This window comes from Heloderma suspectum, chromosome Z, assembly GCF_057233095.1.
Source record: "Heloderma suspectum isolate Gila_16-S chromosome Z, 16-S_ref, whole genome shotgun sequence".
Lineage (NCBI taxonomy): Eukaryota > Metazoa > Chordata > Lepidosauria > Squamata > Helodermatidae > Heloderma > Heloderma suspectum.
In genome coordinates this window covers 17,288,497-17,429,300 of record NC_139476.1, presented here as the reverse complement: position 1 = coordinate 17,429,300, position 140,804 = coordinate 17,288,497, and the positions used below count along the sequence as shown (strand labels likewise).

Below are 140,804 nucleotides of genomic sequence, written 5' to 3'. Positions count from 1 at the left end.
GGCCAGGAGATCTGATCGTCGGTGGGAATTTACCACTTGGCAGTTATTATTATAGAAAGACACAAGACTTCCATAGTTTAGCCACATCACAGTTATCTCTTTTACCGGCGTAAGTTTCACCAAGAGAATAGAATCGTAGAATAGCAGGGTTGGAAGGGGCCTACAAGACCATTGACTCCAACCCCCTGCTCAATGCAGGAATCCAGGTCAGAGCATCCCCAACAGATAGCTGTCCGGCCTCATCTTGAAGGCCTCCAGTACGGGAGAGCCCACCACCTCCCTAGGGAATTGGCTCCTTTGTCGTATTGCTCTAACAGCCAGGAAGTTTCTCCTGATGTTCAGCCGGAATCTGGCTTCCTGTACATTGAGCCCATGATTCCATGTCCTGCACTCTGGGATGATCAAGAAGAGATCCCGGCCTTCCTCTCTGTGACAACCTTCAAGTACTTGAAGAGCACTATCCTATCTCCCCTCAGTCTTCTCTTCTCAAGGCTCAACATTCCCAGTTCTATCAGTCTCTCCTCATAGGGTTTTGTTTCCAGTCCCCTGATCATCTTCATTGACCTCCTCTGAACCCTCTGCAGCTTGTCTGCATCCTTAAAGTGCGGTGTCCAGAACTGGACACAGTATTCCAGATGAGGCCCAACCAGGGCTGAGTAGAGGGGAACTTCACGTGATTTGGAAGCTATACTTCTATTCATGCAGCCCAAAAGAGCATTTGCCTTTTTTGCAGCCACATCACATTGTTGGCTCATTTGGGTCCAGCTTGTGATCTACAACAATTCCAGGACCCTTCTCACTTGTAGTATTTTTGAGCCAAATATTCCCCATCTTGTAACTGTGCATTTAGTTTCTTTTTTCTAGGTGCAGAACTTGGCATTTTTCCCTATCAAAGGTAACCAATAATGTTGTTTCATGCTGACAATCTGGTAACAGCTAAGAAATGTCCCCCCACCTCTGCCCCAAGCAGACTTCATCTAAGATAGGGGTGGTGAACATGTTCTCAGTCTGCTGGTAGATCTCTGGGTGATCCGCAGTGGATCAGCAAGCATTTCTGACACCCAGTTTGTAAGAACAGAAGCAACATATGTCTCCCTCCAACCCTCAATTATACATCCGAAATGAAGAAAACATGGGGGCAATCAGGAGTAGGATTTTAACCCAAGGCCTGCAAACTCCATTCAGGTCTGAGGCCAGAAGTTCAGTTCTAAACTCCTTTGCTCAGAATATTTTAAATGAAATTGCATGTCTTTAATGCAAAGTGCAGACACCAGTTGGAAGATCTCAGGGTGCTTGTAAAAACGTCTTTCCCCCACTAAATCAACAAACTGTTGTTGTTCAGTCATGTCCGACTCTTCATGACCCCACCATAGCACGCCAGGCCTTCCTGTCCTCTGCTCTCTCCCGGAGTGTGCTCAAGTCCATATTCATTGCATTGGTGATGCTATCTAGCCATCTCATCCTCTGCCGTCCCCTTCTCCTTTTGCCTTCAGTCTTTCCCAGCATCAGGGTCTTTTCCAGTAACTTTTCTCTTCGCATTAGGTGGCCAAAATATTTGAGTTTCAGCTTCAGTATCTGTCCTTCCAGTGAGCAGTCAGGGCTGATTTCCTTTAGGATGGACTGATTTTACCTCCTTGCAGTCCAGGGGACTCGTAAGAGTCTTCTCCAGCACCACAGTTCGAAAGCATCAATTCTTCGGCGCTCAGCCTTCCTTATAGTCCAGCTCTCACAGCCATACATTACTACTGGCCCTGCTTTAAAAATTACACATTACTCCATATCATTTGGCCTACATGTTAAGAGATACTTTGGACAACAAAAAACTCAGCAATTCCCCTGTAGCTGCTCTGTAAAGGGAGGAAACCTAAATTAACAGAGTCACCAAGAAAGCTTTTGAGCCACCAAGAAAGCCCACCCATGTAGTCTGTCCTGCACTGAGTGACAGTAGGGGTGTACGAAACTCAACTTACCTGGCTCCGCTGGGGTCCGCAGGTGGGGGAAAGCAATCCGTTCCTCCCCCCGGAATCCTCGCTGTGGGGGGGAGGCAATCCATTCCTCCTCCCCGGAATCCTGCCTGGCTGGCTCCACTCCGCGGCCAGTCCGCAGAGTCACCGGCCGGGAAAACCCGCAGCGGGGCCTCCAGCCACTGCCAGGCTGCTGCGGATGCAAATGGCGTCCTGCGTAGGGAACACTATTTGCGTCCCTACGCTAGCCTGTGATAGGCTACGTAAATATATACATAGCCTATCACTGGCTAGCGTAGGGACGCAAATGGTGGCCGCTGCCAGAGCCGCTGCCACATCCACCACCAGGTAGGTCCGTCCTGGGGGGGGGTTCCACAGGGTGGCGGCGGGGGGGGAGGCCGTTCCATCGACTCTGGGGGGGGGCAGATTCTAAAGAATCCGGCCTCACTGGAGTCCGTGGCAGAATTCTCCACCATCCCTAAGTGACAGTGGCTTTCCTTCCTGGTCCTACCTAGAAGTTCTGCTCGGGATTGAACTTGGGGGCTTGTGCCCTTTTGGTCCTTTGGCTAAAACTAAAGCAAGATGCCAGTCCTCATGGCTGTGAATAAACAGCAGCTTTAAACAAGAACAGCAGGAGCTGCCTCATACTCAGCCAGACCATCAGTCCTCTCTAGCTCAGCTTCCAGCAGAGGCTCTCCAGGATGTGTGTGAGAGAGTCTTTGTCTCCCAGGATTGCCTGCATATGCCAAGGATTCACTCTAGGACAAGTTGCATTTGATGGAGGTGCTCTATCACTGAACCGAGGTCCTTCTTTGGGATATAAATCAAGTCTCTAGTCCTGAGGGTTAAGAACATCAGAAGAGCCCTGCTGGGTCAGACCAAGGGTCCATTTAGTCCAGCATTCTGTTCACACAGTGGCCAGCCAGATGTCGACCGGGAACCCACAAGCAGGACACGAGTGCAACAGCACCCTCCTGCCCATGTTCCCCAGCAACTGGTGTACATAAGCTTACTACCTCTGGTACTGGAGGCACATAGCCATCTGGACTAGTAGCCAGTGATAGCCCTCTCCTCCAGAAATGTGTCCAACCCCCTTTTAAAGCCATCCAAATGGGTGGCCATCACTACATGTTGTGGTAGTGAATTCCATAGTTCAACTCTGCGCAGTGTGAAGAAAGACTTCCTGTTATCTGCCCTGAATCCCCCACCAATCAGCTTCACAAGGATGACCTCGGGTTCTAGTATTATGAGAGAGGGAGAAAAAAGTCTCCCTATCTGCATTCTCTACATCATGCATAACTCTGTACACCTCTATGTGTCTCCCCCGACCCGTCTTTTCTCCAAGCTAGGCAATCCCAGCTGTTGTAATCTTCCCTCACAGGGGAGATGCTCCTGGATCATTTCAGTTGCCCTTTTCTGGATAAAGGGGTGATCTTAGTTAGAAGCTGCTCTATACCATGTCACAGCTGTGGTGCAATTAGGTCAATCTGGCCTGCAGTGATTGGAAATAGCTCTCCAGGTTTTCGAAGAGGGCTCTTTCCCAGCCCTACCTGGGAGCTTCTACAGGCAAGGCGGGGCCCTGAATAGATCTGAATCACATGTGCAAAATCTCACTTCACTACAAAGAAGTTTTGGAGATGTAAAGTTTGCTTTTTAAAGTTTGCTTTAAAAAGGGTCAAATTCCTGCAGGACAGGTCTATCGGCAGTCATCAACCCCGATAGCTAAATAGAGATTCCAGTCCGAGAGGCAGTCTTTCACCAAATGGGAGTTTTTATGTAGGTGAAAAGAAGAAAGGAGGGCTGTTGCCTTCATCTCCTTCTTCTGGGGCTCTCAGGAAGCCTCAAGGCTGGCCACAGCTGAGCTAGATGGAGCCACATTGGTCTGATCCAGCAGGGTTCCACGGATGTACTTCTTTCAGGTTTCTTCTTTGACAAGTCAATGGAGGAGGCTGGTCCAATGAAGAGAAATTAGCCATTGTTAAGCCTGATGGAGTGCCCTGTGGGAAGGATCCTGGCAAAGGCTGACTTAAAAAAAAACTCTTGTTTTGATTTTATGACTGCATTTTGGCTTTACCTGTAAGCCAAGCATTCACATACTGAAAATGAAAATATAAATAATGAAAGTATTTCATAAAGAAATAAATTATAAATGTGCTGAATTAGATCTCTGATCCAGCAGGACTCTTCAGATGTTCCTATGAAATACTTCTAGGAAGATGTTTTGTCTTTCAGTGTCAATAGAACAATCTGAATTTTGCTGTGAATCATTCATGGAGGATTATTCATGTCTTTGATCTAGAAGGTTTTTCTTGGTTCAGAGAGGGTTGAACCAGATAGACATTTTAACCCTCCACTTAGAATCGTAGAATAGTAGGGTTGGAACAGGTCTGCAAGACCATCTAGTCCAACCCCCTGCTCAGTATAGGAATCCAAGTCAAAACATCCCTGGCAGATGGCTGTCCAGCCTCGTCTTGAATGCCTCCAGTGTGGGAGAGCCCACTATCTCCCCAGGCAATGGGTTCCATTGTCATATTGCTCTAACAGTCAGGAAGTTTCTCCTGATGTTCAGCCGGAATCTGGCTTCCTGGAACTTGAGCCCATGATTCCGTGTCCTGCACTCTGGGATGATCGAGAAGAGATCCTGGCCTTCCTCTCTGTGAACTTCTCACCAGTTCTGTTGGGATCCTCACCAACCTCCCAATATCACTCTCATCATTGCAGGACAATAATCAAGAACTACCAGCACTTCCTGGCCTTGGTGTTCGCCATCACTGAGCTCAACAAGGATCCAACTCTCCTTCCCAACACAACGCTTGGCTTCCGCATCTATCAGCACATGGACATTGTCAGAGTGATCTATGTGAACAGCCTCTCTCTGCTTTCCACTCGGGGGAGAACATTTCCCAATTATAAATGTGACAGGCAGGATAAACTGGTCTCCATTATTGGTGGTCTCGACTCTCAATCCTCAAGGGAGATTGCATCCTTAATGAGCATCTACAAGATCCCACAGGTAACAGGATCCATCTGGGGATAGATGTTGGGGACTCTGGGTATGGACTTATTGCAGCATTGTCATGGGGAATGATTACATGCATTGAATAGGAGTGTACAAAACACTTACCTGGTTCTGCTGGGGCATCCGTGGTGGAGGGGAGGTGCTCTGTCCCTCCCCCCGAATCCTCCCCAGCCAGCTCCACTCTGCGGTGACTCCACAGAGCCGCCAGCCGGGGCTACCTGCAGCCAGACCTCCATCTGCTGCTGGGCTGCGGCTGCAAATGGTGGCCGCCATAGTGGCCGCCATTTGCATCCCTGCTGTAGCTGTGATGGGCTACGTATATATTTACGTAGCCTATCATGGCAAAAGGCAGGGACACAAATGGTGGCCACTACACCATTTGCGCCCCTGCCTTTCGCTGTGATAGGCTACATAGATACTTACGTAGCCTACCATGGCTATGGCAGGGATGCAAATGGTGGCTGACGTAGAGGCCACCATTTGCGGCTGCAGCCTGGCAGCAGCCAGAAGACCACCCAGAGCCACCGGAGCTGCCACCGCTACCGCCACCAGATAGGCTCTGTCCCGAGGGGATTCCGTGGGGTGGCGGGGGGGGGGATTGCCCCGTTCCGCCACAGACTCTGGGGGGCCGGATTCTAAAGAATCTCACCTAACTGGATTCTGTGGCAGAATTCTCCAACATCCCTAGCATTGAAGGGGCAAGAGAAGCATTCCCTCTTCAAAGGAAGGCCTGGGAGAACATTATGCAATATATTGAAAGTTATTAGACTTTTGCTAACCACCGTGGGAGACTGGGAAAGAGAGGATAAAAGATAGCTATGCCTTCAGCTTGTTGCCCAATATAGAAACAATACTGATATGTAAAACCAAGGTAGGATTAAGTGGGAAAGGCTATAATGCTCTACTAGAATCTTGTTGGGCCTGGGAGGGAGATCCTACCTAGGGATGGTACGGGCGCCCAATTCAGTCCAGGAGTCTGGCGGACTCCCCCCCACCTGTGCCCCCAAGCGGCACCCGCCAAGCCCCTGCCCCTGCTCACCACCACCACCACCCACACTCGCCAAGTCATCCATGCTCACCCAGGACCTGTCCGCGAGTGCCATTTTGCAAAAAACAAAAAATGGGCAATCACAAAATATGCACACATCTAGACTTACACAAAATGGCACCATGAATGGCCCATATATGCAAGATTACAGGCATAAATGGGCCGTTTTGCAGAAGACCAGATGTGTGCCTATTTCACAACTGCCATTTTTTTCACAAAATGGCTCTTGTGTGCTCATGGACGGATCTGTTATGTTAGAAAAGGTTTTGGGCTGGGAGAAATAGCAACAAGTCTTATGACACGATGCTACAAGATTCCTTCTTCTTGCTTCAATCAGCTATACAGCTGCTCCTCTGGAATCCACCCAACCTCAACAAAAATATAGTCAGTCTTTTATATACTGGACTATTAACTGGGCTTCTTGTCCTGATAACCATGATGATTCCAATAGTATCAGACTGGGAGGGTGCTGTTGCACTCATATCCTCTTTGTGGGTTTCCTGTGAGCACCTGGTTGGCCACTGTGTGAACAGAATGCTGGACTAGATGGACGTTTAATTTGATCCAGCAGGGCTCTTCTCTGTTTTTATTTCCATATAAAACAGCCATTGTTTCAGCCACATGCCATAGGATGTAAACTGAAAGTGCTTTGAGTTGGGGCACTCCTGGGGTGTTCTGTTCAGCCCCACTAACATTGTGTCACATTTTCTCTTTTGTGTGTCATAGAATCATAGAATGGTAGGGTTGGCAGGGGCCTATAAGACCATCAAGTCCAACCCCAATCATGAGGATAATGTAAGCCGCCTTGGGTTCCTTGCAAGAGGAAAAAAGGCGGGATATAAATGCAATCAATCAATCAATCAATCAATCAAAGGCTTATTCATTGCAATGGTTAGAAACTGTGTCAGGGTTTCCCTGCATGGCAACCCTGACTTTTGGGGTGCTATCCACACTGAGGTGGGGTTGGGGAGTATGAAAGACATCACAGAGCCTCCATTTACATTTAGATATCCATGTTTAAAATTGACATCTTCATTCTGGATAGTCCTTCATACATCTGAGGTTGGCTGTATGAGTCCATGGAAGCGGATGCCATGAAAAGTATGCTACTCTTTAAAATGCTACACAGTTCTGCTGCAACAGACTAACAGGAAATTCCTTCCTTCAGCTCGGTTACAGCTTGTTGAATTATGTTCAGGGAGAGAAAAGGGAATTTTCATCTTTCTACCAGATCAATCCCAATGAAGATCATCAGTATGTGGGCTTAGTCCGGCTGCTCCTGCATTTCCACTGGAACTGGGTTGGGCTGGTTGTCCACAATGATGACCGTGGTGAAAATTTCATCCGGATATTGACACCAATGTTCAAGCAGGAGGGCATCTGCGTGGCCTTCACAGAACCGTACAAGCCAACAGACCCATTCCATCTGCTTCGAGTACAATCTGGCAGCATTCCTAGTTCTTGGTTTAAGCCCCAAGTGATTATTGTCTTTGGGGACACGAGCGTTGTAGGACAAATAGCCATGTGGGTGGGTAATCATGAAGAAAAGACCCAGACTCTATTTAGGAAGGTTTGGATTATGACATCCTGTTGGGAAATTGCTGTGATGCGCTCCCCCTTGGGTTTGCGTTATCTTCAAACCATCCATGGTGCTTTACACTTCAGAGTCCACAGAAGAGATGTGGCAAAATTTAAGCATTTTCTCAAAACTTTAAATCCATTCCAACCACAAGGAGATGTCTTTCTCCGTGACTGGTGGGAACGGGCATTTGGCTGTCAGTTTCCAAATTCAGGCCAAACCTTGCAGTGGGCAAAGAGAAAGTGTACTGGGAAGGAGAAGCTACAGGACACGCTTTTCTCCTTATTCGAACTGAGCATGTCTAGTCACAGCAACAACATCTACAATGGCATATATTCCGTGGCACATGCATTACATGCTGTATCTGGATCCAAACATGCAATGATGGGGGACAGCAAGATGCATCTGAATGTTCAGCCATGGCAGGTAACATCCTTCTTCACATTTGACCATTTTCTAAATAGCACAATAGTGGTTTCTCAATGGTCTGGTCCTGGAAGCAAAAGGTGAGCCAGGGAGATGGGCCAATACTCTATTTTGAAAATACTAAGAAAGGTATATTTCATGTATATTCTTCCATGGCCATGATTTCCCTTAGAGAGCATAATGAAGTGGGTAAGGAGTAGAGGAGACATATATCGCTTCTGTAATAATCATGTATTTACAATGGTGGATGTTGTGAAGGGAGGAATCAGTTAATCGCCCAACAAAAACACATTGTCTTAGGGCTCCTTCACACAGAGTTTTTATCCTGCGATTGAGATGGCTCCTTCACGGAAGTTTCCGGGCTCGTTACATGACACCGTGATCCTCCAGGGCATCTCCTGCTGTAAATGCCCTTTGTTCCGTCTTTAAATAGATCGCAAATAACGAGCTATCGAATTACCCCATTGCGTCCCTCTTGAATTTCCTCCATGAAAAGAGGAAAAGCGGCAAGGAGAGGAGTGAGATCAATGAAAGATAATGGAAGACTCTGATAAGGGGGAAAGGAGTGGGGAAAGGAAGTGCGTTTAAAGGGAGTCTGTTGTGATCCTGCAACGGAACCAGAAACCCCTGTTTTAAAGATAGGATTTTAGGCTGGTGTAGAAATGCCCTTAGTCCATAAAGCATTGTTGGCCCACACCCCCTGCTGCAACCCCCAGAAGCTCTCAGCAGGCAGCTCCCCCGCCCCATGTCCCTTCTTGCCAGGCAGCTGAAGACCCCAGATGTTGGTCTCTTTGCTGCTAGGAGCAAACTCCCTCTCAAAGATCTGAGGGTGGGCTGTAGCCAAGAAAGCCAAAGCCACTGGGCAAGCATATTGGAGCAGATCATGCCCCACGGAGACAACTCTTCAGCATTAAACTAAACAGAGTGCAGAAACAGGTCTCCTACCCTGATGGCATTCATAGTTCATTATAGAATCATAGAACAGCAGGGTTGGAAGGGCCTGTAAGACCATCGGGTCCAACCCCCTGCTCAGTGCAGGAATCCAACTCAAAGCATCCCTGACAGGTGGCTGTCCAGCTTCATCATGAATGCCTCCAGTGTGGGAGAGACCACCACCTCCCTGAGTAATTGGTTCCATTGTTGTACTGCTCTAACAGGAAGTTTTTCCTGATGTCCAGCCAGAATCTGGCTTCCTGTCACTTGAGCCCATTATTCCGTGTCCTGCACTCTGGGAGGATCCAGAAGAGATCCTGGCCTTCCTGTCTGTGACATCCTTTCAAGGACTTGAAGAGCGCCATCATATCTCCCCTCAGTCTTCTCTTCTCAAGGCTAAACATGCCCCATTCTTTCAGTCTCTCCTCATAGGGCTTTGTTTCCAGTCCCCTGATTATCTTTGTTGCCCTCTTCTGAACCCTCTCCAGCTTGTCATTAGAAGACATCAGAGCTCACCCACAGTTACCTCATGTAATAAGTCTCTCTTCCATTTCAGATTCTTGCAGTTTTGACAAATGTCCGGTTTAACAACAGTGCTGGGGATGAAGTCTCTTTCACTGAACATGGCAATAGATATGATATCCTGAACTGGATCTTCTTCCCAAATGGGAGTTTGTCTCCTGTGAAAGTTGGAGGAGTGGATTCAGGGGCTCTCACTGGCCAAGACTTTACCATTCGCTCTGAAGCGATCGTTTGGCCTACAGAGGTAGGACTGAAGTGGATGTTCTGGGACAGTGGCTGGCAACAGGGCACATGCCAAGACCCCTGATGATGCCTGCCAGACAGCTTCCTCATGCCCCTTCCCCTGTCCTATCCCAGAGCCCACAGAAGTGGCAATGGTGGCAGGAGAAGCAATAACTCAGAGGGAGGAAAGGGAGAGCAGAAGTGCACAGAAGTGACAGCAGTGGGAAGAAATGAGGAGGCGGAAGAGGGAGAAGGGAATCCGGGGGGGGGATGGCTGCAGAACAAATACACCCTCAGTTCCGGGGGGAAGAGGAAAATGTGGCAGTGGGTCCAAAAAGGTTGCTTTCCCTTGTTCTGGAGTCATGGGAGAACAAAAGGATGGTGCACTTCTGTCCCTGGAGAACAGAAGGTGTCTTTCTAGATGAGAGCACAGGCCTACTGAGTCCACGGAGGGGTCATTGTCCAGTGGGAAAGAGCCATTTTTGCATGCAAATGTCCCAGGTTCTGTCCCTGGCATCTCCAGGTAGGGCTGGGGAAAAGTCCCTGCCTGAAACCCTGGGAAGCTGCTGCCAGGCAGTGTAAACAATGCCATCCTCGGTGAACCAATGATCTGACTTGCTGAAAGGCAGCCTTCAAAGTTCGGGTCTCAAATATATTTTATATCAGCCTCACACTCAAGTCGGGACATGAGTGTTGCGGGAAGGAAAAGTCCAATGGAGAAAGGTTTTGTCAGGGTGGAAACTGAGCCCATAGAGCCCCAGAGCAGTTCTGATTCTGAGGATGAGCAACAACCTGTGGGAGAGGAGTGCGCTCATCTCTCACAGGCACAGCAGCAGGGAGAGATTCCTCCTGCCTGCATTCCTGAGAGGGATAGTGACCCTGGCAGCGAGAGAGTGGGGGAGGGGGCCTTGCTGGATGCTCGGTGCAGACGCAGGGAGCGGCGCCAGATGGAGGGCGCTGAGAGGGGGCATTCTGCCCGCTTGGCGCGCAAACAACGGTCGCATCCCGAGGACCCACGGGAAAGAGGACCTCTCCCTAGTCCATAAGTTCAGGGTCTTCCCGCCCTCCTCCTTCAAACGGGGACCAACTGCCTTACCTGGAGCTTAGGCTGCTCTGCTAACTACCCCAGTGCAGTTCCTTGCTTAGTCGCTGGTGATTAGCATCTGAAAGAGTCATGAAGTTGTAAAAGGAATAAAGCCTTGGAAAGAATCCTTTCCGTCTGTGTCTTGAGTTGGAGGGGACTGCAAGAGGCAGCTAGGGCGCTCCTGACAGGTTTGTAGAACCAGTTTGCTTTTCTGTGCAGAGAGAGGCATGGAGCTCTGTGCACAGAGAGGTACAGAGCTCCATGCCTCTGTCTGCATGGAGGGTGGGAAGTGGGTGGGGTGGACTCGCTAATGTCATGCGGGGGAAGCCCATCCACTTGATGTCATCAGGATAAAGCAACTTCTAAGCTTCAAATTTCTGTCTTTTCTATGAGCCTCTTTTAGGTTGTTCTAAGTAACCAGCAGACATCGAGAAGTCATTTGGCCCTCCTAAATTGGTGATCCTATCCATCATGTAGTGTTAAAGTATTTTGGGTAACTCTGAATTCTTTTGAGTGCATTTGCTGTCCCCTGGAAATTTCCGTTGTTTGTCTTTTCCCTTTTAGAAGCCACCCTTTGCCAGGTGTGTGGAGCGGTGCTCTCCAGGGCACCGGAGAAAGGTTCCAGAGGGGAAGCCGGTTTGCTGCTACAGATGTGATCGTTGTCCAGAAGGGATGATTTCTAACTGGACAGGTAGCTCCGACTTTGAGAGCAATATAAAACTACAGAATGTACTGGGTCAAGAGTGGAGTGGGGGCAAGGGGAAGATCATAGATAAGGAAAAGAGTCCATCATTTCCGCTAGGAATATTTTCTCTATAAATGCCATTATGGATTGCATGCCTCTGTGGTTTCCTTGTTTGCAAAATAATTACAATTTACTGAAGAAACTCACAAGTACAGAATCTGATGGGTGTTTTCCATATTCTTATTGGCTCAGCTTTTCATGCATAATGAAACGACCATGTCCTCAGTTGTTGTTTTGGAATCAAACTTGAAGTCACGTTGGCAGAACGCAGATCAGGGCAAGCTGGTTGGTCATTTTGTGAGCATGTTACCTCAATGTCAAACAAATTGCCTTTTTTGTCTATAGTGATTTCTGTAACCTGTTCCACAGCTTCCGCAGTCAATAACCTGAAAATTTGTTTGTCCATTCAGGTGGCACAGGAGGTGACATTTCCTGCAGTTCCAAGTGTTTTGTTTTGTTTTTCATGTTTAGTTATGTAATTTGGCTTTTTTTTCTTGCAGAATGTTGAACATGAATCTGTATATGGAAAAAACAAACAGGAAAAAAGCATTTTGTTTTTTGATTCTGGTCTTATGAAATATGTTCCCACTAGGCTGTGTACGGACCTTCCGAAGCGGCCCCGCTTCACTTCAAAGTGATTTGGACCCCATCTGCTTTGCCTCCGATCCGAATCATAAGCGAGATTTAGACATCCGAATCACTTGTTTTTGGAGTTTTCCCATTGACTTGCATACAAAAACACAAACTGCCATAACTTCTTCAGTTTTCATGATAAGTACACCTCTCAGCCCCACTGGAGGGCATCCCACCTGTCAAATCTCAGACAGTGTACTAGTTTTTGTCCAAGGCACAGGTGAAATTTATTTTTTTTAAGGAAATCTCTCAAAGAAAAGAGGTATAACTTTTTGCTGGTTGCACAAGTGCATGAAAGTTGGGAAACACACAGCCCCCCTGGAGGGCATCCCACCTGCCAAATCTCAGACCCTTTGGCCCAGGGGTTTTGGTGCTAGGCACAGGTAAAATGTGCTATTCTCAGAAACTCAAACCAAAGTTCATAAAGGGATAATCAAGTTAGGCGCTGAAGTGGTGAGGAGGTCACGATCCCTAGACTCTGCTGTAGGTTTCTTTGAAGTGCAAATAACCCCTTTCCCCTAGTACTGCTTTCCTATTCAGTCAATAAACTCAGGGTCTCTCTGGCTGAATCACCTGGGAAAACACTGGCGGGTAGGCAGGAAGCAAACAAAGGCAGCAACCCTGCCAGGCGGTCACAGTGACTGGAACAAAGGGCAACGACAGTGGTCTGCTGGACCGACAGAGGCAGGAAGCCACACAGCAACCCTCCCAGGAGGGCACAGCAGCACCTCGCCCACCTCTGCCCCTGCCAAGCCCCCGACAATGCCTCATATTGGGCTTGCTTGCTTTGCAACACGCAGCGCAGTATTATGTTATTTAAATAATAGCTGTTAATGTGTGTAGCACTTAGCCCACTGTTTTTGGAAATGTGGACTGTGTGTAGTCCTTTGACACACACTGTTTGCTTGTCCACACAGCACATACACACACGCGCGCGCACGTGCGCGCGCACACGAACAAAAGAAAAGCAAACACTAAACTACAAGCAAAGGGGGGGGACTAACTGTAATCATAACAGAAGAGAAAGTGTTTTTTAATTTTATTTATTTATTTATTGTTTTTAGGGGAAAGAGACCAAAAATGGGAAGGGAAGGAATTGAGAAGGGGTGGAGGGGAGACAAGAACAAGGAAAGGAGATATGAGAGAGAGAGAGAGAGAGAGAGAGAGAGATGACAGAATCAAAGTTAGGGCAAACTAATGGTTGAGAGAGAATTGAAAAGTGGGGGGAAGATAAGCAACTACAGTAAAACCTTTGGGATTTTTAAGTGAACAAACAAGAAGAATGAAAGGTAAACCCATTACAGAAGGGTGGGGTGGGGAGAGAGTAACATAGCTGTCATAGCACGCGCTTCCTTCTCGGCTTTGTTCTGCCAAAGGAGAGTGGGAAGGGTTTAGGCTTGCTCTCCCATGCCTGGCAGAGACTGGCGCAGATGCTCTCGGTGGCTGCAGCAGAGGCGGAGTAGGACTGGAGCCGAGAGAGAAATGCCACGGAGCTTCCCTCTCGGCTCCTGTCCCATCCTGCTTCTGCCGCAGCCACCACCACCATTGCACACAATGGCAGCTCATCAGGGCAGTGGGAGGCTGCTCAATGATCAGGTGGCTCACGCGCCCCAATGGATCATCTTGCGCAACCCCTGGGCTTTGTGCACCCCACTTCGGAGACCACTGCTCTAGCCAAATAACGTTCAGAGTAGTCTTCTCTCCAGTAACACTTCTCTCACAATGAGCAAATGGAGGCTGACTCACAGCAAAGCTCCCTCTCTCCCCCTCTCCCCTTCCCCCCTCCCTCCTCAGCTTCTGCCCCTCCTGGTGGCTGGATCTCTCTCAAATTGATATATTTGGCACTTTCGGCTCCTCTCCCCTTCCCCCCTCCTTCCTCCTCCTTCCCTCTGCTTGATCTTTCACAAGTTGATACATTTTGGAGACAGCCTATCTGGGCTGCTCAGAAGGCATAAGAAGAGCTACAAATCTCTGAAGCGGGCGAGGTGCCTTGTCGACAAGCTGTTTTGCTTTGGGGGCGCCTCGTTGCTATTCTGGTCTGCTTCTGATCTTGACGAAGCACCTCCAAATCAGCCCACTTCACCTCATTATTCTGGCTTCGGACGGAAGCGGTGCACAGCCCTAGTTCCCACCACTTACCAAGAAAATGTGAGGTCTACAATAAGCTAAACATTTTTCCATCCCCTTCTTTGAGGGCACAATTGGCCCCCACAAAAAGAATATCTGTGTCATGTTTGAGATATTTCAGTAGCTGTGGCTCATTCCAGATGCAGATCGCTGTGCCTCTTGCCCAGAAGATCAACACCCAAACAGGAACCAAGACCAGTGTATCCCCAAGAAGATCCACTTCCTTTCCTATCAAGAGACACTGGGGGTTGTTTTAGTTTCTCTGTCTCTTTTCCTCTCTCTGATCACATCTACAGTGCTGGTAACATTTATTAAACACCGTGACACTCCAATTGTCAAAGCCAACAACCGAGACCTCACCTACGTCCTCCTTACTTCCCTCCTGCTCTGCTTCCTCTGCTCCTTCCTGTTCATTGGCCGACCCACAAAGGTCACCTGTCTTCTCCGACAAAGTGCTTTCGGCATCATCTTCTCTCTTGCTGTTTCTTCCATTTTGGCAAAAACTACCACAGTTGTTCTGGCCTTCATGGCCACCAAGCCAGGAAATTTGGCAAGGAAAATCTTGGGGAGACAGTTAACAATCTTGATTGTTCTCGCCTGTTCCCTCATCCAAGGTGTTATCTGTGCTGTCTGGCTGGTAACCTCTCCCCCATTCCCAAAATTGGACTTCCATTCTTTGGCTGGAGAGATCATAGTGGAATGCAATGAAGGCTCAGTCCCTATGTTTTACACTGTCTTGGGCTACATGGGTTTCCTGTCCCTCGTTAGCTTTATGGTGGCTTTCCTAGCAAGGAAATTGCCTGACAGCTTTAACGAAGCCAAGTTTATCACCTTCAGCATGCTGGTATTTTGCAGTGTTTGGATCTCCTTTGTGCCCACCTACCTGAGCACCAAGGGGAAGTCCATGATGGCAGTGGAGATCTTCTCCATCTTGGCCTCTGGGGCTGGTCTCCTTGTATGCATCTTTCTCCCCAAATGCTACATTATTGTGCTGAGGCCCAATCTCAACACCAGAGATAATCTTATAAGGAAAAAAGATTAAGGCATCTACCATGTTGGATTCTTCATTTCTAGTTCCCTGTGAAGTACATCTATTTAAGGAGGTCAATAAAATGACTCAAAACTTAGTGTGTTGAGTTATTCAATAAACATCAGGGTCCTTTCCAAATTGGGGCCTTTGCCCACTGGTGAGGCATTTGTTCTTTCCCAGTCAATTGAAAGTCCGAAATTGAAATCGTCTAGATAACGTTCCCCATAAAAATCCTTCAGTTGTTGAATTACTTTAAAATAGTGTCCTTTCACTATTAAGAATGAGTTTCTAAAATATTTCTTACAAGTGGCATCTGCAACAATTGTTGCAGTATATCCTTTCCCCGCTACAGGAATATTTCTGCTCAGGGTTCTGCCAGCAACTCATGTCCTCCTCTGGTATAATACAAGCCATCAGGAATTCAAGCAAGGCTTTCCAGCCCGCCCCCCCTTTTTCCTTTGCAACTGACAGACCACCCCATTGCTATTGAGCATGCTCAGTTCTTCTCCCTGAGTTTTTTCAGGGGTACCTCAAAAATATTTAAAAATATTTTCTGTTCTGTCGGCACCTGCCATCTGAATTCCCTATTAGAGAGAGTGATACCAGCAAGAAGAATATATTATGCTAAATTATGGGAAATGTCAGATACCCCCATATTTGTGGTGTGGGAACATAAAATGTATGAGTATGCTATTATGGCAAAACTGGATAATTAAGCTGCGCAAAGGCAACACTATGACCAAATCTTTCAAAATTGGGGTCCAGCATTTACTGAGTATTAGGAAAAAACCCAATGCAATCCTATATATGTCTATTCAGAAGCAAGTCTGCTTGCGTTTCATTTGGCTGACTCCTGAGGAAGTGGCTCTCTGATATAGCTTAAGTTTCATTCTTCAACTACAGTTACTTTATTGCAATCCTTTGATGTATAAAATAAATGAAACAGGTCGATAATTCTAAGACTCCCTTTGCATTATACTTTCTCTTTATTTTAATTGTCAGAAACCTCTGTCTTGTCTTTGCTTTTTTTCAATTCCCATCATGGTTCTTCAGTTTTGACCTTGCTATACTGTTTGGCTACACTCAATGGCAGTGAAAAAACAGAAACTAAACATGGCCATTGTACCTCCTGTCTTGTAAAACATGCATTTTTATTTTTTATTGGTAGGAAGACTTTTAAGAAAAACCTAGCCCATGGAAAACAAAATAGCGACAGAATGTTGATACCCATCAGAACTTTGGAAATGGCTGATATAGATTAACAAACACATGTGATGAGCTGGGACTTCATATGGTCTTCATATAATGGGTTTGGGATGACACTGTTTACAGGAGTGGAATGGCCTTTTTCAGAGCAGGGGAAGCAGATGTATTCCAGGTCAATAGGGTGGTCCTTCTACCTCAGGGTTGCCTCTACACTGGGTGGCAGTGGCTTTCCAGGGTGCTGGATGAGGGTCCTTCCCAGCCATGCCTTGACATGCCTGGGATCGAACCTGGGAAACTATGCATGCAAAGCTTCTGCTTGAGTGAGCTTCCCAAAAGAATGGAAGATTCCAGTCTTCATGGTTCTAAATAAACAATGGATTTAAATATGAACCTAGGAAGCTGCTGTGAGTCAGAACTTTGTTTATCTCACCCAGGATTGATGCTAGCCAGTGAACTTTGGAAAATTTGCATGCAACAAACCTCATCTTCCACTGAGCTACAGCTCTTCCCAAAGTTACCTATAAGTAGTGCTGAGCTGAAAAATTTTGATTCTTCTATTTTCAGCATTTCATAGGGAAGGGGGCAAAATGAAAATTCTAACAAAACAGGCTGGGAGAGGTGAGAATTTCAAATAACTTTCTCCTTGGGGAGGAGGGCAGGATTTTCGTTTACCTTTTTCAGTGGCTGAGGGGACTTCTATTTTTTTTTTTTTTTTTGCTGAAGTCAAAATGTAGTATGTATGGACAGATGGGATATCGTGGGGCAGGGGGACTTCACTCAATCCACAGTGGAGTAACTGCGTTAGCCATTCGCAGAAGAATGATAAGACGTCTTTTGGCAACCTTTTGGTTTGTGAGTCTTTACAGTATTACTGTAAAGTATCACAAGGCTAAAAGAGATGACGCCGGAAGATGAGCCCCTCAGGTTGGAAGGTGTCCAATATACTACTGGGGAAGAGCACAGGGAATTCCCAAGTAGCGCAAGAAAGAGTGAAGCGGCTGGGCCAAAGCCGAAAGGACACTCAGCTGTGGATGTGTCTGGTGGTGAAAAGAAAACCCGATGCTGTAAAGAACAATATCGTTTAGGAACCTGGAATGTCAGATCAATGAATCAAGGAAAGCTGGAGGTGGTCAAGCATGAGATGGCAAGACTGAACATCGACATCTTGGGAATCAGTGAACTCAAATGGACAGGCATGGGCGAATTTAATTCAGGTGACCATCATATCTACTCCTGTGGGCAACAATCCCTGAGAAGAAATGGAGTAGCACTCATAGTCAACAAAAGGGTGGGAAAAGCAGTACTGGGGTACAATCTTAAAAACGACAGAATGATCTCAGTACGAATCCAAGGCAAACCATTCAACATCACAGTAATTCAAGTCTATGCCCCAACCACTGAGGCCGAAGAAGCTGAGGTTGATCGGTTCTATGAAGACCTACAACACCTTCTAGAACTAACACCAAAAAAAGATGTCCTCTTCATCATAGGGGATTGGAATGCTAAAGCAGGAAGTCAAGAAATCACCGGGATAACAGGCAGGCATGGCCTTGGTGTACAAAATGAAGCAGGACAAAAGCTAATAGAGTTTTGCCAAGAGAACACGCTGATCATAGCAAACACTCTTTTCCAACAGCACAAGAGACGACTCTACACATGGACATCATCAGATGGTCAATATTGAAATCAGATTGATTATGTCCTTTGCAGCCAAAGATGGAGAAGCTCCATACAGTCAGTAAAAACAAGACCTGGAGCTGACTGTGGCTCAGATCAGGAGCTTCTTGTTGCAAAATTTCGGCTTAAATTGAAGAACGTAGGGAAAATCACTAAACCATTCAGGTATGACCTAAATCATATCCCTTATGAATATACAGTGGAGGTGAGGAATAGATTTCAGGGATTAGACCTGATAGACAGAGTGCCTGAGGAACTATGGACGGAGGTCCGTAAAATTGTTCAGGAGGCAGCAACTCAATCCATCCCAAAGAAAAAGAAATGCAAGAAAGCCAAGTGGCTGTCTGAGGAGGCTTTACAAGTCGCTGAGGAAAGAAGGGAAGCGAAAAGCAAGGGAGAAAGGGGACGATATACCCAACTGAATGCAGAGTTCCAGAGAATAGCAAGGAGAGACAAGAAGGCCTTCTTAAACGAACAATGCAAAGAAATCGAGGAAAACAACAGAACGGGAAAGACTAGAGATCTCTTCAAGAAAATTGGAGATCTCAAGGGCATGAGATCTCAAATTGCCATTTTGTGCAAAGACGGGCATGATAAAGGACAAAGAAGGCAGGGACCTAACAGAAGCAGATGAGATGAAGAAGAGGTGGAAAGAATACACAGAAGAACTATACAGGAAAGATCTGAATGTCCCTGATAGCCATGATAGTGCGGTCACTGAACTTGAGCCAGACATCCTAGAGAGTGAAGTCAAGTGGGCCTTAGGAAGCATTAGTAACAACAAAGCTAGCTGAGATGACAGTATTCCAGCTGAGCTATTTAAGATCCTAAAAGATGATGCTGTTAAAGTGCTGCATTCAATATGCCAACAAATTTGGAACACTCAACAATGGCCGCAAGACTGGAAAAGGTCAGTTTACATTCCAATTCCAAAGAAGGGCAACGCCAAAGAGTGTTCAAACTACCGCACAATTGCGCTCATTTCACATGCCAGCAAGGTGATGCTCAAAATCCTACAAGCTAGGCTTCAGCAGTATGCGAACCGAGAACTACCGGAAGTACAAGCTGGGTTTAGAAGAGGCAGAGGAACTAGAGATCAAATCGCCAACGTTCGCTGGATCATGGAGAAAGCAAGAGAATTCCAGAAAAACGTCTATTTCTGCTTCACTGACTACGCTAAAGCCTTTGATTGTGTGGATCACAACAAAATGTGGCAAACTCTTAAAGTGATGGGAGTACCAGACCACCTTACCTGTCTCCTGAGAAACCTGTACGAGGGTCAAGAAGCATCAGTAAGAACCGGACATGGAACAACCGAGTGGTTTAAAATTGGGAAAGGAGTACGACAAGGCTGCATATTGTCACTCTGCTTATTTAACTTATATGCAGAGTACATTATGAGAAACGCCGGGTTGGATGAATCACAGGTCGGAATTAAGATTGCCAGGAGAATTATCAACAACCTCCAATATGCAGACGATACCACCCTAACGGCAGAAAGCGAAGAGGATCTAAAGAGCCTCTTGCTGAGGGTGAAAGAGGAGAGTGCAAAAGCTGGTTTGAAACTCAACATTAAAAAAACGAAGGTCATGGCATCTGGCCCCATCATTTCCTGGCATATAGAAGGGGAAGAAATGGAAGCAGTGACAGATTTTACTTTCTTGGGCTCCAAGATCACCGAAGACGGTGACTGTAGCCATGAAATTAAAAGACGCTTGCTCCTTGGGAGGAAAGCTATGGCAAACCTAGACAGCATAGTCAGAAGCAGAGACATCACCTTGCCAACAAAGGTCCGTCTAATCAAAGCTATGGTTTTCCCAGTAGTAATGTATGGCTGTGAGAGCTGGACTATAAGGAAGGCTGAGCGCCGAAGAATTGATGCTTTTGAACTGTGGTGCTGGAGAAGACTCTTACGAGTCCCCTGGACTGGAAGGAGCTCAAATCAGTCCATCCTAAAGGAAATCAACCCTGAGTGCTCATTGGAAGGACAGATACTGAAGCTGAAGCTCAAATATTTTGGCCACCTAATGCGAAGAGAAAACTCCCTGGAAAAGACCCTGATGCTGGGAAGACTGAAGGCAAAAGGAGAAGGGGACGGCAGAGGATGAGATGGCTAGATAGCATCACCGATGCAATGAATACGAACTTGAGCACACTCCGGGAGAGAGCGCAGGACAGGAAGGCCTGGCGTGCTCTGGTCCATGGGGTCACAAAGAGTCGGACACGACTGAACAACAACAACAACAGTATTACTAGACTCTTTCCTGCTTCCCCAGCTGAAAACCTTTCAGACGTAGAAGTATGGCCATCACAATGGGGTGCCCTCTGGTGGCCAGCTAGGGAACTCCGCCATGCCCCCTCTTTAATGAGCTTCCGCCGTGCATTAAAAACGTGGTTGTTCAGGCAGGCATTTGGGGTGGGTTACGGTATTTTAGAAAATGCTTTTACTGTAGAATTTTATTGTTTTAAGCTGTTTTATTGTAGGCTGTACATCTCCCAGAGCAGCTGGGTGACCAGCCAGATGGGCGATTAATAAATTTAATAACAAATAAATAAAATAAAAAGCTCTGAGCCACCAGTTGCTAACACAACTTACTGCATTTGACGCTTGGTAACTAATGCGGCTGATTTAACTTTTAGGAGGTGATGGTATTTGACTAGGAGTGCACGAAAGCCACTTACCTGGTCTCGCAGCTTTTCGCGGTGGGGGGGAGGCGCTTCGCTGCTCTCCCCCCGAAGTTCAGGCCGGGGGGGGGGAGGCTTCCCGCCTCGCCCGGCTGAAATTCAGGCCGGGGGGGAGGCTTCCCGCCTCGCCTGGCCGAAATTCAGGCCGGGGAGGAGGCGCCTCGCCTCGCCCAGCCGCGAAATAAAAAGTTTTTTTTAAAAAAACGCCCCCGTGATAGGCTACGTGACGATTAACGTAGCCTATTACGGCTAGATCTGCAAAGTCAGCCGTGATAGGCTACGTTAATCGTCACGTAGCCTATCACGGGTGACTTTAAAAAAAAAAAGCGCGTACGCAAATGGCGGCCCCCATAGGGAGCCGCCATTCGCATTCCTTATTTGGTCGCTGTAGTCTACGTAAATCTTTACGTAGACTACGGCGAAAATAATCTTTACGTAGAAAATACGTAAATCTTTACGTAAAGAAAATAATCTTTATGTAATCTAATCTTTACGTAGACTACAGCGACCAAATAAGGAACGTGAATGGCGGCTCCCTATGGGGGCCACCATTAGCCGTACGCGCTTTTTTTTTTTAAGTCACCCGTGATAGGCTACGTGACGATTTACGTAGCCTATCATGGCTGACTTTGCAAATCTAGCCGTGATAGGCTACGTTAATCGTCACGTAGCCTATCACGGGGGCGTGTGTTTTTTTTTACTTTTATTGGAATGGCGGCGGCGGCAGCCGGTCAAAAGACCGGCTGCCGCCCCCGCCCCTGACGAAGACCCGACGAACCGCCGCTGGGACCCGCCGCCGGGAGGGACATTCGGGAAAGGTAAGTCCCATCCCGGGGGGGTGCGGAGAATTTCTCCCCGAAACCTCTTCGGGGGGCCGAACACGTTGGCGCTTGGCCCCCCGAAGTTTCGGGGAGAAATTCTCCGCCAACCCTATATTTGACACTTCCACTAATGCAACTGATTTAATTGAATAAAGAAAGAAAAGAAAACTACAACTGTCCTTAGAACAAGATTCCAGAACCACAAATCTCGGATTCTTAACAAAAACCTGGAACAGCCTGTGGCAAGACATTTGAACTAGGGCTGTGCACAGACACACACACGCCCCGCTTCGCATGCTGGTTCAGACCTTCCGAAGAGGGCCTGCTTTGGATCCAAATTCGAAGCGAGATTTGGACACCCGAATCACTAATCACTCGTTTTTGACATTTTCCCATTGGCCTGCACTGGAAAACACAAACAGAGCTTTTTCAGTTTTTATGATAAATACATGAAATTTGGAGACCTGGCAGCTCCCATGGAGGGGATTCCAGCTGCCAAATTTCAGACAGTTTTGCCCAGGAGATTTTGTGCTAGGAGCAGCTGGAAATTCATTTCTTTCAACACAAAGTCAAAGCAAAGTGCTATAACTTTTCACTGGTTGCACAGAAGTGCGTGAAATTTGGGGACCTGTCAGCCCCATGGAGGTGATTGAACCTGCAGACTTCAGACAGTCTGGCCCAGGAGATTTTGTGGCCGGCACAGATAAAATGTGCTGTTCTGAAAACTCAAACTAAAGGTCATAAAGGGTAAATCAGAGAAATTAGGTGTTTAAGCTGTGATTAGGAGGACATCACTATCCCTAATCTCTGTTGTAGGCTTTTTTGAAGTGCAAATAACCCCTCTCCCCCAGTACTACTTTCCTATTCAGCTTCACAGTGGATGACCTCAGGCTGTCTTTGGTGGAATGGAATCCACATGACCTATGAAAACAGGCTAGCACAGTCGTTTTTGTACTAAAATATGTTTTCAACACACACTCTCAACGTAAAGAGCTGTAACTTTTCACTGTTTGCACAGAAGTGCATGAAATCTGGGCAACAGGCAGCCCGCATGCCACGGCCCTGAAGGTGCCTCATATTGGGCTTGCTTTGCCACACAGTGTAGCATTAAATGTAAATAACATATGTTAAGGTGTGCAGTGCTTTGCCCACTGTATTTTGAAACGTGGACTTGTGTGTAGTGCTTTGCCGCACACTGTTTGCTTGACCACACACACACACACACAACAGCAAAAGAAAAGCAAATACAGCTACAAGCAATGGGGGGGGAGTTCAGTTAGTACATCTCTAATCCTAGCAGAAAAGGGTAAAAAATGTATTTTAAAATAAAAATATAAGCCCTCTCCCCTAGTACTACAGCTTCACACTGGATGACCTCAGGCTCTCTTTGAATGGGAAAACAGGCTGGCAGGCAGAGGATGAGAGGCAGCTATGGGCAAGGATGCTGGCACATGGCTGGCGGAGAGTGAGAGACACCCCTGGGTGCAACAGGGTGCAAATATGCAATAGGCCTGTGGAGTCAAAGCCAACAAGCCTAGCTATTTTGCCCAGGCATGGGGCAGGCGGGCAGAGGCTGGCAGAGAGAGACATCCATGGGTACAGTGGGGGCAAATACACTATAGTTGTCCAAACAGAAGTGAGGCCAGAAACAAACAAAAACAGGTCTGCAAAGCTGGGTCATTCACTGAAATACAGACGACAGTGAGTTCTCAGTTGGACTGGACCAGCCTGGGGCCGGAAACAAACAAAGCCTGCCAAGAAGGCATATTCATTGAAAGGCAGAGTTCTGAGTTGAACTGGGCCGGAAACAAACAGGCCTGCTAAGGATGCTTACTCATTGAAAAGCAGAGTTCTGAGTTGAACTGGGCCAGAAACAAACAAGCCCACTAAGGGGATCAAGGCGGTGGTGAACACCTCCCTTGAGGAGGGAGCGATGCCATCAGCCCTCAAGGAGGCAGTGATAAGACTGCTCTTAAAGAAGCCCTCCTTGGATCCCCAAGTTCTGAACAACTTTCGCCCAGTCTCGAATCTGCTATTTTGGGGCAAGGTGATTGAGCGGGTGGTGGCGGCGATGCTGTTGAAGGCACACTTGGAAGAAGTTTCCGATGATCTAGATCAGAGCTTTCCAAACTTTTTGTGTTGGTGACACACTTTTTAGACATGCATCATTTCGTGACACGGTAACTCAGTTTTACTAGCAAACCGGAGGTTAAACTAACCCGTTATAAGGATACGGACACATACATAAATTGTAGTAACGAAATGTATGGGGATACAACATATCTCATGAAAACCTTTCATTTATATTTTAAAAAAAATTTATGATTTGTAAGATAACATACATTGTTGTCATTTATGAGTAACAGTATGTAAATATGTGCAAGAATTTTAAAAAGTTGAATAACACCAATAACACCAATAACTACTTACCATTTTAATGGGATGTATGAGGTTGATGGGATGAACACAGCTTTTCAATATTTGGTGGAATATTAGATAAAGACACTCGCATTTCATCTTCAAGCATTTTTAAGCTTCCACGTTTCAGTTTCTTTAAGTTTGCCATCGCTGAAAAGGATACTTCACAAATGTATGTAGTACAAAACTGCAGAAGAATTTTTAATGCTTTTTTAGCTATGTTTGGATGCATTTTTGAAATGTGAATCCAAAAGCTGTCTAAGTCACCCTGTTCATGCATCATTAACAGATTTTGATCATTTTTACGTCAGCTAATTCTTCTTCTTCAATAAGTGAAAAATTCTTCATTGCAGTTGAAAGAAATGGATTTCTGATCCAATCATAGTCTTGGATTTCAACATTTGGGAAGTAATGATGAACTTTCTCTCCAAGCAATGTTAAATGGTCAACAATTAGCGAGCTGATATCACATTTTAGCTGGCACTCAGCAGTTTTGGAAAACATTTCAAAATTTCCTTCTTTCACTTTCCTTTTCCAAATTGCTATTTTGTCTCTCATAGCACAAATTTTATCTACCGCTGTTAAGATATTTTCTCCTTTTCCTTGCATACTGGTGTTTATTTTATTCAAATGTTCAAATATGTCAGCAAGATATGCCAATTTTGAGCACCAAAGTTTGCTTCGAATTAGATCGCAGAATTCATTCTGCTGATTTTCCTCAAAAAGTTTAAGCATCATTTCCCTCAATTCATATACACGACAAAGCACTCGACCTCTTGAGAGCCAACGAACTTCTGTGTGTAGTAGCTTTTTAAACCTTGCCCCCATGTCTTCACAAATATGAGCAAATAATCTTGATTGAAGAGGTCTACTTTTAATGTAATTGACCATTTGAACCACTTTGTCCAAAACTTTTCTTAATTCATTTCCAATGGTTTGCGCAACTAGTGCTTCGCGATGTAAAAAGCAATGAGTAATTATAAGATTTTCATTCTCCTTCTTTGCTAAAGCTATAAAACCTTTTGTTGAACCAACCATTGAGGGTGCGCCATCTGTGCATATTCCTACACAATTTAACCATTGCAAATTATTTTCCTTCATGAAGCAATCAAAAGTTTTAAATATATCTTCACCTCTAGTTCTCATTGGAAGTTCTAGACAACACAAGAATTGCTCAATAATTCTGTCAGTATGAATGAAGCGTATAAAAACCAATAATTGTGCTAACCCACTGACATCTGTTGCTTCATCTAATTGCAATGTAAAGATCATATTATCATCTTGAAAAATATCCTTCATTTGCTGCTTAATGTCATCAGACATGTCTTGAATACATCTTCCGATCGTGTTATCTGCCAAAGGGATTTTATTAACTTCTATCTCAAATTCGGGCCCAAACTTTGTTCGAACAATAGCACAGCAAGATTCCTTTATGGTGGTGTCGGCAATAGCATGTGGGTCCTTGTTTTTGGCAATTATTTGAGCAACCAAGTAACTTGCCTTTTGAGCTTTCTCTGATGTCTTCATTCTCTTTGTGAATGATGCAGACTGCTTCTTTATAGATTTTGAAAGCTCAATAAAGTATCCTACTGGTTTTTCTGACAAATGACAGTGTTTTGAGGTAAAATGACACTTCAATGTATTTGGTACCATACTTTCATGTTTTTAGTGCTTATCTTTCTCTGTTTTTTCTTATGAAAATAACAGCACCTGCACTCCACTCCCACAGCGATAAAGTGAGATAAAGATAGGAATCAGGACCAGGAGAAAATGTGAAAAATAAACAAAATTAACTAAAGTATTTACAATACATATTAGGACACATAGGTCCAGGTAGGAGCTCAGCTGCAAAAACACATGAAGTAGAGAAGCAAAAGTCCAACAAAAATGGTGTAAATACATATATCTCACTACAAGGCTATACTGCTGTAAATATTTGCAATGCCTATGTCCAGAGTCCAGTTCCAGCACTCTCCGGTGGTACACTGCCAGTGGGTGGTTAATCCACAATTACAGCAGAGTAAAAATAAAAATAAATGGCAGAAATCAACTGAGCTCTATTCCGACTGGCCAAGATAGTGAACGGCCCGCTCGGTGCAGTCCCAGGTGGCGTTTCCACCTGTGTGGTACTTTGGCCAGAAGTCTGCGAAGGGCACGCCCGAAACCATGCAGGGCTGGTGGCCGCTGCCAGTTCTCCGTGCCGGTGTCAGCCGAGCTCTGCTCCCAGGGCAGTGCCTCCCTTCCCCTCTCTTCGCCCCGCACCTCTACCTTTCTGGGGAGCGCAGGCTCGAAGCTCCTCGCCTGTGCGGCGCAGCCCTCCCTGCTCTGGGGGCGTCCAGCGGGCCATTGTTCTCCCCCGCTGCCCTGCAGCCACACTGAGGACGTGGGGAAGCCTCTCGCCTGAGCTGATTGCAAATTGCTCGACTAATTGCTCTGCTAACTTGGAATTCTCCACACTCCTCGTGCAGCCAGCGTTTCCACACTCCTCATACAGCCAGCGTTACCACACTCCTCGCCGTACCGCTCCAACACCGCCAGTCACGTGCGTCCTGCATGAAGACGCCACGTGATCCTAAAGCAGCTAATGTTAAAGCACCTAAGCCTTAGCAGCTAAGCTGCTTTAACATTAGCTGCTTTAGGAAGTTCCAGGGGAGGGACCAAGCGAAGCAAACGTAAGGGAACTCCGCGGTGCCCTTCCGCACAATTTTCGCACGACACACCTACACACTGCCGGCGACACACTAATGTGTCGCGACACACAGTTTGGAAAGCTCTGATCTAGATCCATTTCAGTCGGGCTTCAGGCCTGGGCATGGGACAGAAATGGCCTTGGTCGCCTTGGTGGATGATATGAGGAGGGCTCTGGATAGGGGTGAATGCTCTTTCCTTGTTCTCCTCGACCTCTCAGTGGCTTTTGATACCGTTGACCACGGTATCCTCCTGGACCGCCTGGAGGGGTTGGGCATTGGGGACACCGTATTGCGGTGGTTCCGGTCCTTCCTCTCCGGCAGGTACCAGAGGGTAGCACTGGGAGAGGAGGTTTTGGACCCATGGCCACTCACTTGTGGGGTGCCACAGGGTTCCATCCTCCCCCCAATGCTATTTAACATCTATGTGAAGCCGCTGGGGGCTATCATCAGGAGGTTTGGGGTGCAGTGTCATCAGTATGCGGATGACACGCAGCTCTACCTCTCATTCAAATCTTCACCAAGGTGGGCCGTAGAATCCCTGTCCAAATGTCTGGAGACGGTGAGTGGCTGGATGGGAACAAGCTGAAGCTGACCCCTGACAAGACCGAGGTACTTTTGGTGGGAGACAAGAGGAGGTTGGGGGATGCTGACCTGGTGTTGAATGGGGTACCGTTACCCTTGAAAGACCAGGTCCGCAGCTTGGGGGTCATCTTAGACTCCCAGCTGTCCATGGAGGCTCAGGTGTCAGCTGTGAGCTGGACAGCGCTGTACCAACTGCATCTGATACAACGGCTGTGCCCCTACCTTCCTGACCATCTGCTCCCATCGGTAGTACATGCCCTGGTCTCCTCTCGTTTAGACTACTGTAATGCGCTCTATGTGGGGTTACCCTTGAAGACGGTTTGGAAGCTGCAGCTGGTACAGAACGCGGCGGCTTGCCTGATTAAAGGCAGCTGCCGGCGAGATCACATCACTCCAGTGCTGAAGGAGCTGCACTGGCTACCAGTTGTTTTCCGGGCCAAATTCAAGGTGTTGATTTTGACCTTTAAAACCCTATACGGTTCCGGCTCAGCCTTCCTCAAGGAGAGCCTCCAGCAACACCAGACAGGCCGCTCAACAAGATCAGCCTCAGATGACCTTCTCTCTGTCTCATCAGCCAGGACAGCTAGGCTGGTGAGGATGAGGGAGAGGGCCTTCTCTGTGGCGGCCCCCACTCTGTGGAACTCCCTCCCTAGGGAACTCCGCCATGCCCCTTTAATGAGCTTCTGCCATGCGTTAAAAACATGGTTGTTCAGGCAGGCATTTGGGGTGGGCTAGGGTAATTTTAGAGATGTGATGTTTTTAATGTTGAATTTTATTGTATAAACTGTTTTTATTGTTGTACATTGCCCAGAGTGGCTGGGTGACCGGCCAGATGGGCAATTAATAAATTAAGGAAGGAAGGAAGGAAGGAAGGAAGGAAGGAAGGAAGGAAGGAAGGAAGGGGGGGGGAGAGAGAGAGAGAGAGAGAGAGAGAGAGAGAGAGAGAAAGAAAGAAAGAAAGAAAGAAAGAAAGAAAGAAAGAAAGAAAGAAGGAAGGAAGGAAGGAAGGAAGGAAGGAAGGAAGGAAGGAAAGAAAGAAAGAAAGAAAGAAAGAAAGAAAGAAAGAAAGAAAGAAAGAAAGAAAGAAAGAAAGATGCTTACTCATTGAAAGGCAGAGTTCCGATTTGAACGGGGCTGGAAACAAACAAAACAAGCCCACTAAGGGTATGTTCACTGAAGTACAGAAGACCATGGGTTCTGAGTAGGGTTGGGCCAGCCTGGGGCAAAGAGCAAGAACAAATTAAAAGCAGATACAGAAAGAAAACTAGCCACATGCAGAAGGGTAGGAGGGAGTAACAGTCTGTTCTGCCTGACACATTGGGACTTGAAGGTGGAGAATGTGCAACGTGTTCGTGCTGAGGACATCAGGCACCTAGGATGTGACATCCCTCTTCCCGGAAACAGAAATCCACCCATGCCAGGCGGGCACATTCATTTGAAAAGAAGAATTAGAATCACAGAATCATAGAATAGCAGGGCTGGAAGGGGCCTGCAAGGCCATCGAGTCCAGCCCCCTGCTCCATGCAGGAATCCACGTCAGAGCAGCCCTGGCAGGTGGCTGCCTCAGTGGACTGTTGTCTTGACAGGCTGAGGCAGGAAGCAAACCCAGCACCCCTGCCAGGAGGGCCCATCAATTTGGAAAGGACGACAGTTGTCATGATGGACCGAGGCAAGGGCACTGGCATATGGCTGACGGAGGGAGACAGACACCCCTGGGTGCCGCGGGTGCGAATATGCAGCAAGCCCGTGGCGTCAAAGCCACCAAGCCCAGCTATTTCGCCCAGGGATGGGGTGGGCAGACAGAGGCTGGCAGAGAGAGGCACTCGTGGGTGCAGCGGGATGCCAACATGCAACAGTTGTCTAGCCTGAAGTGGGGACGAAGACAAACAAACCAGGCCTGCAAAGTGGGCACATGGATTGAAATGCAGACAATGAAGTGTTAACCTCCAGTTGGCAGGTTTATATACGCATGCCGGGGGCGTCGTAGAACGTGTTGTGACGGTCCTTGTATATATTTAAGAAATGGCATGTTTTAGGGCCCTTGGGCTCCAGGGCTTTCCATGTCTTCCCCTTTGCCGATACGCACATTGTGCTTCAGTACTGCTACCGCATCTGCTCATTCAGCTAGCAACTCTGGCTGAACTCTGATCTCGCAGCAGGGGAGAAAGCGGGCGCTCAGGGCTGCACCAGCCCCACTGGACTCCTTCCCCCTCCACTGTTGCAAGGACTTTATGAACTGTAAAGCAGCCACCGGAAGGGGCCTGCATGTTCTCCTCCATCGTTCCTTGTGTGGCGCGTTTCAGATTGCAAAGCCTTGCTTCCTGTGGGTCTCATGTCAGCTGCGCTGGGAACCTTTTCAGCCTAAGACGGGGGCAAAAACGCTTTCAGGAAATGAAGGCTGGACAAGGAAGAGCAGGGGGAAAGAGTTCCTGTCGTCCGCCCATGTGTGCACAACACACAGTTCTTCACAGTTTAGTTGTGTTGCACCTGCCAGCAAGTAATCTATCAAGATGGTTATAATCGTAATTAGAAAATCATAAAGCCTAGTATCATCCGTCACAAAATCAACAGCACGCGAGTACTTGGCCCTAAGAAAGCAGATAAAGACGGTGCCTCCAGTTTCCTCCTGCCTTGTCTCCCTTCGTTCTAGTGGAGTCGGGCTGCAATCCTGCACCCACTTAACTGGGAATATGCCTCACTTTGCTCAACGGGGGTTACTTCTGAGTAGGCACGTATAGGATTGCACGGATATTGCCGTTTTCCCTGCAAGGCCTAAAGACGATTTTGGCTGTGCTGCCTGGGGGTGATGGGTGCTCAGCCTAACAGCCTTGGGGGAAGGCTGCCCTGGACATTTCTCAGCAGATATCTGGGGCCTGCCAGCCCTACCAGCAGCCCTGGAGACCAGCTGTCCTTGAGATCAGCACCCCTGGTTATTATGGGGCCTTGTGCAAGGGCAGCAGAAAGGAGCAGCTCTGGGCCTGGTAGTTCTTAAGAGAGCATGTCCGATAGGTTGCCAGTCCATTTCCAGGCCCAATTCAAAGTGCTGGTATTAACATTTAAAGCCCTTAACAGCTTGGGGCCAGGTTATCTGAAGGATCGCCTCCTCCCATATGTGCCTGCCCAGACCTTAAGATCCTCGTCAGCGGCCCTCCTCCGTTAGCCCCTGCCAAAGGAAGTGAGGCGGGGGGCTACTAGGAGGAGGGCTTTTTCTGCTGTGGCACCCCGGCTGTGGAATGAGCTCCCTGGTGAGGTTCGCCTGGCACCTACATTGTATTCATTTCGGCACCAGGTGAAGACCTTTTTATTTTCCCAGGCATTTTAGCTTTCTAAACTTTTAGCTTTGCTGTTTTAAATCTGTATTTTAAACTCCTGCACTGCTGCTAGGTTTTATTGTGGTTGTATTGTTATATTGTGGTTTTAATGTTCTATATCTTTTAAATTGTTTTATTGTGTGCTGTTTGGTTTTAATTTTTGTGAACCGCCCAGAGAGCTTCGGCTATTGGGCGGTATAGAAATGAAATAAACAAACAAACAAACAGAAATATGGTCAAAATGCTACTGGGGAGGAACAGAGGATAAGTTCAACTAGCCCCAGATGTGATGACGCAGCTAGCTCAAAGCTGAAAGGACGGCTAGCAGCCAATGGTGCTGGTGGTGAACGACGAATCCGATGTTCTAAAGATCAACACACCATAGGAACCTGGAATGTAAGATCTATGATCCAGGGCAAATTGGATATGGTTATTGGGGAGATGTCAAGATTAAATACAGACATTTTGGGTGTCAGTGAACTGAAATGGACTGCAATGGGCCACTTCACATCAAATGACCACCAGATCTACTACTGTGGACAAGAGGACCACAGAAGAAATGGAGTAGCCTTCATAATTAATAATCAAGTGGCTAAAGCAGTGCTTGGATACAATCCAAAAAATGACAGAAGGATTTCAATTCGAATTCAGGGTAAGCCATTTAACATCACAGTGATCCAAATATACGCCCCAACCACAGATGCTGAAAAAGCAGTAGATCGGTTCTATGAGGATCTGCAGCACCTACTGGATAGTACGCCAAAAAAAGATGTTATTTTCATTACGGGAGACTAGAATGCTAAGGTGGGTAGTCAAACGACACCCGAAATTACAGGCAAGCATGGTCTGGGAGAACAAAATGAAGCAGGGCATAGGCTGATAAAATTTTGCCAAGACAAGTCACTGTGCATAACAAACACTATCTTCCAACAACCTAAGAGGCGACTTTATACATGGACTTCACCAGACGGTCGACACCGAAATCAGACTGACTACATCCTTTGTAGCCAAAGGTGGCAGACATCTATGCAGTTGGTAAAAACAAGACCTGGAGCTGATTGTAGTTCAATCATGAACTTCTTATTGCACAATTTAGAATCAGACTAAAGAGAATAGGGAAGACCCACAGATCAGTTAAATATGAGCTCACGAATATTCCTCATGAATATGCAGTGGAGGTGAAGAATAGATTTAAGGGACTAGATTTAGTAGATAGGGTCCCGGAAGAACTATGGACAGAAGTTCGCAACATTGTTCAGGAGGCGGCAACAAAAAACATCCCAAAGAAAAAGAAAACCAAGAAGGCAAGATGGCTGTCTGCTAAGACACTGGAAGCAGCCCAAGAAAGAAGGAAAGCAAAAGGCAACAGTGATAGAGGGAGATATGCCCAATTAAATGCAAAATTCCAGAGGTTAGCCAGAAGAGATAAGGAATTATTTTTAAACAAGCAATGCGCAGAAGCGGAAGATGACAATAGAATAGGAAGGACAAGAGACCTCTTCCAGAATATTAGAAACATCGGAGGTAAATTCCAGGCAAAAATGGGTATGATCGAAAACGAAGATGGCAAGGACCTAACAGAAGCAGAAGAGAGCAAGAAAAGGCGGCAAGAATATACGGAAGATCTCTATAGGAAGGATAATAATATCGGGGATAGATTTGACGGTGTGGTCAGTGAGCTAGAGCCAGACATCCTGAAGAGTGAAGTTGAATGGGCCTTAAGAAGCATTGCTAATAACAAGGCAGCAGGAGATGACGGTATCCCAGCTGAACTGTTTAAAATCTTGCAAGATGATGCTGTCAAGGTGATGCACGCCATATGCCAGCAAATTTGGAAAACACAAGAATGGCCAACAGATTGGAAAAAATCAACTTATATCCCCATACCAAAAAAGGGAAGCACCACAGAATGTTTAAACTAACTAACAGTGGCATTTATTTCACATGCCAGTAAGGTAATATTCAAGATCTTGCAAGGTAGACTCCAGCAATTCATGGAATGAGAATTGCCAGATGTACAAGCTGGGTTTAGAAAAGGCAGAGGAACTAGAGACCAAATTGCCAATATCCGCTGGATAACGGAGAAAGCCAGGGAGTTTCAGGAAAACATCTATTTCTGTTTTATTGACTATTTGAAAGCCTTTGACTGTATGGATCATCACAAATTGTGGCAAGTTCTTGGTGGTATGGGGATACCAAGTCATCTTGTCTGCCTCCTGAGGAATCTGTATAACGACCAAGTAGCAACGGTAAGAACAGACCACGGAACAACGGACGGTTTAAGATTGGGAAAGGAGTACGGCAGGGTTGTATACTCTCACCCTACCTATTCAACCTGTACGCAGAACACATCATGCGACGTGCTGGGCTTGATGAAGCCAAGGCTGGAGTTAAAATCGCTGGAAGAAACATTAACCATCTCAGATATGCAGATGATACCACTTTGATGGCTGAAAGCGAGGAGGAGCTGAGGAATCTGATGACAAAGGTGAAAGAAGAAAGTGCAAAAGCTGGGTTGCAGTTAAACCTCAAAAAAAACAAGATTATGGCAACCAGCTTGATTGATAACTGGCAAACAGAGGGAGAAAACGTGGAGGCAGTGACAGACTTTGTCTTCTAGGCACAAAGATTACTGCAGACACTGACTGCAGCCAGGAAATCAGAAGACGTTTACTTCTTGGGAGGAGAGCAATGACAAATCTTGATAAAATAGTGAAGAGCAGAGACATCACACTGACAACAAAGGTCCGCATAGCGAAAGCAATGGTATTCCCCGTAGTAACCTATGGTTGTGAGAGCTGGACCATAAGGAAGGCTGAGCGAAGGAAGATTGATGCTTCTGAACTGTGGTGCTGGAGGAAAATTCTGAGAGTGCCTTGGACTGCAAGAAGATCAAACCAGTCCATACTCCAGGAAATAAAGCCAGACTGCTCACTTGAGGGAAGGATATTAAAGGCAAAACTGAAGTACTTTGGCCACATAATGAGAAGACAGGATACTCTGGAGAAGATGCTGACATTAGGGAAAGTGGAAGGCAAAAGGAAGAGGGGCTGACCAAGGGCAAGATGGATGGATGATATTCTGGAGGTGACGGACTCAACCTTGGGGGAGCTGGGGGTGGCGACGGCCGACAGGAAGCTCTGGCGTGGGCTGGTCCATGAAGTCACGAAGAGTTGGAAGCGACTGAACGAATAAACAACAAAACAAACAGAATGCTGGACTAGATGGTCTGATCCAGCAAGGATCTTCTGATGTTGATCAAAGATGCCTCAAACTTCACAGAAGAGGCTGGGCACAAATTGATTAATTCGCTAAAAAGACACATTAAGGCAGGAGTTAGTTATGGAAGCCCAGCCTTCTTTCATGCCCTGTTCCCTGACTTGCAACGGGAAGGGCTGAGACACAGCCCTGCAGGGCAAGGAATAGAACAGCTTGGCCAAGTTGGTGTCCTCCAGATGTGTCAGACTGCAACTCCCAGCATCCCCCAGGGGTGCTGGAAGGCACATCTGGAAGGCACCAGGTTGGGGAAGGCTGAAATAGGACCATCCCGAAAGAATGCTGCAAAAGCCAGGCTTGCAATAAAAAGGTATTTTAATAGAAAAAACCCAAAAGCCCTAAAGTGCAAACCTCTCTTCATCTCAGAAGAGGGGAAGAAAGACATGGACAGCAGATGCAGCATCGCTTCAGATGACAGAACCGGATGACCAGCCTGCTCTCTGGGCGACCGACCCAGGAGCACCTGCCTTGGCCTAGAGGAAGTAGAATGGCTTCGTGGTCTCCAGGCCCAGGGAGTCTTCGCAGACTTTCTGATGATGTAGGGATGACTCCTTGCTCAAATCAGCAGACAGATCCAGGACTTGTGCAAAGGTCCTAAGGGAAGGTGGGGGTGAAGAGAAAGGAGAGAAGCGGTCAAAGCGACTGTGCGGGAAGCAGATGTGCCCCCCCTTGGAAAACCCTGAGGGAAGGGTCGTGAAGAACAGAACAGGAGCCCTAGTCTCCCTACGCAGCCCCTCCTAATCTTTATTTTGTTTCTTAAGGTTTTTAAACATTGCTATTATGGGAGGGTAGCTTGCTGCAAAGCACAGCGTCACCCTCCCAACCCACCTCTATTGGGGTTCCAAAGAGCGGTTTTGTCTTAGGGAGCCCAGACCCCCACCTCTGTCTTGGACTTTGGTTCGTGGGCCAGTTGCTCTTCTTTCAGTCTCACGACTTTGCCTTGTAGGAAGAGCATTTTCTGATTGGCCAGCCACATCAGGGCAGCCATTTTATGAAGGTCAAGGCCGTCCCCTGGCACCCATTTTGTGAGTGTGCCCACAGCACTATCAAAATCCAAATATACCCACTGAGCTGAAAAGGTTGGAGAGCCCTGATCGAGTCCACCACATCCCAGGTGCCTCCCAGAAGCAACACCCTTTCCCCATTATTTGACCCCAGCCAATAGCCATAGTGGCTGGGGATAAGACTTGTATGCAAATGATTTTCATATTATGTTACCATATTGTCCAATACAGCTGGAGGGTGACCAGTTGGGGAAGCCCATTGTCATCTAATCCCCCCAAACGCCACTATCTCACAGGCAAGAGGGCCATTCGCCTCCCCACCCAACCCACAAAACAGGGCAGGCACCAGACCGAACTCACATTCAAATCCCAGCTAAGGCCTCGAACCTGCAACCCTCTTGATCCAGGTTCTCCCACCAGCCAATTGGAACATTACCCTGATCTCCTCGCACAGCTGTAGCAAAGGGACTAATATTACAGACCACAGCTATAAAAACACGACAGGGAATTGATGTATCTGGAGGGGTAGCAGGGAGGCAACCTAGAAGCTCCGTTTCTCTCCGTTTCTTCATTTTCTTTTCATTTTGCCTATGACATTTCTATCCCGCCCAATCGTCAAAGCTCTCTGAGTGGTTTTCAAGGATTAGAAACCATAAAAATACAATATGGTAACATAGTATGAAAACCATTTGCATACAACATATAAACAGATACATGCCCACATATATATATATATCTGTACACACACGCACACACACACTTTATAATAAGAAATTCCAGGACTTGTTAAAAACCCTATCACGTGCTGCCAAATGCCTGACAGTAAAGGCCGGTCTTAACGTGGCGGCAGGCAGGCCACATTGGAGATTGTTCCACAATCGGGGGGCCACCCCCCAAAAGGCCCTCTCCCTTGTTGCCACTGTCTGAGCCTCCCTCGGAGGAGGCTGAGGGCCTCAGATGGCAAAGGTAGTGCATGGGTGGTCTTTACGGAACCACAGAGGCGGAGGGGACCTCAGACATCATTGAGTCCAGCCTCTGCAGCCACCATTCCGCAGGGTGTGGCTACAGCGTCCCTGGCAAATGGCCACGCGGCCTCTGCTTAAATCCCTCCCACGAAGGAGAGCCTGCCACCTCCCAAGGGAGCCTGTCCCACTGCCAAACAGCCCTCCCCGTTAGGACGTTTCTCTGAACGCTCAGCCGAAATGCGCTTCCCTGCAGCTTCTCAATCTATTCTCATGACGAAACTCGGGAATTCTGGCATAAAGCACTTCCTCTGAAGAGGGATGCAGGACCATTACCATTACCTGACTTGGACCATTACCAAGGACTCCTCAGCGTCTTGAGACGTTGCTACCCCACACCGCCGGCACCAACCCCACCCAACTGCCCTCCTGCGCTTTCCTGATGAACCTGGGCAGCTCCGCCTCCAGCTTCACAGTTGCCTCCTCCAGCTCCTTCATGGCACTCAGCGCCCCGGCGTGGTCCTTCGACTGCTGCACCAAGGCTTCATCCAGCACGGTCTGAGTCTCAGCCAGGCCTTTCTGCAAAGCCGCTGCCCAAAGGACAGGGTCGGAAGAAGCAGCCCTCAGCCAGACGGCACACAGGAGGCGATCGCACATCAGGGATTCCCCCCCCCCCGAAACAAGTGTGCAAATACCGAGTCTCCAGGACGATTATGGAGGCAGCGCCTGCTGGGACTTCAAAAGCCAGGAGACCAGGGCGGGGCTCAGTAACCCCCCCCCACACACACACAACTGGAAGGAATCATGCAGAACGGGGAGTTTCGGCAGGGTTTCCACCCGCCTTCCACAACCTGGGGCCCTCCAGATGTGCCTGACCCCTGCAGGCAGGGAGGCCGGTTTCAACGCCCGTCACAGAACTCCACTCTCATCGCGGCAGAACCCGGACTGCCAGGTGCAGCGCTTCTCTTGATCGGATCGCCACGGCCTTGTGTCACAGGAGACGCCGCCTCACCTGTTCCCGGGCGGGGCACAGGAAGGTGCCAGAGGTCCGTACCTAGGTATTGGCACCGATCCTCTCCCGCGCAGATGTCCTTCACGGGCAGCTGGTGCCTCGTCGTGTCCAGCGCCGTGGCGAAGTGCCGGTACTCCTCCTGGAACTGCACGCATTGCTCGGAAAGCGGGCCAAGCAGTTCAATCTGGAAACCGAGCGTGCGTGGTGGGGGAGAAAAGCCCCGTGGGTTAGTCATCAGGCCATGCCACAAATGGACAGAGCTCCTCGCAAATCCCCACTCAGCAGCTGCGCGAAGCCCAGGAACTGCTGCATCAGGCAGGCTTCCCAGCAGCATCTGTATTTGCATTCATACCCCGCCTTTCTGACCCAAAATGGCCCTCAAGGCGGCTACCGATAAACCCAGGTTAAACACAAAACCTCACTTGAAATGCAGGGTAACAAACCCATTAAAGCCACACGCGGCGAGCAAGGGACGGACCAGCACTGCCCCGCTAAAGCCTGCTTTGGCAACGGCCAAGGGCCGCTCGAGCAGGACGGTCTTCGCCTGCCAGGGGGAGGGCCACAGAGGGGGCAACGGAGCCTCCTCGGCAGGGAGCTGTGGAGCCTGGCAGCAGGCGCTGAGGAGGCCGTGCCGCCTCCCCAGACAGGCCTGCGTGGGCGGTCAGCGGAGGCCAGCGCCTCCGACGCCAGCGGGGCGGTGGATCTGCTCCGGGTTCCAGTCACAGCCAGGCAGAGCTCAGAAGCAGCTATCCAAGCTGCGAAGCTCCTCAGCATTCCGACTGGCGCTGACTGGAACCTAGAGTGGTGTGCTTGAGGGAAGAAGCGTGGCGCTGCGCTCCAGCTGCAGGCCAGCACAGCGTGTCTCCCAGAGCTGCGGAAGCGGGAAGGCCATGGCCACCCTGTCTGGCAGGGCGCCCTACCTCCGTGATGGAGTTAAGGGCTACGCTACCGTGGCCGCGATGAGGCCTTTGCCGCCTTGCCGAGACAGAGGGCTCCGCGTGAAATGACTGATCGTCGCTCCAATTCCCTGGAGACCATCACTCGAATTGGCTGGAAATATTCATAGGAGCCCAGAGTCGGGAGAGACCTCAGAAGCCCTCTTGCCTGCCCGCCCCCCGCTCAATGCAGGATGCAGCTACAGCATCCCTGACAGACGCCTCCCCCTGCATCTCCGGCAAAGGACATCCCGCCACCTCCGAAGGCTGCCAGTTCCTCCCTGGTAGGAAGCCTGCAGTTTCAACCCAGAGGTCCTTGTCCTGCCCTGGGAAGCAACAGGGAACGCCTCTGCTCCCACTCCAGGGAGACAGCCCTCCAAGTACTTGAACACTGCTCTCACGCCTGCCCTGAAACTCCTCTTCCTCAGGCTAACCATACCCGGCTCTTTGAACCATTCCTCGGAGGACTTCCAGGCCCCTCGCCACTTTGGTCTCTCCGCCCTGGACATCCTCCAGTTTGTCAACACCCTTTGTAAAGCGTATGCCTGGAGCTGCATGCAATATTCCACAGATGTGGACGTACAGATATATAGGGATGTGGGTGTGTGCGCATGCAGATGTGCATTGATACACACACACCTGTTTTACTGTTGCTGCTTTTCTCTGTTGTAAGCTGCCCAGAGCACAATCCTTTGTGGAAAGGCAGTATTACATTGATGGATTGGCCAGAGTTCCCAAGCAGTCTGGGAACAAGAGGGAATGGCTGGCACTCCAAAGGACAAGGACAGAGGCGGCAGCCCCTGCTCAGGGATTTGCTGCCTACCCATAAATATACAGAAGAGACATCTGGGCACGATCTAACCCGGTCCAGCATCACAAGGCTCACCTGGCCCCATCCTTCTCAGCCTCCAAGACAGCAAGAACTCCGCTCTCTAGATGTGCTTTAAAGGGCATTTCTACACCAAGCTAAAATCCTGAATTTAAAACGGAGCTTGCTGCTTCTGTTTTAAATGCAGAATCACCACTGACTCCTTTTACACGTGCTTCCTTCCCTCCCCCCACCCCATATCTGAGTCTTCCACTATCTTCCATTGATCTCGCTCCTCTTCTTGCCGCTTTAACTCTTTTCACGGAGGAAAGTGAAGCGGAACGCAACGGGGTAATTTGACAGCTCATTATCTGCGATCTATTTAAAAACGGGACAAAGGGCATTTCGTGCAGGACAGTCACGGCGTCAGGCAAAGAGCCCGCAAACTTCCGTGAGGGGGCACTCTCAATCGCAGGATAAAAGCTCCGTGTGATGAAGCCCGTAAGCTGTCTGATCCTCCATGTTTTGTTTACGGAGCAGTTTTAATGGGGTGTTGGCTTTCATCTGATCCCGCTATGCTCGCAAGCCACCTTGAGGGCTCCCTAGGGGGCCCGAAAAGCAGCACAGAGATACTGAGATGAAGTTACAGTGAAGAAACAAACCAACCTGTCTGTCCAGGACTTCAGAGAGCTCGCGCTCCTTCTTCAGACGCTGCAGCCTGCGCCTCTTCTCATTCGCCTCCCTCTCCAGCTTCCCCACTTCCTCAGAAAGCATTAGCAAGTCCCTCTCGGTCTTCCCTTGCAGCAGAGTCAGGTTTTTCTCCATCTGTTACATCAGAACATCACTGGGGTCAAAGCCACAAAAAGCAAGGCAGTTTTCAAGAAGTGTGACTTTGTTTAAAAATGAGTTGGATTCGGGACAGGTGGGGAAAGCCCAGCCTGCAAGCTGCTTGTGCTATTTCCTTTCATCGCAGCTCAGGAATAAGAGAGTATTTAAAGGAAATTCACTTTTAAATGTACTGCAAAGAAGTGAGTTGTTGCAAAGATGGTGAGCTGTGCATTTGGCAGGCAGAAGACCTGCTTACTTGCGAGTAGAAATGCAGAGGCTTGGCATGTGGGGTGCTACTTGAAAACGCCGAGTGATTCAGTCCTGCTTCCTTCTGAGTAGATGTGCAGATTTTTCGCCTGCTTACTTGTGAGCAGACATGCAGGGGTTTGGTATTTGGGACCCTATGTGAAAGTGCAACTGAGTGATTCAGCCCTGCTTACTTCTGAGAAAACTTGAAATGGCAATTGTCGCAGTTGACCCTTCCCACTCTAACCCTGGCCCCGCCCAGGGAACATGGCCCCCCCGAGACCTTCCCCATTTTGCAATTTGGGGTTTCCCCCTCCGATCTAAGCAGATGCCTGCGGGCGCTTTACCTTGATGGAGGCATAGGTCAGCACCAGTGTCTGAGAGTCCAGCATCCCAATCAGGTCAGAATCGGAAGGTGCCTGGGAAAAACAAAGCAGATTTCCTTCTAACAATGCACAGGAGCAGAAAGAGCCCCTGAAGCCCCCCCGAGGCAGGAGACGCTCGGCCATTTCTCGAACGCCTCTAAGGACGGAGGCTCAGGCCTCCACAAGGCAGCTGCTCAGCCAGTGATCCTCTCAGAAATAAGATTACAAACAAAAAAATAGAACCAAAAAATTCACATCTTTGGAGGACCTCTCCCGGTCTCCCTTGCGCTTCTCTGAACGACTCAACGTGGCCCCCTTCTGCCCATGTCCCCCAGCAACTGGCGTCCATAAGCACGCTGCCTCTGAGACGGGAGGAAACGTACAGCCACCGTGACGAGTGGCCCTTGATAGGCTCCTCCTCTACAAGTTTGTTTCTTAAAGCCGTCTAAGCTGGGGGCCGTTGCGCCCCACGGTATCCCACTCCATCGCGTGGGCAAACGCCCTCCTCACAACCACCGTGGCTGTCTCCCGGCCCAAATTAGGCAGGGACAAGCGGCCGAGGTGCCACCGCCACCGTGGAACGGTGAGGAGGGAGAAGAAAGGCTGGAACGGTGAGGAGGGGGAAGAAAGGCTGGAACGGTGAGGAGGGGGAAGAAAGGCCGAGACAGAGTGGGCTACCCACACCATGCCCACGCCGGAACTGACATTCGGAGGCTGCAGGCTGGCAAGGTGAGCCGACGGGCCCGAGACAGAGTGTTTCCCCGGGGCTGGGGCCCAGCGTCCTGGCAAGAGGAGGCCTCTGGAACGTGGCTCCCACAGCCATGGGCTGCTGATTCAAGCTGCACATGGGCAGCAATCGCGTTCTCCGCGTGATTCACCGGCACCACTCACCGCACCCTGCTTCTTTCTGGTGGAACATTCGACGCTGGTCTTTGAACCCCAGGCCCGGTGGCGGCTGTGGTCTGGAAGAGCGCAGGCAAACAGAGACAGACATGAAGGCCGTGCTGCGTTCCCGTTGAGAATGGTGAGGTTGGAGCTTCAGCGGGGAGGAGGAGACCCCCACGTGGCTGCAACCACGGCACCACCGCCACCCTTTTCCATGTAGTGTGAGGAAAGGTCTCCGACCGGCTTCGCAACCCTGTAAAGCCATCTTTGCAAACCCGGCGCGCCGGACTGCAACTCCCATACCCTCTAGCCGTGCTGGCTGGGGATGATGGGTGCTGCAGTCCAGCACATCTGGAGGGCCCCAGGCTGGCCCAGGGAGCCTAGAGGGAATTCCAGCAGGTGCGATCGGTGGTTCTGGTGGCGTTTTCGCGGTTTCCTCTTTGGCTAGCAGCTCCCGCTTCCCACGCTGCAGCCTCTGTTTGAAAACTCGGCGCCCCTGGCCCTGGCAAGCCCCCCACCTTTGCAACCAAAGGCAAACCCCACCGTTAATGGCCGAGAAGTCCAGGTCAGGCCGGGCGTGCCCAGCGCCATCCAACAGAGTTGACTGCAGCACGCCAGCAGCAGGTTCTGGAGGGGAAGGAGGTGAGGGGGAGAAAAGCGTGAGCAGCCCGACTCCCCCTCGCAGGGCTCCGACGACTTCACGGGAGACCAGCGACGTCCACACTCTGCTCAAAGGTTCTCTGGACGCCCCTGCTGGGCAAGTTGGTCTGCAGGGCCGTGAAGACAGGAGCCGTGCCGGATCGGGCCAGAGGTCCGTCAGGCCCAGCATTCTGTCCGCAGGGGCCAACCCGCTGCCAGAGGGAAGCCCACGAGGGGGACACGAGTGCAGCGGCACTCCCCCCCACCCTTGAGCGACCCTGCCCCTACCCCCAGGAGCCCCCCCCATTGCGCCTCAGGGAGAAGGCCAAGAACAGTAGACGAGTGACCCCAAAGGGGCAACCAGCCCCCCGATGGCAGAGCGCTGAGCGTGCCCTGCACTGCAGCAGCAGGGGGAGCGCAGAATGGGTTTCGTGCCCCCGTCAAGCACGACAACGGTGGGAGCCCACCGGTCCGTCCAGGGGAACTAGCACGTGCTCTCGTACGCATCCGAGAATCCTCGCAGCTGCTCCTCCTGCTGGGACCTCAGGAGCCCCAGTGCGGACCGTCGCCCTGCCGCTATGCCACGGCTCACCTGCCAAAGCTCTGGCTCACCTGCCAAAGCTCTGCCTTTCTGGACCGGAACGGCCGGCCTCTTCGGAGACGTGACTCCGTCTGGCCCTTTGGCAAGGGGCAGGCTGGGGCTGGAGGAGGCCTGCCAAGCAAACATACAGGCAGGTATCGCACGGGGGCAATTCACAGGCACCTCGGAAGCCGCCTGACACGGAGCCAGACCCTCAGTCCATCTAGCGGAGGGCTGCTGATACTCGGCGGTGGTGGCAGCTCACCGGGGTTTCAGGCGGGGCTTTTCCAGCCCTACCAGGAGAATCTGCCAGAGGTCGAGCCTGGGACCTACTGCATGCCGGGGGGGGGGGGGGGGCTGCCACTGCGGGTGAGCCACCCTGAGATGTGGGGTGCCTGAAACACACTCCAGCAACCGGCCAGATCAGATTCGAATCTTGCACCTCTGAGAGCACAAGAGCCACACCGGATCAGCCCAAGGGTCTGTCTAGTCTAGTGCTCTGTTCCCCGCTCCTTAGAAGGTTTCTGTGGGAGAAAGCCCCACTACTTTTCATGGGGCTTTCTCTCAAGGAAGTGTGCTTAACATCACAGCCTTCCCCCACCTCTTTTGATCCACGAGTACTTTTTTGGTTAGGCAAATGTAGTTTATGCTACGTTGTGACGTTAACTATTTTTCTTGGTATTCTCTAATAGTTCACTATGATTATAAATAAAGGAAGAAATGCCCAGGTTTGGCCACCTCACCTTTCGGCATCCTGATTTCTACCCTCTCCATGACCGAAAACTCCCCAAATTCTGTCCTCTTGGAATGAAGTCGCTTCCTACTTTCTCCCCATCTTATTATTAGCCACCTATGAAGCGCCTCAAGTTTTCTAAGCGCTGTATACAAAACGAAATGGTCCCTGCCTGCCAGCTACCACCGAGAAGACATGATCGAACGGGGGGGGGGGGGGGGGAGGCTTTATCCCGTCAAGGAATGAAGATGGATAGTTTCTGCCTTTAGGGCACATTTCTATGCACGTTTAGACAGAAACGGGTCCCACACCTCCCACCATTCCCTAGCCAGCCAACCTGGCTGGGGAACGCTGGGAGTTGTAGGACATATTTCTGAACAAACATGCATTGGATCGTACCCTTAAACATATACTTCGTGGAGTGCTGCAAAAAAAGAAGACAAGGACGGAGGAAATTTCAGTGCTGCAACTGGATTTGCTCATCTCTGTGCTCTTAAGAACTTATGGGATATTGACGGTGTGGTTGTTGCCTTTTTGAAACGCTAGATTTTATTATACCAAAGCCTCCGTCTTTAAAGAAGAGCAGTCGACACGCAACACTGGGTTTCAAATCCAGATTTCGTCACCTTTCCAGCCGCTTTTTCGCCATACTGCAGGTAACGGGACGGCACGACTCTGCCTCCTCCACAAACCACCAAACCAAAGACAGAGAGAGAGAGAGAGAGAGAGAGAGAGAAATGAGAGGGAAGCGGCACGTGAGGCGCCCCGGGGCACGTGCGGAGTAGCTTCGCCCACGGACCGCGAACGCGCGAGGGCGCGCTGCTGCCCGGCGGGGCGTGGCACGGGGCTGGGGTCAGTCGCGGCCCGGGGGGGCGCGGGTTCGAGTCCTGGCTCAGACACGAGGCTCGGGGTGGGGAGGCGGGCCCGCCTGCCCTCCCTCGGCCCGGCCCCCTGCCCAGGGCCGCCACGAGGGTCCCGCTGGGGTCGACGCTGCGGGGGAAGCACGGCCGGGGCGCCGCGGGGAAGCGCAGGCCCCGGGCGCCACAGGCCTCCCCTGCCGCGCGCGGAGCCAGCACCCGCACGCCCAGGGCCCCGAGCGCGCCGCTGCTTCCCGCGGACGCAGGCGCTCACCTCGCGGCCGGGGCCTGGAGCGTGGCGTCGCCTCAGCCTGGTCGGGGCACCTGCGGAGAAGCACAGCGTGAGGGGGCGTCCCGCGAGGGGGTGGGCAGGGGGGAGCGCCCGGCCCCTCCCCCCCTCCCTCCCGGCCGGCCGCGGCCCCCCCTCCCGGCCGCGGCCCCCCCTCCCGGCCGCGGCCCCCCCTCCCGGCCGCGGCCCCCCCTCCCGGCCGCGGCCCCTCACTCCCTCCCCCCCCGCTCCCCCCCGGCCGCGGCCCTCACCCGCCCCGCGCAGCCCTTCCCGCCATCGCGCTCGAGCCGGAAGCTTCGGGGAGCCGCGCCCCCTTCTCGGCGCGCCCCTTCCGGCCCCGCCCCCGGCGCCCGCGCAGAGCGGCCATGGCGCCCCGCGCCCGGGGGCTGCTGCGCGCCTGCTGCGCCCGGCTGGGCGCGGGCCGCCTGCTGCTGGCCGCCAACACGGCCGGCTGCGGGGCGCTGCTGGCGGCGGGCGACGCGCTGCGCCAGGCCTGGGAGCTGCGGCGCGGCGCGCGGCGCCGGCGCGACGCGCGGCGCACAGGTGGGCCGCGCGGGAGGGGCGGGCCGGGCCGGGCGGCGGTCCCCCGGAGCAGGGCCCCGGGCGGCGCCTCCCATCGGCCCGGGGCGGCGCTCCCTGGCGGGCTCGGCCCGAGGCGCGGGCGACCCGGGCGCCCGCAGGCCTGACGGGCGCTTCTGTCCCGCAGCTCGGATGTTCGCCGTCGGCTGCAGCATGGGGCCGCTCATGCATTACTGGTACCTGTGGCTGGACCGGGCTTTCCCCGCCGCCGGGCTCCGGGGCCTCCGGGTCGTCCTGAAGAAGGTGCTCATCGACCAGGTCGTGGCTTCCCCAGCTTTCGGGGTGTGGTATTTCCTGGGTAAGGCCAGCCGCTGGGGGTGTAGGCCGGGAGGAGACCAAGCCCCTGTTCAGGGCCCCCCAAATGCATTGGGGCGCAGCTGGGGGGGATACATGAGGCTTCACGCCGTAACTTCTCTGGGCGGGGGGGGGCAGAAAAGGAGGGCGGCTTCTCTTGGGAAGCTCGTGATGTGGGGTTTCCGGAAAGTTTTGAACGGGCCAGTTTTGCAGTTGGCACCCCATCAGGGCGAGTTCCATCGGAAATTTTCCAGTTTGCTGTGGGAAATTTTCCGGAGCGGGGTGGGCAACTTGCGGGCCAAAGCATCAGGAGTGCCACAACTCCCATCGTCCTGCACCATTGCCTGTGTTGGCTAGGGCTGATGGAAGTTGCAAGTCCAAACTGGGAGGCCACAAGATGACCACTTCTGCCCTAGAGAGCGATCGAATTTAGCACTTTTTATTTTGCTGCTTGCATTTAGGAAAGAGCAAAGCGAAACAACACATACGGTCCTGGTGTGAATTTTTTTTGTCCCAGCACACCACAAGTATTTGACCCAAAATATGTCAGGGGGAGAAAAGACCACATTAATCACGTCATGCGAATTAAGTGACGGATTATGTAGACGTTGTGTAAAAATTTAAAGACGCTCACGTGCACTTCCCTTCCATCGTGTACATTTAAGGAAAAAAAACAAGTATTGAAAACTGTGGATGCGCTAATTAATTTTAGCAAGCCAAAGGACTCAGCTACAACTTTGAAACTGCTAAACCCGCTTAACGTTATTTGCTGTTGTCGTTAATGAACTAACAAAATGGAAAAATGTCAGCCAAAAAAGGAAGCACCGTAAAACATTCTGGGGGGAAATCCGTTCTGGAAACTCTTCTGAGCCACATCGCTGGTGGTCGAATTCTGTGCTTGGCTTCCTCTGTATGATTTTCAGGTCCTCTCGTTCCTTGTAGCTAAGGCTTATGGGGCAAGAACATGGCCCCTTCCTGTTGCATTCCTTTCTTTTATATCTGCCTGCAGGGATGGGATCCTTGGAGGGACAAACTCTGGAGCAGAGCTGGCACGAGTTGGAGGACAACTTCTGGGAGTTCTACAAGGCAAGCGTCCCTTTCTTTCTCTCCACCACCCGCTTCTTGCCTCCAATTTTGTGGATGGGGTGGCTGATCTGGTCTCCTCTTCCTGTCCGCAGATGGACTGGTGCGTGTGGCCGCCAGCCCAGCTGATCAACTTCTTGTACGTGCCGCCCAAGTACCGTGTGGCCTACATGAATGTCATCACTCTTGGCTGGGACACCTACCTGTCATACTTGAAGCATCGCGTGAGTAGTCCTTGACCATCAAGCTTGCACTGATCTGGCCCAGCATTGGCTACTCCTGCTCCAGAGAGGTTCGTCCCGCCCTCCAAGGGCAGCAGTCACTCACGGCAGAAACACGGCATCTCCCCACCCGCATTTCCGTGGGATTCAACTCTGCACCATCCAGCGTTCTTCCTCTGAACTTGGCTCATCCCCGTAGCGCAGGAGTCCCCAACCTTCTTTGGAGATGATGGGCACCAAGAGATTTTGGAGAGGGTGTCATGGGCACTTTCACAAAATGGCTGCCATGTTGGGCAGGGCCAGTCACAAAACACCTGTCTCCCACGAGGCCAGCTGGTGGGCCGCTAAAAGAAAAGTCACTTGCCTGAGAACTTAAGCGCAAGGCCAGAGGTCAGGGGCTGAACTCCAAAGCACAAACCCACTCCTTGGAACCCCCCCGTTTTCTGTTCCCAGTACCCATTTCATAGAAGGCAAACTGCTGAAGCTCAGAGACTTGGCGAAGAAGCTGCGCAAAGGTGGGGTAGGGCTTTGGGCCCCAAATGCCAGATCACATCTTTGCCCTCCCAAAGCACAACAAAATGCCCATTCCACAGCTGGCAAATGGGCGACGCTTCAAGAAACACATGCACCCCCCCCCCCAAAGTGGCCAGGAGACACACAAACGCAGCCACACACGCGCACGCACACACACCCTCCCCACCTCCACCCCCCAAAGCTGTGCTCTGCCAACCCAGGAGTTACATTCTTCTTTTCGGGGCAGCAGGGCACACTTCTAAGGAGAATTCTGGGCATCAGCCACCCACCATTTTATATTCTGAGAATGATGCTGGGCCACTGGCCATGCTAGCTGAGGAGGATGGGACTTGCAGTCCAACACAGGGGTTGGGAAAGGCTAGCCTACTCCCCACAGCGAGTTGGAGAAAGGAGAGCTTCCTTTTCCCCCCAGGCATGTTGGAGGTTTGGTCTTACTCTTTGATGGCTGTTCCGCTTGTTAATTTGTAGTTCTTCTTTTAACCATTTGCATTACATGCTTCTTAATCGTTTTAACTGTTTGTAATCCATCCTGAGAATGCTTTTTATTGGGCAGATTAAAAATGCAATAAAGGTGCTATCCTGTGCATGTATAGACAGAAAAGAGGTCCTACAGCTCCCAGCATTCCCCTGCCAGCCATGCCAAGCTGGCTGGGGAATGCTGGGAGTTGTCAGGTCATTTTTTTCTGTCTACACATGCACCGGATTGCGCCCTCAATAACCAAAATACAGAAGCTAAACTAAAAATGGAAAGCAGCTGGCTTCAACTTGATCCACTACAACCCCTGAGCTTCAAAGCTGTCTTCCTTTGCTGCTTTCTTTCCCTTTTCTGTTTAGCCTAAGCAGTCCTGCCTGGAAGAGGAATGCAAGCCCTGCACTGGTGAGATCGAGACGGCTGTGTGAAAGGCCTTGTTCTCAGCTTTTCTCCTTCCCGAGGAGCCTTGTGCCCTTTCCAAGAGGAACCACTTGCATCATGCAAGCAGCGTCGGGGGCCTGGCTGAGTGGCCCGCTGCCAGGGCCACTGATGGCATGGTGGAGAGCTCGAGCGGAATTGCCTTGGGGACCAAAACCGGCACGTGTGTTGAATTCCTGAAGTCATATCCCTCGTAATTTATTTGCAGTTTTAAAAAGTGCCACATCATTGATTTTCCTAATTAAAATAAAACCATGATTGCCTCTTCTGCAGTGCAAGAACAGGCCTTAATATAATGCTTGCTGCAATGAATCCCCTGGGGGTTGAGTCAGAAGGAGAAACTCTTCACATAAAGGGCTATTTTTTATTATTTATTACTGCATTTCTTTACCTTTTCTCCTTGTGCAGGGCACCCAAGGTGGCTCACATTGTCCTCCTCCTTTCCATTTATCCTCACAACAACCCTGTGATGTAGGATAGGCTGAGCCTCAGCGACTGGCCCAGCATCACCCAGTGAGCCTCAGGGCCAAGCAGGGACTAGGACTCGGGTCTCCCCCATCCAGCGCTTGAACCGCTGCGCCACCCTGGCTCTCAGCAGGCTGACGTGCCAACTGAGTTTAAATTGTGGAAAAAAGGAAAAGGCCGTTGATGGAAACTTGGCGCACCTTGTCTGGGACTTCTGAGCTCCTGCACCCCCCAACTCTGGCACAGCACGACCAAATCAGGAAAAAGAGCTGTTTGCTGTTCTTACCCCCATCGTAGCTTTGCTGGAGAGCCCACCTGGGGGAAAGGGAAGCGTAGAAACAAGCAGGGAAAGTCCAAAGAGTGTAAAGGCACCGACACAGGGGCTGATCCGTCTCGGCCTTTTGTCTAGCATCAGGCCTTACAGTTTATCCCACCTGAACCTCAACCTCTGGCTTTCAAGCAAACCCACGACATACAGCAGCCTTCCCAATTCTCACACACATGATAAACCCAGGGGAGGTGCAAGTCGAACACCTAGGGAGCAAGCCCAGGAACAGTCAGGGCCATCCTGTGCCAAATTGAACATGGGAGAAGGAAGAGAGGAGAAATACCATCCAGACTTCCCCAAACTGGTGCCCTTCAGCAGGGTTGGACTGCAACTCCCATCACTGGCCATGTTGGCTGAGGATGATGGGAGGTAGAGTCCCACCATCTGAAGGGCACCAATTTAAGGAAGATGGACCTGGAGGTCAAATCTTTGAAAGGACAGGTGGTCACAAAAGGGGGAGAAGACCCACGTTCCCCATCCTTGCTTTTTCAACATGCTCTAGCTGTCGCAGGCACCAACATGTTACCCCTGCACTTTCGGCTGCAGCCTCTCCAAGCGCATGGAGTCTTTACGCTCCAGTTTATTAAGGGTCACCTTTTGGAAATGCACAGTGATTTCTAGGCCTAACCAACCAATGCTACGAAGCCCTCTGGAGACAGGTGGATTTCTCCACTGCCCCAAAGCCCCTTCCTTATGTTCAGCACTGAGCAGCCCTGCCCCAGCAAAGGACCTCAGCCAGGGGAAGAAGGCTTCTGTGTGCGCATCCCAGGAATGGTGACCGTACGCTGGATGTGCATCGGAAGGCTGAGGTGGTCTTGGCTGCATTGTGTTACCTTTTGAAGCGGGGCCAGGCAACTTCTGGGGGTTGGCAGGGCATAGTGCTTCTCCCAGAAAGGTTAATCTGGTCCAAAAGGGTGAAACGGTTTTGCTCACAGAAGACTGAAGAAGCTATTTCCAACTGAAGATGGCTAATTTAATCTGAAACAGTTGAATGAGAGTTGGGGGAGACTCTAAGAAGACCCCCTAAAAGACCCCAGACGCATATTCCTGCAAGTCTGCATGACCTGGAAAAAGTCAGTCCACTGCAGAGCACGCAGGCCATGTTCCTTGAAATCCAAACTCCTTTGATCCGTTGTGGATTTCTCTGGCATCCTTTTCAATATGGCCTCAACCAGGACTACGTACGCTGTTCCACCATGCCACAAATTGGGTGCAACCAGCCCTGTGCAAATTCCACTTTAAAGCGCAAAATGCACTGGATCAGAGAAATTATTTCCAGTGGCATCTCCCAGGTTTTGTGAGCCTGCAGAATCTGACTCCCCCAGCAACACCCTATGCTTCAGAACCCCACCTTGTGTTTCCTTCCCAGGGACTCCGACATCCAATACTTTTGTGATCAGTAATTTTATTTCTTCACAATATCGCCTTTAAGTACAGTGATTTTTTTGTCTGGTTTTTTTTTTTAGGAAATTGAACTTATTTTGACACTTCTGACAGGTTTTGTTTTGAAGTACAGTACAGCATATATATTTTATCCCATAGAAGTAAACTTCACAAAAGAGAGAGAGGACGCCTTGTGTCGAAGTATCTGTAAAACAAACCTTAGTGTTTCCATGAAAAATAAATTAAAGGGGAGCAATCTGGGGGAAGGAATAGAAAAGGAGATGGGGTGCAATCCTATGCCTGTTTAGACAGAAAGACAAAAGTCCTACAAATCCCACCTTCCCCAGCCAGCATGCTGGGAGTTGTAGCTCTGCCTAAACATGCATAGGATTGCGCTCTTCATGGGTGGAAGGCAAAAGGGGGCAAGTATGGCCTGGAGAAGCAAACCCCGACCCCTTTCCAATAGCAAGCAAGTACAATCAGAAGGGAAAATGGGGCATATTCATTAAAAAAGCAAGGAAATGCTTGATTTTCTCGTTTTCCCAAAACTGCCCAGGAGAGCTTCCCAGCCTTCTCCCCAGGTTACCGAGCTGCCCAGTGTCAACTACTTTCTCTGTTTAGATGTATAGATGTTTTCCCGACAATGACTGACAAACTGAAAAACTATCACGGATGAGAGATCGAAAACAAAAAACATCAGCACACAGCACAGCAATGAGATGTTCAGATTCTCACACACACACACACACACACACGTTGCCATCTACTTCTATTTACAAGGGATTAGAGCAAATTGCTTGTTTTTTCTGTACACCAAGGAAAACAGGAGGAGGAAGCAAAGCTGGCGAGGTGAGGGCGGGCAAGCCGTCCTCCAGAGGGAAAGGCTTGGATTGAAAAGCAGCAGAAGGAACCGTTCCTCTCTGCATTCGCCTTTGCTACCAGCAGCCAACCAGACACCTTGCTCCAATGCGGGCCCTTCAAAAGCGGCAGATGATCTGGGAAAGCTGTGTGGGGACTGTACCACATCGGACTGCGACCAGACAGTCCCAGCATGCCAAGCAGAGGGCTGCTGCCCATCGTCCTCGATAGGCTCGCCAGAAAGTTTCTCCAACTAAAAAGCATCCTGCTGGGTGTTATCTCCTAGCCCACTCTGTACAAACAAGGTCTTGGAATCTACAGTGGCCTCCCCAACGCTGGTGACCGAGTGCACCTCCCATCATCCCCAGCCAGACCCATGGTCCCTCAAGCCCAGTAATGTTGACACGGACTGGCAGCAGCAGCAGCTCTCCAGGGCTTCAGGCAGGAGCTTTTTCCAGCCCTCCCTGGCGATGCTGCCGGAGATCGAACCAGGGACCTTCTGCATGCAAAGCAGGGGCTCTACCACTGAGCTATGGCCCCCTCCCTAAAAATAAAGTAAGCTTCCAGTCCTTAAGGTTCTGAAGAAAGGGATCAGACCTGGGCATACCACTGAGCTACAGTCATTTCCCTTACAGGCAGAGTGAAATTCTAGTTCTCATGGTTTCGAATCAAGGGCTGATTTGAATAGGAACATCGGAAGCAGCATTATGCAGAATCACACCCCTGGGTCCATCCAGCCCAGCATTGTCAACACTGACTGGCAACAGCAGCTCTCCAGGGTTTCACAAATGGTTCTTTCCCAACCCTACCTGGAGATTCTGCCAGGGATTGAACCCGGGACCTTCACTCTTCCACTAAGCTACGCTTCTGCCCTTCGAAAGCAGGTTTTCGCTGTGAGCGCCGAACATGTTCCCGCCTCCTGTTGTCGTCAGCCATTGTGGGGGGTGTGGAGAACGGGGAGCAGAGGCCCTTAAAGAAGCAACGAGGCAGGAAGAGGAAGGGATGTTTGGAATTGTAAACTGGGAGGGGGAGAGAGTTATAAATATATAGATATATAAATAAATAAATAAAATCCATGACATAAAAGTTCCCACTCTTCTGTACCCATCCACCGAGAGGACCCCAAGAAGCAAGCAAGGTCTCTCTCTCACACACACGCACACACACACGCACACACACACACCATCCACCCCAAAGGTTAAAGAGCGCGAGTTTTAAGCCTTCAAAAGCACAGGGGGGGGAAGAGAGAGGCGGGCACACTCTGGGTTCTAATCCCCCCCCACAAAAAAAACACAAGCAACAGGACAGCAAAACTGTGTGCTGCGTGGAGATTTAGAACAGCCTCTCCCAGCTGGGCGCCTTCCAGAGGTGTGGGACTACAAATCCCAGCATCCCCAGCCAGCCACAGCTGGCTGGGGTGCTGGGATTTGTAGTCTCACACCTCTGGAAGGCACCCAGCCGGGAGAGGCTGATCGAGGGGTTGTGGTTACGGCAGGACACGAGGCAGGCAAGGAGGGTGGGATAGGAAAAGCTGGGGTGGAGGGTGGCAGGGGGGTCGACACCGGAGTCTCTTAGCAGGCACAATCCTGGTGCGGGGGCGCTTGCTGGTCGGTCAGCTGTGGGCCCTGCTTCGCCCCAGTCACAGCTGGATCAGCGGCATCAAGGGACTCAGACATTTTTTCACAAATGATGTCGACCAGGCACTCGAAGGTTTGCTTGACATTGATGTTGTCCTTGGCGCTGGCCTCGAAGAACTCGAACCCTGGAGAAAGGGAAAGGAACAGAAACAAACGGGAAACGCAGAAACGCCAACATGAGACGGGGAGACCGGGAACGGCAGGGGACTCGACAGGAGGTCTTATCCTAGCACAGTAGCACCAGGCCCTCAAAACCAGAGCCCCACGGCATCAAACCCAGTGGGGTCTGTCCAGCCCAGCATCCTGTCTCCAACAGCGGACAGCCAGAAAGGCCTCCGGGAAGCCCGCTACAAGGGGGGCACCAAGGCAAAAGCCATGGAGCGTCCACTGAGCGACCACAGCTGATGTCAGGTGATGGGGCTTTCTCTTCCCCTGTGAATTTGCCTGATCTCCTTGTAAAACAAGGGTGTAGGACCCCTTTCAGCCCAAGGGCCAAATGCACTCGGGCTGCATGCTGGTGTTGGGCTGAGCAAAAGAAGACCAGCATTTTGTAGCTTGAAGCTCTTGCTGGCAGCAATGGAGCCTTCAGAGAGGCATTTAACACTTTTAGAATGGGGGGGCATGCAAAAGCTGGGGAAACCACCAAAAGATCAGGGGGGGCCGCTGAATCTGACCCCTGGGCCTGAATTTACCCATTCAAGCCATCCAAGATAGCATCACCGATGCAATGAACATGGACTTGAGCACGCTCCGGGAGAGAGCGCAGGACAGGAAGGCCTGGCGTGCTCTGGTCCATGGGGTCACGAAGAGTCGGACACGGCTGAACACCAAAGCCATCCAAGCCACCGATCCCCGAAGTCTACGAGGCACCACACGAAGCACGTCCTTCGGCCTGTCCTGAACCTCACTGGTCCATTTCCCCATGACTCTGTGGAGAATCTCAGGAGACTCCCCCAACCCAGCACTAGAAGTTCTGTGCAACATGGCTGGATTGTTCAAGGAAAGGAAAATTGTCCTGCGCCCCCCTTAATGTTCCACTTGGGTCTGAGTTTTCGTAACTTTGCTGAAATAAAAATCCAGCAACAGCAAAAGCGGTAATTCAGCAACTGACGTGCACATTATGTGGTTGTGCTTCATTTCCATACATCTGATCTGCTTTGCCTCTTTGGCAGGTGGCCTGGTTGCGCATGCATCTTTAATGAGCTTCCGTCGTGCATTAAAAACGTGGTTGTTCAGGCAGGCATTTGGGGTGGGTTAGGGTATTTAAAAAAAAAATTATGGTAAAATTTTATTGTTTTAAATTGTTTTATGGTGGGTTGTACATCGCCCAGAGTGGCTGGGTGGCCAGTCAGATGGGCGATTAATAAATTAAATAAATAAATAAATAAATGCAACGTGTCAATGCCCCGCTTTTCCATGGGAAAATGTTTTTGGTCCTTGTGTTTTCCCTGCCAGCCCTCCTCTGCCACTAATGCACAGACGCCCCTTCCCACGGCTCACCCAGGTGCTCGGCCAGCTGACGGCCCCGCTCTGATGATACGACCCTCTCGTCCTCCATGTCACACTTGTTCCCCACCAACAGGACCTGGGCATTGTCCCACGAATAGGTCTTGATCTGGGTTGACCTGGGAGACAGATGCCAGTTGGTCCAGGCACCAAGGCAGAGGGGCATACCCTGCCCTGCCCCCAGACACTGAGGGCTCCCTCTCCTGCCCCTCAACCCCCCAGGGGCAGCAACGAAAGTCCTTAAGGGAGCCTGAAGGAGGCACACTTCTCCTTCACGTCCAAAACAATTCACCGCGGAGGCACCCCAATTCCTGTCAGTCCAAGAGAGGCATGTGCAAAGTGCAACGGGGTACCGCTCTCTCTCTGCCCCCAGCCTCCCCTGTTCCATTAATTCAGGACTAAAGGAAAAATGGGGGATGCCCCTAATAAGAAGCATGGCGGGGGGTGGGGAGAGAGAATCACTCGGGGTGGAAGGGAAAAAAAACACTTTAGCAGAAAAACTGGAAGGACAGAACAGTTCCAGGAAGGGTGTGGTGTCCTACAAGTCCTTTCCTTGGACAGGGATGCCCAGCCAATTTAGCCCCTAGGGCTGTATCAGCCAGAGCCACTCACCCCCACCCCCGAGGCCTACCTGTGCTACGAAGGCCCTGGGCTTTCCCATGCTAGCAAGGCGGTCCCGGAGGTTTCCCACAGTAGCCCTAGAAAGGGAATCCCTTCCTGATCTCTCACCAAAGTTCAGGAAGGGATTCCCATGCTAAAACAAGGGCGGGAAATCCTGCACAGTACTACCAGGGCAGCAGAACCATGGGCCCCCCAAAATGGCTCAGCCGGCCACGCATTTTGCACCCATGGCAGAAGCTGAGCTTCGGGAGCCCGCATGTGAAGGCGGCCAGCGAAGAGGCTCGATGCACAGCCCAGCTTTGTTCGCTCAAACAGATCGTCGGAGAAGGGAATGGCTCCAAACGTTTGGACGCCAAGTTGTTATGCGCTTCGGGGACTAGCCAACCCCGGGCACGTCTACCCCTACAGGCTCTCTGCTGGAACTCACCAATCCTGGACTGCGTTGAAAGACTCCTCATTGGTGATGTCGTACATCAGGATGAAGCCCATGGCGCCCCGGTAGTAGGCCGTGGTGATGGTCCGGTATCGTTCCTGCCCTGCCGTGTCCTGGAAAAGACACGGGACCATCAGAAGTTCCTCAACTGGGTTAGACAGACAAATCCATCTCAACAGGAGCCCAAAGATAATGAGCCCCAAAGCTGACATTTTTTCAGCATCCCTTATAACACTTCTGGAGGGTTGCATGCTGGGGAAAGGCACCTTACAGCCAGCCTGTACAGCACACACCTGAACTGAGCATGAAATACTCTATGAAGAATCCCTGCCTGCTTATCACAACTGCAATTAAAAGACAACTCCTGTTGGGACTTTAACACCTCCCCCCCAAAACCCCAGTTGCTGTTACTTTGCTTTATTTCCATTTTGTTTTCTGATGTGGTTTATCTGCAGGCTTTGATCCCCCCACGTTCCAGGATCAAAGCCAACGGGGAGGATCTTCAGTGAACCGTTCACATTTGCAGAAAGGTAGACGTTGTTAGAAGCTATAAGAACTCATTCTGATGTTTAAGGAAACAAATTTCATGGATTCATAACAAGGTTAGCTAAGCTGCTGTTAAAACAACGAAGAGTCTTGCAGCATCTTAAAGACTTCACAAATCTGTGGAGATATATCAAACCTTATGTTTCTGTGGTTCTGAGAAACTTGGGGCAGAATCCTATGCATGTTTTGGCAGAAAAACATCCTACAATTCCCACCATTCCCTAGCAAACTATCAGGTGGATCCACAGTTGGCTACAGAATCGGACTCAAAGAGTGCTGATCAGTGGGACCTTCTCAAAGTGGGGAGAGGTAACGAGTGGGGTACTGCAGGGCTCAGTCCTGGGCCCAGTGCTCTTCAACATTTGTATTAATGACTTGGAGGAGGAGGAGGTGCAGGGAACGCTTATCAAATTTACAAGGACACAAAATTGGGCAGGATAGCTAAATACCCTGGAAGACAGAAACAAAATTCAAAGTGATCCTGATAGACTGGAGTGCTGGGCAGAAAACAACAGAATGAAATCTAACAGGGATAAATGCCAAGTTCTGCACCTAGGAAAAAGAAACCAAATGCACAGTTACAAGATGTCGATACTTGGCTCAACAACACTACAAGCAAGAAGGATCTTGGAATTGTTGTAGATCACAAGCTGAATATGAGCCAACAATGTGATGTGGCTGCAAAAAAGGCAAATGCTATTTGGGGGCTGCATTAATAGGAGTATAGTTTCCAATTCCTGTGACATACTAATTCCCCTCTACTTAGCACTGGTTAGGCCTCATCTGGAGAACTGTGTCCAGTTCTGGGCACCACACTTGAAGAAGGATGCAGACAAACTGGAGAGGGTTCGGAGGAGGGCAATGAAGATGACCAGGGGAATGGAAACAAAGCCCTACGAGGAGAGACGGAAAGAACTGGGCATGTTTAGCCTTGAGAAGAGAAGACTGAAAGGAGTTCTGATAGCGCTCTTCAAGTGCTTGAAAGGTTGTCAGTGAGGAAGGCCAGGATTTCTTCTCCATCATCCCAGAGTGCAGGACACAGAATAATGGGCTCAAGTGACAGGAAGCTGGATTCCAGCTGAACATCAGGAAAAACATCCTGACTGCAAGAGCAATATGACAGTGGGACCCATTACCTCGGGAGGTAATGGGCTCTCCCACACTGGAGTCATTCAAAATGAGGCTGGACCTGTCAGGGATGCTTTGACTTGGATTCCTGCATTGAGCAAGGGGTTGGACTCGATAGTCTTATAGGCCCCTTCCAACCCTACTATTTTATGACTTTTTTTGTCGAAACATGCATAGGATGCATCCTTAATGCTCTAAAAATACTTGACCACTGTATTTGACTGGTCAATTGGCCAATAATATGCATCTCTATTAACAATATATCTCGGAATGTATTTATTTATTAAGAGCATTTTCTACCCTGCTCTTTAGCCAAAAAGGGCTCTCAGAATGGCTTACAAATATCAGTGTTAAGATAAGTTTAAAATCTAAAAGACATGACAGGCAAATAAAGAGCATTGAGGAGAGAAGAGGAAAAACACCAAGCTCAGATCTACAATCGAAAACTTATGACACATAACAAAAAAAGGATGGGGAAGGAGGAAAAAACCAAGTCTTCTCAAAGTTACAGTTGTCTTCCCGACCAGCGGGGCTATGAAGTCACCTTTTACTAAATCAGAGTACTGATTCATCTAGGCTTGTTCCAGCATTGTCTGGCAGCCTTTTAACTTGAATGGGGTACAGCTACCCTTGAAAGACCAGGTCCGCAGCCTGGGGGTCATTTTGGACTCCCAGCTGTCCATGGAGGCTCAGGTGTCAGCTGTGAGCCGGACAGCGCTGTATCAACTCCATCTGATACGGCGGCTGCGCCCCTACCTTCCCGACCATCTGCTCCCATCGGTAGTACATGCCCTGGTCTCCTCTCGTTTAGACTACTGTAATGCGCTCTACGTGGGGTTACCCTTGAAGACGGTTCGGAAACTGCAGCTGGTACAGAACGCGGCGGCTCGCCTGATTAAAGGCAGCCGCCGGCGAGATCACATCACTCCAGTGCTGAAGGAGTTGCACTGGTTACCAGTTGTTTTCCGGGCCAAATTCAAGGTGTTGGTTTTGACCTTTAAAACCCTATATGGTTCCGGCCCAGCCTATCTTAAGGAGCGCCTCCAGCAACACCAGACAGGCCGCTTAACAAGATCAGCCTCGGATGGCCTTCTCTCTGTCCCATCAGCCAGGACAGCTAGACTGGTGGGGACGAGGGAGAGGGCCTTCTCTGTGGTGGCCCCCACTCTGTGGAACTCCCTCCCTAGGGAACTCCGTCATGCCCCCTCTTTAATGAGCTTCCGTCGTGCATTAAAAACATGGTTGTTCAGGCAGGCATTTGGGGTGGGTTAGGGTATTTTTTTTAAAAAAAATTTATGGTAAAATTTTACTGTTTTAAATTGTTTATGGTGTGTTGTACATCGCCCAGAGTGGCTCGGTGACCAGTCAGATGGGCGATTAATAAATTTAATAAATAAATAAATAAACTGCAATTGCTAGGGACTGAATCTGGGACACTCTGCATGCAAAGCTCTACCTACTGAGTCAAGGCTCCATTGTTGTAAAGTGGCCTCCAACCCAGTCAGCCCGCCAGAACCCCAGAAACGTACCATATAACTGCTCATGATGAGAGTAATACCATGTTGCGTTCCCAATAGAGATGGGAAGCCTTGGGAGGAAAACCCAGGAGAAATTGGTGGGCTGGGCTGGGCGGGGCGGGGCGGGGGGCTAGAAAAATTCAGGAAAACACCCATGATTCCCCCCCAATAAAGGAAAACCCCAATATGTCCCCCAATAAAGGAAAACCCCAATATGTCCCCCAATAAAGGAAATCCCCGATGAGTCCCCCAATAATTTGTCGTCGTCGTCCCCCCCCGTTTTTTCTGGGTTTCCCTCCAGGCCTTTAATTTCAACTGTTCAAAGTGCGTTGCATACCTGATCTGAGTAATTCTTACAAGATGCCTGCAAGCCAGACCAATATTATCTAACACAGTCTTCCCCAAATGGGTGGGGGGAGGGGTTTGGGGGGGAACTCCCAGCATTCCTAGCCAGGTAGCCCAATGGCCAGGGAATGATGGGAGTTGTAGCTCAGCACATTGCGAAGCTGATCTGATGTGAAGAACACTGATCCCTGGCTCCCTCTGCCCAGCATGGCCTGCCAACGGTCGATTCTCCCAGGTTGTTTCCCGGCCCTGCCACCGCCCAGACAGCAATTATTTGGGCCCACCCTTGCCAACGGCCCTGCCAGGTAGGCCACCCCCCAGCCAGGCTCCTCACCCAGATCTGTAGCTTGATGCGCTTGTCGTTGCGGTAGATGGTCTTGACCTTGAAGTCGATGCCAACGGTGCTAACGAAGGCCGGGGTGAAGGAGTCATCAGCATAGCGGAAGAGGAAGGAGGTCTTGCCCACACTGCTGTTGCCAATAATCAAGATCTTGAACATGTAGTCGAAGTTCTGGTCCGAAGATTCCTTCTGGCCATAGCGGGCATCGGTGGCGGACGCCATCTGGGGGGAAAGGGGGAGCCACTTGACCCTCAGGGGGGAGCACAAGGGCACCAGCAGCCCACAACTGGGTGCCGGGCACCCCACATGGGACTGGCAGCTGCGGCGGAAAGCGACATCCATGGGAGCCCTTCACTCCTTGACAGACAGGCCGCGGACCACCACGGCTCCTCCCTCTCAGTCCCCCCTCAAGCTGCCTCATCAAGCTGAACCATATGTTCGGGAATTTAAAAACCATCCCATGAAATCATGGCTCGTTTGTGGAAAATCATTTCGGAAAGCATTTCCTACTCTCAGGGTGGCTAGCTGTGTCTGTCTGTCTTTCTCTACCTTTTCCTTTCTCTGTCTCTTTTTATCTCCCTCTCTTTCTATCTCTTTCTTTCTATCCATCTAGATACTTATCTTTCTCTTTCTGTCTTTCCCTATCTATGTTTCTCTTTCTATCTATATATCAATCTTTCCCCCTTTCCCTTTGATCTAACTTTCTCTTACTCTGTCTTTCTTTCTTTCTTTCTCTATCACTCTCTCTTTATTTTCTATCTTTTCCTTCTTCTCTTTTGATCTAACTTTATCTGTTTCTATGTCTATCTATCTATCTTTCTATCAATGTTTATTTTCCATCTTTCCCTTTTTCTCTTTCGATCTAACTTTCTCTTTCGATCTCTTTTTCTTTCTTCATTTTCTATCTTTCCCTTCTCTTTTGATCTAACTTCTCTTTCAATCTAACGTTCTCTTACTATCTTTAACTTTCTATCACTCTTTCTTTATTTTCTATCTTTTCCTTTTCTGATCTAATGTTCTCTATCGATTGATCGATCTTTCTAACATTTTCACCACAAAGTAGATGGCGCAAAGAGCAGCTGGTAAAAGGTTTCAGAAACAGAGGAACGGGATAAAACTACCTGATACTACAGGGAGGAACTGTTTTTACCCTCTCCCGTTTTAACTATTGAGAAAACAGATTGTTTCTCATTTACTGAACCGTTTATCGTAGTTTAGCCTTGTTAGATGGCACCATGTTTGGCAAGTTTTTTGTTTGTTTGTTTGTTTGTTTGAATTTATACCCCACCTTTTTTCCTCTTGCAAGGAACCCAAGGCGGCTTACATTATCCTCCTCCTCTCCATTTTAGCCTCACAACAACAACCCTGTGAGGTGGGTTGGGCTGAGAGTCTGTGACTGGCCCAAAGTCACCCAGTGAGCTTCCATGGCCGAGTGGGGACTAGAACCCGGATCTCCCGGCTCCTAGTCCAACACTCTTGCCACTACACCACACTGGCTCTCACAAGCTAAGTTTTGCTTAGCTTCCAGCAGAAACGGACTCACAGCTGCTCAGAAGTTAGTCTTACTGAGTTCGATAGGGTGCCTGGGTACCCAGAATCTTTTGATGCTGCCCTGTGATGGCAAATGATTAGCAGCCCAATTCTGGCCACTGCATTTCCTGAATCGTTGTTGTTTCCTGAATCGTTGTTGTTATTATTATTATTATTATATTTAAATCCCGCCTTTTTTCCAATACTGGGACTCAAGGCTGCCTTACAATGTTAAAACTGCTACAATTAAAACCTATAAATAGAAATATAAATACAACTGTATAAAAGTTAAAAATATAATTAAATCATCAATATTAAAATTGTAAAGATATTAAAACATTAAAAGACAACCAGAACAACAAAAATGGTATCCATACGTCGCATTTTCCCAAGTCCAGACTAGTTATCCCCAAAGGTCTGCTGGAACAAAAAGGTTTTTGCATGCCTGCGAAAACATATCAAGGAGGGTGCCACTCTCGCCTCCCTGGGAAGGGAGTTCCAGAGCCTTGGGGCAGCCACCGAGAAGGCCCTCTCCCGCGTTCCCACCAGGCGTGCCTGTGCTGATGGCGGGATGGCGAGAAGGGCTTCCCCTGAAGATCTCAGGGCACGAGTAGGCTCATAAGGGAGAATACGGGCTTTCAGATAACCTGGACCTGAGCCGTATAGGGCTTTATAGGACATAACCAGCACTTTGAATTGTGCCCGGAAACAGACTGGGAGCCAGTGAAGCCATTTTAACAGGGGAGTGGTATGCTCCCTGTAACCAGCCCCAGTCAGCAGTCTGGCCGCAGTTCTTTGAACCAGCTGAAGTTTCCGAACACTCTTCTGAGGCAGCCACACGCAGAGCGCACTACAGGAATCCAAACGGGATGTAACTAAGGCATGTGTCACTGTGGCCAAGTCAAACATCTCCAGGAACGGGTGCAGCTGGCGCATTCGCTTTAGCTGTGCAGATGCACTCCTGGCCACCGCCGAAACCTGGGCATCCAGGCTCAGGGCTGAATCCAGAAGTCCACCCAAGCGGCGAACCTGGGTCTTCGGGGGGAGCCTAAGCCCATCCAGCACAAGCTGAACCGCTACTCCCTGATCTGCCTTTCCACTGACCAGGAGCACCTCTGTCTTGTCTGGATTAAGCTTCAATTTGTTTGCCCTCATCCAGTCCATTACTGCCGACAGACACCGGGTTCAGCAGCTGACGGGAATTGCAATCCAAAGCATCTGGAGGGCACCAGGTTGCCAACACCTGCTTTAAATCCATGAACCTCGGCGTTAATGACATTGATAGTTTTCAGTATATTTGCAGAACCTGTCTAAGGAGTTCTGTCTCAAGACCAGTCTCTAGGAGAGACAGCATAGCGCCAAAACGGGGAGACCCGGGTTCACATCTGCACGAAGCTGAGACACTGGGCTGGTCTCTCTCTTTCACTGTCACAGCCTAACCTACCTTGCAGAGTCACTGTGAAGACAAAACGCGGGTCAGAGGGAGGAGAGAAGCACGGGCATCTCGCTCCTTGGAGGAAAGCATGATAAATAAATGTGGCCGTGTCACGCTCTGGTGTGACCAACCTCACAGAGTCAAAGATGGAGAGAGAGAGAGGTGTGTGAAAAAGACAGGTGCAAGCATTTTAACACAGTTGACTTTATTATATATTCTGCCTTCTATTTCTTTTTTCTTTGCTGTATGGGTAAACTGCCTTGGGGTCCCTTTTGGGGGATCAAAAGGGAAATGGGTGCCTTTACCTTCCGGTCCCTTTTTGACCTTTACACTGAAACCAATAAAGGGTTCTGTAACGCACACAAGCCAAACTTTGTGCAAGAACAGGTACGGGTGAGACAATTAAGCTAATGGGGTTCATCAGCTCTAGGGGGCGAACAGCTGCCCCTCCTCATTTCTCTATGGGTTTTGTACACCCCCCCGGCCCATCTTCCATTGGGTCTCCCTAAAAAACATTGGAGAATATAAGCCAAACACAGCTCTGCTTTGGAAATCAGTTTTTGCAACTGTAAGGGAAGGGAAAGCCATCATATGCAGAGCTCTCCCCACCAAACAGTCATCAAATCTGGCACAGAAATCAAGAACCTTAAGCCAGCCTTTCCCAACCCAGGGCCCTACTAGGTCGCCACTCCCATCATCCAGGTTTGCAAGCTCTTGGCTAATTTAATGTCTCACTTGTGCTGGGAAAGAGTGAAGGGTGGGTCCAAGCCCAAGCCTGGGAATTAGCCACCAAAACGGGGGAGATTTTGTCGCTCTCCACGCCTCAGGCAGATTTTGGAAAAGCAGGTCTAACATCTTGGGGACGGCAGGCTCTGTGCCTTCACCCACTAGGACCTCCAGCCATTTCCTTTGGATGCCCCCCCGCCCCCGGCCTCATGCCAAGAGGCTAAACTGGAAAGGATAACAAGAAAACAAGATTAGAGAGATCAGAACAGGAGCTTGCCTCTCACCCGACACAAAATAAGATTGGAGAGGTTCTGTTTGTCTCTCTGTCTTGTTCCATCCAGAGACAGAAAATTGTGCAGGAGGGGCTCCATCCTGCCATAGCACCCCCAGATGGCTGGCAACTCAATCTGCCCCTCACCTGGCCACAAGAATGACCCCCCCCCCCGCAATGACCAGGTTTGGACACTGGGAGAGAGATGCTCCAATGCTTGGCTCACAGGCGATAAGGCCATCAATGGCTACTGTCATGATGGCTATTTATTACTGCCAGTATCGGAGACAGTATCCTGGGGAACATGAGCAGGAGGGAGCTATTGCACCCATGTCCTGCTTGTGTGCTTCCCGCAGAGGCAGCTGGTTGGCCAGTGTGTGAACAGAGTGCTGGACAAGATGGGGTTCTTGGCCTGATCCTGCACGGCTCTTCTAACACTCTGATGCTTCCTTCTCTTTTCAGTGTTGCAGCGCATAGAATGTAAATAAATTACACATTCTTTGTAATGCGTTCTGCACGCAGAGGATGCATTACAAATCACAATGATCTATGGGCCACGAAGGTTCTTTAGAGGACTGGCCTACCCCATAAAATGGCTGGAAGCTAGACACTGTATGAGGCCATCTGAGGGAGAGGGAGCAGAGGCCCTTCCGGTGCACCCATGAGTGCCATGAATTTTGGTGTCTCAAATCTCATGAATGGGATTTTTTTCTTCTCCTCCCTCCCAGTGCCTTTTTCTTTTGTGTCGTGTATTTTTAGGTTATACACCTTGGGAACCTTTTTGGCTGAGGGGGTGGGTAGCTAAAAATGCCAGAAATAAATGAATAAACAACCACAGTAATCTGTGTGAAGCCAGCATGGCTGCCTTTGAGCCCATCTCCCCTCGCCTTTAAATCCGGAGACTGTATGCTCCTCAGGGCAGAGCTCATTCCCTTGTGGCAGGGGTTTATTGTGCACAGCCCTGGGCGTGCAGGCGTCTCCACAACACACGAGGTATTCATGCATAGTCTTCTAGTACATCCTTCCCCAACCCTCCAGAAGCGTTGGACTACAACCCCCATCACCTCCAACTTGCATGGCCGGGGAGGATGAGGGTTGTGGTCCAAAAGAATTTCCTTGTGGGGGGGGCAAGGGAGACATAATGAGAATCCTTGTCCACCCCCCTGGGGTGTTTTAAATCTGCAAGACACAAGTTCACTTCAACCAAAGTATTATATGAAGACCAGAAGCTGCCTTATACAGAGTCAGACCATGGGCCAGGCTAGCCAACAGCCAAGCCGGCTGAGGATTGTGGGAGTTGCAGCTGAACATATCTGGTGGGCAAGAGAAGAAGTAAAGAGCATCTGCCTGTTGATGCAATCTCAGTTGTCACCCCTCCTTGATAGGAACATCAAACGAACAACTAAGATTCTAGCCCTCATGGTTGTTGCGGGGATTGCTCCAATAGGCTCCCGCATTCAGGACTTTTGAGCCTCTGATGGAGCCTCCAGGAGGACTTGAACAGCCACCAAACAGTACAAAATGGCCCCGGCATCTCCTCTAAATCCTTCTCTTCCACCATCTCATTGTTCCTCCTCCTCCTCCTCTGTCCCCTTCCAATTCCAACAGTTCCCAAACCCTGGGATAGAGGAGGCGAGACCCCTACGAGGAGGGAAAGGCAAGCTTGCCGGCAGAAACCAAACAGGCTTGCACGAGATCGCTTCTGCCTCATCACGTTTTGCATTCAGAATAAGAACTTGGGCGAAGGGGAACAGAGCTTCAGACCTGAGTCAAACAAGCAACACGGTCTTTAAAAGCAGGGGTGCAAAACCTAAGGCCCAAGAGCCGCATCCGACCCTAAAGGGTTCCCAGAATGCCACACCCTGTCTCTTTTGGAATTGTACATCCAGAGCCAAACCTCCCCTGCCAGGGGAGGGATTTCCATTGCTCCTTCAGCCCTCCTCCATCAGACTGAGGCGCGTTCACCTATTTTGCCTCCCGGTTTCAGAAGCAGCCACCCAAATGCTCCCAAAGATTAAAAAAACCCAAGTTGAAAGCTCCCTCCTGTTGTGTTTCTCAGCCCCAGCATCTGCCACTCAGAGGTAGACTGCCCCTTGCCAGGAAGTTCTATTAATCCCATCTTGGGCCAGAAAAGCCCGATTGGGTTTAGCCCAAGACGAGTCCACCCAGCACCCTGTTTCCAACAGACGACAGCCGGACGGCCCGCACGCAGGGCGCAGAGAGATGCATTAGTATCATGAAGGCTCCATTACGCTCCCACAGCTGAACCATTCAGCCTCTCCTCGGATCTGCCCCATTGGCTTTTGAAGCGATCGCCATGCAATGGGAGACTAGCGGGGGAGCGGGCGGCAGGCACCAAGGTACCTGGTTTCCCCGAGCACCCGCTGGGCCATCAATGATTCATACACCAGAGCATCCAGGTGGCCCAGCCCTGTCCATCAGCACTACCAGAGCAGGATCAGGTTGCAAACATGACGCCCTCCACTCCAGCCGAACCCTGCCGTGTCATCCCAAGGCAAAGGGGGCACCATTTAATATTCAAAGGGGGTCACTGTGGCCATCATTCCATCTCCCTGCCCTCTGCAGAACAGCCTCTCTCTGGCAAGGATGGAAAGCGAGACCCAGCTGCTGCAATGGGGCTGACCCCTTTTCCCTGCCCCCCTGGAGGGGAGCATGGATAGGGTTGCAACCATGGCCTGCAAAAGTAAAAACGATGGCCATATCCATCCGCTTTTCGTCTGGACCCCCAGGAAACGAAGACGCCCCCTTTCAACATCAGCAACGCTTCAACAGTCAAGAGGATGGCAACCTCCTTCTCCTCCCGAATCCGTGGATCTGGCAAAATCTGGCTTCAAACAGGGCCATCCCTCTACAGCAAGTGTGTGTGTGTGGGGGGGAGTTCAGAACCTCCCCCACCTCCAATCCCACTGGATCAGACAGATTGCAAGGGGGCTGGAGAAAAGAAAATGGGAAGCTGTTTGCAGACATCCCTGGGGATTTTTTTCTCCAAAAAGCAAAACATTTGGATCCAGGCCAGGGCAAACAGAGGCTGCCTGGAAAAGATGCTGAAAGGGATGTTTCTTTTTGTGGGGAGGGGGGGAGTGTTGCAAGACGCCTCCATCTTCTCCCCCCCCCTTTGCTAAGAAGGCCCACCCAAGCGGGGGTCAGCCTTCCTAGATCTGGCTTCCTTTGCAACCCGTGCAGTTTTTTGCCTGCTGCCTTCCCTCCTTCCCTCCCCCGATCCTATCCGTTTTCCCTTCCAGAGCCGCCTGTTTACCATCTGCATCGCAGAGGCCAGCAATTCATGCTCATCCCCCCACATCCTCTCCTTGCAATCCTTCCACGAATGCAAAAAACACGTAAAAATAAAGCACCTTTAGCAAACACTGCAAGCATCGTTCCAGTCCGCAGCATTCAAATCGCCCAATTTAAAGCACCTCCCCCACCCCACCATCATCCGAAGCTTTGGATTTTTTTAAAAAGGGTTATGTGAAATATTATCCACCCCCCTCCCTTCCCATGCATCCTTTTGCATGTGTCAAATGAAGGTTACCCCCCCGCCCCCGACTCCCAAAGCAATGTCATGGGAGGGGCCCAAGCGAATGCAAAAGATGCAACGCAGAGGGAGGGGTGTGGAGCGTGCCAAAAGAGGGTGCAAAGAGGAAAGGGGGGGTTGCACGGGGCGCGCACTCACCTCGAGGACGCGCTTCTGGTCTCGCAGCTAATGCAGCAGCAGCGCGAGGCGACAGCACCTGCCTGCGGATCCCGGGCCGACGTCACCAGCGCTCCGAAAGGGGCGGGGCAGCATGCAAAAGAGCAGTGACGTCAGCCAGCCAAGGCCCTCGTCGTCGTCACGCTCCTCCTCCCGAAGGCGGGCTCACGGGGGCGTCGACCCGTAACGCCTTTGGTGAAACGCCGATGAGTGAGAGAACTGCCGTCCTATCCCCGCTTCCCTGGAGAGTAAGCCTTGTCGGACACAGCGGGGCTTACTTCGGAGTCGGTTGAGCTCCTAAAGCCGCGGGGCCCTTGTTTTCTCGAGGCCTTCGGATCTCGCGTCCTCTCGCGAGGTTTCGTTTCCCGCCATTATTTCAGGAGGCCTCCCCCCCACCTAGATAAGTCGGTGGCGGGTTGCGAAGGTGCTGTCACGTGACACTGAGGGGAATTTCTTTTTTTTTATTATTTGTTTTTATTCAAGCTTAAATAAAATAATAATAATAATACCTATGACAGAAAAGTGGGATATAATCCCTGGCCATCAATCCACACATAGAACAAATAAAATATGAGGGACTTCCTGACATTTTACCTCAGGATGGTGTTCGGACGTGTGTGTTTTCTCGCCCACAAATCCGAAACGTGTTCCCCTTTCCAAAACACAAAAGCCGCACCGGCATCAAAAGCCCAGCTTCAAGTCTGGCCTGATGGGGCCTGAGCGGTGACAGGCCAGGAAAGAGATCTGGGGGTGGCGGGCAGCGCAGTGGAGGTGTCAGCCCAGTGTGCAGCCGCCGTGAAAAAGGCAGACTCCATGTTGGGCATAATTAGAAAAGGAACTGAGAATGAAACGGCCAACACCAGACTGCCCCTATAGAAATGTACGGTGTGGCCACACTTGGAATACTATGTCCGGTACCAGTCACCGTACCGGAAAAAAAGATATTGTAGAGCTGGAAAAGTGCTGCAAAAGGGCAACTCGAATGATCCAGGGGCTGGAGCATCTCCCCTACTAGGGAAAGTTACAACAGCCGGGATTGTTTAGCTTTGGAAAAAGGAGGGTCACGGGAGACATGAGAGAGGTCTGCGAAATTACGCATGGTGTGGAGAATGTGGAGAGGGAGACGTTTTTCTCCCTCTCTCGAAATACTAGAACCCGGGGTCACCCCATGAAGCCGGTGGGTGGGAGATTCAGGGCAGAAGGAAGGAAGGACTTCTTCACACAGCGCAGGGTTAAACTATGGAACTCGCTGCCGCAGGATGTAGTGATGGCCACCCATTTGGATGGCCTTAAAAGGGGGTTATTCAAATTCCTGGAGGAATAGAGTTCCTCCAGGAAAAGTAGACCAACAGATACTAGTCTTGATGGCTCTGTGCTACCTCCAGGCCCAGAGGCAGTGAGCCTATATACACCGGTTGCTGAGGAACATGGGTGGGAGGCCGCTGTTGCGCTCGTGTCCTGGTCGACAACTGGTTGGCCACTGTGTGGCCAGAATGCCGGACTCAATGGACCCTTGGTCTGATCCAGCGGGGCTCTTCTGATGTTCTTACATTCTTAGCACATTTATGACCAATGTTGCCACCATAACTGCCATGGATTATTCCGGAAGCTTTGACTATATAAAATGGGTGGGCTGCTTGCAGCACACCAATGGGGGGGGGGGTACAACTCCCATCATTCCTCGCCATTGGCTATGCTGGCTAGGGCAGATGGGCGTTGTAGGCCCAAACATATGGAGGGCCTCAAGTTGCCCACCTGTGATATATGACGTATTATAGATGATGTTCCTCAAAGGATAAAAACCTGATCAACTTGTGGCCCTCCATACGGTTTTGCCTGCAATTCCCATCCGCCCTAGCCAGCACAACCAATGGTGAGTGATCATGGGAGTTGTAGGCCAAAGCATCTGGCAGGCGACAAGCAGCCTACCCCTGCAAGCAACGGCACTGGTGGGGATAGACGATAGCGGGACGTGCATAGCGAAAATGAACCATACCCCCCGCGACAGCGTGGAAAGTCCATTGCAATTCTGATTGTAGCTTACATCAGAAGAGCAAATGATTTATTACCACTAGGAGCGGCCATCTGGAAGCCCCTTTAGGCCTCTTTGGGCTCTTTTTGGCCACTAGATGGCAAACGAACATCAGTATTAAGCATCTGGGGGACGAACTAAAAATGTGTGATGGGATTTCCACAACTAAAGTTTGACTGGATATTAAAAAGGAGGAGGAAAAGGAAAGGACGGGGGCAAGTCAAAACCACCTAAGCCCAGTTGTGAGGCAGGCAGGCTGTGGTGCTGGCGAGGAGCCAGGAATGGATCCGTTGCAACTACCACAAGGGCAAAGGCACTTTGCATATTCTTAGATGCACTCCTGAGTTCTAGCACTGAACCACCCCAACTCTCAGCTGATGTGCAAATCCATTTGCCGGTTGACTCTCCCAGTCTTCAGCTCTCACGTCCTGTCCTCTTCCTCCAGCAATATATTCTCTGCTTAACAAAAAACAGAGCAGAAAATGGTGTTCATTTTAATTTCTGTACAGGGCTGAGAAGGCCACTGGGCCTAAATAAAGGTCCAGTAGCAATTCCCATCCAACCCGACTCTGTGCATAGACACACTATAGACTTTGGTAAATCTTAATTACTTTTGCCTTTTTTCTGTCCAGAAAACAAATCTGTTAAGGAGGAAAAGGAGGAATAGCTGCCTGATATCCCTTTCCATTGGTAGTGCTAAGTGTGGTGTAGTGGCAAGAGCGTTGGACTGGGAGCCAGGAGATCTGGGTTCTAGCCCCCACTCGGCCATGGAAGCTCACTGGGTGACTTTGGGCCAGTCACAGCCTCTCAGCCCAACCCACCTCACAGGGTTGTTGTTGTGAGGATAAAAGGGAGAGGAGGAGGATCATGTAAGCCGCCTTGGGTTCCTTGCAAGAGGAAAAAAGGCGGGGTATAAATGCAATAAATAAATAAAATAAATAAAAGAGTGCTCCCTCTGTCTGGCTGATAACCACACATCAGTCCAATGCATGGTCCTTGAAGGCTGATGGTTTGGACATCTTTAGGATAACAGTATGGTTGTGTTTACAGGCTTTTCCTGCACAATGACCAATGAAAACTAGGAACTTGAGAGTTGAGCATCCCGCTCTATCAGTTGGACATGTTAAAATTCCCGGTGCCTCAGTGGAATTCCACAACATCTCTTGTGCAAGGAACAAATGGGCGCTATTGTGGAAGAGGAGATGTTGCAGGCGGATCACGCCCAGCCATGGTAATAAGAGACCCCGACGCAGGCTTTGTGAAACAAGGCAAACATGTAGGTATAATCAAAGGTGTTGCGGGACAAGCAAGAGACAGCAGTGAACAGACATGAGAAATAGGCTGTACACATTGGAATTAAATATTTACATTATTTGGGAGCTGGGCTTGTCAGTGATGGATCAGCTGGGAGGAAAGGAAGGATTGGTTTGCGGGAAATGCACTGCTGTTGTTGTGTTCCGGAGCCCCAGTCGGTCCCCCAGGAATCATCCAGAAAATTTCCTATGCTGGAGTCTTGCCAGATCATCCTTGCTCCATGCATAAAATAATATTTATCTGGTGATCCGAGGGTATTCTTTCAGCGTGGGTGAGTGGGCATTGAGCCCCCAAATCACTTCGCAATGAAATGCTGCCAGAAGCTTGTAATTTTTCTCTTCTTCGCACAGATGCAGTGTTGTGCATTGCTGTTTGTCGCAGCACAATTCCCAGGTCCTGCAAGCAGCAGTTCTATGGCTTTGACCCGTCCTATGTTTTCCTAACCCTGTTTCCCAGTACCAATTGGCCCATGACCCATCTCCCTTGCTGACCCTTCGGCCTGCCACTCTCTCTGAGCATGTCCATGTAACACCACGTCTTCTTTCAAAATGTCTCCCTCAAATCTACCTTTCCTGTATCCCCTTCTGAAGCCATCTCCACCCCGTTCGATCACGTCCAGCTGGGTCTCCTTGCCTCTTTCCCCCTGCTCTTGTCTTCCCACCCTCTCAGTTGCTCTGCTGTTGTAAGCTCCTCAGGGCAGGGCATCGATTTCAAGTCCTGGAGCTTTTCAACATGATTTATAATTTTTTTTAAGTGTTAAAAACAAAACAAAACATCGAATGACATTGCACAGAAGAAAAATGTGGATGGGGAAATGGTTAATGTTGCAAGGGAAACCCAAACACCAGAACAACAAACAACACTTCCTTCCCTGTAATTATGATGGTGCTTATGCCACAAAGAAGTGGGAACCCAGCCCCACCTGCACCTCCACCAACTCAAAGTGCAGTGTAATAAATGCAGTATTTCTGAGCGCAGTTCACAGTAATACCAGTTTCTACCAGAAAACATGGGTGAGCAGAGCAGTTGTGAGGGTTATTACACTTCAAACAACAACAACAACAATAATAATAATATGCCACAAAGGTTCCTTTAGAAAAGATAATCCCAAATAAGTTAAAGGTGGCAGCCTTGCCAGTAGTGCCATGGGACACCCCCTTTCTTCAGCGGTACATGCAACAGGGCACCTCCATTCCTTTTCTGCAAACGGAGTCATCTCGCTTGCACAATTCTTGTATTTCTAACGTTTACATTAGAGGCCAGTGCGAAGTCACCTTTAATCGTTCACCCTTCTCGGACCAGAAGGTGGCCAGCTAAGGTTCTCCAATCCAGTCAGCAATCCTTGGTACGCCATTCACTACGATAGTGTCTTCTGCTTGCAGCGGCTGGGGGTTCCCCAGTTGCAGGCAGCTTGATCTCTTTCTGATGCTCTGCAGAACTGGGTTATTAAGAGTCATCCCAAGCGTAGATGCACAAAATGCACCCTGCCCCCTTCCAGTCAGCAGCTCAAGTCTTCTAGGAAGAACCATACAGCGGTCAGGGCCCCTCCCTGGTTACAGGTTTCCTCTGGGGTGGCAGGATCCTGTAAAGCAGAAGGATGTACAACATAAAAGGGACTGAGTCAGCTTCTGGCTTGAGTGGAGCCAGGAGCATCACAGATGCCATCTTTTAGCAGCAAAATCTCCATTGGTTTGCAAGAACGATGGGATAGGCAGAGTGGAAATCCAGGAGCAGAAAGCACCAAGAGAACAGAATAAAGGGGTGAGATACGGAAAAGGAAAGGAGGAAGTGGATAACCTGAAAAATAGCACAGCCTAGCCCTGACCCACATTAATCACCCCTCTACCTGCCCCATATAGAATCATAGAATAGTAGGGTTGGAAGGGGCCTACGAGGCTATCGAGACCAACCCCCTGCTCAATGCAGGAATCCAAGTCAGGGTATATATATATCCAATATATACTTGCTCAGATCCTAAGATCATCCCCGGAGACCGTTCTCTGGGTGCCCCCGCTGAACAAGGAGAGGTGGGTGGCTACTAAGGAGAGAGCCTTTTTGGTGGTGGCACTCTGGTTGTGGAATGAGCTTCCCAGAGAGGCTCGTGACACCTACATTGTGGTCTTTCTGGCACCAGGTATCCTCCCAAACTTTTTAATCCTTCATTTTTGTTTTTAACTGTATTACTGCGTTTTTAGATCTTTGCCCTGCTGCTGGTCTTTACGGTTTTCCTCCATTTAAAACTTGGAAAGGTTTTATACTTTATCGTGTTGCATTTGGGGTTTTTATTGTTTGTGAACCTAGAAAGTTTGGCTGTTGGGCAGTATAGAAATGTGGTCAATAAATAAAGAAACGCTCCATACTTTTAAGCCAGCTTGCTATAATAACAAAACGTTTCCGTTTAGAAAACTAAAACTCCACTTAAAAACATAACAAAAAACGGGCCATTTGAAGAGGAAAACATTCACCATTTCAAAAAATATATATCCCCAAATTAAAAATACACATCAGTCCAGAGTCTTATGTGTACCTGATATGCACACAGTTACTATGTGAGTAGCTTTCCCCATTCCCTTCAGTGGAAAGAAGTAATTTGGGAACCCCAAAGAGACACCCCAAAAGAGGCACTGAAATGGGACAATTCTTTCATGGAGAAAGATCACAAGACAAATCTGTCAAAGTTTCAGAAGGGCCAAATTAGCTCATTGAGGTTTTTCTCCCAGGTAACAATTATACTTGCTTGAAAAGTATCAAAACTCTCCAATGGAAACTCAGTCTTATCAGTGCAGTTACATGCCAGTTACTAAAACTAATTTACATTAGAGGGTGGGGGGGAGTTAGATAAATATTACAAAAGTATTAATCCATCATTTTGGCATCAAGAACGTTTTTCCTCCCAGATCTTTTAAAAGAATAACTAGCGTCATCTCTCCCAAAGCCTGAAAATATTTATATCTTTACAGCCTTTTGAAAAAAAAGAAAGACAAGAAACCCATGGGGGGGGGGCGCTGAAAGAAAAATGAAATACGTATCACAAAAATAAACCAGATTTTTTCCTTACTGGAAAATGTAAAAAAAAAAAAAGAAAAGAAAGAAAAGTAAGATGTGTTTTCATTTCTAAACAGGGCCTTTAAGGGAAAAAATGAGAAAGATGGCAGATATTATTATTATTATTATTATTGCTTTCTATAAATATTTCCATAGTGGGAGAAAAGATAGGAAAGAGATTAGCCTAAAGAGGGTTATTTTCAGTGCAGCTATGGCCACCAGACAACAGGTAGCAAATCAGGACTAGCCAAAGCGGGGTAAAATTCATATCCCAAAACAATGTCTGGAGAGACAGCACAACAAATGGGAGCTGTTGGCGATGTACAACTGGAGGCAGTCTCCTAGGGTGAACTCTTCTTCTCTGTAGGGGAGCCAATGTGATGATAGGGTTACTCTTCATCTGCACATATCCCCATCTTGCAGAAGAATACTGTTTGAAGCTTCCTTCTTCTACCGAGTCAAATAATTGGTCTATCAAGCGCAGAATGGTCTATTTTGACCGGCAAACACTATCCAAGAGCTCACTGAACCCTTCCTCCAAACTAAGCCAGTGTATTCAGAGAAAGTTCAGACCGCGTGAGTCATTCTAGTAATCCATGGTCCATCCAGCCCTGTATTCTTCTTCTCTGACTTCCAGTGGCTCCCTAGGTTCTTGAGTGGAGAAAGACCCTCTCCCAACCCTGGTGAGTTAAGATCCTTTTCGAAACGGAAGATTCAGGGATCAAACCTGGGACCTTCTGCATGCAGAACATGCTCTCTACCACTGAGCTACTGGCCTTCTCTTCCCATGGGCTGCTGAAAATCAAGAAGCAGGCCCTAGCTGACGCCAAGCTAGAAGGTGGGGATGTTGACAGGTCCAGTGCCGGGGGGAAGGGCTGTGGGGAAGCAGGACACATTTTTCTTCTTGACCGATCTCAGTACCACCTAAGTACCTTGAGTCCTGGAAAGAAGACATGAGGGGTCCAGCCCCTAGGCAAATGTCGCCGTTCAAACTTGGTGTCCCTCGCAGATTTCTTGGCGGGGGTAGGAAAAATGCACAGTTATGTTCCCTTGCAACAGGGAGTAGAATCAGAGGCTACCCTTGGCGACAAGACGTGTGGGGGGGGTCTATCAGACATCTCCCCCTCTCCCACCCCACCAGAATGGAGCGACAACAGTGTCTCACCCTTACTACGTTCCGAGGGGCAGAAAGGTGATGTTTCCTTCTTTGTCGAGACACAGCTCTGCCTCGGCCCCGCTCCCGCTCCTCGCTAGTTCGGCGGGAGATGACACTGAACTGCTGTTGCTCCGCAAGAACGTCCTTTGGTTATTGAAGTGCAACGCCTCCTTCTGCTTGACTAGGGCATTCCTGGGGGGACTGCCCGGTTTGTCCATGGGGGAGGCCAGGGGTTCATTTGCTGATTCAGAGTCATCAGTGGTCCCCAAAGTTTTGGATTCGCTGTTCTCCTCCTCCAGGGGACTCTCCATCTCCTGCTCGGTCTCCGATTCTTCTCCATCTTCCTCTTCCAGGGTGAGCTGGAACTGGAACTTATCAGGGACTGTACTCCCCGTCTCAGATCCTGGCTTGTCCGGGGGTGGCGAGGGGCTGTGGGGAATCATGCTCTGGTACCATTCCCGGTTGTCTTCAAGAGTATCCAGGATTTCCTGAGCGTCTGGATGGACTAAATCAGCCCAGGTTTCCCAGAGTGGATGGGCGATGTAGTCAATGAATCCCACCTGCCAGAAGACAGACAACAGGAGGGGGAGTGATACACAGTACTGCAAGCATACTGCAATCTGTGCTGTAAGTCTGTGCTGAGTGACCCCCCAACCAGTCCAAATACACCTCAAAAAACACACCTTTTCTACAGGCAAAAATGGCATTTCTACGAGCAGGCCACATCGTTTGAGCTTGAATAAACATGGTGGTTCTCTTGCATAATGATTCTACCATTAGGTCTTGTAGCATTTTGTGAACTCCCTGCCACCACAGTGGTGTTCCAAAGCAAACACACAATGTGTAATGCCCTTAGTGGCAGTGTGTTCTCCCAACATGCAACTCCAGCACTTAAGTGCTTAAAAATAAAATAAAATGGGGGGAGGGAGAACCTCCCCATACCATTTCGGGAATCTTCATGTCATGCTCCCTCTGCAGGTCTCCTCTTTGGAGGAGGAACCGGAGCCTCCCAAGCCAAATGTAGTGGAGGGGCTGCCTATGTTGAAGGACCTTGACATGGATCAGGGGGACCAGGGCTCTCAGGGAAGACAGCCATCAACCCTAACACTCAAGACACAGCCCTCTCTCGGACTCAAAGAGGCAGAAACCAAGTGGCTACCCAGACATAGGGAGTGTAAGCACCTAAAGTTCCATGCTTGGCCAGCTGCCAGCTGCAGAAGTGCCTGCCTGAGGAATAAAGACTCCTTGTGAGTAAAGGTCTACATGTGAGTAATTTTTCTTGGCACAAAGTCCAGATGTGTGCCTTGTAGTTCCCTGAAATCCTAGTTCACAGGCAGGTCACTTGTGGCCATCCAGACAGTTTGCCTTACAACTCCCATCATCCCTCATCATTAGATATGGCTGATAGGCATTATAGGCCAAAACCTCTGGGGGGCCACAAGTTGCCCACCCCTGACCTCACCATTTCCTGGAATTCCCTATGTTTGGACTTTGGACTGGCCTCGCTTTTGGTACTGATCCTGACTAATTCCCTGGAGCTCTGGCCCCATGCCACCGCAAGCAGGACACTTTGCTTTAAATAAAAATCCTTGCCTGTAATGCTTATCCTTGTAACGTTTGACTTCCGTTTCTGCTGGTTTAAAAATGCTAAGCCCCGTTGCTTCATGGTGCACCCTGGACAGAATGAATGGGGCACTTACACCCCCACCAATTCTCTTACACCCCTCCAGTTCCATGGTGCAAGCCACCCCCACCACTTGGACAACAGCAATTTAGCCCTTCCGGCGCAACCCAAAACAAGTGGGAATGCTCGTTCCTGGAAGGAGGCAGGTTGGTGGAGCTCCACCAACCTGCCTCCTTCCAGAAACAAGTGGAAACGCTTGTTTGGGGCTTTCTCCTAGGAAGCGCTAAATCTCCCTCGCATAAGCGGTGGGTCCTGCTTGCATGATGGAATTGGCAGGACCACTGCTTGCGGAAAGGGAGCGGCAGGGGTGGAAGTGCCCTGTTAGATTCTGCCTGCTGTCATTTAAAGGGCTCTCATCCCCACCTTGTCAACGAAGCCCAGAGTCGATGGGCGTACCCACCTGGGACTTCTCTATGGAGGCATTGTGCTTGTCACACATGGGGCTGATCTCCATGCCTTTCTCCCGCTCCCGGTCTCCTTGGTGGAAGAATTCCACCATGATTCGGTTCGTCCACTGGCGGTACAACTCCAGCGGCTTGGTTGGGTTGCTCAGGTCAGCACAGTGCACGATGTTTTGCAAGACCTGTGAGGGGCAAGAGCATCAGCAACATCACTACCAGGTGGGCCAAACCATTGCAGATCCCCCATCTCAGAACCCCATGGAATCCAGGCACCTACTGGACAGTACCCAGAATGTGGAACAAACTCCACCCCCTTCCACCCACACCTGGCACCATCTCTGGACTATGTTCAAATGCTTCTCAATGTTGATTTATAAGGATATTTTGCCATTAAATAAGTGATGTAATTTCATCAGGGATGTCACGTAATTTGTATACTGGATGCTTTATATTAAGAACTTTGTGGTACTACTGCAATGTTGATACTCCTATAATAGTAACAGGATGTAGGTCTGTCTGTCTGTGCCATAGTTCCACAATCGTGAAACCTAAACACCTGAAACTTGGCATACATGCCAAGGGGACCCTAGGAGTGTGCATCTTCAGGGTTATTTGGTTTTTTAAGTGTGTGCATTAAGTTTCATTAATTTAAATGTGTCTGGGTACTTGAAGCCTGCAGAATCATCTTCAGACACTAGATGGAAGACTTCCCAAACCAGTACATAGCTGTATAGTTAATACATGCTGAAGTCAGGGTTGATTAGCAAGATGAGAGAAAGAGTTATATACCTGCCTCCACACCCCTGCTGTGGGGCAGCTCCCCGCAGGAGAATGGAGTGGGCAGACCCCTCCCTCAGGGAGCTATAGGGGTACACCATGGCAGCAGTGATGGCTAGGGGTGCCAATGGGCCTGGCAGATGGAGTAGGACAAGCACAATATGTCCACCTCTGACAGCTGCACTTGCTTGGAGGCATCACTGTATCAAACGATGGGCTATTCCAAATGAACAAAAGTGTATTTATGCCTCTCAGCAATGTCTAGCTTCTTTCTTTCTTTCTTTCTTTCTTTCTCTCTCTCTCTCTCTCTCTCTCTCTCTCTCTTTCACTTCACTGTGAAATTGATTAGACCAGAAATTGGCTAGACCAGAAATTGACCAGACAGAAATTGACTAGGTCTAACACCGGGGCCCTGGAAAAACCTATGCAAGGGGTCAGGATTCCCTTTTGTCCCTGCTGAACTTCACAAGCCAAATCAAAAACACAGACAAGAGACTTCACTCCACGGCTCTTTAATCCTTTACTTCAATGGGTCATACAGATCCAAATTGTCAGTAACTCACAGTCTACAAAGGAAAAGCCTTCAGGAGTTCAAGGCGAAGCTACCCAGGTTGAAAGTTGCCCACCGTTTGAGAAAAGGCAGGCAGGCTATCCTAACTTAGGGGGTGGGGGGGATCTCCCTCTCTCTCATGAGGTCTCTATGCGTAGCTGTTCCTGCCGGGCCAATCGGGCAGATCACCTAAGCCCTGCCCCTGCCATCTCTCTCTTGGCTCTGCGTCTGTGCCTGATGTCTAAGAATTCAGGCTCTCCACACCCCACCTCTCCCTGTTCGCTATCTCTCACAGGGATGTGTGAAGAGAGGCTCTCTCCGACCAGCTGGACTACTGAAACCTGAAGAGTCTATCTCTCCCTGTCTGGAAGAGTCTGAGAAAGTTCCTCCCCCTCGTTTTGCGGGTCCTCTTCAGAATCTGAGCTACTCTGCCACTGCCTAAGCTCAGAGGCACCCCTGACACAGGGATGATCTCTTATATTGTGTCTTGCATCTCCCCTGTTAACCCATCTAGGAGTGGCCCTCAAAGCTAACAGTGATAAGCAACCAACCACGAGGCCCCACTGCAAACAGAACGGAGCGTCATCCATTCCGTTTGGACCACATCACTTTGTACCCAGTGCTAGATTTTGTCCAACTGTGAATATTTTCCCTCTTCTGAGCCTGGATTTCAGCTCTGCTACAGGAGGCCCCCTTCTCAATTCGTCCCCTCCCTCCAAAGCCTCACCTGGATGCGGTCAGAGTAGTTATCTAGAAGCAAGACCCCCAGACTTGTCACCTTCTTGGTCTCTACCATCGTCTTCAGATCGGCCAGGAGGTTCATGTGTTTGGACATGTCTGTAGCCAGGACCTGTTGGATCCCAGAAAAAAGGTGGGTTTTTTTTACTTATTTTGAACAGTATAAAACAGCAACAACAGGAAGCGAGAAGAGACAAGAGGCAGATTGGGGAAGTAAGTTACCAGTTTCCAAACAGAGCTAGAAAAATGGATGAATAATGTATTCCGATAGCCTTACTGATTAATCATTAGATTACTTGGTGATCACCCTGAGCACAGAAATGGCCACTGCATCATCAGAGTCTTGTCTGAAATCCAGATGTGGGTTAGAATGGGATTTAATTTAAATCAGAGGTGAGAAACTCAGGTTTGGGGTCAAATGCAGCCCCCTGGAATCTAACGGCTCTTGCTGGTGGGCCAGAGAATACATCAGGGGTGTAAAACCCCAAGCTCAGGGCCCAAATCTAGCCATTCTCAGGTCCCCATCCAGCCCTTGGGGATTTCCCAGAAGGCCACTCCCATTCCTCTGGCCTCAACCCCTTTCCCCCGACTGCTGGGGGATTTCATGGCTTTTGTGTAGATTTTTCCCCATTCTAAACAGTTGCCTCTCCTAAGGCTTAGTGCCTGGCAGTAAGAGCTTGGAGCTACAACAGGCTGGTGTTTTTAGTATGTTGGCTCCACCCCTTTTGCCTTTGGCCACACCCTCCACTAGAGCACAGCCCCCAAGAGCTTCTCCAAAATTTGGCCTGCGGGCTGAAAGGGGTTCAACACCCCTGATTGAAATGCAAGACAGCGTTCCCCAAGTTCGTGCCTCCAGTAAGAAGTAATGTTGGACTGCAACTCCCATCATCCCCAGCCACCATGATCAGAGTGGTAGTTCAACACATCTAAAGGGTTGAAGCCCCTAGTGAAAACCTCCCCCCTCCCCACTCCATCATAAGAATATCAGAAGAGCCCTGCTGGATCAGACCAAGGGTCCATCTAGACCAGCATTCTGTTCACACAGTGGCCGACCAGCTGCCCACAGGAAACCCACAAGCAGGACATGAATGCAACAGCACCCTCTCACCCATGTTCCCCAGCAACTGGTGTACATAGGCTCACTGCCTCTGATACTGGAGATAGCACAGATCCATCAGGGCTAGTAGCCATTGATAGCCTTTTCCTCCAGGAATTTGCCCAACCCCCTTTGAAAGCCATCCAAGTTGGTGGCCATCGCTGCATCCTGTGTTAGGGACTCCCATAGTTTAACTCTGCACTGTGTGAAGAAGTCCTTCCTTTGATCTGTCCTGAATCTCCCACCCATCAGCTTCATAGGATGACCCCATTGGGTTCTAGTATTTTGAGAGAGGGAGAAAAATGCCTCCACATTCTCCACACCATGCATAATTTTGTAGACCTCTCTCGTGCCAGTGCATTTCCGAGCCCAATTCAAAGTGCTGGTTTTGACCTTTAAAGCCTTAAACGGTTTGGGACCAAGTTACCTGAAGGACTGCCTACACCCAAATCAGCCTGCCTACACTTTAAGATCAGAAAAAGAGGCCCTTCTCTTTTGCCCACCTGTGAGAGCAGTCAGGTGGGTGAACACACATGAGAGGGCCTTCTCTGCAGCGGCCCCACACCTTTGGAACAAGCTGCCATCGGAAGTCCGCCATGCTCCGTCATTGCAGACTTTTAAGAAGGCCTTGAAAACATATTATTTTACCTTGGCCTTCTATTGATATGACTGCTACTGTTGCTGCTGTTAACATAATTGTTGGTTTTATTGTTGGTTTTAATTGTTGGTTTTATTGTTGGTTTTAATTGTTGTTTTTATTGTTGGCTTTTATTGTTTTTATGTTTTTAACATTTTTAGTATTTTAACTGTTTTTACATATTTTATTTTTGTAAGCCGCCTTGGGAGGGCTTCTGCCCGGAAAGGCAGCCAAGAAATATTTTAAATAAAATAAATAATAAAATAAATAAATAAATTAAATGTCTCCCCTGACCCTCCTTTTTTCCAAGCTAAATCATCCCAGCTGTTGTCACCTTCTCTCCTACGGGAGATGCTCCAGCCCCATGATCATTAGAGTCGCCCTTTCTTGCCCTTTTTCCAGGTCTGCAATCACATCCTGATCTCCTCACCATGTCAATCGCCATCTTGCGGAGCATTTGACGTTGCTTCTTGGAGAGGTTCTGGAAGATATCACAATTTTCCTCTTGCAAGAGCTTAAATCCCACTGCCAGGTGGTGATTCTCCAGCACCGATGAGTCATTGTACATCAGAGCCAGTTCTGAGTCTGGAAATCAAAGAGAAGTTTGGGGGGGGGGGTGGAGGCAGGAAAGGGAGGAGACAAGGAGCGTGGCAGGTTCAACAGATCAGCGTTGCACACTGCCCAGAGCAGAGGAGGCCACATTCAGTCCCTGAGAAGCTCCTGGGGGCCGCATTCCAGGGGCGACTGGAGCGGAACGGAAACCTGACAGGACCAACGTGGCCACAAATAACAAAAATAGAAGCAGATTAGAGCGCAAAGCATTTATTTCCTTTAATTTAGCTTAGGACAGGCATTTCAACCTTTTTGAATGTGGGGGAAAGCTGCACAAAAGCCCAGAGATCACAAAATGATAGCTAGTTGGGGAAAGGGGGCATGGCAGGGGGATGATGGGAATTATAGTCCAACACATCTGGGGGGGGGGCTGCCTTACGAGACCCTGAACACAGAGATTCACTTTGTAAGTTGAACACATGGGTGTTCAAAGAGAACAATGCTGCCATCGGAGGTTGGTGACTGGGGAGAAGACATTTTTTATTGGTGGTGCCGTTTATGGACCTCCCTCCCCAGAGAGGCTCGAGGGACTAAGTGGTATCTTTCTGGCGCCAGGCAAAGATTATTATTTTCTTTTGGTTTGTTCTCCCAGTTTTAATTTAACTTCAGTGTCTTAACCTATCTGACTGCTGCTTTATTGCTGGTTTTATTACGATGGATTGATTGTGCCTCATTCTATTGATCCTGTTTGTATTTTACTGCACACCACTCTGGGAGCTCTTTGGCTGATGGGTGGTCCCAGAATATAAAAATAACTAAATGAAAGTAGACCGTGCAGGAATTAGGTCAGCTCTTTAGCCCAGCCAAGCCATCTCCCTGCGAAACCGCAATGCTCCCTCTTTGGTCCTTGTTTCCACCCTGCACTGCTGGACATAGCAAGAGGGCAGATCTCAGCATCCCGAGGTGGGTGGGAGGCAGTGAGGGAGGAACAGGTGAAACCAGATTAAAGGACTAAAAGCAGCAATAGCAGTCTCCCTAAGAGCAGCTGGAGCGAGGCTAACGCAGCTCACGCACTGGTGTTGATCAGGAACTGGTTGGACACCCCAGGGTGGTCTACATCATGGATGGCAGCAGCAAAGATGGCAGCCAAGATCTCCAGGTCAGTGAAGACAGCCTATGGGGGGAGACAGAAGAGCAAGAAAGAGGAGAGATGAGTGTTGGAGGAGGAGGAAAGCATTCTTGGAAGAGTCCTTGCTTTCTGTCCAGAGGTTCAGCCGGATAGAATCACAGAATCACAGAACAAAAGGGTTGGAAGGGGCCTACAAGACTATCCAGTCCAACCCCATGCTCAGTGCAGGAATCCAAGTCAGAGCATCCCTGGCAGATGGCTGTCCAGCCTCATCTTGAAGACCTCTGGTGTGGGAGAGCCCACCACCGCCCTAGGTAATGGTTTCCATTGTTGTATTGCTCTAACGGTCAGGAAATTTTCCTGAGGTTCATCTGGCTTCCTGTCACTGGAGCCCTTTATTCCGTGTCCTGCACTCTGGGATGATTGAGAAGAGATCCCGGCCTTCCTCTCTGGGACAACCTTTCAGGATAGTAGTGTAGTGACACCAGGACTTTTTCATTAGCAGGGGTGATGGGAATTTTTGCCACCCCCCTCGGACTTCAATATTCTTTCTGAGTTTAGCTGTAGTCCTCACAGTCGCTGGGGGGAAATGAATTTTCCCAGCAACATCCTTCCCTCTTGTGATGCGAAGCATTTTGCGGTGGCTCAGTACCGAACAGGCAATTGAGACCCCTTCACTTTGCAAAAGAGCCGACGAAAACTCCTAGAACGGGTTTGTTTGGATCAACAAAGATGCCTGCAATCGTTTTTTAGATTTGATTCGATTTTATATTTTCATGCCACTTTTCTACATCAACGGTACTCAAAGCGGCTCTCTAAATCAAAGTAGAAAAGCATTTGGAAAAAGCGAACAGTTACTGAACAGATAGATAAACGGTTCAAATATAAACAATTTAATACACAGAAGAGATATTCAATATTACAGTGGGAGAAACGGTGAGCAGAAGCAAAATTAGCAGGTCAGAAAACAAAGAAATGATGAAAGATCATCCATGCTGCTAGAGCTGGTCTTGCAGCACTCCAAGGAGCAAGAGCAACCGGGCTCTATACAGTTCAGGCGGGGTGGAGCGTTCCCACCAATTTTGGACTCTCCTTGCAGGATGCTTATGGGGACAGGTGGTCATGATGAGCGTCTGCACTTCCAGATTGACCTCTACACCACTGCACACAGATGACAAGCTAGGAAGAACCTCTCTCCCTCCTCCCACCCACACACCCCATGCCCAGGAACCCCTCTTCACCTCCAGGGCTGGCATGGACAGCAGGACGTGCGTGGACTGCGCGACATCAGCTGCGTGGACATTGTTGTGGTAAGCCACGTCAGCGTGGTAATGGTCCTCCAGCGTCATCATGAACGTGATGAAGGTGTCAGCCGGGATGTGGAAAGATTTCAGCAAGTCCCTTTCCTGCAAAGTGGGGAGTGCAGAAGACATCATTTCTGATTCACCTGTTTTTTTGTTTTTATTTATTTATTTGTGATATGTATATACCGCCAAATATAATAAAATCCTGAAGCAGTTCACGTATACATATTGAAATCACATTTAAAATACAATCTTAAAAACACAGCATTAAAAACCATTCCAATTACGATAAAAGCAATGCAAGGAGGGGTAAGACAGAGAGCATGATTAATTTAATTACAAAAATGTGTTGTGTTTCTAGCAGGTGAGCTGAACCTCTTTCAGCCTGATGTCCTGGATATTTAGGAAATAGCTGACTTTGCTTTACTGGACTTGCTAAGAAGACCACTGAGGAAATGCTAGCCTTAAAACAATATGAGATGTCTTATTATGAAATGCAAATGGCAAATGTTTAATTATAAATAATTAAGATTTGTAAATGTAAATAAATAGGAGGTAGTAACTGTATTAAAGGGAAGACAAAGGTTCACAAACAGATTTGTAATGAATTCTGGGTAACTAGCATAAAAATAATGGTCAAGTTGACCTGGATAGTATCCAAAGAGAACATGCAGAGTTCAAGCCCTCTCAGTTGGGCCAAAAAGTTATTTGAGTAATGAACAGGTGTGAGACAGTATTTTCCAGGTTAAAAGTATGCTTAAAGTTTTGCTTACCAATTAATCAGCAAAATATATTGTGTAAAGTATACACATCAGAAAGTTTGATATACAAATGTTGAGAAAAAGAAGTTTAAGTTTAATTAAGTTTAAGTTAAGCTTAATTAAGCTTAAGTTTAATATATATTGTGTAAGGTATGCCCATCAAAGGGACCGCAGTGGCTTAGTGGTTAAGATGCTGAACTGCAGACTGGAAGGTCGGCAGGTCAGCAGTTCGAGACCCAAGTGCTGTGTGACGGAGTGAGCTCCTGTCTTCAGTCCCAGCTTCTGCCAACCTAGCAGTTCGAGAGCAAGAAATTGCAAGTAGATAAATAGATACTGCCTCGGCGGGAAAGGTAACAGCGTTCCGTGCACCTCGGTGTTCAGTCATGCCGGCCACATGACCACGGAAGCGTCTTCGGACAGCGCTGGCTCTTCGGCTTAGAAACGGGGATGAGCACCGCACCCTAGAGTCGGACACGACTGGTTGGGGACACCTTTACCTTTACCTTTTTATGCCCATCAAAAAGCTTGATATACAGATGTTGGGAAAAATAAGTTTAAGTTTAATTAAGTTTAAGTTAAGCTTAATTAAGCTTAAGTTTAATATATATTGTGTAAAGTATGCACATCAAAAAGCTTGATATACAGATGTTGAGAAAAATAAGTTTAAGTTTAAGTTAAGTTTAATTAAGCTTAAGTTTAATTAGCAAATTTTAAGTAAGGACTTATCTTCTCAAAGGTATAATTCAAAATGGATTGTATCTAGCCTGAAAGGTGTACATGTAAGCCTTTTATGTATGATCTCATATTTTAGGAATGTTTAGTAAAGATGAGATAATTAAGACTGTGAGCCCTAATTTATGGGACAGTAGATAATATTAACTATTAAGTCATTTCTACACACACAAAAGATATAAATATGTGTTGATTTTAGAATGTGGGAGTTTCTTATTAGAAGCTCACCAGGCCTGCGTACCTGTCAGCTGAATAGCCTATTCAGTATTGAATGGGGAACTTGGTACTTAAAATGAGATCTTTTTAAGCTATTAAGGCTAGAAGTCTAAGAACAAGAAATGTTTCTTTCCCGTTAAGCTATTAAGATCTAAGGATCTTTAGCCATGCTCTGTTTGACAACAAAACATGTCTTTATATGCACAATATAGTCTAATGTGATGCTACGAGTATATTTCTAATAAAAACGGATCAAAAATAATTTTCCTTCACTAATTCTTGTTCGTACAAAACCAAAAATGACCTCACTTAGAACCATTTTTGCTGCACACTTTGAAGTGTATTGATCAGCTATGGGTAGTTAACCGGCAGTCGATGTCTTCCTAAATACTGGAACTACAGACTGAAAACACTCAACAAAAGCCCAAATCTGTAACACCGGGGGCCAAATTCCGTTTTGGAGAAGGTCTTGGGGGCCCAAAAACCCCTTTTAGCTTAAAGCTCTTGCTGTGGGTCACTCGGGCCTTAGGGGGGTATTTCAACTTTTTAGAATGGGGGAAAACTACACAAAAGCTGAGAAAGGGCATGGCTCTCTGGGGAACCACAGAAGGCTGGATTGGGACTACAGAGCAGAGATACCATCAGGAGCAGCTGTTTATTTATTTACTGCCTTTATATAGAGCCCAATAGCCCTCTGGGTGGTTCGCAAAAGTTAAAACGCAGCCATACAACATGATAAAAGTTGAAACCTTTCAAAGCTGGAAGCATCTCAGTAACAGCGTCTTTCCCAAGATGGTACTTCCTGTGATGAAGAGGCCACCTCACCTGGAAGATGCTGTACATGAGGACCGTCAGCGGGCGGTGGCCAGAGTGTTCCGCAATCTTGAACACGTCCAGACCCCACTTATTCACATCTTCGAGTTCCTAGACAGTGGGGCGAGGGGAAAAGGCCATTGTGGATGCTGCAGAGCATGCAACAGGTAACCTGCCACCCCCCACCGGAAACAGGAATGTCTGCCTGGCAAAACTAAAACAACTTTTAAACATTTATATTTACTGAAGTTTTCATTGAGACGATAACCACAGAAAAGAAGATGGAGTGAGGGAGACAGGGGCAGGCATATTGAACATCAGGGCCCTGCTCCAGTTGGACTTCCCCCTCCCCCAGATTTGAGAGCAAGCAGGGCCATTTCATCAACCCTGCTGGCAGCCTGCTTATTTTTTTTTCTCTTCCCTCCCCACACCCTTTCCTTGCGCATGATATCTTTTTTTAATTTGTAACCCTGCGGGCAGGGACTATCTTGTTTACTGACTGAGCGTAAGAACTTTTCTACACAAGGCATTTATTGTGCACTTGTCATTCCCTACTCATGGCTGTTTATGGGTTCATTAGATGACCTCATGGCCTTCTGGTTTCACTTCTGTTTTTAAAGAGCACTTAAAAAGCAGGGGAAAGGAGGGTTATTCATGAAAATGAAAGAAAACGCTTTCTCCACTTGTGTAGTTGTACTATTACGCTATACCACAGTTCCACCTAGAGGTTATCTAGCAGAAAAGCAGGGAAGGAAACCTGTGTAGTGCTCTGATCTTAATTCTGTGGTAAAATCCAAAGTAGATACAGTGGATTAACAGCCTTGTGTAGAAAATTCCTAAGCTGCCCTGGGAGCTTTTTTCGCTAAGGACCAGGATAAAAATACTCTAAATAAAATAAATAAATAAATAAAACGAAAAGGCGCAACCACACAACAAATACAGAAGGGCATCGCACCAGCTCAATGCTTGGGCTGCATCATTGCTTAGAAATGATTTGCAAAACATTCAACACAATAGAGAGATATGATTCACCAAAGAAGAGGCAGAACTAGGACTTCTTCTCAGGGGCCAACCCTGGCTTGTCAGGAGAGAGACAAGCCAGAGTTCCGGGTTCAAATGGCACACCAAGTGACCCAGGGACAGAGCGAAAGAAAATGCTTTTTCCACGTGTATTTGTGCTATTCGTCTATACCACAGTGCCACCTAGAGGTTATGTAGCAGAAAAGCAGGAAAGGAAACACTCTGTGTAGCTCTCAGAACAACTCAGCGCCCCTGCAGAAGTAGGGTTTAAATGGGGGGGGGCTTGTGGCCCTCCAGATGTTTTGGCCTATAACTCCCATCAGCCTGAGCCAGCACAGCCAATGGGAGTTATAGGCCAAAACATCTGGAGGGCCAAAAGTTGAATGCCCTATTGCTGTTGTTGTTTAAAGAAAACACCTGGGTCATCATTGCATGTGAATCGGTCCAAAGTTGAGGGTGGTAGGGACCAGTCCGTGCCCACCAGAAATCTTATTTAGTTGCCCTTCTGGCTACTTGTCTTTTCCTTTTGCCTCAATTGCCTTCTGGGTTCCTGCCTTTCCTTTCCTCCAAATCTTTCTATTTTTCTCTCTCATCAGCTTCTCTCAAGATGCCTCCAGCTTTCTTTCCCACTTTTTTGTTCTTCTTTCCTTCTCTGTTCCCCACCAGTTTCTTTCTTTCTGCCTTCATCCAGTTTCCCCCTGGGTTCCTGTCTCCCACACCTTTTTTTTTTCTCTGCCTCAGTTTCTCACAAGGTGCTTCTCTGTCTGTCTCTCTCTCCCCCTCCCCACTGCTTCCATCCATCCAATGATCAATCAAAAATCTCCCAAGACATTTTACGGCAGATTAGAAGCCTACAGGGAACAACATACAAAACAATTAAGACAGCCTGCAATTGGCAGTGCTCATAATAAGCAGCACAATTACATTCCGTTAAAAGTTTTGGTGAAGAAAACAGCTTTTGCCCAGGGCCCAAAAGGAAGCAAAATATTTGGGGAGAGCATCTCACCTTCAAGGAGCCAGAAATGAAAGTACCTTTTCTGCCACCTCTAACAGCCCCCAGCGTAATCTCCAGACCTTCAAAGATGCACCTCTCCTCCCTGTTCCAAACAGGGTCCCTGCTTTTACTACATCTCATCTTTGCAGTTTGAGGGCTAGAAACTTGATTCTTAAAAAACAGCAAAAGCTCACTGCCGCACTTGATGCACCCGAGATTTCTCCTCCCCAGAACCTGGTGCACATCCTCTCACCTTGGCCAGTAAGCCCTCCTGGTCTGTCTTGACCCCAAAGCGAGGAATGGCTGTGCAGCTGAAGCTGGAGCTATGCAACAGCTTCTTCACGCCGCTGATCTGTGACATCGGGCGCTTCTTTTTCTCCTTGTCTTTCTCTTTGGGACCGGAGGTCAGGATCTCCACCTCATGCTGCTTGTCTGAGGGGCAGGGGGCGGAGAAACACAACAATGAGACAGACTCTATTTCGGGGAATCCCAGAGTGACAGACCTTCCTCTACAAAACACAGACCACCCCCTTTCCCTTTCGAAAGCCTTGGCAGAAGGAACACACAGTAATGTGTGGTCGGCATGGCCGGACAGCTGCTGAGTGCCCACACCCCAGCAGGGGCCCACTGACAATGGTACCCTGGAGTTTCTCCTCCTCTTTGCCCTTGCAACCTGCTTGTTCACCTGCCTCTCGCTCTGCCCCAGACAACGGTGGTGGTGAGAAGGAGGAGCAGGAGATGCCACAGCCTTCTTCCTCCCTGCCTTTCTGCCTGTCCAGCAAGCACATGATGGAAAAGGGGAGCAAGCTCATGAGAACGTAAATACCATGGAGGAGGCCTTGTGCAAGGGCCCTCCAAAACCTGGAGCCATCACTGACGGTGACCCAAACATTACGATTAATGGGACTGACACAGCACCATCGCCTTATTCTTAACAGGGCACCATCAGCGTGCACAGGGCTTGATAAAGCCCAAGAGCCCAGGTCTCTGCCCCATGGAGCTGGCAATCAAAAATTCCATGCAGGGACCGTGAACGGAGGAAAAGATGGAGGAAGGACGATCGATGGATGAACTACCCCCAAAACACATGCTTTGCACCCCCACACAAAGCACACGGCGCAGAGTTAAACTATGGAACTTCCTACCACAGGATGTGCCAATGGCCACTAATTTGGATGGCTTCAAAAGGGGGTTGGACAAATTCCTGGAGGAGAAAACTATCCATGGCTACTAGTCCTCATGGCTACATGCTGCCTCCAGTACCAGAGGCAGTGAGCCTATGCACACCAGTTGCTGGGGAACATGGGCAGGAGGGTGCTGTTGCACTCGTGTCCTGCTTGTGCATTCCTGGTCGACAGCTGGTTGGCCGCTATGTGAACAGAATGCTGGACTGGATAGACCCTCGGTCTGATCCAGCAAGGCTCGTCTTATGTTCCAAGGCTCTTCCAAATCACATGAAGACCTAGTTCCCCTCTACTCTGCACTGGTTAGGCCTCATCTTGAGTACTGTGTCCAGTTCTGGGCACCGCACTTGAAGAAGGATGCAGGCAAGCTGGAGAGGGCTCAGAGGAGGGCAACAGAGATGATCAGGGGACTGGAAACAAAGCCCTGTGAGGAGAGACTGAAAGAACTGGGCCTGTTTAGCCTTGAGAAGAGAAGACTGAGGGGAGATAGGATAGCACTCTTCAAGTACTCAAAAGGTTGTCACTGTCAGAGAGAGGAAGGCCAGGATCTCTTCTCGATCATCCCAGAGTGCAAGACACGGAATCATGGGCTCCAGTGACAGGGAGCCAGACTCCAGCTGAACATCAGGAAAAACTTCCTGACTGTTACAGCAGTACGACAACAGGACCAATTCCCTAGGGAGGTGGCGGGCTCTCCCACACTGGAGGCGTTCAAGACGAGGCTGGACAGCCTTCTGTCAGGGATGCTCTGACCTGGATTCCTGCAGTGAGCAGGGGGTTGGACTCGATGGTCTTATAGGCCCCTTCCAACCCTACTGTTCTATGATTCTATGTTCTTATGTATAGATGGCGGCTGACAGGATTGGTTCACACATTCCTTCTCCCCAGTTGGAGCCAGAGTCCCATCCTCCTGTCCTCAGAGTTGCCGTCGACTGGCAGGCTCCCCTCTCCCAACGCCACCCCTGAAAACGGAGCATAGATCATGCGGCCTGGAGCCATACGTGCGACGCCAAGGAGTTAAATGTGCTGGAAAAGGCCCAGCGTGGAAGCACCCGCCCCTGCACACGTCTCCTGCTGTTCCGAGGGAGCCCCCTGCCCCAATATTGCAGAGACACAGAAGGATTGACGTCAGCAGAGGCTAATAATATTACCGCCACCATGGCAACAGGAGACAATGCGTGGTGGAATGTTGGTCCTTTCCTCAAAGTGATGCTTCCAAGACCAGACGGGGTCTCTCTCCCTATGTCACCCCGGGCTTCTTCCTCTCGCTCTTGCTCCATCTCTGGCACGTACACACTCAGCAACGTATGGAATGTACCAGCAAAGAAACAAACTGAGGAGGAGGAGGAGGGAACCCCTCATTCATCTGTTTTGCAAAATGGCTTCTTTGCAATTTGTGCAAGTTTTTTGATTTGGAAAAAATGGCTGGGAGAAATGGCTGTTGAACATCTCCGACAGGGGCGAAATCAAGGCATACCCTTGGTCAAAAAAGGGGAGATTCGAGTAAGGACCGGGGAGTCTGGGGGTTCAGTCCCAAGTTAACGGGTTGAGCTTTTTTGTTGGATTTCAGCCATTTGGGGGTTTATTATATATTGCTTGCACCTTGCAAAGTTTGTGCCTGTTGTCAGAGATATTCCTCTGATAACTGTGATACGCGTCAGATTTTTGAAAATGCGGAAATCAAGGAACGGGGAATTGAAAACTGTGGGAGAGGTTTACAGTCCCCAGTTGCTGACCCGAACACAAGAAATTCCAAGGGAGACTCTAGTGTGAAATGACATAAACAGAATTTAATCAGCAAGTTTCATTCTATTTATTTGGGACTCTGCTGAGACCAAGGGCTTCCTCTCCCCTAACAGGTGTTCAGTTAGCATAGCAAAGCTACAAAGAAGGTGTCCACACGTGAAGCAGGGAAGAAAAACTTGGCTGATCAAGTCCTTGCCTCCTTGAAAGGAGACTCCAGCATGAAATGGCTGAACTAGAATCACAAGTATGATTGTATGCATTCAGAGCCCAGTCAAGACTAGGGCTTTATTTATTTATTCGATTGGTACCCTGCCTGTCCACCGAGGAAACAGCGCTCAAGGTTTTCTCTCCCAGTGCAGGCGTTCAATTGGCAATGCAAAGCTAGGACAATTGCGTTATCACCTCCTATGGCCAATTATTTGAATGACTCATATTAGCCTTCTCCAACCAGATGTGTTGAACTGCAATGTCCATCATTCCCAGCAGGAATACAACACAACACAACACATACAATACAACACATCTCACACACCTACCAGACCTCTTGCTTTCCATGGCCTTTTATAAATTCCCACCACCACCCACCCACCTCTGTATCCTTGTGTGAATGTAAGTCCCTGTCAGTCTCTGTGTTAGCCCACCCTCCTTTATTTATACCTGGCCATCAGTGTTCACAGCAGTCATGAAAGGTAAGCCCCTGCCTACATGGAGCTTACAATCTAGAGTTGGATAGCGAGAAGAGAACAAAAGACAGGCCTGAGACAAAAGAGGGAAGGGATGGATGAGAACAGTCACATAGAAATGTGTGCCAACACGTGACACATACATTCAGTTTCGCTGGTGCAAGTTGACCTGTTGGATGGCGTCTGGAGCATTATGTTTGCAGAAGATCTAAGCCATCTAAACCCAGAGGTGTTGGATCACAACTCCCACTGGGATCCAACACAACTGGACATCAGGGATTGCTGATGTAGAAGTTTGTAAAAATTATTTCTAATGTCCTTTAAGGCCCACCGGGCTCATGCGTGGGCTAATATAGGGAAAGTGATCGGAGCTACTCTCCCACAGAACACCGTTGCCCTAACAACTTGCACACACATCCCAAATTAATTATCCCATCCCTGTGTCTCATCTTAACGATCCCCCCCAGCACCGTCTTCCTTTGTGGAGACTGCAAAGGCAACGACTCACCCAAGAAAGTGTTGGAGATATACTCGGAGACTTGATTTCCAGAGCGGCTCGTTTCCGAGAGGTGTGTCAGTTCCCGATTGAGCATCCTTTTGAACTGGAGAGAGAGAGAAAGAATAGGAAAGAGTCCAATGAGTAACCCATATGGACCCCCCCCCCCACTGCTCCATTTCAGTCAGGAGGAGTTGCTTCCTACACACCAGGCCAATCATTAACAACCAGCAGAGAGCTGTTTTCAGGGCAGGGTTTTCTGGTGAGGAGAGAATGTGTTTCTAGTCCTCAAGGCTCCTGAGAAAAGGGTCTCGACAGCCACAGAATGCCTCTGACCATGTGAAATGCAACCTTCCCACTCATTTCTGAGTTCCCACAGCTGGCCTCATGCCATATTTACATTCTAGAGCAGGGGTGTTGATCCTTTTTCATCCTGTGGGCCGCATTCCATTTCAGAGAAGCTCTCAGGCATTGCATTCCAGTGGTGGGTGGAGCTGAAGGCAAAAGGGGCAGGGCAAAAAACACCCAAAAGACCAGCCTATTTTAGCTGAACACACTTCCTGCCAGTAACTCCGCCTTAGGAGAGGCGTTTTGACGTTTTAGAATTGGGGTGGGGCTGGGACTGCACAAAAGCCCAGAAACTACCAAATGATTGGTGCTCGGGAAAGGGGAAAAGGGAGTGTGGCCATGTGGGGAACACAGGTGGGCCAGATTTGGCCCACGGGCCAAAGTTTCAGCATCCCTGTTCTGGAGGAAAGAGGCGTCCAGGTTGCAGATTGAGGGGTGTCCATCCAATCTGGACTTCTCTCCATTAAACCAATGTTCCCCAGACGTGGAGAATCTGGGAGCAGAATGGGCCAACTTTGCTCAGGGGATAGTCAAAGCCCCACCTATTGACTGGCATGCTAACCTCAGCATACTGGGGACATACTGGGGACCAGCAGCTTCTGAATTTTTACCCCTCCCTATAAAATATGAAATGAGGGATATTCCGGGATCTCAGCAGAACACACGGACATCAGTCAAATCAAAGCAAACTTGAAAACGTGCGTGTGTTTCAGCGGGGAGGGGGGATTCCACGGACTATTCTCTTGATGACCTGCAATATTTCCCCACTTCAGTTCTTTTTAAAGTATTTCTGATTACAGATGTTCTTGGATTAATAAGGCTTTAGGAGAGGGGGAAAACGTCCAAGGAGATACACACACAGGCAAATACGGTAAAAACCATTCTTAAAACACTTCCGTGAGACGTCAAGTTTAAATGTCCCCCCCCTCATCAAAGAGTTTTCAAAATCCTGTCAAAACAGAACCCTGGGATCTTGCCCAAAGTGTGCATAAAAAGTCATTTTGTCTCTGGGAAAGAGGAAAGTACCTGAAGGAATGGACTTGATGAAGGATCAAGGTAGAGGGTCACAAATACGACGATACACCAAGGAGTATCAAACAAACACCAACTGTTTCCTTTATAAGCAATCTCGTTCCAATCCAGAAATGCTGGATTTCACGCCCATTGAATCAAATGGAATACACAGATTTAATGGTGGGGGAGAAGAAAGGAAGGAAGAGCAAAATGATGTCTTCTTGGCAGGGAGCATGGACTCACACTTTGTCGTTTTATTGTGTGGTTTTAAAGCACCACATCATCTTCCAGAAACACCCACTCCCCTTTTAAAAATTCAGCCACCCTCAGGAAGGGCTTTGTGGAACACAACATCTCAGGGGGCGAATTCTTCTTGGCCGTAGGACAAGTATTATTTCCTTTATGCCACTTTGAAAGGATTTAAATCTTCCAAAAGCAGTATGGCATTTGAAATGAAGACAGTCGCTTGTTTAGCAGTCCCTATAAAACAGCCTTCCGCAACCTGGCGTGCTCCAGAGGCATTGGACTCCATTTCCTATCATTCCAATCCAGTCATGATGGGAACTGTAGTCCGACACCTCTGGAGGGCACTGCCTTGGGTCCAGCTGCTATCAAGTATATTAAAACTGAGCCAGGATGTAGCACAATCAGCTGGCATATGACGTTAGGATGGTTGCTCTCTGTCATTTGTTGGTGTTTTAAAAATGCATTCTGTACGCCACCCTTTGATTCAGTCTCGAAGGGCAGCATAGAAATATTTCCAATGAATCAAATACATGTGGGGAAAATATCTGTGCAGCAGCCAAGCTCCAGTCACCTCTTCTTGGGAGAGGGTTTCTGAGAGCTTCCCCATTCGCCCTGGGTGGGGACCTTCTTACCTGGATGACGTTGGCCGGGGATGCGAACAGCAGCGAGGGGCTGGCGTCAGGCATCGCAACACCCAAAGTACCGGCTTCCTCACGAGCCCAGCCTCCTCCTCCTCTCCACAACTCCTCAGCCAGGCCAGAGATATTCCTCTGAGGAGCCAGAGGCTCAAAAGCCAAGCAAGAGAGGACTCCGCAAAGCTCAGAGCCAGGCGAGAAGAGGAGGAGGGAGGCGAAGAGGAAGGTTACTCCAGTGGATGTACCAAGGATGCTTCAGCGGCAGATGTCTCACCCTCTCCTCAGCCGCCCAATCAGACACTGCGGATGCAGGGGCAGGAGCCGGGTGGGCGCTCCAATTGGCTGGCGGAATCTCAAGGATGGTGCTTGGCTTTACCCAAGCCAGGCACAACAGAGGGGTTTCCCAAAAAACTCTGCTGAGCCCCAGAGCCAGCCAAGACTTTCAAGATGGATTGGAGCAGGGAGGAACCGTGGAGATAAACACACACACACACACACACCCCGCTTCCTTGCCAGGAAGCTGTGGACAATTAGGGAAAGATCTGGCAGCCACAAAGAGCAGTAGTGTCTGTGGTGTGTCATGCTGTGGACCAAGGCTGGAGAGAGATGACCGTTGTTTGAGAGTGGCTAGAGGGAAGCACAGGGAGGCCAAGTGTCCTACCCTGCAGGGGAGAGTCCTCTGTTTGAAGGGGTCCTCTCTTTGCGGGGCTGTCCTGTCCAAGTCTGGTTTAAAGATAAAGAATCATCCGTAGGGTGGCCAGGTATCCTGTTTTACAGAGGGCAGTCCTCCCTTTGAGGGGCTGTCCAGTCAAAGAACCATAATTAGAAAGAGCAGATCAAGGGCCTAGTGGAAGGCCATAGAATCATAGTAGGGTTGGAAGGGGCCTATGAGGCCATCGAGTGCAGCCCCCCAAGTCATGTCCACTAGGGTAAGATGTCTCACATTACTATTTGAATTATAGTTCTTCTTTCTACATTTGCTCCTAGATATATAATTCTGCATATGCAAATGCGATGCAAATGGGTGTCCTCTTTCCCCCACCTCTTTTCTGCCATCCCATGGCTCATTTGTTTAACTCTCAGTTTAATTGCCGGCAAAGCTGCTTTCCACTGAAATACTTAAAGGCATTGGTGGCAGGTCTTTTCTTGTCCCTGGTGGTCCTCTTAGGGGGCACCCAGACAGAGGACTCCTAGCACAACCTATGAGAAGGCACCGTGCGGCATTTCTATCTGTCTCTCTCTCTCTCTTTTTAAGGGATTTTCTGCAGTATGAAAAAACACCGGAAGAAGTGGTGGGAAAACACGGGAGGGTTATCAGGGGAAGATGTCATCATCTGGACGGACACACACCCTGTAAAATTCCCTGAACATAGCAAGGCAATGGTACGATAAAAGCTTCATCTGGAAGCACTCCTCGTTGCTTGGTTTCCCCTCCAACAGGTTCCCAGGTTCTTCTCTTCAGAGGCAGGGGGCAGAAGGAGCTGTACATGGACTGTGGGGAGGGCAGCTGATTGCCAAGCATAATTTTTGTCCATTTATTAATTATGGCTTGGATCCAGGGTCTGCCTTCCTTGGGGGAAGGCCTCTGCTCATGGAAGTTCCCACTGCCTGATTTTGGGCATCATATCCTCCCCCACCCACATTACACTTACCCCATTCAGCAGGGTCTCCAGCGTGTGTGTAGCATATTTAGGGGCTTGGAGGGGCTGCCACAGGAATGAGGGGGCAGAGAATCCCACTTCCACCAGCAAAAATCTGGCTCCAACCCTCAATGTATTTATAAAACCCACCATTCCGCCCAAAACGGCACCCAAGGACATTGCTTGGGTTTCACTGGTCAACAGGTGTTGCGGGTTTTTGGCAACACGGCTGTTTCCCAGAGGCGAAGGCGGGCCGCATCCTGCTGACAAGCAGCACTCTGCTGGCAGGCCTTGGGAATCCAGCACTGCTCCATCTCCTTGGGCCCCTTGTTCCAAAGCATCCCTCCTTGGAAGCCTTCTGCTGCCCTGGGAAAAGGAAGTCCACAGGGACACCAGCAAACGATCCCATCTCCCTCCCGGGATGGGATGGTCAGCAAAGAAGGTCTGCTCAAGCCCAGGTTTGGAGAGAATCCTGTTCTGGGCTTACCTTGTTGGAGGCCATCTCGCTGACCGAGTGTCGGGTCTGCAAGGTCTCCAGCTGGTCCAGGCACCAATCCAGCTCCTCCAGGGTCTCGATGGCCAGCTTTTGGGAAGCATCATCTGTGGAGAGCAAGGGAGGGGGAACCGGGTGGAGGCGGGCAGCCGGGTGGAGGCCGGGCATGGCTGGGCACTCTCCAGATCTGTGACACCACACTTCCTATCATCCCCAGCCAATGGTCAGGGATTATTGGAGTCATTCAAACACATCTGGAGGATGCCCGGTTGAGGAAAGTTGTTCTAAGTCAATGTCCCTCAATGCCCAGCTAAATATGAGGCCACAATGTGATGTGGCTGCAAAAAAGGTAAATGCTATTTGGGGCGGCATTAATAGAAGCATAGCTTCCAAATCCCGGGAAGTACTAGTTCCCCTCTACTCAGCACTGGTTAGGCCTCATCTGGAGTACTGTGTCCAGTTCTGGGCACCGCACTTGAAGAAGGATGCAGGCAAGCTGGAGAGGGTTCAGAGGAGGGCAACAAAGATGATCAGGGGACTGGAAACAAGACCCTGTGAAGAAAGACTGAAAGAACTGGGCATGTTTAGCCTTGAGAAGAGAAGACTGAGGGGAGATATGATAGCGCTCTTCAAGTACTTGAAAGGTTGTCACAGAGAGGAAGGCCAGGATCTCTTCCCGCTCATCCCAGAGTGCAGGACACGGAATCATGGGCTCAAGTGACAGGAAGCCAGATTCCGGCTGAACATCAGGAAAAACTTCCTGACTGTTGGAGCAATACGACAATGGAGCCAATTCCCTAGGGAGGCCGTGGGCTCTCCCACACTGGAGGCGTTCAAGACGAGGCTGGACAGCCATCTGTCAGGGATGCTGTGACATGGATTTCTGCATTGAGCAGGGGGTTGGACTTGATGGTCTTGTAGGCCCCTTCCAACCCTACTATTCTGTGATTCTATGATTCTATGATCCCCAGCCTGGCTTGTTTCCCTGGCCTGCCCAGGGAAAGTCCTCAAAGAGCAAGAGGAGGAAACATTCCACAGGGATCTAACATTCTTCATGTTTCACATCTCTCACATCTTTAGTAATGCCTTCTAGAGCAGTTTTCCCCAGCCTGCATAGAACTGCAACTCCCATCATCCACAGCCAGCGTGGCCAGAGGAAAAGGGCCCATTGGCCTTAAGAACACTGCAGTAACTCCTTTAGGAGGAGGGGTAAAAGACCCTGGCTGACACAGGCCACATCAGGGATGATGAGCGTTGATTTAGAACAACCTTCCTCAACCGGGCACACTCCAGACGTGTTTGACTACAACTCCCATAATCCCCTGGCTGGGGATGATAGGAGTTCAAGTCCAACATATTTGGAGAGTGCCCAATTGGGAAAGGGTGATCCACAGAGGGACCTTGGCATCTGGGGCATTGCCTCTGAATAGCATAAGCAAACACATGAACAGATACATTTAAATGAGTAAATGTTTTAGGATGCAATCTTAGGCATGTTTAGGCAGAAAAAAAGTCCTACAATTTCCAGCATTCCCCAGCCAGGATTGCACCTTTAGTTGCTTCATAGAATAGTAGGGTTGGAAGGGGCCTATGAGGCCATCCAGTCCACCCCAGTTTTATGGGGTGGTTGTATTTTATCTGCTAATTGTTGCAGCTGTTTTATATTTTGTATGTTTTAATTCTTTTGTCAGTTTCCCTGAGTCTTTTTTGTTTGTTTGAGTAAAGCATCTAAGAAATATAACAACAACAACAACAACAACAACTCCATCTCTGACTGTTTTCCATATGAGATGTGAGACCAATATTGTTCTATTTTGTTTTGGGGATGTTTATCACCACTTGCATTTGCTGTTTCATGTTATGATTTCACCTCACAGTAATGTTTTCTTTAAACACTCAGCATCACTATAGATGCCAGGAAGACATATTTCGAACCGGCAGGTCAGCAAAACAGGTCTCTGCCCTCAAGGAACTTACAATTGACCTTTCAAGTATCTCTGCATATGTAGGAACATGAGGCAGGGGAAGGGAAGACAAGGCAAGGAGAACAAAACAGAGAGAGCGGGAAGAAAGAAAATGGGGAAGCCCCCTACGCACGTGCGCACACACACGGTCACCATGCACCCCTTTTCACACCTCATTCAAGGAAGCTGCATTTGCTCCAACATGGTTTGAAGAGAGAACCAAGGACCAGAAAACTAAGGGCCCTGGGCGGCTGCAGCTCCCCGTCAGGAAAAACATCCCGGCAAGGGGGGAGACCAACATCCCTGCCCCCAGCAGCCAGTGAAGGAACAGCTGCAAGGAGCTCGTTTCACCCTTCCCTGCCCGAAAGAACCCCTGTAAGAACTTTGAACGTAAAAACTGGGATCAGAGCTTTGCTTTCCCCCTTCCTCCCTCCCAGTCATTTTTCCTTTCATGTCGTCTCTTTGAGACTGCAAGCCGGAGGGGCTTTGAAACTTCGTGCCCGAGTTTCACTTCCCAGCCACCCCCAATAGAAAAGTTAGCAACACATTCGACTTTGTAGGGGCGGTCTGAAGGAAGCAGCTGAGAACATGGGTTCAGCCGCTTCCCCCACCCCCTTCCTCATCCCTCTCAGTCCCTTTTCCTTTTGTGTCGTGCCTTTTAGATTGTAAGCTTGAGGCCAGAGAAACGGCTGGGAGCCTTTTGGGGGCCTGAAGAATGTGGCAAGACTTCTGCTGATACGTAAATAAATATGTATGTCCCCCCTCTCTCCCCGAGTGCTTCCTTCTGCCCCTTCTTTTCGTCATGCAGGCACAGCCTACGTGCTTCTATCCCACAGCCTTTATCATTCAGAGGCCAGGCAGGTGTGTGTGCTGTGTCTGTATTCCACATTCCCGCGTTACCGCAAGAGGCTGAGTTTGCCAGATCTCAGGGGTCAGCCAAAGGGTTAGACGGGGAGGCTGCAGTTGGTGGGGGGGGGAGATGGAGGTCTGCCAGCCCACCCAAAGGACCCTGGGTTTTGTGTGGCTGCCAGACACAGATGAATGGGCCTGGCTCAGAATAATGGGACATCTGATGTCAGTAGAGGCCAGACAAAGCAGCGGGGGGGGGGGGTCAAATAAGCTGACTGCAGATGGTTGGATGGTGCAAAATACCCTGCAGAGAGGCAAGGCGTGCCCGGGGAACTTCAGTCGGGGTTGTCAACAGGCAGACCTCAACATCTCTCTCGCGCTCTGCACAATATCCAAGCAACAACAAACCCAGATCTCTAGGCCTGGAGGTGGAGCAGAAGAAACACAGCATTTCTCCTGCTGGCGTAGATCTGTGAGCTCTCAAAGTTCCCGGTTTTGTTTTTTTAAAACCTCTCCAGTGACCCAAACTCACTTGGAAGCCATTAAAAAAAAAGGGGGGAACAGTGTGATGTAGTGGTTAGAGTGTTGGACGGGGGAGACCCGGGTTAAAATCCCCACTCAGCCATGAAGCTCGCTAGGAGACTTTTGGCCAGTTGCTGACTCTCAGCCTAACCTACCTCCCAGGGTTGTTGTGAGCATAAAACAGAGAGGAGGAGGGCTTGGGTTCCTCGCGAGAGGAAAAAAGGAGGGATATAAACGTCATAATAAATCAATACATTTTTTAAAAGATCAGTGAGTCACAGCATCTTCCCGACTGTGAAAGGTGAAAACAGCCTTCTGGCATCCTCCCAATGTTTTGGACTACAACTCCTGGAATCCCTGACCATTATCCATTCCAGCTGGGGCTGAAGGGGGTTGAGGTCTGAAAGATCTGGAGGGCCCCAAGTTGTGAAAGCCTGAGCTAAAACATTTTGGGGGTTTGAATTTAGGGGTGGGTGGGGCACGGGAATGACAAATGGGACACAGAAGTGGCTGATCTAATGGGGCATGGTGTGGGAGAAAGCAGATAGAGAGCGGGTTTTCTCCCTCTTTCGGAATGCTTTAACCTAAAGCTCAAATACACTGGTATTTGGGGGGGGGGGGTATCTTCTGGAGCAGTACATAAATATTGCAAAGAAATAAATAAATGAATAAATAAATTTTGCCCCGCCCATCGCTGGCCTCCAAGAGCTTCTCCAAAATGCAACACCCTAGGTCTAATTGAAGCCCCATTCATTTCAATAGGTCTACCCTATGTAGGAATAACACTGGATACGACCAATGGTCACAAGGCCATGCTGACGGGTTACTCGCGTGGGTGGTTCTTGACTGTTTCTCTGTAGGGGCTTTACTATCTCTTGTCCCTGCTGGTTTTGCAATCATTTATTACTTTTATATCATTCTCATCTTGTGCTGGGATTGGAGTAGGTATTGTCTTTTTAAACCTCCACCACTTAGAATGTATTATTATTATTATTATTATTATTATTATTATATCCCGCCTTTTTCCCAGTACTGAGACTCAGGGTGGCTTTATAACATTAAAACTTGTACAATTAAAACAGAAATATAAATACAAGTGTACAAAAGTTAAAAGTATAATTAAATCATCAATATTAAAATTGTAAAAATATCAAAATATTAAAAGGCAACAAGAAAAATAGTATCCATCCATCATATTTTCACAGGTCCGGACTAGTTATCTCCATAGGCCTGCTAGAACAAAAAAGTTTTTACATGCCTGTGAAACATACCAAGGAGGTTGCCCCTCCCTGGGAAGGGAGTTCCAGAGCCTTGGGGCAGCCACCGAGAAGGCCCTCTCCCGCGTTCCCACCAAGCGTGCCTGTGATGATGGCGGGATGGCGAGAAGGGCTTCCCCTGAAGATCTCAGGGCACGAGTAGGCTCATAAGGGAGAATACGGTCTTTCAGATAACCTGGACCCGAGCCGTATAGGGCTTTATAGGACATAACCAGCACTTTGAATTGTGCCCGGAAACAGACTGGGAGCCAGTGAAGCCGTTTTAACAGGGGAGTGGTATGCTCCCTGTAACCAGCCCCAGTCAGCAGTCTGGCCGCAGTTCTTTGAACCAGCTGAAGTTTCCGAACACTCTTCTGAGGCAGCCCCACGCAGAGCGCACTACAGGAATCCAAACAGGATGTAACTAAGGCATGTGTCACTGTGGCCAAGTCAGAGGTCTCCAGGAACGGGTGCAGCTGGCGCATTCGCTTTAGCTGTGCAGATGCACTCCTGGCCACTGCCGAAACCTGGGCATCCAGGCTCAGGGCTGAATCCAGAAGTCCACCCAAGTGGCGAACCTGGGTCTTCGGGGGGAGCCTAAGCCCATCCAGCACAAGCCGAACCCCTACTCCCTGATCTGCCTTTCCACTGACCAGGAGCACCTCTGTCTTGTCTGGATTAAGCTTCAATTTGTTTGCCCTCATCCAGTCCATTACTGCCGACAGACACCGGGTTCAGCACCCCAACAGCTTCCTTGGAATTAGATGGAAAGGAAAAGTGGAGTTGGGTGTCATCAGCATACTGGTGACACCGAACCCCAAAACTCCTGACAACCTCCGCCACTGGTTTCATGTATATGTTAAATAGCATGGGGGACAAGACAGAACCCTGAGGGGCCCCACAAGCCAATGGCCAGGGAGTCGAACAGGAGTCCCCCAGCACCACCTTCTGGGTCCACCCCTCCAAGAAGGAATGGAGCCACTATAAAAGAGTGCCTCCAAGTCCCATGCCAGCGAGGTGGCCCAGAAGGATACCATGGTCGATGGTATCGAAAGCCGCTGAGAGGTCCAGCAGAACCAACAGGGACACACTCCCCCTGTCTAGTTCCCGGCGTAGGTCATCCACCCAGGCGACCAAAGCTGTTTCTGTCCCATAACCAGGTCTGAAGCCAGACTGAAATGGATTGAAATGTTATTGTATTAAAGCAATATATCAGTATTATAAACAGACAAACAAATGGAGATTAGACCAGCATTCCCCAACCTGATGCTCTCCAGATCTTGGACTACAATTCCCAGGAGAAAGGTGACAGGTTGAGAAAAATGGGACGAAAACAGTGGCCTGCCTTGCAGGCTCGGAAGAACCCCTTGAAGAGAGCACTGCGGGGAAAAGTGCCCCAGAGACATCTGAGAGGCAGAGGTTCTTACCTGAAAGGCTGATTTTGGACGTGGATGGGGGGTTGCCGGCGCCAGGGCCTCTCCTGCAAAATGCACGCGAAACGTACCATTATTTCTCTTCCAGAAATCGAACGGGCCAGACAACACTGGCCCCCACCCCAGAAATTTATTTATTTATTTGTTTGTTTGTTTTAAACATTTGTATCCCACTCTATCTCATTAAGATCTCAGGGAGGCGTACAGATAAAATCAGTTTAAAACAATAAATAATTTCAACAGCTAAATGTTAAACAAGCTAATACCAATTAAAATCTAAAACAAACAGTGAAAACAGTGTGCTACTTTAGGGAATGCATTTAGCCCTTCAAGGCTTTGGTAAAAAGCCGTGTTTTTTACTTGGCACCAAAACGAAACCGATGTCTGCACCAATCGGGTCTCCAAGGGGAGGGTCTTCCACAACTGGGGTGCCACAGCAGAGAAGGTCCTCTCCCACATCTCACTGTCACGTATGTCTCACACTGGTGGGATGCAGAGGAGGGCCCCTCCAACAGACCTCACTCCTCGGGCAGGCATATAGAGGGAGAGGAGAGCCCTCAAATATTGAGGTCCGAACCCGCTTAGGGCTTTAAATGTCATCACCAGCACCTTGAATTCCTACCGGAAGCGTATTGGCAGCCACAGCAATTCCTTTAAGACCAGTGTTGTGCGATCTTCACAAGATGTCCCGGTCAGCAGTCCAGCTGCTGCATTTTGCACTGGCTGCAACTTCCGAGTCGTCTTCAAGGGCAGCCCCATGTAAAGCCCACTGCAGTAGTCTAATTGGGAAGCGACCAGCATGTGTTCTACTGTGGCTAGGTCATCCCTGTCCAGGAAAGGCCAGAGCTGGCCGATCAGCTGAAGCTGGCCCCACATACTCCAGGTGACGGAGTCTGCCTGGGGCTCCAGGGACAGGGAGGGATCTCAGACCAAGCCCTTTGCCTCGATATTTCTTTTCCTGCCCAGAGTTGCAGGAAAGGGCACAATCTCACATGCCGAGCCACCCCCAGACTCAAAGCTCCCCTCTACCTGCGTCTGCTTTCTGAAATCATCATGAAAAAACCAGAAGAATAATCACGGAGGAGCAAAAGATCTCTCGGTCACGCAGGCCACATTGATGCCTACGGAGTTTGTCTTTCTTTCTTTCACTCCTCCAAGGGGGGGGGAATTTAGGGGAGGGGAACAGCCAGGTGGGAAGATTTAGCCCCCCTATCCATGCAAGGTGGTCCTGATCCAGGCTGCTCCCTGCACGCTTACACAAAATTTTTTTTTAAAGTTCGCCTTGACTACACCAGGAGTGCAAAACCTTAGGCCGGCGGGCCAAATTCGGCCCTCTTGGGGTCCCAAATTTGGCCCTCTGGGTTTCCCCAGCTGGTCACACCCAATGTCCTGACCCCACCCTCTTTCCCCCAGCCACCAATCATTTTTGTGCTTTCCTGGCTTTGGGAGCTTTTTCCCATCCTAACAGGCCTAAATGCCTCTCCAAAGGCTTTGTTACTGGCAGGAACAGCTGGAAACTAAAGTAGGCGGGTAGCTTTGATTTTTGGCCCCACCCCTTCTTCCTTTGGCTCCGCCCACCACTGGAATGTGGCCCTCGAGAGAGAACTTCTCCAGAGAGGCATCCAGCTCTCGGGCTGAAGAAGGTTCAATACCCCAGGAACTACACGCAAGGCATCCCCCGTCGCGTGTAGGGCAACCCTTTGCTACTCACTTGCTGCCAAGGCGTTCCTGCTGCAGGTGGGTCAAGAGGGTGAAGTTACTGCGAACCGTCCGCAGGCTGGCCAGGACCTGGGGGGGGCGAAGGAGGGCTCCTCTCAGAATCAAGCACACGTGACTCCAAGTTTTCCCTTGTAAAAACAAAATCTGACGGTGTCCACGACACAGGAGCTTTGGGCGCCCTCCGGACACGTTGGACTGCAATTCCCATCATCCCCAAAAGGGCTGGCAAGAATGGGAGATGCTGTCTGACCCATGGGGGGGCACCTGGTCGGTGAAGGCTGCGAGGAAGGTTTGTAAAACTGGGCGTGGTGTGGGCGGGGCAGAGAGAAAGAGAAGTAATTCTCACCCGGTCATAGCACGTGAACACAGAGCTTCCCAGCGAAATGGGTGGGCAGCCAATTCAGCACCGGCTAAAAAAAAGCCCCTTCCTGGCCCAATGCGGAATTATGGATGGGTTGGATTGCAAGTCCCAGCAGCCCCCAACCAGCAGAGCCCACGGTGAGGGGTGAGGGGACTTGTAGTCCATCTGGAGGGTGCCCGGTTGCCTGCCCTTGTTTTGATGGGTTGCTGTCCCATGAGGTGAGGCGATTGCTACTGCCTGAGATGGCTTTTTGAAAGGGTGGGGACAATTCTCAGGGGACGAGAAGAAGTATATGGATGGCTATTAGCCATAATAGCTCTGTCAAACCTCCATCCACAGAGGCAGTCTATGGGGAAGAACAGCTAGAGAGGGATATTGCCTTCGTGCCCTGCTTATGGGCTACTCATAGAGCAGGGGTGCAGAACCCGTGGGCCTAATGTGGCCCGCCAGGCTCCAGAATCCGGCCCGTGGAGTCTCCTGGGGTTCCTCTGGGAGGAGGGCTTGGAAGCCAAGATGCCCGGAGAAACCCTAGGAGGATCCATGGGCTGGATTCTGTACCCTGTGGAGCCACGTGCCAGAGACACAAAGCCCGACCAGCTCCGACAAAGGCTGGATTAATCGGCAGCCACCAACCACTGGCGTAGCTTGCTTGCAGATTTCTTCCGACATAGGGTGGAAGCCAAGCCCTGCCCCCCTCCAAGGAAATCCTCCCATCCCGGAGGAATCCCCACTATGATCTCTGATCAGAGATAACAGAGGGGATTCTCCTGTGCACCACTCCCCTTCCCAGCTGGCCTAGCGCCATCTGACTGAACACTAAGGAAACCAGGAAGTTAGACTTGGTGGACACACCTTGGCCATATCTGCAAGTCCTGACCATCTCCTCCCTGACTCTCACCCGCTCCAGCACATTCCCCAGACCCAAAGAGATCTGTACCTGTGCAAAGGGGGTAACAATCAAGTCTTCTCCATGCCTGCAAGAGGAGAGGTAAAAAATGTCAGAGATACAAAGCCCAACCAGCTCAGAAAAGAGTCCGGGCTGGATTAATAAACTGTACAGCATATACTCAGCTGAATGGGCGTAGCTGTGTTGTGGTGTAGCTTGCTTGGGGACTTCTCCCAATGTAGGGTGGCATATCCTCCAACATTTCCCAAGTGAAAATAGAGTCATGCTTGGATCATTCCAATTCCTACCGTCAGGGATCGAACCTGGCTGAGTTTGGGCTGAATTAATCAGCCCAGAGAATAGCCCCAGCTGAACTGAACTGGCACAGCTGCGATGTGGTGTAGCTTGCTCAAGGGTTTCTCCCAACCTAGGGTGGCATATCTTCTGACATTTCCCAGGTGAAAATAGGGAGTATATGTGACATGGTGCCTAAGTGGCCACGTGCACACATATATATTTTATGTGCATGTGCACCAGAGCCAAAAATCATCCACCACCATTATGTGCTCAGAGATTTCACTTCAAGAGGCTTCGGGGAGGGAGCAAAACCCTGAGGAATCGCTCAGCAGTCATGCAAATCTTTTAAGAAAGCACCCCCTTCCCCCAAAAGACAAACATGGGGACAAAGTCAGGACAGTGATGTCAGGGAGACAGACCAGGAAATCTCGATGGGCCCAGGTAAAATGGGACAGCCGGAGCATGTGGTGTGGTCTGGAGATTGAGAAGGGAATGAGTTTGGCCTTTGGCCACAGGACCTCTCAGCCTCACAGCAATAATACCACTGGCCTACCTTACAAGACAGTTGTGAGGCTGGAGACAGACAATCTTTTTCAAGACAGTCCATAGTGATTTGAGAAAGGGCTCACTTCCTACTGAAACACACTGGGTAAATGTGCAGGGTTACATTCAGTTCTTCTCAGCTTAGAACCTGATCTGGTTGGTCTCCTTATCTCAAGGGATAAGAGCAGCAGTCAGGCATTAAAACTAAAAAGCCTGCAACCCCTAGATCTGGTTGGTGAGTTCAAGTCAACGTGCAACGTTGCCCCGGTTTTCCGTCTCTGCTCTTCTTGTTCTCACAGACCCTTCACTCAAGTTCCTTTTCTGAGTCCACTGCCCCTCTGCAATCCTTGTCTCTGGTCTCCCTATGTCTTGGAACTTCCTTCACAGTCCTCAGCCTGCCCCTACCCCAAAAAGCCCTAAAGTTCCAGGGCACCTGTACGAGTTTTAGTCCCCAGCCAGACTGACAATGACACTCACAGAATCCAGACTGCCAAGATCCCGACAGTGTTATCCCCTGAGCACTATGGAATGCTCACTAACATTCCCAGCTGACAAGCTGATGAATGCTGGCGGCTTCACCGCAACAACAGAAAGACAACAGAAGAAATAGAGGATTTCAGAAGTGGAAGGGAGAGGATTGGGCAATAGAGGATTTCTGTGAAATAGAGGATTTCAAAGGTGGAAGGGAGAGGGTTGTGAAATAGAAGGTTTTTGTGCAATAGAGGATTTCAAAAGTGGAAGGGAGAGGATTGAGGATTTCTGTGCAATGGAGTATTTCAAAGGTGGAAGGGAGAAGTTGTGCAATGGAGGGTTTCTGTGAAATAGGGATTTCTGTGCAATAGAGGATTCCAAAGGTAGAAGGGAGAGGATTGTAGGCCGTTGGGGGTCTTTGCCTCTAGGTATCCTGCTTTTGTCCATTAGCAAGAGACAGTGCTGGGAAGCCACATTGTCCCTGAACCCCACCTGCCCTCCCCATAACTTTTGCCCACTCTCCATGCTTACATGTCACTGGCCACAGACGAATTCCGGGACATGACTTTGGGCGAGAGGTCATAGTCGCTGTCGGAGCGGTAGAGGAAGGACTCACGGCGTTGGCCGTGCGTGGTGGTGCCTTGGAGGACGAGCCCCAGACCCAGGTTGGCCTGTGGGTCCAGTGGGCTCCGGCCTGGAGAAAAGCCATTCCCAGTGTCGAAGCTGCAGAGAGAGGAAGGGCGGGGGGGGGGGCAGAACTTCATGTAAAAGAACACCCTGGTATCAATCAATGCCTGAATGCCTGATCTGTTCGTTTTATTTCAATACCACCCAATAGCCATAGTTGTTTCTCCCTGGTCAACCCACTGCCTGGTGTTTAGAGGAAGACTTTTAAAATATTTCCATGCCAATTCAAGGAAGTTAGCTAACACAGCCCATAATAAAGCTATCCTTTAATTTAAATATATATTTTAAATTCCGTGTATGTGTGTATAGATAGTATTTATGTATGTATTTCATATACATTATAAACACATATGTGTATGTGTGTGTGTGTGTGTGTATATATATATATATATGTGTGTGTGTATGTACATTATATATACATATATGTATAGGTATGTATATCAGGAACTTTCTATACTGCGGTTTACAAAATTAAATACATGGTAAAATACTATAAACCTAATCATGAAAACAATAAAACATTGATAGAAACTATAAAATCTCATTAAATAACCAGGACTAGCTGAATATAACAAAACACAGACCTATCTCTCCCTTTAAAACACGTATTTTTAAATTCCAGGTTACACACACATACACAGACATTACACACATCTCTCTGTGTATATGTATCCTTTAATGTCATTATTTTAAAAATTCCATACACACATACACACACAGAGATGTATACATATATCTGTATATATGCAAATACACAGTGGAGGCTGGGGTCTTTGCTTTCAGTGGGGCTGTGAATCCATTCTGGATTTCAGTCAGAAGCGGCCAGAACTCTAAAGGAGCAATCCAAGGGGCTGAACCTATTTGGGGGATAGGGCTCAGCACCTCAGATAGCTCCTTCAGACTTCTGGCTGGCTCTGATTGAAATCCAGAATGGATTCACAGCCCCACCGAAAGCTGAGCCACCAGCCTATACACAACTACTTAAGGTATTTTAACAGCACAGCTACTGATGAGGGCAGAAGCCAAAACATTTAGTTTAAAATATATATTTTGGATACTCTCTTGTTAGTCTTAGATAGATAGATAGATAGATAGATAGATAGATAGATAGATAGATAGACAGACAGACAGACAGACAGACACATTACACAGAGATATCCTTTAATATCATTATTTTTAAAATTCTAATGTGTGCATATCTATCTATCTATCTGTCTATCTCACAGACCTACCCTTTAATTCTCCTTTAAAATTCCAGTTTTATCATGTTGTATTTATATGACGCACAGGCACGTGGTCATTGGCCATGCTGGCTGGGAATTATGGGAGCTGCAGTCCAACATGGTTTAGGGAAGGGTGGGTCACACCATGAAAACTAAAGACAGAGGTGAGTTTCCAGACACTGACCATCCATGCATGAGAGGGAAAGCTTGGTTCTTCCCACCGGCTCATTAGCTAGACAAAACAAATTACTTCCTAGACTTCCCTCTAGTTTCTACAATGCGACCTTTTCTGGGCATCTGCTTTCGGGAAATCATCCCTTCCAATAAGCGGGCCACCTATTCCAAGCCTCATGCTCATTGTCGAACCCCTCCCTCCACCCCAAATCTATTGGCTGTCATCATGAGTTCTGCACATGAATTCTGCACTCCCTTTGTTTGCCTGTCCTTAATGGATTTCCATTCAATTTCACTTGATGACTTAGAGTTCTAGTAATATGAGAGAGAGGAGAAAAATGTTCTCTCCCTCTCTTGCTCGCTCTCTCTGCTTTCTCCATGCTCAACATCATATGCTGCTAGTCCCAACACACTTCAGCCCGCAGTGGGGTTGCTCCAGGCCCCAGATCATTTCGGCTGCCATTTTTGCATCTTTTCTAGCTCTACAAAGTGCTCAGTGGAAAGAAAAGCAAAATAACCATTCCTCCATCAAAAAGAGGCAGAGAAGGCACAGGAACAGCACCCACTGACCGAAAACCAGACATTATCTCCTTCCCTAGCACCCCGAATCTCTGGCTGTGTCGTCTCTTGGCTCTTGGCTCTGCTCCTATTTCCATGATGCCGTGAGAAAAAAAGTGCACCCCCCTCCCGCCCCGGGACTAAGAGAAGGACGGCCCAGCGGGAGGCATAGTGCCAAGAACCACAGGTGGTATAGACATCGGGAAACTGAAGGAACATGTGACTGTAACGGGGAAGAAGCAGGGGACACAGAGAGGTCATCCAATCCAACCCTCTCCCCTGCAATGAATTGGGATTCTTGAAAATGAAATTTCCCAAGTACATGCAAGAGTTTAGCAGAGCCCAGCAGAGATGGGGCTGAGCTGAGAACCAGGAATACTACCCAATCTACCTCTTGTTCACAGTTCGCCACCGCCAGAAACACAGCAGGTATGCTGATTCACTCTCATGCTCTCATCCGCCATAAAGACCGGCATGTTTGAAAAATAGCCCTGTTCAAAGGACAGAGTGGGGGTTTGCTGCCGAAATTCAGCGGCACAGTGGGTTGAGCTGGCTGGGGAATGCTGGGAGCTGTAGGCCTTTTTTCTCTTTACACATACATAGAATCGTGCCCTTACGTACTTACTATACTTTTAAACTGCCCAGTAACCGAAGTTCTGTAGGTGGTGAACAATACATTAAAAACATAAAACACAAGCATAAATTTTTTTTTTAAAGAAAACCAGTGCAGAATAAAACCAAGATTAAATCAGTTGCAAAGAATAAAACCATTCCAGCACCTCAAACCAAATTAAAAACCAACAGGGAATAAAATACTAAAAACACTTCAAAGCCATTCTGAAAATACCTGGGAGAATAAAAAAGGTTTTCACCTGGCCATGGAAAGGCCGTAACATAGGTGCCAAGCCAGCCTGTCTCGGCAGAAGCGTTCCACAAATGAGGTGCCGCCACTGAAAAGGCCCTCTTTCTCATCCCCTGCCTTGCCTCATTTGGTGGGGGCACCCAGGGGAATCATAGAATCATAGAATCATAGGAAAATAGAAACATAGGGTTGGAAGGGGCCTACAAGACCATCGAGTCCAACCCCCTGTTCAGTGCAGGAAGCCTGATTCCCAGGCGGTCTTAGGGGTGTACAAAACCTCACTTACCTGCATCTGGGGGGGGTCCGCCGGGGGGTGAGGCGATCTGTTCCTCCCCCCCCGGAATCCTCCCCGGCTGGCTCCGCTCCGCGGCAAGTCTGCGGAGCCGCCGGCCGAGGCTGCCCACCGCAGTCTGACTTCTGGCCCTGGCCAGGCTGCGGCCACAAATGGCGTCCCGTGTAGGGGACGCCATTTGCATCCCTGCTTTACCGTGATAGGCTACATAAGGATTTACGTAGCCTATCACGGCAAAACTAAGGGAGGCACTGAAATGGCTTAGTGGACGCCATTTGCATCCTTCCCTTTTGCCGTGATAGGCTACGTAAATCTTTATGTAGCCTATCATGGCCAAAGGGAGGCATGCAAATGGCATCCGCTATGCAGGACGCCATTTGCAGCCACAGCCCAGACAGTGGCCAACAGCGGCTGGATCCAGACCTGCCAGAGGCAGGTAGGATCCAGTCTGTGCAGACTTCATGGGATGGCGGGGGGGGGTTATTCCATACCGCCACAGACTCCCGGGGGGCTGGATTCCAAAGAATCTGGCCTCACTGGAGTCCGTGGAGGAATTCTCTGTCATCCCTAGGCGGTCTCCCATTGTAGTACTAACCAGGGCTGACCCTGCTTAGCTTCTGAGATCAGACAAGATCAGGCACATCCAGCTGAAGATTTTCTTAAGATCCGGACAGGTCTATATGGGTGGAGCTCAGGCAACGTGCTACTGCTGGTGTCAGTTTGGACTGTGAGAGGATCTCACAAAGGTTAAAAACCACCACCGGGGTTTTTGTACAGCCCCGGGAGTTGTTCATGCAATTTAAGCCCCACCCCTTATGGGTGGGGCTTTTGGGGGCAGAATCTGGACCTGCACGATTGGGACAGACAGGCCAATCTGTCCCTGAGGAGGCACCATCCTGGGAAGAAAATATTCGTTGGCACCTACCTGATCTTCCCTGGGATGTAACCGATGCAGGAGTGTCTCCGGAGCGGGTACCGGCTACATGGCAGCATCTTCCAGGAAAGGCAGTGGTATGCCTGACCCATGAATGATTTGCACAGCATATCCAGACCCCTCCCTCCAGACCCCCAACAGCCTCCCAGCCCTATGAGACTAATCTGACTCAGAAACAATGGGCACCCTTTCAGCTGTTCGCTCCAGATCACGTCAGTGCTGAAACCCGGCTGGGTCATATAATCGGCCAATTGTCCCTTGGGTACAAGCCCCGAACCGGGTAGTGGGCTGTCTTCGGGAGAGGAACGGTTGGGGGCAGGGGGGGGATTTCCCTTGATCAAGACCACCCTGGAGAGGCAGCCCTAAGATTCTAGAGGGCTGTGGGGCTCTGGAGTCAGTGCCATGCAAACATTCTTCCTCTTAAAAACAAAAGCGCCCTGCTCGTTTTTTTGCTTCTGGTTCATTTCCCCCAGCCGCACCCGAGGGACAAAGGGTTCATTGTGGACCAAAATCTTCCGGACGAACAATTCAGCCCCGGTCAATGACCGAGGGATGGTGCTTCCTCTTCTCAGACCCTGCTGCACACTGAAAGGCCAGGCCCAGATCCTGTGTGGATGCTGGCAACTTCTAGTCCTGGCTACTGACCACCTTGAACTGTTGAGCACCAACTGTTAGAATTGATTAGACTGGTGAGCGGTGCACAAAGGAGACGAAACGCGTCAGCCACCCGCCCCCAGGGAAATCCCCTTGTTAACACCAATTTGCGATCAGAGATAACAATGGGATTCCCCTTCACATGGCGAGGGATCGCCTTGTTATCTCTGACCACAGATCGGTGATCACAAGGAAATTCCTCTCCCCACCTCCTCTGCAAGCCCCCAGTAGCATCCTGGCTGGGGGGTGGGTTTGGGGAAAGGGTGGGGCTTGGGGAGGGGTCCCACAGAAGTACCCCAAACCTCTGCAGGCCAGATGGGGAACCTCCACGAGCCAGATTAGGCCAGGTGCTGGAGGTTCCTCCTGCTGCATTAGATACTCCACAAGGAAACGTCAACCCCTCCTCTCAGATCCAGGAGCCACTTCATGTAAGATAGATTTCATAAAGCCTTTGCCCAGGAAGTCTTGGACCATTCCAGGCACGCCACGTCTTCATTACTTGCGAGTTGCAATCAGTCGGCAATGAGGAGAAAGCACTTGTGCAGACTCAGGCGAGCTGCAAACGTTCTCCTCTGTTACCGCCTCGGGCATGCCGGGGCCGTTTTCGCAGGGATTTGGTGGCTCAGCCGGATACAAGCGGGCTGGGATCTGAGTTGGCGGTCAACACCGAGGTGCCGCGCTCCGGCGTGTTTCCAGCAGGACCCCTCTTCATCAGAGCAGAAGAGCTGTTGCTGGATCTGACCAAAGGCTCATCTAGGCCAGCATCCTGTCCTGCCAGTGGCCAGCCAGATGTCTCCAGGGACGGCGGCTCCAGCCCTCTCCTGTGGTTGGGCCCCGCAGTCTGGTTTTCGGAGGGAGAACGCCGCTCCGCCTGGAGGTGTCGTTTAGCTATCATAAGGATATAAGGAGAGCCTTGCTGCGTCAAATCAAAGGATATCGCTGGTCAGAGATAAGAGGTTATTTAAAGGCAGCTAACCTTTAAATCGCCTGCAAAGAATCGAGCCGTTACAAAAGATTTGGGGCTGTGCATTTCGCAGGCATGAAAAGACCTGCTTCCCTATGAGTAAATATACAGAGGCTGCTACTTGAAAATGCTGCTGAGTGATTCAGCTCTGCTTACTTCTAAGTAAACATGCGGAGTCCTATTTATCTTTATTTTATTTATTACATTTATATCGTGCCTTTTTTCCTCCTTAAGGAACCCAAGGCGGCTTACATTATCCTCCTCTCCATTTTATCCTCACAACAACAACCCTGTGAGGTAGGTTGGGCTAAGAGTCTGTGAATGGCCCAAAGTCACCCAGTGAGCTTCCATGGCCGAGTGAGGACTAGAACCCGGATCTCCCGACTCCCAGTCCAGCACTCTCAGCACTACACCACACTGGCTCTTAGCCTGCTTACTTATGAGTAGATATGCAGAGTCTTGGTATTTGGGATGCTATTTGAAAGTGTGGTTGAGTGATTCAGTCCTGCTTACTTATGAGTAGTCATGGAGAGTTTTGGCTGTTTACTTGTGAGTAGACATGCAGAGGCTTGGTATCTGGGCTGCTACTTGAAAATGCTGCCAAGTGATTCAGCTCTGCTTACTTCTAAGTAAACATGCAGAGTCTTAGCCTGCTTACTTGTGAGTAGATATGCAGAGGCTTGATATCTGGGATACTTTTAGACATTCGACTGAGCAATTCAGTCCTGCTTACTTTTGAGTAGACATGTAGCTTTTTTGCCTCCTTACTTCTGAGTAGGCATGCAGACACCTTGTTCTGCTTATTTCTAAGCAGACTAAAAATAGATAGTAATCACATTTGACTCCACCCACTATGCCACTGGCCCACCTACATGGAATGTCACCCCTCTTCCTCTTTTCTTAATTTGGCCCTTGGGCTGAAAAACATTCCCCACCCCTGATCTAATTCTGCCTGAGACAGAGCGGCAAATGGTACCCCCCCCCCCGGCAACAAAGTGCCCAATACCCACATTACTTTGGCACCAGAGGCAGAAAATCTCACAGGCACCTCTCCCTGGCAGTAGAAATACAGTGTTGACAAAATGAAATAACTGACAATTTGCTGTCCTTTCGTGACACCCCCAAAACAGCCGCCTTACTCCGCCTCATGGTCGGGCTGGCCCTGCTTCAGAGCTGTGGTATGGCATGGCTCTATTTATGGCGCGTTGCCCCTCCCTCTCCTCTACAAATTGGGAAACCTGTTGTGTTCAGAGGGAGGGTTGCCAGGCCATGGGCCGCTGGACCAAAAAGCACTTTTGCCTCACTTGCCAGGAGACAAGGAGCACAACTACCATTCCCTCGGAAGAGCAGGCGGGATGGTTTCCGGCGTCTTCTGTCACAGGCAGCTGACTGGCGTGTTGCCCAAGCGTGAGAGAAGAGGCCATGTTTTGAAGCCAGCAGGGAGCATGGACAAAATGGCGGCTTGACTGAGGGAAATTTTAACTTGGCCTTTCCCAACCTGGTGCCCTCCAGATGTTTTGGACTTCCACTCCCACCAGCCCCAGCCAGCATGGCCAATGGTCAGGAATGCTGGGAGCTGTAGTCCAAAACTGCTGGACGGCCCAAGTTGGGGAAGGCAGCTTTAACCAGACTGCCTTTCCCATCCAGCTTAGGATCAGATAAGACTATCTTCTCCCTTGGGATGAGACAGTTTCCTTCCCTGTCTGTCAGTGGCTTGGCTGGATCCAGGCCTCAAACTGCCCTTGCAATAGCAAGTGTCCGACTATGATTCCCCCTGCCCTGCTAAAAGAATTTTCCTCCTCTTCCCCCCCCCCCGGTTTCCTTGTGCGTCGTGTGTGTCTTTTCAGATTGTGAGCCAGCAGGGGCAGGGGCAGGGTCCGTCTTGTTGCATCGATTATACGTAAGCCCCTTTTACGTCCCACCATGAAAGCTGCGTAAGTCCCATCGATGATACATAAGCGCAGCATAACGATTCGTCATAAAAGCAAATACATTCGGAAGCCTCAAAGAACATGATTGCCCGTGACGGAGGAAAGTCTCTCAAAACGTGCCAGGGAATTGCACCCTGCAGCTGGCCGCTTGGTTTGGCTTTGGCCTTTTGCACCACTGTGTTGTCGCTGTTTGCGCTGCCTACAACCGGTGGCTTTAGGGGGAGGGGGCAGCAGGAGGGCGGGGCCAGGACACGCCTCCTGGCCAACGTCCCCCACCCAAAAGCAAAGCGTCGAGCAGGCTTCAGGAACCCCGATGGAGGCCCCTGGAGAACAGCTGTAGCAGATGTGTACGTGGGGAGAGAAACACGGTTCAGCTATACCCGGCGGCACCCTGCCAGCACCCCTTTGAAGGGGGCGGCCGGCGGGGGGGGGGGGCATTTGGCAAGACACCGTTGCTGCATTTAAAAAACCAAAACAGAATTCCATCCCGCGTCGTTGGGCCTTCAGAGTTCCTGACCCCATCCCACGGAGCTGCCTTGGGAATCTGTCACTCGCCTATAAATAGACGCCCGGCGGGGGCCTCTCAGGAGAAGCCGTGGCAAATGGGGGTATGCGGGTGTGTAGGGGGGAAGGCAGCAGCTCACAGTCTTCCCCAACTGTGTGCTGGGTGGGGGATGCTGGGAGTTGTAGTCCAGCACATCAAGTTGGGGAAGGCAGAGCAAAAGCACAAAGACCCCCCACCCCCGCCTTGCGAATTGTCAAGGGGGAAACCAAGCGTGCACGGACGGAGAGGGCTTCTCCGGAGACGGGCTTCAGCCCTGGAACCTGTTTGGCTGTGCCAAGAGGATTCCTAAGAAATGGCTGTGCTCCATCAGACCAAAAGGCAGGGAGACCAACCCAAGGGATTTATTCTGGACCTTACACCCCGCTTTTCCAAGCCCCCCCGCCCAAGCCTTTACGCAGCAGCTCACAATATTACAGAGAAGCTTTCTCCAGGAATCCCAGAAGGTGCTGGGCAAGAAGGAAGGTTTCCTATCCTTTGTCTGGTATCCGGGGTAGAGTGCTCTTTCACAGAGAGGCTCCATTTCACTAGCACAAGCATATAGAAGTCAGCCGGGTGGTCAGATGACCTTTGGGGAGCCCACAAACACCACAATGTCTTACCTGTCTGTAAAACTATGACCTGTGCAGAGAGGGAGACATTTTCTCTCTCTCATCATTGTGGAATTGGGGGTAGGTGGATCACCCTATGATTGGGGCATAGGTTCAGGGCAGACAACACAAAGACAGAGAGGCTGTGTGGCTTAGTGGTTAGACTGTTGGGCTGGGAAGACCAGGGTTTGAGTCCCCACTTAGGCCATGAAGCTCCCTGGGAGACTTTGGGTCAGGCCCTGACTCTCAGCCTAACCTACCTCACAGGGTTGTTGTGAAGATAAAAATGGAGAGGAGGGCAACTGTGCAAAAAATCACCTTGGGTTCCCTGGAGGACAAAAGACGGGGTATGAATGTAATAAGAAAATGAATGCATCAATCAATGAAGGCTTCCTTTGTCCAATTCAGAATGAAATGGCGGCATTGCTGCCGCCAGATGGAGCGAGGGAGGCTTGAAAGGGGGAGTCACTAAACATATTCGCAGAGGCAAGGCCTACTAATAGCTGTTAGTGCCCATGGCAGAGAAATAGAACCTCCATATTCAGGAGTAGTCTATCTCAGAGTACCAGATGCTGATTGTGGGAGAGAAACACCAGGGGAGAAGCTGCAAGCCCCTTCTACATCTTCTGAACCCTGCCAAGGTCACTTTTCGGACACAGAGGGCCAGCTGGAGTCAACCGAGTGCCCGCTGACAATTGGGTCCTTAGAACTTCCAGGGATCAGACGTCTCCCCCCCTGCCCCCCCGGATGCTCTTACCAAGGTGGGTGGGCCACAGTGAACCGCCGCTGGAGACGGATGCTTTGGCTCATCATCATTTTCTTGAAGAGGACAAGAGAATTGCAGGGCAAGGGGGTTCAGTGACCCCCCCCAGGGAGCCGTGTGGCTTGGAAGAGGGAAGCACTGCAGAGCTGTTGCTGCTGTCGGACAGGTGGGGCCCCCTCCAGCTATCTGCTGGAAGCAGGGGCGAGCGTTGCTTGCAGTTGGTTCTGGGGCGAAACCAGAATTTGGAGCAACCGGCCCAGATGCCTGCTGCAGCGGAGGAAACTGGAACCCAGAGCCCGCCGGTATTGCCCTGGTCACTGGCACACAAACAAACGTGGCCTGACCCCCATGGCCCCAGGGCTCGCAGAGTCCGCCTTCATGTTCCTCAGCTCGCTGAAGCCTGAATTGCCACAGAGGTGCCCGCTGGCCCTGAAACCCGATATCCCGGCCCCAAGGGGCTCAGAAACAGGGCCTCCTTGCTGCGGCCCGTCCGGGGCACTCGAGCCCGAAGGGAGACATGCGTCGCACCATCCCGTCCAGGCTGCTCCCAGGAAACTTTCTGCTGCACGGCCCACCCCCAGCCGGGAAGCTAAACAAACGGCTTGGCGCGAGTCCAGCTGACAACTGATGCTGGGGCCAAGATTCCCTCGTCGCTGTCTCCGGCGGGGGTGAGTCAGGGGCAAGTGGCCGGCCCCCATCGCTCCCGCACCCAGCTGCCCCCCCTCAACGATTAGGCCGCTGCCAGCTGCCAGCGTGCGCCGAAAATGCTCTCCACTGTCATGAGGCGCCGGACACTTTTAGAAACTCCGGGGCAAATAAGGGGCCTGAGTTAAGACGGCGCAATCCCACTTTGGCACGAGTGATTGTGGGACGGACGGCCACAGCGAAGGCCAGTAAAGGCGCCAAGCTCTGCATGGCGAGGCCGCCTCAGACAGAAAACTGGTCCGGGCAGAACCTGCCCGGCCATTCTGGTGCCCTTTGCAGGGCCGAGTCCCATTTCACTGAGGCGATCACCTCCGCTGGCCCGCCCAGCAGCCTCAGCGTTCCAAACCCTCCCGGCAAATGTAAACATTGGCACTGACCTTTCACTGCCACTGCGGCTCAGGGAGGAGCGGTGTTTGCAAAGATGTGGCAGTTGACGAGAAGCCAGCCACGGTGTTTCCTGGTGAAGACGATGGGACAGCTTCACACCCAAAGGTGACAGGCTTACTTCGGGAGGGGGTCGTAAGAGCGACGTGAGGAGAGCCGTGCTGGATCAGACCAAAGGTTCATCTAATCCAGCAATCTGCTCACACTGCGGTCAAATGAATGATCACAGGGCGTGCGCAAGGAGGACAGGAATGTACCAGCACGAGTCGCTTGCCTTCCCCAGCACACTGTCTCAGATGCTGGAGGTAGCATATAGCCATGAGGACTAGTAGCCATTGATAGCCACCCCCTCCTCCCTGAACAAATCTAATCCCCCTTTCAAGCCCTCCAAGTTGCTGATCATCCTGAAATCATGTAGCAGTGAATTCTGGAGCTTAACTCTGCGGTGTGTGAAGAAGTCCTCCTTCTGGTCTGCCCTGAATAGGACGGGGATTTACGTATGGCCAAAAAGGAGGACGAAAGAGGGCACTGATTCACAGGGTGTCTGCCCGTGCAAAATTATATGAATGGGCGCAAATTTAGAGATGACGACTACGATTTTAATATCTCACATCTCACCCAAGTGGGGAGGACCATCCAGGAAACCTGTGTGACGGTGCAGTCAGCTATCCCAAGTCCTGGGCAACTTCAGCACTCCTGCTCCACTCTCCTTCCTTCTGGTTCTTTGACTTCAACCCAGACTTGGACTGGACAGACCATCAAGTGGAGGACGCCTTCAAACGGAGGACACCCCTCTGCAAAGTAGGCCACCCGGCCACTCTATTCTTGTAATTCTTTATTCCAGACTAGGACTGGAAAGCCCATCAAACAGAGGACACCTTTTAAGAGAGGCTTGCCCTCTGCCAGCCCTCCAAACTAGAGGACTCCCCTCTGCAAAGTAGGCCACTTGGCCACCCTATTCTTGTGATTCTTTCTCCCAGACTGGGACTGGAAACCCATCATACAGAGGTCTTTCAATAGAGGACTGTCCTCTGGCCACCCTACAAGCCGGAAAGGGATTGGCCAGAGCCCAAAGCCAAGGCAAGATTTGAACCTTCATAGGTTCGAATCCTTCCACATAGATCCACAGAGACACAACTCCGCTTCTTGACTGCTGGGTCATATCTCACAACGGCCACAGGTGGTGTAGGGAGGCACTTTGCGAGGCGATCTGTGGCGTCAGACACACATCTTCCAGAGCTGATGGAATACCAAGTGTGCATTGAGACGGTGGAACTTTTGGGGAAAGTTGGAAAATTCGGGGTGCACGTGTGACCAGACCAAGGCGAGCTGTTGGGGAGTGAGGGAATGCCAGATCCCTTGAGGAGCTTCCCGGGAAAAGCGCCCCATGGCCGGGTCCCTGGAGCCCAGGAGACAGATGGCCTGCATCTGCTGCCAAATTACTATATAAGGTTGTACATCAGATGCGAAACAAGAGAATATGGTGCGCACAATCGGAAGGGGGACAACGAAGACTGTAGGGGCGGGACAGAGAGACCCTTCTGCGCCTTATCTTTTCAGCAAGCTCGCTTAGCGGTGCGCTTGATGCTCTGCATCTCCGCATGGGAAAAAAAAGGAAGGGGGGAAAAGAACAAAAGCTGTAAGCATGCTGAATTGGGCAGCTTGAGAGCCAATGTCAAAAAAGAGCTGCAGACTGTGGCTCAGTGGCTTTGCCAACAGGAGCATCGGCCACGGTTCTGAAAAAGAATCCGCGTTTTCTCCAGCCCTGAGACAAACAAACCAAAAAGTCATAAGACAGAAGCTTCTGGGGGAGATGTGGGCTTGAATTCCGTGTAAGCCCCTGCCGCCACAAATCAGTAGTGTCTTTTAAGGGGCCGTGGAACTGCTTGTTCTTTTTTACAGACTAATCATGGTGCTAGTCCTCCGGAAGGTGGTGCTTTTTTTGGATACATTTGAGCTTTCATAAGAAAAGTCACAGGCTGCAGCTTGCGCTTTTCAGAGGCTGTTTGGCCCCATAGATGACATCCTCTAATCCCAGACTCAGAGATTCTGGGGACTGAACCTGCAGCTACGGACCCTGCATTTGACAAAATGGACTCTGGCCCACCGAACTTTCTGCCGGCACAAATCTGTTAGCCTTTAACATGCCACTTCAATGATTTTGCTGCAACAGACTAACACAGCAATCTCTCTAGCAATAAGCCAATTTGTCCATTTTGTGTCCATTCCATTTCTCGCATTTCTGACCTTGAGTTCAATTCTGGGCACGAATCTTATTTTTCAAAGGCTGCACAAAAGTTCATGTGCACTTTTGTGCGCACTGTTCCCAAATGCACACATTTGAGGGCAAGTGATTCCCCCTACAATATTGTTTTTCTGTGCCATATTTTCACTGCCCCAGGCACCGTGGTGTAGATTTTTCAGTAGTACGTGGATTTTTGTGTGCATTTTTGCCTGAGCTGCGTGGGTTTGGGGGTTTGGAGTGCAGGACTGCAGCGCAACATTTGGAAAAGCGTGCCTTTCATTGAGCGACTCTGTTCTGGTCCATTCATCTGTTCAGCTGGTGCAAATTTAGCAAATGTGCATAAATATTCGAATGGAAGGAATCTCTCACCCATTTCTACACCCAACCACTGCTTTTGCTGCTGTTCCCATGAGCCCCACTAGATGGTAGTAGCTGAGCGCCCCAAACACCCAATCACCAAACCCAGTGAGCCAAAGGTAGCGACTGGCGTTACAAGCAGACAACGCTTTGCAGACATCCTTGAACCTGGTTGTACGTGCACAACTGCCCGGTTGCTGCATCCTGACGGGAACCAGATTGACAGAAGCTTACGCTGATATACCAGCTACGATCTTATCTGGACAGAGAGAGCCTTGCTACAGTTATCCATGCTTTGGTAACCTCTCCCCTGGACTGCTGCAACTGTGTTGCACGTGGGGCTGCTTTGAAAACAGTCCAGAAACATCTGCTGGTCCAAAACAGGGCAGTGAGATTGTGAACCAGCCAACATGATCAGTGCTTCATAATCTGTCGATCCATTTCTTGGCCAGATTCAAAGTGCTTTGAAACTTACAAGCCCCTAAATGGCCTGAACCCTATAATCTGTTGATCCATTTCTGGGCCAAATTCAAAGTGCTTTGAAACTTACAAACCCCTAGATGGCTTGGGGCCAGGTTATCTGAAGGATCGTCTCCCTCCATAAAGATAAGTATATACCAGAGTTCATTTTCAGTGTGGGCAGTTCGAAGAGCGTATTGCATCTACATTATGCTTTTGGGGGGGCCAGGTAAAGAATGTTTTTGATTTCCCAAGTCTTTTAGCTCTTCTGTTTGCAAAATGGTGTTAGTGTGTGTTGTCTGTTTTTAATTAATTAATTAATTAATCAATTACATTTCTATACTGCCCAATGGCCGAAATTCTCTGAGTGATTCACAACAACGAAAGCCACAAAATGCATTAAAAATACAATATAATACAATACAATACAAGAGGCGACTCTACACACAGACATCACCAGATGGTCAATATCGAAATTAGATTGATTATGTCCTTTGCAACCAAAGATGGAGAAGCTCCATACAGTCAGTTAAAACAAGACCTGGAGCTGACTGTGGCTCAGATCCTGAGCTGCTTCTTGCAAAATTTCAGCTTAAATTGAAGAACGTAGGGAAAACCACTAAACCGTTCAAGTATGACCTAAATCATATCCCTTATGAATACACAGTGGAGGTGAGGAATAGATTTAAGGGATTAGATCTGATAGACAGAGTGCCTGAGGAACTATGGATGGAGGTCCGTAACATTGTTCAGGAGGCAGCAACAAAATCCATCCCAAAGAAAAAGAAATGCAAGAAAGCCAAGTGGCTGTCTGAGGAGGCTTTACAAGTCGCTGAGGAATGAAGGGAAGCGAAAAGCAAGGGAGAAAGGGGAAGATATACCCAACTGAATGCAGAGTTCCAGAGAATAGCAAGGAGAGACAAGAAGGCCTTCTTAAATGAACAATGCAAAGAAATCGAGGAAAACAATAGAATGGGAAAGACTAGAGATCTCTTCAAGAAAATCGGAGATCTCAAGAGAACATTTTGTGCAAAGACGAGCATGATAAAGGACAAATAAGGCAGGGACCTAACAGAAGCAGATGAGATTAAGAAGAGGTGGCAAGAATACACAGAAGAACTATACAGGAAAGATCTGAATGTCCCTGATAGCCATGCTAGTGCGGTCACTGAACTTGAGCCGGACATCCTTGAGAGTGAAGTCAAGTGGGCCTTAGGAAGCATCACTAACAACAAAGCTAGCAGAGATGACAGTATTCCAGCTGAGCTATTTAAGATCCTAAAAGATGATGCTGTTAAAGTGCTGCACTCAATATGCCAACAAATTTGGAACACTCAACAATGGCCACAAGACTGGAAAAGGTCAGTTTACATTCCAATTCCAAAGATGGGCAATGACAAAGAGTGCTCAAACTACCGCACAATTGCACTCATTTCACATGCCAGCAAGGTTATGCTCAAAATCCTACAAGCTAGGCTTCAGCAGCATGTGAACCAAGAACTACCGGAAGTACAAGCTGGGTTTCGAAGAGGCAGAGGAACTAGAGATCAAATTGCCAACGTTCGCTGGATCATGGAGAAAGCAAGAGAATTCCAGAAAAACATCTATTTCTGCTTCATTGACTACACTAAAGCCTTTGATTGTGTGGATCACAACAAACTGTGGCAAATTCTGAAAGAGATGGGAGTACCAGACCACCTTACCTGTCTCCTGAGAAACCTGGATGAGGGTCAAGAAGCAACAGTAAGAACCGGACATGGAAGAACCAAATGGTTCAAAATTGAGAAAGGTGTACGACAAGGCTGTATCTTGTCGCCCTGCTTATTTAACTTATATGCAGAGTACATCATGAGAAACGCCGGGCTGGATGAATCACAGGTCAGAATTAAGATTGCCGGGAGAATTATCAACAACCTCAGATACGCAGATGATACCACCCTAATGGCAGAAATCGAAGAGGATCTAAAGAGCCTCTTGTAAAGGGTGAAAGTGGAGAGTGCAAAAGCTGGCTTGAAACTCAACATTTAAAAAACTAAGATCATGGCATCTGGCCCCATCACTTCCTGGCATATAGAAGGGGAAGAAATGGAAGCAGTGACAGATTTTATTTTCTTGGGCTCCAAGATCACCGCAGACGGTGACTGTAGCCATGAAATTAAAAGACGCTTGCTCCTTGGGAGGAAAGCTATGGCAAACCTAGACAGCGTAGTAAGAAGCAGAGACATCACCTTGCCGACAAAGATTCGTATAATCAAAGCTATGGTTTTCCCAGTAGCAACATATGGCTGTGAGAGCTGGACTATAAGGAAGGCTGAGCGCCAAAGAATTTATGCCTTCGAACTTTGGTGCTGGAGAAGACTCTTACGAGTCCCCTGGACTGCAAGGAGGTCAAATCAGTCCATCCTCAAGGAAATCAACCTTGACTGCTCATTGGAAGGACAGATACTGAAGCTGAAGCTCAAATATTTTGGCCACCTAATGCGAAGAGAAAAGTCACTGGAAAAGACCCTGATGGTGGGAAAGAGTGAAGGCAAAAGGAGAAGGGGACGGCAGAGGATGAGATGGCTAGATAGCATCACCGATGCAATGAATATGGACTTGAACACACTCCGGGAGGGAGCGCAGGACAGGAAGGCCTGGCGTGCTATGGCCCAATGGGTCACGAAGAATTGGACACGACTGAACGACTGAACAACAATAACAACAATACAATATACAATTTAAAAGTTTAAAACGGCAGTATAAAAGCACATACCAAAAGAAAACATGGAAGCAATCCAGAGATTTAAAATTCAATAACAGATTTAAAATGACAGAGCTAAAAGGGCAAAATGCCTGGGAAAACGTAGAATCATAGAATAGTAGGGTTGGAAGGGGCCTACAAGGCCATCAAGTCCATCCCCCTGCTCAGTGCAGGAATCCAAGTCAGAGCATCCCTGACAGGTGGCTGTCCTTCCTCGTCTTGAATGCCTCCAGTGGGGGAGAGCCCACCACCTCCCTAGGGAATTGGTGCCATTGTCGTATTGCTTTAACAGTCAAGACATTTTTCGTGATGTTCAGCCGGAATCTGGCTTCCTGTAACTTGAGCCCATGATTCCGTGTCCTGCACTCTGGGATGATCGAGAAGAGATCCTGGCCTTCTTCTCTCTGACAACCTTTCACGTACTTGAAGAGCGCTATCCTATCTCCCCTCAGTCTTCTCTTCTCAAGGCTAAACATGCCCAGTTCTTTCAGTCTCTCATTGTTTGTTTCCAGTCCCCTGATCATCTTTGTTGCCCTCCTCTGAACCCTCTCCAGTTTGTCTGCATCCTTCTTAAAGTGTGGTGCCCAGAACTGGACACAGTACTCCAGATGAGGCCTAACCAGTGCTGAGTAGAGGGGAACCAGTCCTTCATGTGATTTGGAAGCTATACTTCTACTAATGCAGCCCAAAATAGCATTTGCCTTTTTCGCAGCCACATCATCTTCATGTTTTGCAGCCACATTATCTGGGCTCATCTTCAGCTTGTGATCTACAACAATTCCAAGATCCTTCTTGCTTGTAGCGTTGTTGAGCCACATATCCCCCATCTTGTAACTGTGCACTTGGTTTCTTTTTCCTAGGTGCAGAACTTGGCATTTCTCCCTATTAAATGTCATGCTGTTGTTTTCTGCCCAGCGCTCCAGTCTACCCAGATCACTTTGAATTTTGTTTCTGTCTTCCAAAGTATTAGCTATCCCGCCCAATTCTATGTCCTCTGCAAATCTGATCAGCATTCCCTGTACCTCCAAGTCACATCCAAGTCATTACTAAAAATGTTGAAGAGGACTGGGCCCAAGACCGAGCTCTGTACCCTGCCTGTTACCTCTCCCCAGTTTGAGAAGAGGGCTCAAAGGTCTTCACCTGGTGCTGGAAAATGCACAATGTAGGTGTCAGGCGAGTTTCTCTGGGGAGCTCATTCCACAGCCAGGGTGCCACAACAGAAAACGCCCTGTTCTTGGTAGCCACCTGCCTCATTTCCTTTTTGCAGGGGCTCCTGGAAAAGGACCCCTGAAGAAGATCTTTGGATTTTAGGTCTTTGCATTACTGCTGGCTTTTATCTTGGTACCTCCTTTGATTTTATTCTGTTTTAAACTTATGGTTTTATATGACATTTTCCTACGTTCTTGTATGTTATTGTTTTAAGCCTTGTCTTGTAAACTGCCCAAGCAGCTTTGGCTAATGGGCGGTATAGAAATGCAATCAACAAAATAACAAAAGAAATAAAAGGGAAACTTGTGTGGGAAGGGAGCCCCAGAGGGATGGCTGTGTGTGAACCTGCACAGAGAGTGCGCCCCAAATGTGGGAACAGAAGGAGATTGGCACATGCTTTTGACAACAAGCCCCTGGAGTGTGCCCCCCCCCCCATTGCAACCTGCTTGTTCCCCTGGCTCTTGCTCTGGCCCAGACGACAGTGGTGGTGAGAAGGGGGAACACAAGATGCCACAGCAAGTGAGCACGAACCAAGCAAGCAAGCATGAACCATGATGACGAAGAGGTCGACTCATGGGGGGAGGGGGCTCATTGGGGGTGTCTGTCTAAGGCCCTCCAGAACCTAAAGCCAGTAATGCTGTGAGCGATCCCTGTTGTAATGCAAAGTATTTTGGGGTGGGTTGGTCTTGAACGGGCAATTAAGACCCATTGGCTTGATGAAAGGCCTACAACACACACACACAAGGATCAACACATCTGCCTAAATTTTTGGACTCTCCTTGGGGGTGTATCTATAGATCTTACTGTGATGTGCACTTGCATTGCAAAATCCACTCCTATGCCACCACTCAGCCCGTCCAACAGTTGCATGGCTCTGCTTCAGTACTGAGCAGAGAAAGAGCAGGAGTCGAACCCGTGTCCCGCAGGAGGCGGCTCCAAGACCAGAGACCAGACTTGCTTGGTTCGGAAGCCCGGGCTTCCATGCAAAGCCAGTTCTCTGGTGCGTGGCCACCTGGGCCCTCAAAGCCCTGTTATTTATGGGATACATCCTGGAACCCTGGCTGGCACATCCATTCTGTTTTGCCAATGCCCTGACAAATTGAATTAGCCGAGTGTGGAAAGCTGCCCACAGCCATTAGCAGCCACTTGGGCCTAATTGCGTTCACTGCCTACCGATTCATCCTGGCCTAACGAAGGAGCCAGTTGTTCGCATGACTTTAGCGCTCGTTCACTGCCTGCTTAATCCCAGCCTAGAGCACCTTCCTCAACCTGGTGCCCTCCAGATGTGGCAGGTGACAACTGCTGTAATCGGCCTGCCAGTGGCACAGTAAAGCCTGGGCTCCCAGGGATCAGCACCAGGACACGGACTTCGCTTGCCACCTGCCTCAGAATTCCCTGTTCCTGTCCTGCTATGGCTGGGTCAAGCTCAGCCTTGGGGTAAACCCATGCAGCAAAGTCAGGAGGCGAGCAGGGATCAGAAGCACAGAAGTATAACTGGTCCAAAAAGAAGGGCAGTTCAAAAGCCAGGCCTGAGGCTGAAGTTAAATACACAGCCAAGCAGGCCAAGACAAGTCCAGCACAATCCAAGGGACAGGTTCTTATCAGGGGTCCAGGGGTCAGCAGCACAAACAATCAGTCCAAAGAAGAGAAAGAGCCAAGAAAACTGGGCTGCAAGGCAAAGGGAGCTAAAACAAAGATGTTGTTCCAGCAGCAACCAGCAGGTTTCAACAGAGAGCTGATATAAAGTCTTCCAGATACACCCAGGAGGTACAGCTGGTCCTGTACCTGGTCCTGTTGGTCCTGGCTTCAGAGTGTCCCTGCACCTGAGGAACATATTTTTCCCTGTCATAATGCAAAGTATTTTGGGGTGGCTTGGCCTTGAAGGGGCAATTCAGACCCACTGGCTTGGCCTTGAAGGGGCAATTCAGACCCACTCACTTTGTGACAGACCTGCTCCTGGGGATGATGGAAAAGGCTAGAACTGGGTTGTTCATATGAATCTGCCTGGCTTTTGGGACTCTCCTTGGGGGAAGGGTTATGGGGACTGCCATGCTGAACACCTGCGCTGCAAAATTTACCACTGCATCACCAATGACAAGGGTGAAACCCAAACTGCCCCGCCAATAGCCACAATGTCTCCTGGCTTCTTGTGGGGTGGGAAGCGCTTCTTGGACTGCGCCACGCCGACCACTCATATCGGTTATTAGTTTTATCCATGTGAAAGCAATCATCTCCTCCAGCGGTGACGAGAGCTGTGTCGATGAAAAGAAAATGGCTGGCAGGTCGGTTCAGCTAATGTTAGATTTTGCTTTCACCCTCTGAGCAAGACCAGAAGCCTTTGGAGAGGCACTGCAACCTTTTAGAATGGTTGGGCAGGTGAGATGTGCAAAAGCCAACCAAGGACCAGTGGTCGGGTGGAAGGAAAAGGGGGACAGGGAAAGGAGGTGTGGCCTTCTGGGCCTGGATTTCCCCACCCCTGAATTAAAGCAACAGTGAGAGGCTCGTAAAAGCAGAGCAGGCAAGGCAGAAGAGAACCCGCCGACTTGACTAATCGAAAATCAACACACTGGAATATAGACAGGGAGAACCGGAGGGGGTGAATTCACAAGCTCTCAGCAAAACAGGGAAAGCAAAATCAATCGGAGAGAAAGCCAACTAACTCTGCAGGGAGAAGCCTGGCAGACAGCCTATAAAAGCGACATTGGCCTGGTTCTGACGAACCCTGGAGGCTTTGCAACTTACAGTTTATGGAAGCGGGGTCTAAGCAGCTGAATGTGCGATGGTGCCGATTTCAGTACCAAGGGTCCATCTAGCCCAGCATTCTGTTCACAGTGGCTGACCAGCTGCCCACAGGAAACCCACAAGCAGAGCAGGAGTGCAACAGCACCCTCCCACCCATGTTCCCCAGCAACTCAATGGCATACACAGGCACACTGCCTCTGATACTGGAGGTAGCATACAGCTGCTGAGCTAAAAAGTGTCCCATCTGGTACATGTGGGGTGAAGCCACCAGTGGGGGTCATCTCCTTGTTCTCACAAGCCAGGCAAGCCCACTAGTTTGGGGCTGGAGCCACCAACATACCTGCCTGGGACCAATTTAGGGGACTGAAAGCTTCGTCACCCCACCACATTGCATGTTTCTGGGTGCCTCCTCCTCACAAACGCAACAGAAATCCCAGCTAGAAGGGACGTTTTCTGGATCCAAAAGGCCTGTCCAGGGCTCCCTGGAGGCAGGGACTGTCTCTCCAGAAAGCTGTGGAAGGGGCGTTCCTGTAGGAGAGGGGTGCACCCCAATCTGGGAGGAGCAGGCGTTCTGTTGTAGAAGAAGAGAATGTATGATCAAAGTCAACACAAGAACACGAGCGTCCATAACCACATAGCGCCTGGCAAGGTGTGCCATGACGATACTGTGTTTTGGAGGAGGAGAGGAGGAGGAGGAGGAGAAGAAGGAGAAGAAAGGATGTTGCAGCAACCTGTGTCAGCTTTGCCCATGTCAGTCTAGGTGCTGACGCTGGGGCTGTTTGCCACTCACCCCATCACCTACTGCTTTCCCGGAGGTCACTGGGCTGTAGGACCCTAGGCCTCTTCCCTGAGGTCGGACTCATAGCTGTGCCACTGACAGAAACTGTAAAAAGTAACCAACCCCCTCTCTGAGGCTGAATCCATGCTCTTCACAATTGCCACAATCAACATTTCCTCCGAGTCAATCACTCCTCGTATTGGTTACCCTTGTGAAAAAAATCAGGGCCATGCAGGTCTCCAAATCCATATGTCATGAAGATCTTTTATCCTAACACCATGCTGAGCCACTGTACACTTGTGGGTTGCATCCAAGCTGAAACCTGACATAAAGTTTCCAAAGATTTCCCCGCTCAGGTGAAAAATGGGGAAATTACAAGTGCAAATCTATTGCCTCCAGCTGATCTGTTGCATCCAAGTGTTTCCATTCAATTTGATTATGCTAATTTAAAAAAATATATCAATAGCCAAATGATTAGATTTCGTATAATTTAATAAGGCACAATGTTTGGATTGTCTATTAATACTCATGTGCACATCACTGCTCTGCTTCGAAGGTTTCATTGGTGGGGAACGTGATCGGCAGAAAGGTCTGAGCAAACCAGGCCAAAAAGGAACTGACCTCTCCTAGGAAGTTTGGGTGGGGAGGAAATTTTAAGCTGTCACTGCATTCTATGTTTCTGTCTTCCAAGGCATTAGCTATCCTGCCCAGTTTTGTGTCATCTGCAAATGTGATCAGCATTCCCTGCACCTCCTCCTCCAAGTCATTAATAAAAATGTGGAAGAGCACTGGGCCCAGGACTGAGCCCTGCGGTACCCCACTCGTTCCCTCTCCCCAGCTTGAGAAGGTCCCATTGATAAGCACTCTTTGAGTCCAATTCTGTAGCCAACTGCGGATCCACCTGATGGCACAAAACAGTTATTATGTTTGAACACTTGGATTTAGTACACCATGAAGGTAGTCAAGAGAAATTAGCAGAGTTGTGCTACAGAGGAGGGCTGGGTGATTGAATTCACCCTCTTGATTGCATGAGTGATGGCTCAACCATCTTTGCTTCATGGGTCCACCTCTGTATTAAACACAGAGAAGGACATGTCTGACTCCAAAAGCTCCCATGATGGACAAAAGGTCATGGTGTGGGTAACGTTCTTCAGTCACAGAGAACTGCAGACCTGCAGAACCAAAAATTTCTTCCACATTTTTCCGACCCTTCTCATTCAATTTGACAGAAGAGAAATTGCTTTTGAAAAGAAATTCAATGGTGAAGGAATTTCGGAGAAATTCTCATGGGTCTTGGGCTTACCTCACTTAGGAGGTGGCTGAGGAGTGAGCCCAAGTGTCCTGTTTTTCATTGCACAATCATCTCTCTGGCCACCTGCAGCCTCCTCCACTCCCCACACCTCAATTAAAGCCCAGTTTAAGGCACCAAGGAGTAATTCCTCCCATAGGGCTTTTTCAGGTCAGGACGTGCAGGCAGCCTGGGAGGCTCGCTGTGATTAGGTAAACTCAAAAACTCCACAAAAATAAATGATAAAACATCCTGAATGAGGCAGAACAATTGAAGCCTCTTTCATGGGGGGAGAAAACTTGCAGGAAATTGGAGGACAGATTTTGGCAGAGCACTAACTCCGCCTCATCCCTGGAGCTGGACACCACACTGCCCCCACCTGCATTGCAGTGGAGGCAAACTGGGGGCCGGCCTGCCAAGACAGTTGATGCTGTTTCAGTACGAAGACCCCCAAACCCCTTAGGAAAAAAGAAAGAAGCTGGGCTAGAAGCCCTGCCAATGGGGAGCCCCAACTGGGAGAAGCTGTGAAGAGTTTCTCCTCCCCTGGGAGAAATTTAGCAAAATTGTCTCCCAAATTTCTCTGCCCACAAGTAAGGTGGAGAATTTCAAGAGGCCCTTCGCACACAGCACTATGCAGAATGGGTTGAATAGAAATGAGCTGATAACTCTTTGGGCATCCAAATATTCTGTCTCTGGGAAAAATGAATGCTTCCCAGTTTGATGCTTTGTACGGCTGGTTGATATACAGTTGTGTCAGACTGGAGAGAGTCTGTAGGCTGATTCTTTCAGACAGTTTCAATCATGTCCCATGGAATGACAAGAGAGCATCTTTGAAATTATCGCCTGCACTAATAAAGTAAAAATGTCTGTCACCCCATGGTTCAGAATGGGTTTAAATGTGATGAAGTCCAGTTTTCCCCAATCTGGTGCCGCCCAGAGGTTTGGGACTACAACTCCCATCAGCCAGCATGGCCAGCAGTCAGGAATGCTGAGAGTTGTAGTCCAAAACCTCTGGAGGCCACCCAGTTGGGGAAATTTTAGTATTTTAGTATCCAGAGTTGAGCGATACCTTTATTACGGCTAACCAAAATGCACGGAAAAAGCGCGCAAGCTGTCAAGTCCTCCAGGGATCTTCATCAGGTAAGATGGTACAAGAAGTGTGGATGTAGCGGTGGTAGTACAAAGATTAGATCAAATCTTGTGGTCGTGAGGTTTGCATCTTAGGCTGTGTTTCCATGACAACAGAAGGAGAAGGTAATGGAGGACTACAGGACTTTTTTTTAAAGGAATCAGCTTTGCTGCACTGTGGTCCATGCGGGGCCCCACGAGTGAGTGCCCTGCACCAGTAAAAATCGCTTCACAGAACATACTTCCAGGTGGGGGTGGGAGTGAAGGTCATCTGACTGGCAGGGGATGCACAAGCAAGAAGAGAGGCTTCCCCCCTCCCCCCACCCTTTCTCCTTTTCTCTGAAAGTCCAGCTGCACTTGCATTTCAAGAGCAAGCCTCATTGAGCACAATGGGACTTACTTCCGAGTAGACACACATAGGGAAAGTGCAGGAAGAACCCAAAGATGGAAACCAGCCCCCATTTTAAACCGCAGGATCTCTATAACAAAGGGTCAATGAAACAAAGGAGAATTGGAGCTTCGAGATCACGCTTTACTGCACTTAGGGAATTGGGCCGTGTCAATTGAGGGGGATCTCTGTAAGTTCTGACGTGGGCATTCAGAGGGCAAGCCTCATTCAGCACAAGGGGAGCTACTTCCAAGTGGACACTAATGGGTTTGTGCAGGGACAGGAAACACACAGGAAACACCCCTTGGCCAGGTCACGGTGAAAGGCACCCCCCTGGGCAGGGCCAGCATCCCCGAGGTCAGTGCAGGGGTTGGGGCACACAGCAACTATACCAGGGAGGACCTGACTTGAGGAAAAGAATCAGCCTTTAAGCAGTCTCAGGAAATCCAGTTTTCCCCTGATAAGCTCTGGGGTGGCTGCTTGATGGCCACAACGTCATGTATCCCTAACGACCTCAACATGCAGATTTACTTCCGTCTCGGAGTAAATCGCTGGTGGAGACAGGCCCTTAGTCTCAGTCTCAAGGTGAACATTGCAAGGAATCATAGAATCATAGAATAGTAGGGTTGGAAGGGGCCTACAAGGCCATCGAGTCCAACCCCCTGCTCAATGCAGGAATCCAAGTCAGAGCATCCCTGACAGATGGCTGTCCAGCCTCGTCTTGAATGCCTCCAGTGTGGGAGAGCCCACCACCTCCCTGGGGAATTGGTCCTGTTGTCGTACTGCTCTAACAGTCAGGACATTTTTCCTGATGTTCAGCCGGAATCTGGCTTCCTGTAACTTGAGCCCATGATTCCGTGTCCTGCACTCTGGGATGATCAAGAAGGGATCCTGGCCTTCCTCTCTCTGACAGCCTTTCAAGTACTTGAAGAGTGCTATCATATCGCCCCTCAGTCTTCTCTTCTCAAGGCTAAACATGCCCAGTTCTTTCCGTCTCTCCTCGTAGGGCTTTGTTTCCAGTCCCCTGATCATCTTCGCTGCCCTCCTCTGAACCTTTTCCAGCTTGTCTGCATCCTTCTTAAAGTGTGATGCCCAGAACTGGACACAGTACTCCAGATGAGGCCTAGCCAGTGCTGAGTAGAGGGGAACTTTAGAGGGGAAGAGGTGTTGCAGGTGTCCAGTCACACCTAGCACTGCATTGAGCAGGGGGTTGGACTCGATGGCCTTGTAGGCCCCTTCCAACCCTACTATTCTATGATTCTATGATTCTATGATTCTGGGACTGAGAAGCAACAGCTGACTGTCATTTCTGAACACACATAGGCTGTAACTCAGTAACTCGGATCAGTCTTTCATCTTGGGCACAGGTTCCTACGCAGGCAGAGAGCAGAAGGGAAACACGACAGCCCTTATATTAGCAAAGCCAGAGATCAACGTGCCTGAGGCAAAGTCAACTAAAGCCAAATTCAGCAATACTGACTAGTCCTTAGAGGGAACTGAACCCTCCTTCAGGCGGTAGGAAATCATCTTCCTCTGGTGGCAGATTTCACCCCAAACGGCTCAATACGGTACATTCCAAGGCACATAAAAATAAAAATGCTCACGGGGCAGCCCAGTGATCTTTATTTCTTAGCATCCTAATCATTCTTGGTGCTTTTAAACATGATTTTGAATCGGATCCTTTAATCTGTTTTCTCGTGTTTTCTGTAAGATGATTCAATGGCTTCCAGCTAATCAAAATGTCGATGATACTTATTTTTGCCGCACGCTTAAGGACGTTATCATTGGAGTTTGGAAAAGATAGATACACAAAACACAACAACCCTGTCTGTGTGCGAACCCTAGAGAGGGCTGGGCAACTCTGGTGGGGGGGTGTCTGGGGGCCACTTTCAACCCCTATCCGCCGAAGCCCTCTGTCAGCCACAATTCCTTCCATGTGTCCAGGGAAGACAGAAGGAGCAAAGCACCAATCTTGCAGCAGGCCTCCTTTTGCCAATCCAGTTCCTTCCCAGCTTGTCCCCTAGGGGCAAATGCTCCAGTTTTGATTCACAGCCCCCACCCCCACCCCCCGGAGGGTCCAAATCCAACGCTCCCCAGGCTGCAGGGGGAAGAGGCCAGCCAGAAACGTGCTCTTTTGCTAGAAAAGCAATTTCCTGACACCTGATTCCTCCTGCTCAACTCCGCTTGGAAAGAAAACAGCCGGATTTGCATCGCCTGGGTCATTACTGAATAATAAACCGGCGGGGTTGATGTGCACTGATGGCTGCAGGCAGTGCCTCAATAATTTCCCTGCCATTTCGTGTGTCCCCACCGCCCCGGCCCCCTGCTCCCTGGGATATGTGCTTCATTTCCATTCCGCTTCATTTTGAATCACACTCATTTTCTAGTTACCCGCAAACGCTCAGCGTGGTCCTTGGCTCGGAGGGTCATCTGCAGCTTGCTAGTTCTTTGCAGCCGCTCTTAGGAGCTGCATGCCAGATATTTGGCAAGGCCTTGAGGACACCCGGGCTTGGGAATTGTTGCGAGGAGGACATCGAAATGGTATGGCTCACCAAAGGAGGGTAGAGAGGTCAGCGTCGGCTGACTTTTTGCACAGGGCTGTTTCAAATTATTTTTTATGCTGCCCTGCACCACGAACCTTTCTAATATCCCATCACTTCCCATCCATGAAATCATCTCCTTGTTGACTGGCAGCAGCTAATGGCTGCCAATTACATTTCCTGTGGCTTTTATCACCACCCAGTTGTCCCCAAGCCAGGAAAATAAAATCCCTAGGGCCTACCACCCTCCTTTTGCATCGCACGCCTCACTGGGATCAACCGGATGCCTCAGAGAAGCCCCTAAATTGGACCCATCTTTTGATCCAAGCTTCAATTGCTCAGAGACAGACCATGGAGTCTCCACAGAGCCATGAATATCATCAGTCCCTGGAGTCTGAAGGGGCTATTGAGTTCAGCCACCTGTTCAGTGCAGGATCCCAGTTTAAAGCATCTCTGACAGGCAGCTGTCAAGTCTTTGCTTGAATACCCTCAGGGACAGAGAGCCCAGCACCCCCATAGGCAGTTGGCTCCATGGCCTGACTGCTCTGACTGTTTTCCCCGATGTTTCACTAAAATCTTCCTTCCTCTAACTTTAGCCCGTGAAATCTCTCTTCCTGTAACTTTAGCCTGTGTCCTGCAGTCTTGAACGATGGAGAACAGGTTGCGGCCCACTTCTGCACAACAACAAACCTTTAGGGGATGGAAAAGTGCTGTCATCCCCCCACCTGCTCAGTCTTCTCTTTTCGAGGTGAAACCTATTAATTCCTGCCTGATCAGGAGCAGTCCCATGATTCAAGGATCAGGGAAGTCTGGCTAGCAGGGGAGCTGTCCAGCAGAAGGCACAGCGAGAGAGATGTTGTTTCAGCAAGGGCCAGGCTCCAACTGAGCAGCTCTATAGGGGATGTTGTTGTCCCAGCCCTTGCTGGCTTGTCTTTAGGGCCCCGATCCAGAGGATGCTTCTTCCTCATGAGTAGAGCTCAAGGATATTTGAAGCACTGCTCCACAGGCACTGGGCTTCTGTCTCGACACGCTGCTGCCGTTATTCCTGGGGCGGGGGGATCCCAAGAGGCCTGGAGCAGGGCTGCTTCGGACTTCCAGTGCCATGGCCTCCCCCAGAAGGGCTCCTGGTGGTTGTCTTGGGAGGCCTATCAGCATCCTCCAACCGCTCCTGACCCTTACAACCATTCTTTATGTATTTGAGGTGCTTTTGTGCCACTTGGCAGCCAAAAGGCTCCCAGAGCAGCATACATGTACCCCATTATTTTATTTATTTATTTATTACATTTATATCCCACCTTTCTTCCATCATGGAACTCAAGGTAGCTACATACAGTTCCCAGGCGGTCTCCCCTCCAAGCCCCGACCACGCCCAGACCTGCTTAGCTTCAGCATGGTGGCTGCCTCACGTGCCTTCAGACTACGCCCTGGGACCAAATGCCCACAGGCTCACAATCTAAAAAGACACGACATGCAAGGAAAAAGGAAGAGGGGGGGAAGAGGAAAAGAACCTACCCTTTCAGCAGGGCTGGTGGAGTGGCCCTGCCCTCCCTCCGTACAGCCTACTCGAGTGGCCATTGGTGGGGACAGTTGAAGGGGGAGTCTCGGTGAGGGAGTGACACAATCCTTTTCCTCCTCCGACATCTCCTCCAGTTCCAGGATGGTCCTGCCTGGAAGGTCATGGCATACAACACTGCAATGGCTAATGGCTCTTGCGGATTTCTCCTCTGGCTCCATGAATGGCCCTGATCCCCTTTGGGAGTCACAGCCACACACTATGCAGCAGTGAGTTCCATAAGTTCAGTCACCAGAGGCTTGCACATTTGAAACAGTGCATACCCAGGCATGGGACAAGGCCAGACGGATTGATTTCAGAGTGGTGTGGTGTAGCAGCTAGAGTGTTGGACTGGGAGCTGGGAGATCTGGGTTCAAGTCCCCACTTGGCCATGGAGCTCACTGGGTGACTTTGGGCCAGTCACAGACTTGCAGCCCAACCAACCTCACAGAGTTGTTGACATGAGGCTAAAATGAGGAGGAGGCTTATGTACACCCCCTTGAGTTCCTTGGAGGAAAAAAGGCGGGATATAAATGCAATCAATCAATAAATAAATCAACAAAAATGGAACACTGCCACAGAGAATCACCCTGTGGTGTCACCTGCTGTACCAGTGGGGCGGCAAGGGCTTATTTATTTATTTGATTTATTGGCTGCCCATCTGGCTGGCTACCCGGCCACTCTACCCATCTTGACCTGGGAGGAGGCAGGGATGTCCAGGCCTCACATCCCATGAACCCCCAAATGACAGAGGCAGCAGGAAACAGACCCAATGTCATTACCTGGCCCAGCGTGGCCACGGCCCATGGCAGTTCCGACTGGGCTGATGCCGCTCTCTGCAGCATCTGTTCTTATTTCAGAAAACATTTTGCAGCCATGGGCTGGCTGGCCGGGCGCATTCTTGCTTGCAGATGCTCATGTCCTTATTTTCACTTTCAAATATATATTATCTTTCTCGACCAGAAAATGGCACTTATCCCCCAACTCAGTGAGTTTAGCTCCAGGGCAGCAGAAGCAAACTCCACTTGATTCCTGCAGTCATGGGGGTGCGATGGCTTACGGGGGTTTCCGAGGCGAAGCTGCACATTTCAGAGGTGGAGTTTTTTGTTTTTTTCCTGTTTTGGGGGTTGTTGTTTTGCGTTCACGTGTCAGGAGCATGGGAGCATTTGTAAGCGCCGAGCGGCCGAGGGAAAAGAAAAATGTTTTTCTGTGCTTCACAACTGAAGCAATACATATAGCTGTCTGAAGCCCCCTCCTACCCCCTCGGGCAACCATTAAGTCCAGGACCTTAAATTACCTCCCAGCACCATTTGCACTGTGCTTCCTTCCTCAGTATGCCTGTCGGGTGGAAACCAGGCACACACACAGAGACACACACTGCTTTTTGAACATTCACTCAACAAGGCAGGGTGGAACCGAAATGGGCCCCATCACACATTCAGCTTGCCGGCCCCGTTGGAACGATTTCAAAGTAACGGAGACCCGTCTAGGTGCGTTTCCAAGATAAAATAGCAGCCGGGGAAATGTGGCAGACCTCACGCGGGTCGCTCGGGTGTTGGCGATGCTGGGGCGTGCGTCTGTGTGTTTGTCTGCCTGGCTGTGTGCAGGTGTGTGTGTTTGTCTCTGTGTTAGTTTGTGCGTGTATATGCGTGTCGCTCTCTCTCTTTGTCTGCGCGTGTGTATTTGTCTCCCTGAGTGTTTATCTCTATGCTTGCTTGTGTGTATGTCTGTGTGTTTGTCTGTGCATGCGCATTGTCTGTGTGTGTGTCTCTGTGTGTGTATGTTTGTGTGTTTCTCTGTGTGTGTGTTTGTCTCTCTCTCTCTCTCTCTCTGTGCATGTGTATTTGTCTCTCTGGTTGTTTGTCAATGTGCCTGTGTGTGCTTGTCTCTGTGTGTGTGTGTCTGTGTATGTTTTTCTCTCTATGCTTGTGTGTGTTTGTGTGTTTCTCTCTCTCTCTCTGTTTCTCCAGGTGTTTATCTCTATGTGATTGTTTGCCTGTGTGTCCATATGTTTATCTGTGTGTGTGTGTGCACGTGCGCACGCTCGTTTCTCTGGGTGTCTGTCTGTCTGCCTGTGTATGTTTGCTTCTGTGTGTGTGTGTGTCTATGTTTGTGTGTGTGTTTGTGTGTTTGTCTCTGTGTGTGTGTGTCTCTCTCTCTCTATTTCTCCATGTGTGTGTTTGTCTCTATGTGATTGTCTGTGTGACCATGTGTTTTTCCGACTGTATTTGTCCCTCTGAATGCTTGCCTGCTTGTGTGTGTGCGTCTGCATGTCTGAGAACCTGCAATGGCCCCACGGAGGTGCCTCCAACTATTTGAAGCTATCTCTATTTGATGGGCTGTCCAGTCCAAGACTGGTTTAGAGAGAAAGAATCCTAAGGTGGCCAGGTCCTACTGTATAGAGAACAGTCCATCCTGTTCCTGCCCATAAATATGCACTCAAAGGAACTCCCACAGGGCCTTCTGCTAACCTCGTCCTTAGAGACATATTCTCACCACCATCGCCATGAATCATTCTTACGGATGCTTGGCATTTATCTAGCACTTTCCAAGAGTTCAAAGCATTTCACCTCCATTATCTCAATCACCCTCACAACAGCCCTGCAAAGTAGGCCCCGGGTTTTGTCCCCCATATGGCAGATGAAGATCACTGAGGCAGAAAGAGAGACAGTAGCATGAGTAACTCACTCCTCGGGGACGTTAACCCAGATTCGGTCTGCACAGCCCTGCAAATAGAGGACTGTTCTCTATACAGTAGGACCTGGCCACCTTAGGATTCTTTCTCTCTAAACCAGTCTTGGACTGGACAGCCCATCAAATAGAGATAGCTTCAAATAGAGGACACCTTCAAATAGGGGACTGTCCCCTGCCAGCCCCCTAAATAGACGACTGTTCTCTATAAAGTAGGACCTGGCCACCCTAGGACTCTTTATCTCTAAACCAGTCTTGGACTGGACAGCCCATCAAATAGAGGCCACCTTCAAAGAGAGGGTTGTCCTCTGCCAGCCCCCCCAAATAGAGGACTGTTCTCTATAAAGTGGGGCCAGGCCACCTTGGGATTCTTTCTCTCTAAACCAGTCTTGGACTGGACAGCCCATCAAATAGAGACACCTTCAAATAGAGGACTGTCCTCTGCTAACCCTCCAAAATAGAGGACTCCTAGCAAAGTAGGCCATCCAGCCACCCTATTCTTATGATTCTCCATCTTCAAGCCAGACATGGCCTGGGCAGCCCATCCCATGGAGGACACCTTCAAATGTAGGGCTCTCCTCCGTAAAATAGGACACCTGGCCAGCCTCCAAGTGACTCCCACCCTGGATTGCCTCCCCAGCTAGTTGGTACCTCAGCAGCCAAGAAACAGCACACACGTGACCACTGTGCCACGCAAGGAGACACCGAGACACACCACATTGAGCCCAAAGCAGCGACGGCTTTAATTAACGGCGGCTCTGCTCATAAGATGCACTTTGTGCCTGGAGAGCTCTGCGGGCCCGTCGGAGTGAGCTTCATCATGACCGGCTATCGAGGCTATTCAGCATCTCCCCTGTGGTGGGGTAACTGAGGATGTCCAGCTCTGGTAGCTAGAGCAGGGAGAGTGGCAGATGTGGAGCTTGCTGCTGCAAGAGGTGGGGGCTGGCTGAAAAGAAAGAACGGTCCGACACGGAGAGGTCTATAAGCGGGCCGTTTGCCTTGATAACAAAATGGCACCTCCAAAATGGCAGCCTACCTCGGAATGCCAGAGACTGGGATCAAAGGGCAGGGAAAAGACCAACTGCCCGCTTTGGTTGCAGGCAAGTGACTCCATCCACACACTAGAACCCTTATCCCCAAACTGGTGCTCTGCCGTGCTGGCTGGGAAGGATGGGCATTGCACCCCAAAGGCCCTGCTGGCAAAGGCTAAAGGCCATCCTGGATGGGAAGAATGGGTGTTACAGTGCAAAGGCCATGCAAGCCAAAGCCAAAGGCCATGCTGGCAAAGGCGACAGCCACGCTGGCTGGGAAGGATAGGCACTGTACCCCAAAGGCCACACTGGCTTTGAAGGATAGGTATTGCAGCCTAACGCTTATGAAGAGTGTGGAGGAGTCAAATTTTCCCATGCTCCTGATTGCCGCCTAGTGGCCAGAAAGAGCCATGACAGCCCAACCAGAATGAGAGTCCCCAGCCAGCTCCGGCTTCCTTGCAAAAGGGAGCTTACGGTGCCTTGCAAAAGGGAGCTTACGGTGCTAGGTGGTACTGCATCCTAGGGGTGTCACAAAACGGTGGATTGAGCACAAAATGGCCACCCTGCTCCGAAAATCCGAAGCTTGCACACCCCTACTAAATACCTCTCCTGTCCTCCCAGGCTACCGTTGTTTCTCTATGCTATCTAACTGTAGACTGTAAGCTCCTTGGCACACAGACCTATCCTTTTGCTTATCTTACTATGAATTTATTGCGTTCAGGAGCAGTGTACCTTGGCATACCAGTTTCTGAGTAGACACAACTGGGGGAATTGCCTTCATGTTCCACTAACGGGCTTCTCACAGGCCACGTTGGAAAGAGGGTGGACCTCTTGTCTGATCCAGCAGGGCTTGCCTTGTGTTCTTATGACGACAAAACCTGTGATGCAGTGCAACTGCAATGCAGCATAAAGCCTGTGGCGCAGTGCAACTGCAGTGCACAATTTATGCGTGCAAAAAGCTCCCCCTCATTCCTTAATTGGAAGGAGCAGAGAGTTTCTCAGCTCCTTTATTTCTTCAGTCCATTTTAGTTCTGGTCTTTCCCTCTAAGAGAGGGGAAAATATGCCAGACACTAAAGACTGCATCTCCTAATGAACAAAAGCTTTTGTTTTGGGGCTCCAGTCGTTCAAAAAGGGGTCTACGCTGAGGTTTTGTTAACACACACACTCATTTGTGCTTAATCAACCTGCTGACTAACCATCAATGAAATATTTCTTAAATCGACAGACAGCAAGTTAGAAGCAGAGGGTTGTTAAACACTGATGTCGTATGTCTGACTGTTTCGGAGGCCACATCCACCCCATCCATACCTTTGTTGAACATTCTTTAATTGTATTCATGAAAACCTGTCTAAAAGCAGAAGATTTTAATAATTATGGCTTTCTTGGACCAGAAGCGTAAGTAACTTGTCGTCTAAAAGGATGGCTTAATGTTCCTAACTGGCGGTCAAAATATCCTCTCCCAGCCCTGCTGGATAGAGAAGACATTCCCCCCAACACGGCATATAAATGTCTCCCAAAAGCCCCCCCCCCCCAAGGGCCAAAGGATGACTGAATCCTGGGGGAAGATTGAGCGGTGATTGGATCGAAGCTCCAAAACGAGGGCACCACAAATGCCAGAGAAAAGCGATCATCCCATCCCGAGCCAGGAAAGTATGCAGGGGAAAAACCATCACAGAAGAAGTGGGGGGGAGGCAGGTTTTGTTCGGGGTGGGAAGAGCAGGGTGGCCCTGGATGCCAATCAAGCAACTTCCAAAGCAAGGCTGGTGGAACAGGTATGGTGAGGAATGGGTTGTGGTTCAGACTTAATTAATTAATTAATTAATTTTTATTTCATTTCTATACTGCCCAATAGCTGAAGCTCTCTGGGCTGCTCACAGAAATTAAAACCACAAAGCACAACATAAAATTCTATAAAATATGAAAGCTTAAAAGCACAATATAGCAGTTCAACCAGATTAAAACCTAGCAGCAATGCAGAGGTTTAAAACACAGATTTAAACACCAGAGCTAAAAGATTAGCCAGTGTGGTGTAGTGGGGAGAGCGTTGGACTGGGAGCCGGGAGATCTGGGTTTGAGTCCCCACTCGGGT

The 140,804-nt window shown here is 49.5% G+C and overlaps 5 protein-coding genes and 1 long non-coding RNA gene across 8 annotated transcripts in view; 3 read left to right on the top strand and 3 right to left on the bottom strand.

The window, feature by feature from the left end:
- The window catches only part of LOC146333803 (vomeronasal type-2 receptor 26-like), a 16,597-nt gene extending 1,253 nt beyond the window's left edge, over positions 1-15,344 (top strand). The window contains exons 2-6 of the mRNA XM_084825710.1: positions 1-21; positions 8,753-8,865; positions 9,526-9,735; positions 11,362-11,488; positions 14,443-15,344. The exon at positions 1-21 is cut by the window's left edge and continues 142 nt beyond it. Coding sequence (XP_084681836.1) covers positions 1-21; positions 8,753-8,865; positions 9,526-9,735; positions 11,362-11,488; positions 14,443-15,344 — 1,373 coding nt within the window. The remainder of the gene's footprint in view (positions 22-8,752; positions 8,866-9,525; positions 9,736-11,361; positions 11,489-14,442) is intronic.
- Positions 15,345-34,295: 18,951 nt separating this feature from the next.
- On the bottom strand, positions 34,296-44,439 carry LOC146333802 (HAUS augmin-like complex subunit 8). 3 transcript variants are annotated; one of them, XM_084825587.1, is made up of 11 exons: positions 44,393-44,439; positions 44,127-44,176; positions 43,622-43,677; positions 42,295-42,394; positions 41,587-41,670; positions 41,050-41,120; positions 40,141-40,212; positions 39,386-39,544; positions 37,019-37,160; positions 36,413-36,554; positions 34,296-34,592 (listed from the first exon to the last, which is right to left on the bottom strand). In XM_084825587.1, the coding sequence occupies exons 1-11, from the start codon at positions 44,416-44,418 to the stop codon at positions 34,472-34,474; spliced, it is 1,023 nt and encodes a 340-aa protein (XP_084681713.1). In that variant the 5' UTR covers positions 44,419-44,439; the 3' UTR covers positions 34,296-34,471. The 3 variants fall into 3 exon arrangements, with proteins under 3 accessions (XP_084681713.1, XP_084681714.1, XP_084681715.1); XM_084825588.1 differs by having other exon boundaries at positions 43,622-43,674; XM_084825589.1 differs by lacking the exons at positions 42,295-42,394; positions 43,622-43,677; positions 44,127-44,176; positions 44,393-44,439 and having other exon boundaries at positions 41,587-42,070.
- A 58-nt stretch (positions 44,440-44,497) lies between these two features.
- Positions 44,498-49,455, top strand: MPV17L2 (MPV17 mitochondrial inner membrane protein like 2). Its single transcript, XM_084825591.1, has 5 exons — positions 44,498-44,684; positions 44,848-45,018; positions 46,024-46,100; positions 46,193-46,321; positions 47,687-49,455. The coding sequence occupies exons 1-5, from the start codon at positions 44,507-44,509 to the stop codon at positions 47,750-47,752; spliced, it is 621 nt and encodes a 206-aa protein (XP_084681717.1). The 5' UTR covers positions 44,498-44,506; the 3' UTR covers positions 47,753-49,455.
- A 526-nt stretch (positions 49,456-49,981) lies between these two features.
- RAB3A (RAB3A, member RAS oncogene family) lies at positions 49,982-66,609 on the bottom strand. Its single transcript, XM_084825590.1, has 5 exons — positions 66,526-66,609; positions 58,864-59,091; positions 54,988-55,106; positions 53,934-54,058; positions 49,982-52,558 (listed from the first exon to the last, which is right to left on the bottom strand). Exons 2-5 carry the CDS (start codon positions 59,089-59,091, stop codon positions 52,368-52,370), a joined length of 663 nt encoding a protein of 220 aa, XP_084681716.1. The 5' UTR covers positions 66,526-66,609; the 3' UTR covers positions 49,982-52,367.
- A 3,954-nt stretch (positions 66,610-70,563) lies between these two features.
- On the bottom strand, positions 70,564-116,545 carry PDE4C (phosphodiesterase 4C). The gene is made up of 16 exons (XM_084825783.1): positions 116,469-116,545; positions 106,812-107,003; positions 105,021-105,057; positions 103,715-103,791; positions 101,998-102,050; positions 95,974-96,086; positions 91,616-91,709; positions 87,748-87,926; positions 85,493-85,591; positions 82,896-83,060; positions 81,600-81,699; positions 80,404-80,558; positions 78,230-78,352; positions 76,175-76,357; positions 74,100-74,650; positions 70,564-71,471 (listed from the first exon to the last, which is right to left on the bottom strand). The coding sequence occupies exons 1-15, from the start codon at positions 116,525-116,527 to the stop codon at positions 74,105-74,107; spliced, it is 2,175 nt and encodes a 724-aa protein (XP_084681909.1). The 5' UTR covers positions 116,528-116,545; the 3' UTR covers positions 70,564-71,471; positions 74,100-74,104.
- Positions 116,546-135,959: 19,414 nt separating this feature from the next.
- Positions 135,960-140,804, top strand: part of LOC146333798 (uncharacterized) — a 12,799-nt gene continuing 7,954 nt past the window's right edge. Inside the window, exons 1-2 of the long non-coding RNA XR_014786478.1 lie at positions 135,960-136,086; positions 139,941-140,110. This is a non-coding gene — a long non-coding RNA (uncharacterized LOC146333798). The remainder of the gene's footprint in view (positions 136,087-139,940; positions 140,111-140,804) is intronic.

Bases quoted from the DNA above. Each gene is read 5' to 3' on its own strand.
- MPV17L2 (XM_084825591.1), top strand. From the start codon at position 44,507: ATGGCGCCCCGCGCCCGGGGGCTGCTGCGCGCCTGCTGCGCCCGGCTG. The intron at 44,685-44,847 runs GTGGGCCGCGCG...TCTGTCCCGCAG, and splicing joins GCGCGACGCGCGGCGCACAG to CTCGGATGTTCGCCGTCGGC. The intron at 45,019-46,023 runs GTAAGGCCAGCC...ATCTGCCTGCAG, and splicing joins CGGGGTGTGGTATTTCCTGG to GGATGGGATCCTTGGAGGGA.
- RAB3A (XM_084825590.1), bottom strand. From the start codon at position 59,091: ATGGCGTCCGCCACCGATGCCCGCTATGGCCAGAAGGAATCTTCGGAC. The intron at 55,107-58,863 runs GTGAGGAGCCTG...TGTCTTTTCCAG, and splicing joins GCATCAAGCTACAGATCTGG to GACACGGCAGGGCAGGAACG. The intron at 52,559-53,933 runs GTGAGCCGTGGG...CCCTTTCTCCAG, and splicing joins TCAGCTGGCCGAGCACCTGG to GGTTCGAGTTCTTCGAGGCC.
- LOC146333802 (XM_084825589.1), bottom strand. From the start codon at position 41,989: ATGGGGGGGGCTCCTGGGGGTAGGGGCAGGGTCGCTCAAGGGTGGGGG. The intron at 39,545-40,140 runs GTAAAGCGCCCG...CTGATGTAACAG, and splicing joins TGACCTATGCCTCCATCAAG to ATGGAGAAAAACCTGACTCT. The intron at 36,555-37,018 runs GTACGGACCTCT...TCCTTTGGGCAG, and splicing joins GGATCGGTGCCAATACCTAG to CGGCTTTGCAGAAAGGCCTG.
- PDE4C (XM_084825783.1), bottom strand. From the start codon at position 116,527: ATGATGATGAGCCAAAGCATCCGTCTCCAGCGGCGGTTCACTGTGGCC. The intron at 96,087-101,997 runs GTAAGAACCTCT...TGCTCTCCACAG, and splicing joins GTCCAAAATCAGCCTTTCAG to ATGATGCTTCCCAAAAGCTG. The intron at 81,700-82,895 runs GTGAAGAGGGGT...CTCCCCCCATAG, and splicing joins TGTCCATGCCAGCCCTGGAG to GCTGTCTTCACTGACCTGGA.